At 40.4% G+C, this 144,179-nt stretch overlaps 3 protein-coding genes across 11 annotated transcripts in view; 2 read left to right on the top strand and 1 right to left on the bottom strand.

Annotated features, from left to right (window-relative positions):
• Positions 1-713: 713 nt before the first annotated feature.
• LOC121525321 (latent-transforming growth factor beta-binding protein 4) lies at positions 714-114,698 on the top strand. 9 transcript variants are annotated; one of them, XM_041811273.1, is made up of 43 exons: positions 726-994; positions 17,284-17,354; positions 27,453-28,431; positions 32,946-33,202; positions 45,311-45,520; positions 57,516-57,773; positions 58,721-58,797; positions 58,879-59,052; positions 63,592-63,694; positions 68,894-68,953; positions 71,743-71,865; positions 73,894-74,070; positions 74,356-74,493; positions 77,387-77,704; positions 78,198-78,395; positions 79,520-79,651; positions 80,926-81,051; positions 81,292-81,405; positions 81,486-81,605; positions 81,835-81,948; positions 84,203-84,322; positions 84,391-84,510; positions 84,759-84,878; positions 85,115-85,240; positions 85,367-85,492; positions 87,296-87,418; positions 87,818-87,949; positions 89,883-90,008; positions 90,209-90,349; positions 92,943-93,065; positions 93,497-93,628; positions 94,041-94,166; positions 95,499-95,642; positions 96,707-96,991; positions 99,384-99,455; positions 99,827-99,955; positions 101,411-101,551; positions 101,813-101,965; positions 104,869-105,003; positions 105,443-105,620; positions 107,351-107,643; positions 107,779-107,931; positions 110,247-114,698. In XM_041811273.1, the coding sequence occupies exons 1-43, from the start codon at positions 774-776 to the stop codon at positions 110,387-110,389; spliced, it is 7,311 nt and encodes a 2,436-aa protein (XP_041667207.1). In that variant the 5' UTR covers positions 726-773; the 3' UTR covers positions 110,390-114,698. The 9 variants fall into 9 exon arrangements, with proteins under 9 accessions (XP_041667242.1, XP_041667207.1, XP_041667226.1 ...); XM_041811292.1 differs by having other exon boundaries at positions 107,393-107,643; XM_041811253.1 differs by having other exon boundaries at positions 79,523-79,651; positions 105,443-105,626.
• Positions 114,699-120,689: 5,991 nt separating this feature from the next.
• Positions 120,690-133,002, top strand: LOC121517222 (steroid hormone receptor ERR2-like). The gene is made up of 12 exons (XM_041798833.1): positions 120,690-120,738; positions 121,059-121,140; positions 121,287-121,375; positions 121,457-121,627; positions 125,083-125,176; positions 125,270-125,594; positions 125,678-125,831; positions 126,386-126,502; positions 128,889-128,996; positions 129,078-129,239; positions 129,748-130,020; positions 132,135-133,002. Exons 1-12 carry the CDS (start codon positions 120,690-120,692, stop codon positions 132,371-132,373), a joined length of 1,863 nt encoding a protein of 620 aa, XP_041654767.1. The 3' UTR covers positions 132,374-133,002.
• Positions 133,003-136,714: 3,712 nt separating this feature from the next.
• Positions 136,715-144,179, bottom strand: part of shkbp1 (SH3KBP1 binding protein 1) — a 12,057-nt gene continuing 4,592 nt past the window's right edge. Inside the window, exons 8-17 of the mRNA XM_041807609.1 lie at positions 142,598-142,788; positions 141,635-141,750; positions 141,421-141,508; positions 141,138-141,254; positions 140,679-140,849; positions 140,142-140,297; positions 139,944-140,040; positions 139,075-139,259; positions 138,237-138,339; positions 136,715-137,899 (exon numbers count right to left, since the gene is read on the bottom strand). Coding sequence (XP_041663543.1) covers positions 137,149-137,899; positions 138,237-138,339; positions 139,075-139,259; positions 139,944-140,040; positions 140,142-140,297; positions 140,679-140,849; positions 141,138-141,254; positions 141,421-141,508; positions 141,635-141,750; positions 142,598-142,788 — 1,975 coding nt within the window. The 3' untranslated portion in view covers positions 136,715-137,148. The remainder of the gene's footprint in view (positions 137,900-138,236; positions 138,340-139,074; positions 139,260-139,943; positions 140,041-140,141; positions 140,298-140,678; positions 140,850-141,137; positions 141,255-141,420; positions 141,509-141,634; positions 141,751-142,597; positions 142,789-144,179) is intronic.

Consider the following 144,179-nt stretch of genomic DNA (forward strand, 5'->3'; position numbering starts at 1 on the left):
TACAGTAATACACACACACACACACACACCCACCCACACACAGTTAAAATACATTAACATGATCTATCTTTTAGGGCTGCTTGATGATGGCAAAAATGCTAATCACTCTTATTAACCGTTGTATGAATTTGTAACAATGTAATCGCATTGCAAAAATACAGAAAGAGACAAAAAACACACAAAATCAGAAAAAAACAAGGACAAGCCGAAAATGTAAATTAAATTAAAAATATATAGATTGCATAGCACTATCTATCTATCTATCTATCTATCTATCAAGTTTATTATTCAAGTATTGTAGTTTAAGAATATAAAAATATGGAGGGTGATTATTTGTATAGACATGATCATCAATAGAAAAATAAATAAATAAGGAAAATTAGCTCATAGTTACGAGATAACCATTTTAAACGAAAGAAAACTATATTGACACTTAAAACAAGACGGGTTTTATTTTGTAAAAAGACAGTCGTTCCCAAGTTCTGCTTCCTCCCACCGTGCGCTCCTATTGGCCAGTCAGATTTGCTGAGCTGCCACCCAATAGGAGTCGAGATGCGGCTGCTCTCTGCTCTGATTGGCTGCCGGCAGAGAAAGTCCAGAGGCCGGTCTGCGAGGGGTCAGTGAAGCTGGACACTCCAAATTAGCCAGAAGTTCAACAGTAACGTTGAAACGGAAGCACAAACGCAATGAAATATCAACGGTCTTAATTTGATCGCACAACTCTAGTTTGTGTATTCAGTTTGAAAATTCCCATCCCATTTTTTTAATCCAACATGCGGCTTTTCCTCTGGTTTGTTTGGACCACCTGGATTTTAACTCTTCACGCCGCGGCTCAGCATCCTCCTGCCCGGGAGGAGGGAGACGACCGGCCCCGAGAGCAGAACCAGAGGGGGAGACAGAGCTCCGGGGGACCGACGAGAACGGAGCCCAAAAAGTCGACGGCAGTGAGGGGAGCTGGGGGGAAGCTCAACGGCAAGAGGGTACCTCTGACAGGGTAAGAGATGGCACCTAACGTGGGGGCTAATTTATTTAAAACTGATTCCTGTTGTACGTTTTAATCAAATTATCATCGTTTTTACTGTGTCCAAGTGAGTTTTTTAAGAAAGGGGGCATAAAGCAGTTCAGACTGAAGTTCTGGGATAAGTTTTAATGTTTTTTAAATTAAAGTTTTTAAATAAGAAAAAACGTACCCCAGTATCAGGTGCTTCATGTACTGACTTTTACTTTAAAACCCATTTTAATTCACTTAGATAGTCAAATCATTAATGGCAGGGGCGTCTCCAGGATTTCTGTGTCCATAGGAAAGATATACACATTGGTCCCTCCACCACAGCCTCAGTCAACTCTGTATTAACACTCCTACACGAGATAAATGATCCAATGAAGCTTTAAATGAAGATTGTAAAAATGTTTGTCCTTTAACACTTTTACCATACATTTTAAGGGAACACAGCCTCTTTAAATTTGATGAATGACAGGTTAGAAAATTATCCAAAAAAATTCAAAACTAAACCAAGGCCACTCAAGAACTCAGTTGTTATTGAAGTCTTTGAACCAGTGATACTCAACGTGTGGCTCTGGAGCCACATGTGGCTCTTTTGTGATGATTTGTGGCTCTTTTATGTCTTAATTTGAAAGATTATTCCCCAGAAAACCTTAAATAATGGGAACTTTGACCTCAGAAATTATCCATCGCAAATCACATTAATCACTTTGTTTCCCACTGTTATAAAGTAGAGTTTAAGGGTCAAACTTAATTGTCAATCTCTATTTTTCTTTGTATATTTCCGTTGCCATTATTTGCAATTTATTGGTCCCTTTTAAAAAATTTTTTGCCACTCCATGCCTCCATTTCTGCTGCTTTTAGTCAATTTTTACCACTTCTTGTAGCAGTTTTTCAACCATTTTTGCCCTTTTGGCCCTTTTTCAACAGTTCAAGTCACTTCTGTCCTGCTTCTTTGCATTTTTTGCCCATTTAAGCTGCTTTTTGCCATTAAATGACCCCCCCTCTCTTTTTTCCACCTTTTCTGCCATTTTAGTGAATTTTCACTCATTTTTTGACGCTCTTTGACCACCTGCAACTCAAATTTTTGTGATTTTGCACCCATTTTTGCCACTTTTTACCCAGTTTTGTCCATTGTATGCCTATTTTGCCCCCTTTTCCCCCATTTTTGCCACTTTTTGACAATTTTTTCCCCATTTAAGCTACCTCTTGGCATTAAATACCAATTGTTTCCTATTTTTTGCCCTATTTAGCTACTTTTAAATGCTTTTTGACCATTTTAGTCACTTGTCTCTCATTTTTTTGGAATTTTTGGACCATTTTTGCTACCTTTTTCCATTTTTTAAAATTTTTATTTACTTAACCTTTGTTTAACCAGATAATTTCCATTGAGATTGAGATCTCTTTTACAAGGGCGACCTGGCCAAGAGGTCAGCAGCACCACTTTTCGCCCATTTAAGCTACCTTTTGCCATTAAATACCACTTGTTTCCTCTTTTATGCCCATTTTTGCAACTTCTTTTAGCCACTTTATCCCATTCTTGGCTTTTTCACATTTTTTTGCCCATTTAAGCTACCCTTTGCCATTAATACATAGCACTTGTTTCCTGTTTTTTTCCTTTTTTGCCATTCTTGACTGCTTTTAGCCTATTTAGTCATTTTTTCTCATTTTTATGCCACTTTTTTGCCGCTGTTGACCATTTTTGCCACCTTCACTTATTTTCATTGCCACTCTAACCCATTTTTGCCATTTTCACCGCTTAGATTGTGGCTCCTGTGAAGGCACTTTTCAACAATTTGTCTCTTTGGTTGCACAGGGTTTAGTAAAACCTGCTTTAAAGTAACACACGTGTGTGTAAAGTATTTTATCGTCATGATATCATTAAAAAGTGAATTATCGATATGGGCAGATATTAAAATTTCTGCCTGAATTTACAACTGACAAGTGCCTTAATAAAGTATTCACCCCCTTGGATGTTTTACAGTTTTTACAAATCAACCATGGTCAATTTAATTTGGATTTTTGACAAAAAAATACAAAATAATTCTTTAGTGTTAAAGTTAAAACAGATTCCTATAAAGTCATGTTAATTAGATAAAAATATTTAATTTAAATTAAGTGACTGCATAAGTATTCAACCCCTTTAAAGTGACTGATCTAATTCAACAGAAATCCAGCCAACTAGTGCCAGTAGTCTCACAACTAGTGAAATGGGGATAACCTGGGAGCAATGAATGTGTCTCAGTGATTGTAGTAGAAAGACACCTGGGTCCAGTCACTGGTTCATCAGTATTCATGGCTACCATTACACCACAAAGACAAAAGAACACTCCAAGCACCTCAGAGAAAAGGTTTTTGAAAAGTATAAGTCAGAGGATGGATATAAAAGCATTTTCAAGGCTCTGAACATCCCCCAAAGTTCAGTTAAATCCATCATGAAGAAATGAAGGAATATGTCACATGTGTAAATCTGCCTAGATCAGACCGTCCTCACAAACTGAGTGAGCGTGCAAGAAGGAGACAAGTGAGAGAGGACACCAAGACACCTATGACTACTCTGAAGGAGTTCCAAGCTTCAGCAGCTGAGATGGGAGAGACTCTGCAGACAACAACTGTTGGCCGGGTTCTTCACCAGTCAGAGCTTTATGGGAGAGTGGCAAAGAGAAAGACACTGTTGAAGAAAACTCAGATTAAATCTGGACTAGAGTTCACCAAAAGGCATGTGGGAGACTCCCTGGTCAAGAGGAAGAAAGTTCTTTCTGATGAGACCAAAATGGAGCTTTTTGACCATCAGACAAGACGCCAAACACTGACATCACCACAAACACACCATCCCCACTGTGGAGCATGGTGGTGGCAGCATCATGCTATGGGGATGCTTCTCAGCATTTTATTCAGTGAATAGAACTACAGCTTGGGAGGACATTTATTTTCCAGTAAGACAATGAGTGGAACATACAGAGAAGGCTACACAGAAATGATTTAAAGACAACAAGAGGAATGTTCTGGAGTGGCAGAGTCAAAGCCTAGACCTCAATCCAATAGAGAATTTGTGGCTGGACTTGAAAAGATCTGTTCACACCTGATCCCTGTACAGCCTGACAGAGCTTGAGCAGGGTTACAAAAAAGAATTAAGTAAAATTGCAGAGTCCAGATGTGCAAGCCTGATTCAGACCTGTGTACACACTACTGTTTTAAACTAACACTGTGTTCTTAACGGCAATGCAAGCAAGCATCAGTGACAAAATCAGCTTGGTTTCACTGATTCATGTCAAAGTGTCCTGGCAGCATGGAGGTTAGGCTGAGCAGCGCAACATTTTCCCCTGTTGCCCTGTTTCTATTTCCCTCTCTGCTGCTCTTATTAGAATGGGCACAGAACAAGTAAACATGTTGATAAGAAGGCATTTTATTAACAGAGAGAAACTGAAATTCATTATTTAGTGGATCCAGTGTGGACAGAGAGGGAGTGATGCTTTGCTATTAGGTGTCATGTAATGCTTGTGTGCAGTTGGGATTGATATGTAGGTGTTTGACTTCCTGTTTCCGGAAACCTGTAGTAATGTGGGATAACACCTGAGCCGCAGGTAACCGCAGGAGTAAGGTGATAGAGGTGAGCGGTCCCATAACCAGCTGTTATCTACCTGCATGTGTGTGTAACCAGCCATAAAACACCGGACCAATCAGCAGCTGTCAGGTGTGTCAGACTGCAGACACCTCAGGAATGTGTGAAATTCTGAGTGTGTGACCAGCCTCAAGTGCAAGTCTGACTGACAGTCAAGTGATGGATGCAGAGTCAACACAGAGCCACACTAATCCTAAACCCAGTGAACTGAGCCGCCTGATAAACTGGGAGTGAGAGTAAACAGCCGTTTAAGAGCTTAGATGTTTGAATGAATGTGTGAAAGTGGAAAAAGTTCTTGTTGACTTCAGATTGCTGTTAGACCGTCAGCACTCACAGAGTCTGGTTCTGTTTAGTGATCAGGATCCCACACATGTTGGAGTTTAAAGACCTTCAGAGGCTCGTGTTGAACCCACAGGTGAGCTCGATGTGTCGTCTAGTCAACTTGGTTGATACCTCTGTGTCGAGTCTGCGCTGTAGTGACCTGCGCCGTTACGAGGACTACATTCCTGTGTGTTGGTGCATTCACGCCACTCTGCAATACTCTGCTCAGACACTACTCAGTTTTTACACCAGTTCCCTGTCCTGTCATCACATTACCTGCATGTTTGTGTAGAGGAAATAAGGCAGAAAAGCACATCTAATCTTTGACCAGTTTATCCACTGGTTCAAACTAGGGCTGTCAATATTTATCCACAGTCCCATTCAAATTTCATTTCTTATTTTTTACAGATTTCAATTAATATTTGAATATTTATGCACATTTTTATTAATATGTATATAAAACGTTCAGTTGCTTGAATGACCGTGTAGTTACACATTTGTCCACTAGAAGGCCCTCTAAAATTACATCACAGATTGCAATGAGGAAATAATGAGCTAAAAGCAAAAGGAGTTAATGTTAATTTTTATGTACTTTTTTAGCCACCTGCATCATTTAGAGGTCTTTAACAGGTATTTTTGGTGCTGATGGTCAATTTTAAAACTAACAAAAGGGTTAGAAATTAAATGTCAAACAAAAATAAATTAAATTGCGCTGCTTACGGCGGTAATGACATCATGTTTATAATGAACAAAACACTTAAAAAATCTTGGTACTTTCTTGTCCCTACAGGAACATACACCTACCCATGGGAGAAGTAGAGTCCAAGGAGAGAGAGGAGAGACTCCAGAACAATTATAAACAGCAAAAATATTTTAAAAACACGCGGAATAGTAACTTCAGCTTTCAAATATGAATGAGTTTTTAAATACTCTAATTATATTCATTCCAACAGCCTTAGTTCAAACTAACCTTGTAGTGGAGAATTACTCTCACAGAATACTGAGTAAATCATCCCAGCACACAACTGCATGAAAACAGCTGACAGCAGCTCTGACGAAGGGAGAAAGAGGGGAGGTTTTTGGTTGTTCAGCATTTAGGTCTGCTCATCTTTTTTCTTTTTTCAGAAAATCAGAAAGAACAAACAGACAAAGCTCCCCCCCCCCCAAAAGGGATCTTTGGGGCCCCCTCTGGGGGGTCTTAGACCAGATTGGGAACCAATGCACTAGACTAGAGCAATAGTTGAGAGGGGGTCTCCAGTTTTCCTAAAACAACTAAGAATATTTTTTAAATTACACTGTTGCCACTTTACACCCTTTACACACTTTTTTTTACCCCTTTTCATCATTTTTCCCACCAATTTTAACACATTTTTTTTACTATTTAACACATATTTGTCAGTTTTAAACTCTGTCTACCACTTTTTCTGCCTGTTTTTGCCACTTCTAAACCAATTCTTGCCACTTAAGCTAAATGTTGCCTCTGTTGACCCATTATTGCCACTTTTTACCCCTTTAAACCACTTTTTACACCCAGATTTTCCCATTTATACCCAATTTCACCATTTGATATGCCAATTTTTGCTATTTTAACCAATTTCTGTTAATATCTACCTATTTTTTTCTTTCTCAATCAACCCTTTTTTGTCAGTTTATATTAATTTTTCATCTCATTTCACCAAATTTCCGCCCATTTTTGGCAATTCAAAGCCATTTCAGCCGCATCTAAACTCCTTTTTTTTACCACTATTTATGCCCATTTTTGCCACTTTTACCTTACTCAAACATCTTTCTGTTTGTATCATGTCCATTCATCAGTTGTGAAACTCAAGAGGAGCTCAGTGTGTAAAAATCAGAGTAAAAATATCAATCTTTCTCTCTAACTGCATGCTGTGCATAGCAGAAGTTCAATTTTCTGTGTATGTGAACGGGGTCAAACGGGCAAACCAGTATCCTTAAGGGTACCACATGTTCATGCATGCGCCCCTGCAATCACTTCAGGCCATTTTAGCATCTACTAACTGCACCATTAAAGACCGCAACAGGACGGCCTCATTTTCATCACCAAAATATATGAAGGAGGGAGTGCATCATCACAGTTATTGTAGATTAGATGCACTGTAGATTGTATTTCTCACAGTTCAATTATCAGTGCGCACGACGGTGCAGTGTTCACTGATGTCGCCTCACATAAAGAAGGTTCCTTGTTCAATCAGACCTTTCTGTATGGATGATCTCTCTGGGGACTCTGGCCTCCTCCCACAGTCCAAAAACATGCATGTCAGGTGAATGCAGCGATACTCAACATGTGGCTCTTTGATGTCTAAATCTGAAATATCATTCCCATAAAAAAGGAAACTTTGACCTCAGAATTATCCATTGTAATTTGTTTCTCACACTTATACAGTCAACTTTATTGTCAAACTTAATTGTCATTTTGTCTGTTTATTTCTATTGCCTTTATTTGCACATTTATGCCCTTTTTACCCTTTTTGCCACTTGAATCCCATCTTTACCCTTTTTCACCAGTTTTTGCCTCTTTTATCCGGCTTTTCACAAATTGCATTTTTTCCTTTTTTCCCATTTAAGTTGCCTCTTGCCATTACATGTCACCTTTTCCCATTTACCCCAACATATTTGCTGCTTTTTGCAAATTTTAGTCATTTTTCCCACATTTCCCCCACCTTTTTTCTGCTTTTTACCAATTTTAGTCATTTTCACTCATTTTCCCCTACCTTTTTGCCAAATGCAGTCATTTTCACCCTTTTCCCCCTACCTTTTTGCTGCTTTTTGCCAGTTTTGGTCATTTTCACCCTTTTCCCCCACCTTTTTGCTACTTTTTTTTTTCTTTACCAAATTTTAGTAATTTTTCACTCATTTTCCCCTACCTTTTTGCTGCTTTTTGCCCATTTTAATCACTTTTCATGCTTTCTTGCCACCTTTTTTTCACTTTTTTACCATTATTGCCAACATAAGCCATTTTTTTCATGTCCCACCCATTTCTGCCACTTTTCCCCACTTATTTTGTCACTATTCACCCAGTTTTTGTCATTTTTGCCATTTTACCCCCATTCCCCCATTTTTGGCCACTTTTTTGCAGCTTTTTCACCCATTTTGCCAGCCTTAACCTTTTTGTATTTCCACTTTCACCCACTTTTCACCTTAGATTGCGGCTCTTGCAAAGGTATTTTTCAACACTTTGGCTCTTGAGCAGGGTTGAGTAACACTGGGTTAATGAGAGACCCTAAATTGCCCATAGGTGTGAGTGTGAGCAGTCTCTACATTCCAGCCCTGCCTCTCACCCAGTGACAGATCAGTTCCAGCCTCCTGCAACCCTGAACTGGATAAGCGGTTCAGATAGACGAAGGATGGATCTTGTCAATAATGTGTGGTTCTTGATGATCCATGGGACTCGTGCTATCAGAAACAATGAGGGCTCTAGAACTGTGGGTCCAGGATTGTGGTCTTGAAACTACTATTACCCATTGCTGCTCTGCTCTCTTAAATTTCTGCAGTGTCCATGCCATTAATGACATCTCAAGAACACGTTTAAGGATTTTCTTCAAACTAATCATTGATATATGCACTCTGACTCAATGGAACTGAATACATATTGGAGGTAAGGGGCTAAGGTAAAAACCACCCAGCCTTTATTTTTGACCCATATTCCATCAGGCAGAAAATCCTAACAGCAGCGGTCTTTTAAGTTCTCTTTCCTGTCTGCATTTTAATGTAAATGATATAAATCTGTATTTAAAGTTGGCCATTTAAAATGTGCAGTAAAGACCGGGTTGTGTTAATCTGCTTTGTATTTATGCAGTTTAAATGAACGTGGGATCAGATTTCTTCTCTCCAAGATGGATTTGAACTCAAGTGTTAAAAGAAACAGAGGACATGAAAGTAGAGACCAACAGAGGCTCAGTGTTCCTGCAGGAGGAAGAAAGGAGGATTTTTATTTGAAGTTTAGTTGGGATTGTCGGCGAGCACAGACCACACACTGTTCAAGATAACTCTGCTGAAGCTCATATATTCCCTCAAAGTGATGTTTTAGTGAGAACAAGAGAGCTTCTGTTGAGTTTTAAACTTCACTGTATTCACAGGGTGGTTATTTTCCTCTGAGAACACGCTCAAGGTGGGAAGATTAACGGCTTTTACACAGTCATGCTGCCGTTTAAGGTTGTAATAAATGTGCAGAACCTGTTCATGATCTAAAGAGGCATTACCAGTGAAAACCAGGGGGGAAGTTTGGCTTTATTTGAAAGGAAAACTGCTTATTTGACAGCCTATCAACTGCACAGTTATGTAAATACCACCTCCTTTGGGCTCACAATCAAAGCAATAACAAAAGATGTAGAGGAGAAATATTCTGCAAAGCTCTGCTTATCTCCAAAGTCTTTGTTTAATAAAAAACTGCTCTCATTAAGGTGTATTTACCGCTCTGTAAAGCGCTGTTTTGGTTTCACTGATGAATTTCACACTGTGTGAGAAACGCTGTAAAAACAGACTTCAGTCAGGAACACTGTTGTCATACATTTAATCATTTATTACAAAAATGATCTACAGTACTCTAAAGATGCTCCCTGGATTAGTCAAGCAGCATGCTTTGACTTTCCAGGGAACGCATAGCTAGAAACCCCCATCCGTGTTTCTCACTGGTGAATCCATCTTGCAAAGCTCCTGTCTGAACCGTTTTGCCAGATGGATGTGTGAAACACATCCATCTGACATGTCAGGTTACTGCATTTAACAAAGGAAGTAGACACATGATACTGTACCAAATATCATAATTGCAACTGAAAATTGCAATATTGTCCAGTATAATTGCTATTGCATATTATTTGCAAATTGTTCAGCTCTACTCAAGAGTCAGGACTTCATTGGGTTTGGTAAAAGGGAAAATTCTTTTGCAGGAGTTTGATCTGATTGGTCCATCGACACCTCCAGGGCGCTTCACGGTGCCATGCCAGCACTGGTACATTCTTGATCTTTTCCACCCTACCACCATCGCCATCCCAGCCCTAAAAGCCCCACCACCTTTGCCCTGTATCCGAGAGAGCCTGCAGAAATGCAGATGAAATGTACACCGAGAAAGGACAGAACCTTCTGTCCGTATCTATATGGGCTTTGAATGTATAGCATAAAATTGCCTTAATGCTCTAAATGATCCCAGAATGCTTTGCAGGTAGCTTGCAACATCAAAGCACAGCTGATGGCAGCTGAGGCTTATCACAAATGCACAGCAAAAGCTGAAATGTTGATCCACCAGTGTTAGATCAACTCTGTAGAGAGTTTATTAGTCTAAGGTCTAGCAGAGTTTTCCCATCATACCCTTGGGCAGAGTGTTTAAATGTGTTTGAGATGAATTTATATCTATTTGCATGTGTTTATGTGTTGTCTGCTGAACAGTTATCCCTGCTGTGATTCCTTTGCTAATGTTTCAAGCGGATTATTGTTGTTTTTGATAAGCAACACATGTCCAACCATGAGCTCCATGAACCTCTTCAATCAGGATTTCGCACTCACCACAGCACTGAGACCGCCCTTATCAAAATAGCCAGTGACTTCCTCACAGCTGCAGATTCTAGACACATCAGCCTCCTCATTCTCCTTCACCTAACCACTGCCTTTGACACAATATCCCACACCATCCTCCTTGACCGCCTGTCTAACCCTAACCCTTGGCATCACTGGTACAGCTCTCTCCTGGTTTCACTCATATCTCTCACAAAGAAAACAGTTTGTCACCATCGGCACCTCTCACTCATCCCCCGCCCCAGTTAACCAGGGCGTGCCTCAAGGCTCTGTTCTTGGACCTCTCCTTTTCACCGTCTACATGCTTCCCCTTGGACAGATTATTCACAAACACGGTCTCAGCTTTCACTCTTATGCAGATGACACCCAACTCTATCTCAGCACCAAACCATCCACTCAGCTCCCTCCCCACTCCCTGGTAAACTGCCTCCACGACATCAAAGCCTGGATGACCTCTAACCAACTCAAACTCAACAGCAATAAAACAGAGCTCATGGTGGTGGCCCCCAAAGTGCTGCTGCAGAAGGTTGGAGATCTCATGCTCGATGTAGACGGGACCTCCATCTGTCCATCCTCCAAGGTCCGAAACCTGGGCGTCATCCTGGACTCCACCCTCTCCTTCCAGTCCCACATAAAGTCTGTCACCAAATCTGCCTTCTATCATCTCAAGAACATCTCCAGACTCCGACCATCACTCCCTGATTCTGTGGCTGAAACACTCATTCATGCTTTCATAACCTCCCGCCTGGACTACTGTAATGGAGTCCTGTCTGGAGTTCCCAGCAAAACCTGGACAGGCTTCAGTACGTCCAAAACTCTGCAGCTAGAGTTCTCACCCGCACTAGACCCTGGCAACACATCACTCCGACCCTCATTCACCTCCACTGGCTCCCTATCAAGTCCTGTACCAACTACAAAGTCCTCCTCCTCACATACAAATCTCTCCATGCTCTGGCTCCCCAGTACCTTTCTGATCTCCTCCATCCATACACACCATCCCGCAACCTTTGATCTTCAGACACCGGCCCAAAACCAAACTCCGAACCTATGGAGACAGAGCCTTCAGTGCTGCAGCTCCCACCCTCTGGAACACTCTTCCTGCAGACATTCGTAGCGCTCCATCTCTGGACATTTTCAAAAAACGTCTCAAGCACCCCCTGTTCACCACAGCCTACAGTCTTCACTAAACCAGCCCTTACACTCATCCTACCCCTCACATAGTTTGTCCATGTATATGTGTTCCTGTAAAGCATCCTTGGGTTTCTTGAAGGCGCTATATAAATTCAAGATATTATTATTATTATTATTATTATTATTATTATTTTTATTATTATTATTATTATTATTATGTTAGACACTTCTGCACCATGACTGGAGTCACATATGGCTCTTCTGTGAGGATTTGTGGCTCTTTTGTGTTTTAATTTTAAACATCACTCCCCCAGAAACCCTTAAAAAAGGGAAACTATTTTCACATTTTTTTTGCCGATTTTCACCCATTTAAGCTACCTTTAGCCACTAAATCCCACTTTTTTCTACTTTTTTCCCCCATTTTTTTGCCTCGTCCTTTTGCCAATTTTCCCATTTTTTTGCCAATCTAATCCCATTTTTGCCCCCTTTCACCATTTTTGCCAGTTTTTCACCCATTTAAGCTACCTTTTGCCATTAAATACCACTTGTCATATGTTTTTGCCCATTTTGCCACTTCTTTAAGCCTCTTTTATCCATTTTTTGCCCATTAAAGCTACCTTTTGCCATTACATACCACTTGTTTCCTACTTTTTTCCCATTTTTTTTTCACTTTCTTTTGCAAATTTTTCAAATTTTTGGCCACTTTAATCCCATTTTTTGCCACTCTTCACCCATTTAAGCTACCCTTTGCCATTAAATACCACTTGTTTCCTTTATTTTGCCCATTTTTGTCATTCTTGACTGCTTTTCCCCCATTTTAGTCACTTTTCACTCTTTTTTTGCCACTTTTGGACAGTTTTTTGCCACCGGTAATTCATTTTTTGTCACTTCTTACCCATTTTTTGCTACTTTCTGACCCTTTTCCACTTGTCCTCCTGTTTTTGCTCCTTTTTACTCATTTTTTTCTTTTTTTTGACCATTTTTGCCACCATTGACTTCTTTTTAATTGCTACTTCAAGCCCTTTTAGCCACTTTTCACCACTTAGAGCAGGGTTGACTAACACTGGTCTACAGTGAATGGTTGTGTGGGATTTTCCTCAGTGGGGGTTTCCCAGCTCTGTATTTGTTTCTGAGTCCCATCCTTGCCAGAAGAAGACACCTAACTTTGCCACAGCTGTTCAATACAAGGTGGCAGTCTTTGTTCAGTAAGAAAAGTGCATTGTTCTGTGTCAGTCATTTAAATTTTAGATATTTAAATTAGCCTATACACCTGAAGTTCAAGAACATTACTTAAAAATAAATAAGATATATTTTAAAATTAATGTAGATGTTTCAGTGTGAAATTTCTGTGTAATGTACCTTTAATATTTGTAGATTTAATAGCTTTTCATGCTCAGACACTGGCAAATGAAGGGTGCATGGTGAGGATATTGCATAAAGCCTCAGACTCACTGGCTGTATGCATGGTGCTTCAGTACTGGGTCTGTGTTATCGGTAGAGCTGTGTTTGGACACAGTACTGGTCTCGGTGTGGTAATGTGAGTGTCAGTGGGTGAATTGGGGCCTCCTCTGCAGCTACAATAAGACCAGCTCACTGTGAATAATGATTAAATCCTCTGCAGAGAGACGCTGTCCACATTTAACAAACACACCCCTCTCTCGCCCCCTTTCAATTCAGCAAATATTAATCTGATCAGGGAACGAGGTTTCCTGTGAAATCTTTAGGTCGGCTAATCCAGTTCTGTCTCAAAAGGTCAAAAGTGTTTATTCAAAATGGACTGAAATACAAAATACACTGTAGGTTAAGTGTAACAGCAGCTTCAAGCCAGAACGGGATGATTTCTTTTTAATGTTCATTTTATTATTGGACCAAGGCGTGGTTTCATAATCCTGCAACCTTTGCCGTCATTCTGGGATTCCAGGGGTTGTTATAACAATGACTGCAGACTGAAGGATTGGATGCCTAACCCAATCACAGCAGCGAAGTCTGATATACTGTAGCAGTTAGCTAGCTCCAGGTATGTAGTTAAACATAAAACAGAAATGTATGTGTTTTCACTAGACGTAGTTAAATGCAAATAGTTATTATTTAACCCAAATTCACCCACAGCTTTTCTTACCAGCCTCCTCATTAAAACTGTGTGGAGTCAGAGGGAGTTGATGTGTAAACTTAGCATGAAATCTATCCAGTTTCTACACCACTTATCCCACTCAGGGTCACGGGGGGGGGGGGGGGGCTGGAGCCAATCCCAGCTGTCACTGGGCGAGAGGCAAGGTACATCCTGGACTAGCAATGTCAGTCCCAGGGCTGACATATAGAGACAAACAACCTGGCACACTCACACTTAGTTGAAATGTTGCACCCAAAGCTGTGACAAATTAGCTTTTGCTCAAGCGATTTAGTCATCTTTAGGTAAAACCAGTAAGGTCATGTATGGTGTTTCCATCCACAAACTTCTGTATGCAATTAAAGTTTTTAGAATAAACCTGACTGAAACACTGTGAATTCTTGAAAAGATTTTAAGGCCAATAGGAGGTGAATAAGTTGGCAAATCAATTAAAGAAAGGTGCATCGTTTTGCAATGGAAATATGTATACTTGATATTGTTATAATATCCCTGCTGGCAGATATGAAAATCTTTGCCAATATATCAGCTGTAAATGTCAGCCTATATCTGATGTAAATACTTAAATCAACCTAAATCAGGTAAATGTCAGCTAACAATGTCAATATTTGTCTGTTCTTGTAAAAAATATCCACCAATATCATCTATAAAGATCTGCCTAAATTGGCTGTAAACATATGCTTATTTTGGCTCTTAATATTGTCCTATATTGGCTGTAAATATTGGTCTATAATAATTCTTAATATTGACCTATGTTGGCCTTAAATACTGGCCTATACTGGCTGTAAATATTGTTCACTTACTGTAAATTTCGGCTTTTATAGTCTTTATTGGCAGTAAATTTTGAGCTATATTAGCTGTAAATATCTGCCCATATCCACGCTGAATATTGTTCTACATTAGCTGTATATATCTGCCTATATTGGCCCCAAAACTGACGTATATTGTCTGTAAATATTGGTCTGTATTTGCTAAAACTGTTGGTCTATATCAGCTGTAAACATCTGCCTTTATTGGCTCTGAATAGTTTTTATAAATTAGCTGTGAATATCTGCTAATATTGGCTGTAATATCTGTCTTGATTGCCCTAAAATATTGGTCTATATTGGCCAGTATTTTAGGCCAATCAAGACAGATATTTACAACCATAAAGGCAGGTATTATTGGCCATAAATACCTGCCTTTATTGGCTGTAAACATTGGTCTTGATTGGCCTAAAATAATGGCCTTGATTGGCCAATAATACCTGCCTTTATGGCTGTACTTGTCTTTCTTATTGGCTGTAAACATTGGTCTTGATTGGCCTAAAATAATGGCCTGTTTTGGCTGTAAATATTGGTCAATATTTGCGGTAAATGTTGGCCTATATCACCTCTAAATATTATCTTCATATACCAATAAGTTTGTGGAGTTCAGATCAGACAATCTGACGAGGTCAGCCGAAGTGATTTTCTTTGTTCTTTCGTATCCCTTAAATTTAATTTAAGGGGCTGAAGTTTTAGGTCTGAACTACATTAAAGTTGTGGTATCCACGCTGGTATAGCTTAAATGAATTAGTAAACATCTGCATCTCTGCTAAAGCCTGGCTAATCCTGTTTGTTATAAGGTGAATTAACTGATGGGCATTTTAGTCAACAGTGATGTGATCATGGATTAACAAAGCTGTCCTCAAACACTGTCTGAGTGGTTGTGATTGACCCCAGCTAAGTAATATTTAATAAAATGTGTCTTAACAGAGATAGACCAGTCTTTTAATCTGCTGATGAAACTTTAAGTTATTACAGATTTTCACAGATCAGCTGCTAAGCTTCTACTTTACAGTTAAACAAACACTTCCTGTTACACTCATCTGTGAGGTCACTGTAATCGGAGGCAGAGGGGGTGTTGATCTAGTATTGATCTGCTAATTGACTACTTTTCCCAGAGGGCCGATGGGCAATGAGCCTGCATGATTAAAAAAGTCCAACACTCAGAACGATCCAAAGAGCTGCTCCGTAACTGGAAACAGATTCAGGACTTTCTTTTAGAAGTAAGGGGGCCTTTTGACAAAAATACAAACGATCTTTAAATCATCTCCAGATGGTCACAGCGTTTGTTTTTAACACAGAGCTGAGAGCCCAGAAAACATCCTCACCAACATGTTTATTTCCTCACATGGACACTAGGAGACGCTGACGCATCAACACCCTCAGAGCACTGTTGTAGGAATTGTTTTTACTAGGGGCGCCCTGATTGAGTGTAAAACAATCATATTAATAAAATTTGTGATCAACACATCAGAAAGAGTGCTTGGAGGAACTGATCTGACCACCTGGTTAATACTCTGGTGTCTGAGGCTGAGAGAAACACCATGTGTGCTGTAGTAACAAACTTTACTTCCTGAAGCATTAGAAATTATGTGACAGTGGGCAGATGCCAACGGATAGTTTCTAAGGGAACTAAATGACAAGATGATCTTCCATGTCTGTGTTTATGGATGGATGGTTTTCCTTTGTAGGTATGGCCACCTAAAAACATGGGGGGTAAATTAAGAGTATGAACAAAATGGATGACATATGGCTGCTAACCACCGCTTGGAGGACTGTATCTTGATAATAACAGAGCCCTGGCTGTTTAGACCTAGCCGTGGAGCTAGTAGGCCGCACCATATACAGAGTAGACCAGACTCCAGTAAGACTAGAGGTCAATGCTGGCTCTCCCTTCCCTCCCCTTAAAGACATCTACCACAGTCATCTCCACAAGTGGGCCTTCAGGATCCTGATGGATCCCTCACACCCTGGACACTGTTCAGCATCACCCACACAAAGCTGCTGTACCAAGCATCTTTCTTGCAGCTGCCTTGCTCCCTCGCCAGCAGGATGGATGACGTGGGGATGCGGGTTTCTGACCACGTTTGGACAAATGTTTGCTGCTACATAGGAGACTGCCAAATGAAATTTTGTTGTATTTTTGCTATGCAATGACAATGAATGATCTATCTATATTCAGCCCTTACTGGTTAGATTTCTACCAGTCCCACTACCACAGAATCACCCCATCCTCTTTACTTTGCCCCTTTGTGTGCTCTCTCTGTGTGAGAAATTCTCATCTCAAGGAATACAGACATCATATTTTTGAACAGTAATGCACATATTACTCCACAATTAACAAATCTGTTTTCCTTAAGTTTATTTTTTGGGCTTTTTGCCTTCATTCAGACAGGACAGCTGAAGAGAGACAGGGGATATGAGGAGATAGAGCAGCAACAAACAGTGCCAAGACCAGGAATAGATCCTGAGACCAGTGTGACGAGGACTACGGCATCTGTCTGTGGGCACCTACTGTAACTGAGCTAGACCAGCACCATGAAATTAACAAAATTAGTAAAACAACAAAGTAGAAAATGAATTTATATAAAGTAGATCCTGGGATTTTTTTTTCAGTCATGAAGATATAGTGAGATATTCCTTTTAATTGGTGACATTATCTTTTTGTCTGTATTTGTATGTATTGATAAATGATTAACACTCTCTCTCTCTCTCTCTGTCTCTCTCTCTTGCTCTCTCTCTGCAGTCCTCATGTCTGTGGCGGTCGCTGTTGTACCGGATGGACTCTGGACTCTAAAACCAAACGATGCACCAAACGTGAGTCAGACTTCATGGTCATTTTTGGTCTGTTTTTTAGACTCTGGTGTAAACAGGGTCCCTTAAGATCCTATAAAAGTCTCAAAAAGTCTATATTTACTCATAAGAGGTCCTGACACTGACCCAGGTGCCCAAACACTCTGTCAAACTGAAACTTTAGTTATACATTTTCATGAATGCTTATTTCTTTGGCGGTTTATGATATTTACTTGCAGTACAATGCTCACACATTTAGAATCCGGGAACAACAAAAGGGGGTGGAGAGGGTGAGAAAAAGCATCTGAAAGAAAATTTGGCTACAAGATAAAGAACTGATGGCAGGGGTGGTTATGGAGCAACTTGCAAGGCAAGTATGGTATTATTTTTCCATGTTTGAGTCTTAAAAGTTTTAAATTAGATTTTAAAAACTGTTCAGCAATGCTGGCAGAGCACCTGAGTACATTAACTCTAACACTGCACTTTAAAACAAACATAAAAAATGGCACTCTACCCTGACATTTCCATCCTTTATGTTCATTTATTTGACAGGAATAGAAATAAAATTCCTCCTTAAGCATATGCCGGGTATGTAGGTCTTCAGCACATCTGTATTTTTCATCGCTGATCCATTGCAGCCGTGGCGTTGTAGTGAAACAGCTGCAGCTTCCTGCTGCAGATATTAAACAGAAAACTTCTGTTTCTCCTCAATAAAACTCACCTGGAGTCCAGAAACATGAGCTCTGCTCTGCTGGCAAATTCATCCCTCATGTTCTTTTATACTTTTGAACAAAATCCACAATAAAAATATCATTAATAAAAGTTTGAAGGGCTGTATGTGCAGGGACTGAGTTGTGTTATAAACGTCTTTTTTAAATCAACAAATAAAATGGCTGATTTAAAGAATATGCTATTACTTGTTTTGAATATTCAATAAAAATGGTTCACTCAAAGATAAAGTCGAAGGACCAGATTACCCCGATAAAATCTGTATGGAGGATGAACTACAACTCCCAGAATCCATTGCTGTTCAGACATCCAGTCAGGGAGCTTCAGACTGTGGCTGATGGTGGAAGCTTATAAATTTAGATTATTAGGGCAGCAGAAAGCTTGAAATGATATCCTCTAATACTTTCTACTTCAATAAGATGAAAGTTCTTCATTTTTGTTGACATAATGCTGAAAAGAGGACCTTCCTTTCAAAATAAAATGAACAAATAAGGTTGTCAGAAAATTAGCAATTAACCATTACATAATCATGTTTGAAATATTCTTAAATGGCATTTTAAAACAAGTTTTTAAGTCCACATTGACAATGAAATAAGTAAATGAAATGAAGCAAAGAGATGTATTTATGATGATGACTCTTGTTTAACCCTTTGAGACCTATACTTTTTTAACCATTGTGTCTCTCCTGGTCTTTTTGTCTTAAAAAGCATGTAAAACATCAATCCTGTGGTGCACAGCTTGAAATATCCTTTTTTTCAGGACAACCTCGGCTTTAAGAATATGTGTGCTGCAGTAATGTCACTGAAATAAAAAAAAAACTTTTTGGACTCTAAGGACAAAAGAAAAGACAAACAGAAATTAAATACTTTTCATGTAAACAAACACAGTAAAACAAATAAAGACTAAGGGTTTGTTTGCACAGACCTGCTCTCCCATCTCTTTGGAACCAAAGAGTGGAAAAATACTTGTGACAAAGAGTCTAAAGATTATTCACATTTTCACAGAAAAGTCCTTGCGCTTTTAGGAATTTGAGTCATTATGAAAGCAGTTCCTGTCTGCAGAGACTCTGAAGGACACGTCACGGCCTCTCTGTGTCTCTTTCTCTCTATTTTGAGTCATTCAGGCGCTGCTACAATTTTTAAGTCTGCACATGCACTGTTCGGCAAAGCATGACTTGAGGACAAAACGGCCTGCCATTGGTTGTCACAGCCCAGGCAAAATGCATTCTGGGATACAAACAGACAGTATGGCAACTATACTAGCTGCTAGCAGCAGGAAACGATCAAAACTGGATTATAAATGGATAGAAGGACGTTCAGTATCGGATTTGCTGTGTGCATTTAATCTTTCAAGACCCCAGAAAGTCATCCAGGTTCCAGACTTGCTAGAAAATGTTCTGTAAGAGCTACAAAGGTATGGATAGCGTCATTAGAATGGCACAACAGAGAGCTTTCAGAGGAAAAAACAAGCAAGTGGCCATGATTTAGGGTTCTAATGTTATTTGTTATTGTTCTATACAGCAACGTCAGTTCCTGAGGGTTATTTTTTTTTTATTTAGTGCTGGAGCTACTTGCAGTGCACTGGAATCTCTATTATTGCAAACCAGTAAGGCCACTTTTAACGCCTTTTCTTTCACATATGTAAAAATAATCACTGAAACCAAACGATTCGTTTGTTTTCTTGGGGGAAATAGAAAGGTATGGAGTCTAGTTTTTATAATACACAAGAGGATTTGAACCACCGACATCTTTTTTGACGTGCCGCTTTTTCAAATTCTAACAAAACAAAGGCAGAATTCTGACTGAGGCACAACTTTCATTTTCAAACTGAGGAAATAAATCTAATTCTGTTTTTTAAAGTCTAAATTCTGAAAAAAGGTCAGAATTTAGATTTTTTTTTCTCAGAATACTGGCTGATTTTTTTAAAGGTCAAACTATTTGTCAAATTCAACCATAAGAATAAAACACTGAGAATAAAGTCAGAATTCAAAGAAAAAAATGCTCAGGATTCTGACAGGGTTTTTTTTTTTTTGGCCTTTTTAGGCACAACCTCTCTTTTCAAAATCTGAAAAAAACATATCAGAGTTGTTATTATTAAAGTCAAAATGCTGACTTTAAATTCATAATTATGATTTTTTTTCCCATTGCTGTGATAAACAGGCTATGGCTCCATGATGACTTCTACCATGCTGAGACACGCTCTGCCGCAAATATCAAAATGAAGAATTTTTTTGGCTTTAAAATCTGTGAAATTTGATGAAATGTAAGAGCTTATCAAACAATTCTTTATGTCGAACTTAAGGTTGTCTAGCATTTTTCTGGTCCATATTACCCAGAGCTCTTTAAACCACAGGCCACTCTACCCATTAACACTGATTTACTCCAAATTCACACACTGATACTGTGTTGATGGCCATCAGTATGAACTAAACTTATCCACACATCCACACCCCATTGATGCAGCACTGAGAGGAAATCAGGGTTCTTGCCCAAGGACACATTAGCATGTGACTGTTGGAGCTGGGAGTTAAACCCAGGACTTCCTGGTTGAGCCATGACGGACCGACTCTACCTACTGATGACAGTTCAGGTTAACAATCAGGATTCGAGACGTTGCACTCTACCTGTTCTGTCTGTTCTGTGGGAAAGTGCATGCCTTCCTCATCTGTGTACAGTGTTTGATAAATGCAGCTCTGTCACTGACTCACAGCTGCAGGCAGAGCGATGCTGTTAACATCCCTCAGTTCAGGTGTGATCACACAGGATGATGAGCAGCAGGCCCATCCTCCGCTTTACAACCCGCTTCAAAGCGTGAAGTTCTGCAGGACTCCCGAGTCCGTCTGCAGAGCTGGATTTATGAGCTGAGCCGGATTATTTATGCTTCCGGGGTTTACAGTGGTTCTGGACTTTATGGTTACCACACTGGATGTGAAGTGTGAGTGGGGACCTTATTTAATCCACATGTAGAGCTGACGGACACAAGCACTCTGCTGTTTCTGTTCTCTCACTGATAAAACCCTCTGAACATACTTTTCTTTGTTTTAACCCTAATAAGAGGAAATGAAGAGCTCTGACCTCAGCTCAGACGATAGCTTGGAGGACAATCCATGTCTTCAGGGAAACTGTGATACGTCTCGCATGGGGCACCCTCATTATGTTGGCATATTTCCACATACTGGTGTTCTTTTTCAGTTTTCCACCTGGTAGGGCTGGACAATTATGGCAAAAATAATAATCATGATTATTTTGATTGATATTGAAATCACGATTAATGAACATGATTATTCATTGATTTCAAAATTTTAGTATTTATTGAACCACAATTTAAAAGAACAATCAAAAATAAATTAGTAACAAGTAAAATGATAACAATATATTAAATAATAGCAATAAAAAACAATAAATACAAATAAATATCCAATCTACATGCACTCCTGTAAAACTTGCAAAATTTGCAACATGGAAAAAACACTAATAACACAGCCAAAAACACAACCCAAAAATACTCTTTGAAGCACGCATTAATCGTTTTTCCTCGATTGTAATGTTTTTATGATCATGAGAAGCCAAAATTGAAATCATGATCAAAATTCAATTAATTGTCCAGCCCTACCACCTGGTTTGTGGCACAGTTCAGTTTCAGTTACCTGTCATGTTAGTAAAATGGCACAGCTAACAGTTGGTGCTGCTTGCTCTCAGAGGCGACTGATCTGAAATCACTAAATTCAAACAGGAGCAGTGGAATAATTACACTGAATTGTTTTGTATGGACATTTGCCCATGCCTAGTTGTTTCTCAGTTGGTGACCCGAGGGCCATATCAGGCCCCCCAAAGTTTCCTATCCGGCCCCCAGAAGATCATTCGATTCAGAAAGAAAAGAAGATGTTGTGGTTTTAATGTTATATCTTTTGGATTGTTAAAGCTGTTAAATCAACCCCCAAAATTATTACCTCCACCAAGGTGGTAATGTGATCGGGTGGGTTTGTCCGTTTGTTCGTTTGTTTGTTTGTGCATTTATTAGCAACATAACTCCAAAAGTCATGGACGGATTTTCATAAAATTTTCAGGAAATGTCAGAAATGGCATAGGGAAGAGCTGACTAGACTTTGGGACTGATCCGGATCACTGTCTGGATCCAGGATTTTTTTAAAGGATTCTTTACTATTGGGAGATAGGGCTAATGGTGGACGTCTGTGCTGTTACCACTTTTCACCAGGAGATGGCGGACATGAGTAACTTCAATCCCAGCAGCATGTTTTTGGGTGTGTTTCTATTCAAAGTTTTGGAGTTTATAGAGTTTGAAAGACACATGCCCGGTCGGGGAGACGAGTTGGAGCATAACAGAGAGAAAGGCAGCGAATTGTAGCGACAATACTCACAATGCTGGGAAGAATAGAGGAATATTCACCCTCTGCCATGACTTTCAGTCATCCGGTGAGACCATGGGTGCTTCCATAATGACAATCCACAAGTAGCGAAGCAAATGCTTTGCCTCACCATGTCTCCACCCCACCAGGGAGGAAGTAATCGGCAAATTAGATTTTGGGAGTGATCCGGATCACCGTCTGGATCCAGGAATGTTTTTAAAGGATTCTTCACTATTGGGAGATATGGCTAATGGCAGAGGTCTGCACTCTCTGAGTGATGACCCCTGATTTATGTAGAGCTGCAGCAGTGGTCCTGTTAATCTCCATCTCTTTATCTCACCTGACAACCGCAGGAAAACAGAGACTAATTTAGATGGTAAGTTTTTGTCCTGTTGGACCCTTCTGCAGAACAGGAATGCTATTTAAATCAGAGACGTTCCAGCCAGAACTTAGCTTAAGTGATGTTTATTTATGGTTTTATCTATGGTAGAGCAGAATCCTTCTCCTTACACCTTCACCATGAAAGTCCATGGACAGTTTGATGTATTAACCACGTGTTAGGGTCAATAATGCTGCAGTTTGGGAAGCAAAGGGCAAGAAATTCCCATCATTTAAACAGGTGAGTGCTAATAAGCTAACATTAGCTAGCTCATGTAGCTAGGAGTATCATGAGGATCACTGTGAGCTGTCAGTCAGTGTTGGTGCGGTGTAATTTATACTCCTAAATCATCATCATCTTGACTCTACCATTCATGTAAATGTGCTGACTGCCACACTGTGAATGGACAAGTCTTTAAGGGACGGAGTTAAGCAAACAGTTTATGACCATAAAACCGACCACTTCCATTCTTAATGCTAAGCTAGCAGGAGGTTAACTTCAGCTCTAATATCCGTCTGATCATTCAGCCTGCTGAGTGGCAGGAAACGGATAAATTACTGTTGAGTAACAGAGAAGAGAAAGGAAATCCAGTTCTCCTTCAAATCAGCTGCAAACACAGTCCAAATGGTTTCTTTCAGGTCTGGATTAACCAGGCAGACTGTGAATGTCCCATAGAGAGCAGGAACTCGTGAATGGAACCAGATTTACCCCCACCCCACACACACACACACACACACCCCACACACACACACACCCCACACACCCCACACACACACACACTTAAGTCCCAGTGGGCTCTGAGCCCACAGAGTAAAGCTGGACTGTTTTGTCACATTGTCTTGTTAGGAGAAAAGTTTTTACACACACACACACCCACCCCACACACACACACACACACACCAACACACACACAAACAAACAAACAAACAACAGCACTGCCTCGTATTGCCAAAACAAACAGACAAAGGAAATGCAGATCAGTTTGTTTTTCCTCTTAGAGCTCTGTAACTGTCACACAGCCTTTAAACTCACCCTACACTTCCTGTAAATGATGTATGAATATAGCTCTAATTTCACCTCAGAGCTGCATCCCACATACCCACACTGACACCAGCGTGCTAGAGCTGTTCATCTACACTGACCTCACAGTTAAATCCAATTACCATTATCACATTCATGATTCTGTAAGATCAGCATTTCTCAACCCTCCTCAACCAAAGAGACAAAGTGTTGAAAAATACCTTTGCAAGAGTCACAACCTAAGTGGTGAAAAATGACTAAAACAGCTTGAAGTAGCAATAAAAACAAGACAGTGGTGGCAAAAATGGTCAAAAAAGCAGCAAAAATGGGTGCTCGTCTTGAACACTGTGTTGGTTTAAAGGGTACCGTCTTAAATTAAGAAGAGGCAAAAATGGGCAAAAAATAGGAAACAGGTGGTACATAATGGTAAAAGGTAGCTTAAATGGGTGAAAAGGTGGCAAAAAAAAATGGGTGAAAAGGGGCAAAAATGGGGTCAAAGTGGCAAAAAATTGGGAAAATAAGCTAAAGGATGTAACAAAAAATGGAAAAAAGTAGGAAAAAGGTAGGTTAAATGGGTGAAAATTGGCAAAAAATTGTGAAAATAATAAAATTAAATAAGCTAAATTGATCTGTATCTGAATTAGGCGTTCAGATACCAGGTTCTTAAAGCTCTGTGTGGATTTAACTCGGTGTATACAGAAAACAGTTTGATATCCAAAGCTCAGACTGTCTACTGAGGTGGTCTGGGATGGACTGGAGTGGTTCTGTAGTCAGAACAGGTATTAGTACTCATTAAAGACCATCCTGTTAACTGACAGGATCTGCTGTATTCTGATGGTTTAACCATAAACTGTCAAACTCAATCACAGCAGGGTCCGAATTCTGAATTTGGGTCCAACCTGAGGGCCGAGCAGGGTCCACATCTAACCATAAACTGTCAACTCATTTTCACCAGCAATGAATTATGGGGGGAAAAACTTTAGCCCTGATGATAAATGATTTTAAGATTGATAAAAGGGGAGCAGGTGGCCAAGTGGTTGGAGGTGCTCCCCATGTACGCGGGTGGCCCAGGTTCAAATCCGGCCTGAGGCCCTTTACTGCATGTCTCTCCCCCACTCTTGAACCTGTTTCCGACTCTATCCACTGTCCTTCTCTATCTAATAAAGGCACAAAAATGCCCAAAAATAAATCTAAAAAAAAAAAAGATTGAAAAAGGCCAAAACGTTAAGTTTAAAGGCTCAAAATCTGAGATAAAATTCAAACTTATTAGCTCAAAAAGTTCAAAACATGGTGTTTAAAGTCAAACTAATGTTTTTACAAGGAAAATATATGAGATAGAAAGTTAAAAATCATGATTCCTAACAGTCAAAATATGAGATAAACTCAAAATCATCGGTTTAAAATGTCAAAGTGTGAGAAAAACATTTAAATTTTTTGTTTTAACCCTTTACCTACTGAGCCAGCGCCGGCGCTGTGTTTTATATGTCCAGAGTATTATTACAGTAACTCTGTCAAAGTTTGACCGATCAGAAAATTTCCAGCGGTTATGGAAAACTGAGAATTGTGGGCATGCATACATGTATGTTTCATTACAGTACTCACAACCATGTGACGTTGGCATTCATAGCAAAACACCAGAAGTATCGCGAGACTACTACATGGATTCTCAACACTGTAACTCCTGGAAAGTTTGCTCAATCTAAAAAGTTCCAACACTGTGCTTTCTGGCAATATATGATGTGTGGTATATATATATTACAGTAGTGTCAAACAGCACTGCAAAAATGGCAGCTTTGGCAGTAGATGAGTTAGTAAGGAGAGTGAAGGAAGAAAGTAAAAGGAAAGCAAGTGAGAGTGGTGTTTTGTTTTCAAAAAATAGCGTTAGATAGTGGCATTTGTGCCTGTCTGTCATGTACAATAACAATATGTTACTTGAGAATGTTGAGAATGCATTTTTCCACTTTTATTTGCACTAATTGTTGCCTATGTATATAGTTATCTTTTGCACTGTGTTTTGCACACCCAGAGTTCTAGACTCAAAAAATGACTGGTGGTTGTTCTAAACATATATAAGTTCACATTTCAAATGTCAAAGCAAAACTTCATGAGGAATAATAAAACAAAAACTCAAAATCAGGAGTCATCAGGTACATTTGCACAAGGGCTAGATTTATTCTTGACAGAGACTCTGGGGGACGAACTCTCAAATAAACCTATATTATTGTATTAGCATTTGTATTTTCTTTCAGAACACAGCACATTTTCAGACATTAACAGTGAATAATAATAATAATAATAGCTTGGACTTATATAACGCCTTTCATGAGACCCAAGGTAGCTTTACAGAAGCGTGGAAAACAAGACAACACAAAAGACAAATACTAGGTTGAGTGTATGGGGGCAGCTTTAGGAGAGACTGTAAGCTGTGGTGAACAGGTGGTGCTTGAGTTTTTTTAAACATGTCCAAGGATGGAGCATTGCGGATGTTTTCAGGAGGGGAGTTCGAAAAACAAATCCGTTTTTGTGTTTTTCTTCTTTTAAACTGCTGACAATTCCATATAATGTGCAATAATCATTAACCAAATGTAGAAAAGTCAAGTTCAGGTACTCCTGGGAAAAGGGACCAAAGCTCTCAGACTTAGAGCATTTCCTGGTTATTTTACAACCATAATAACAAAATATGTCAAAATCACCATTTTTAGACTCAGTAGGTAAAGGGTTAAAAGTCAAAATATTACTCAAATTTCAAAATCAAGGGTCTAAAAGTCAAATTATGAGATAAAAGTCAAAGTAAAGAGCTAAAAAGGTCAAAATGTGAGAAAAAAATTCATAATCATGAATATAAAGGGTCAAAATATTACTCAAAATTTTGAAATTGAGCATCTTAAAGGTCAAAAAATGAGATAAAAAGTCAAAATTGTGAATTGAAAAGGTCAACATATGAATAAAAGTCAAAACCATGACTTTGCATAATAACTGTGAAATGCAAAATTAAGAATATTACAGAATTGTTTTAATTTTTTTACTGTATTGCTGTCTTCTTATGTAATTATTTTAACTTTTTACTTTTTCTCATTTTCATGACTTAACAAGGATATTTTAGATCACCATGGTTAAATTTACATCTTTAACTGAAGGAAATATGCAGACCTCAGACCAGTGGGCCAGTTATAGTAAAAATATGGTAGGATCTGGTCAGTGGGGTGTAACTGTACCACGGGCCAGATTTGGCCCCTGGACCTTGAGTTTGACACCCCTGGGTTAAAGGCATGGTGTTTATATGATCAAATGTAAACACATGTCTGGGTTTTAGGACTCAATACTTCACGTCTGTTAAGAAAAATTAACTGGCAATATCCAGTTTCAACCTGTAGAGGGCAGCCATGACACATATTTTTAACAATATGTAGGATTTAAATACTTAGTACTAAAATGTGGAGATATCGAGCCGAGGTGAACAACAACATTACTAAATGTACATATAAAGATTAACATCCGGAATAACTGTTCTATGGTGGTTTAATTACTGTTAAATATTTTGACCTACTGGCCTTACTTGTCTTTACCTCTCCTTGGCTCCTTTGTCTAAACATCTTCTTTCCTTGTTTTGTCTCATCTCCTCTTCTAGCCAGGTGTCATCCTCGTTGCCATGGTGATGCCTTGTGTCGTCCGTCTAACCGCTGCGTGTGTCGTCGAGGTTTCAGCGGTTACAGATGCGAGGTTTCCACGGTGACGGTTTCTGTCCCAGAACCAGTTCTGACCCCCATCCATCCCAGTGGGACACCGCGACTGAACACCAAAGAACCCAAACCAGGAAGTAAAGCGTCCCACCGCGGCGGTGCCAGGAGGATGAGAGTCCTACAGATCACGTCTGGAGCGGTTGTCATGTCTCCAACACCTGAAACCACCAGAGGAGCTACGCTAACAAATCCTCCTAAATCTACAAAACCTGACGACAGAGGAGTTTTTAAAGAAATTGTAAAGGAGGAGGAAAACAGCTCCTCGAAAGGTCCACAGACAGAACAGGGAGCAGAAAATAAGGCGAGGCCTGCACCTGTTAGAGACAATGAGGAGGGAGCTGGGTTAACAGCTCAGCTAGGAGGGTTTAAAAGAGAACCACAGGACAGCGAGGAGGCTAGGACAGAGGAAAGACTGGGAGAAAACATACATGTCGAGTCTGTTTTGTGGCCAGAGACAACATTAGATCTAAACCAGCGCTCTAAAACAGACGATAAAATACTGAAAACCTCGACCTCCTGGCCTGAAGTAGAGCAGGGGATACATGTGACGTCTGATCCAAGGCCTAAAACCGAAGAGAGATTAAATCTAGAGTTTTATTTAGGGCCAAAAAAAGACGACGGACTTAATCAAGACTCCAATCCAGGGCCAAGGGGAGAGAAGAACCTTGATGTAGGTGTAAAAGAAGAGAAAAACCTGGATGTAGGTGTAAAAGAAGAGAAAAACCTGGATGTAGGTTTTAAAGGAGAGAAAAACGTGACCATTGGTGTTAAAGGAGAGAAAAAAAAGCTGGAAAAGAACAGAACAAAGTCAGAGGAGAAGAAGAAAGAGGAATTGAAGACCAGAGGAAGGAAGAAGCTTTCACTGAGGTAAGAAAAAATAAGTCTTATCCAATTTAAAAAATTTCTCACTGTTCATGTTATATTATGTTTTTTATGGCTAAATCACAACCACGATTTTATCATGATTTTTCATTTTATTCTGAAGACAATTTGTAAGTTAATAATTATAAAAAGAAAACTATTAACAAATGAAAGGATGTAAGTCCCTTCATACAGTCATGTTACAAGTTTAGGCCTGTAGGGTCCTTCGGATTCACCATGGCCCAAGCTGGGGCAGAGGCAAGCATTCAGCACACATCTGTGTCACTCAGCAGCCAAGGTCAAGCCCAGCAGCATTTCTTCTGTCCGGGCCTTTTCACCTGTGGTAATACACCTGGAGACAGCTGGCAGTTTTCAGGCCTTTGGGACGTACTACCTACTACCTCCCAGGCCGTGCTTACTCCCCACACCCATCCCTTACTCCGTCCTAAAGGTCTAGACTTTGTTATTTTTTCCATGCCCCTGGTAATTTATATAAATGCAAAGACATCCAGAGCACAGCTGGGGTTGTGTCGGTCCTCCTTCCTGCTTGATGGTACTTTCAGGCAGCTTACTCACCATATCTATGCCTAACTTCTACCTCAGTATTTATCCCTGATGTGCCTGAAAGTTCTGCACAATTCCTTGGATGAGTGAAAAAATATTCCCTTTTGAAATAATGACATATAAAAACTATTAAAAACCAAAAAAATACCTTAAAGGCCAAAATATCACAACAAACAGCTCAAACTGTGTATTTCTTTTGACTTTCACTGATATCTAACCAACTTTTCAGAGTATTATCCTACATGAAACCCTTGATTAAACTATAGTTAGAGACAAAAGAGATATTTTTGTCCTTTTACTTTGTAAAAATCATAAAAAAGTAAAGTAAAATATACTGGAAAATGTCAGTAAAAGTGTTATGCATTGAAAATGTCTCTCAAGTGCGTCTTCAATGTTGATGATCAGACAAGGCCAACAAAAACTGAAGTTCCCCGTTTGATCAGCAGGTGGAGCTCCTGCTCTGATAATTCACACTGTAGGTACAGTACAGCACTGATGGTGAGAGACAAGTTTTTTATGTGATTAATAACTCACATTTCAACTTAAAAACAATAAAATTAAAAAACAAACTGGCATTTTTTTTTTCTAACCATATTAAGAAAATACAAGTAGTATGAAAGCATATTTACAGTTTCTAATTTTGTCTTTAAAGGAATCCTCTTCCATCATGTCATCATCTATCTTAATGGTTCCCTACTTGGGATCTGGGACCCCACAGGATGGTACCATGGATCTTGGGGCTTTGTCTGCTAAATTTGGGGGTTATCTTTTCAGAACAGCAGCTGTTGGTGGTTAGCAGCAGGGTGGAACGTATGTTCTACTTCTGTCATATCATCAGAAGTTCCACCCAAGACTGAGGACTTTACAACAAAGGCAGAATGTCCAGCTGCAACTTTCAAATCACAGACAAGTCATGTGACTAATTTCTGCCAGTGTGAGGATAGTACAGGATACTAAGATTGTATATTTTTTCTGAAGTTGACATGCAGAATATGAATGAATGAATGAATATTTTATTAATGTGTCTGTTGATTTACATGACCAATCCCACATAGAATTATTCAGACACATTAACTATCCTTCCAGCCAACATTTCGGTGATATGAGTTCTTTTTTTTTTTTTGCATGGATGTTTTGTGAAGTCTAATCTTCTAAGATAGTGGATTTTTGTAAGCTGTAATCATCAGGATAAAAAAAGAACTGAAATATTTCACTTTGTATGAGATAAATCTAGAATATATGGAAGTTTCACTTCTTGAATTAAACCACAGGAAGAAATTAACTTTTTAATGTTTCACCTATATAATCTGACACCTCTTCACAAAAGCATTAATCAACGAATGGTAATCACTACAAAAAAGAACTGAAAACAAAATAAATAAGAAATTTGTAGAATCCTGCAGTTGACTTATTCCTGCAATTTCAAAAGTCTTTTCCCTCTATTTCTCAAAACCATAATGTCAAGAGTAATTGATCAGTTAATGATATCCAACCATTTTTTATTTATTTTATCTTAGCCCTGAGGTACACCACAGTTTATTCTGTATGCTCCTAATTTATTTTTTTCATTTATTTGAACAGACTGTTTTTTTTTTTGTTCTCTAAGTAACTTGCAGTCTGCTGGTGTGTCACCCCTCTGATACGCAGGCTATGTTTTTTTCAAGTTTTTATCACTGTCTTGTTACATAATTTGTTAAGTAATATCCCGTCATTCTCTTTTCTCTTCTTAATGAAAACTTCTAGCTTGTTTCTTAAGTTTCGCTTTCCCATCGGCCTCCATCTTCACTGTTTTGACCGTCACTCCTGAGGCGGCCCTCCCTGTGGTCCGTTTTCCCATAGTCCACACTGACCCTGGCTCTGAACTTCTGACCTCCATGACCTTTGACCTCTGACTCTGATGGTGTTGAATGCTAACACTAAGGCGACTTTGAGGAGTATCTGTTGTCAAACTTCTGAACGTCTTCTCTGACACATTTTAGAAGCTTGGGTTCTTGGTGATACCACATGCTTCAGATGATACAGTATGTTATTTTTTAATGCTTAAAAGTCCCTAAAATACTGAAGTTCTGAAAGAGTAAACACAAATCTTTGTTTTTTTTTAGTCATGAAAAGGGTGAAGAAGTAGCAGCCTGGTTTGATGAGTCTAAATTTGAATGGTAGAGTCAGAATAATCAACATGAAAGTTTCCAGAACGCAGACAACCATGCCACTCTCAATAGATCAGCCGTCGTCCACATGATGTTCGCCTCTTGACCAGATCTGCATACCTAATTGTGTTGGCTGCTACCATGTAATTCACTGATCAACCGATGAACTGGTACTCCTGATAAATTGGTTGTTGAGTTTGTTGTATATTAGAGCGTCCTGTGCTCTTAAAGTCATCTTTCGCTCCTGTCATTCTACTAGAACAATTAAAGCTTGTTTCTCTGTTGTGAGTTAAATCTGTGATATCCACCTTCACATTGTGTAACTCACAAACAGGACTTTCTCTTACCAAAACAACATCTGCACCATGTGAGCTCAGAAACACAACAGGACAGAAAAATAAATGCTCCTCAGACTGCAGGGCGTCTCTCATTGCGTGTTCGATATCAGCCCAGGCCTCCTGAACAGATTAAATGTGCTGTTTGTTCACTGAGCTGCAGCAACAGCTCTGGGCTGAGTTTCATTAGAGGATTTACAAACCACACTAAACAAAAAAGCAGGGACAGGAGCCTGTTTACCACTGTTACATCACTTTTTCTTCTAACAACACTTTAATTGTCCAGGGACTGAAGAAACTAACTGTTGAAATGTTAACCATGGCATTTTGTGCTTTATAATTCTCCATACATTTTCAGTGGGAGACTGAATGCCATGCCATGATGCCATGATGTTGTATTGTCTCACTGAAACAAATAGGGATGTCCCTGGAAAAGATGTCCTGATGGCTCAAAAACCTGAATATACCTCTCAGTATTAAAGGTGCCTTACAGATGTGTAAGTGACCCATGCCATAGACACTAATACACCCCCACACCGCCCCAGATACTGGCTTTTGAACCTTGATAACAATCTGGATGGTCCTTTTCCTCTTTAGCCTGGAGGACTCATCTCGTCCTGGGAAATCAGTTGAGGTTCAGTTTATTTTTTTACATATACATTTTGGGCTATGTATGCCTAGAGATGAGGGCAATGGATAGAGTCAGAATTTGGGATCAGAGTGAGTGGGAGTGAACAGCAGGTCGGACTTGAACCCAGGCCGCCTGCTGTAATGGTTTGCCTGAGAACTCTTTTTTGTTTTTAGGTTTTATAAGTTATTTTTAGGGGAGTCAGTCAGGCCACACTTCTGAGGAGCAGATAGAGGATGAATCTTTACACAGGTTGTTGTAGAGTTTGGAGTGATTGAACAGTTGTCGATAGCGGATGAAAACAACAGGAGAGACATTTTACCTCACTTGTCTTTGTTAACCCCTCAACGAGTCACGAATGATGTACTGGAAAAAAAGGAGCCTGCAAAAAGAGACCGCCTTTGATACGCTGCTGTGATGTAGCGGTCTTGAAACGCACCACCTGAAATGGGACACAGCTACAGCTTCAGTTAAACCATTACACAGTATCCATGGCTCCCATATCAAGCATGGTTACTGATGGAAAGCTTGACTGATACGGCTTATTTTCTTTTATTTGTAAGGCTCAAATTAGGCCTCTTTTTCCCACTTTATCAGTGGTTTATAATTAACCTTTTTTAGTCATTAAAACATCAAATAAGCAATTGTTGTTGCTCAGTAGTTTCCAAAACTGGTTAGAACTTAGAAAAAAGAAATGGAAAGAAGCCCAGTGACAGTGGAAACAAATTCTGTCTGCTCTGAGTTTTAGCAGCTTCACTTTTTGCATTTATATGCCTGACTTCTTTAAGGTTCTTTCCTTCATATGAAGTATAAATGTGTGTATTTACTGTGCATTTCATGTTACAGTCTAAGAGAAGCCCAGGCGTTGCTGCTGAGGAAGAGTTTGTCCCGGGGAGGAAGAGGAGACAAGATGGCTGCCGTGCTGATGAAGCACATCGAGAAAGAGAGGAAGAAACTGCCTGCTGTGACCTCCTCTCCTGCTTCTTCTAACTCATCATCATCATCATCGTCATCATCTTCATTGTCATCCTTGGAGAAAACCAGCATGAAGACGTTCCACACTCAGAGGGGACAGTACACTGTCTACTTCACAGCACCAGCAGGTCAGTGAACACATCACGGCTCATCTCTCATCTTCTCCGTACGTATAGGTTAATAAGGGTCTTTAGATTAGTGATAAACATTAATGCTCCATGAGACAGCAGCCAAAGATTTAAGACACTGAGAAGATGCTTTTTGAACATCCCTGTAGTTAATCAAAGGCACAAATGTGACAGCAACAGAGTCTTTTTATTTATGAAATTAAAACCCAGCCGCAACTTTGATTTCTCTACTATTTTCCCAGTATGACACGTAATAGGTCTGTGTTTTTACAACCAAACGATTTTTTATTTTAAATTAGAAACCAAAAAGCAAAACAAAAACAGTTTTCAGAAAGAATAAATAGAATAAAAATGGTTTGTATTTCATCAGTAGATTTTCTGCAGACGTCACACAGCAGCTTTGAACTCTGATGGGGAGCAAGTGGTGTTTTCTTCTAGGGATAGAAGATCATGTAGCTCAGCTCAGTAGAGCTGGTTGCTCTTCCTTTGGTCCCAGTTTGACTCTGTAATTGTGGATTAAATAAGGACAAAGGATGGAGGAAACATTGTTTTGAAAGTGGCAAAAATGATCAAAGATGGATTAAGAGTGGGAAAAAATGTTGTAGAAATGCTAGCTTGTGAGAAGGGGTTAAAAAGTGTCAAAAATTAGTTAATATTGTTGCTAAATCACAATTGTGGAGCACCCCTTCTCTGGGATTTTCAGGGGCCCAGCCAGTCCTGTGGGCAGGTGTGTCTCCTTGTGGCCTGCTGCATTATAGATAATAGGAATAGATCTCACTGGTAATGCCTGAAAATTTCCTGCGTTTTGAATAAAAATACTAATACAAAAATATTTGTTTAATTTTTGTTTATTCAAAGTCCGCCCCCCACAGTCTCTGTCGAGACTAAGGCCTTGTCCACACAGAGACTAAATCAGGAGTATACACAAATGTTTTATTGTCATATTGGCGTTTCATTCACACGATAACATCATTTTGGGGGGCTGTAAATGCTACCTTTTGAAACCGGGTCCTAGAGTGAACAAATCTGTAAACGCTTACCGTTTTGTCTCCATGTGGACGGCCAACTGCATCGTTCTTGAAACGATTACATCACACATAGCGTAGTTCACTCACTCCGCATGCGCATATCGAACCAAAACAACAATGGCGGATTACAGGGTTGTGTTCATGCTTAAGAAGCTACTGAGCTTGTTATGGCTTTTACAGCAAAATCTGACACTCCTTTACCACCATGGCGAACAATAAATGGTCATGGAGAAAAGCAAACACCAGATGTTCTTAAATCCAACGCGGAGAATGACCAGAAGGGCATCCAAGAGAAAGTTTGTGGCAGTTTTCTGTAATCTGTAATCTGTAATCATCTTCTCTTATTTGGTGCATTTCCGTGGCGGCAATACAGTGCCACGTACAAGCCTGGTATATATACTACAGCGTTTTCAGTCGTTTTCAGTAATTCAGTGCTTACACGAATGTTTCCTTGATCGATCCTGTGTTTACGGAAAACCTTTTCAAAACGAAATGGAATTATAACGTTTTTGTCTCCGTGTGGACAGCCTAAATCTGGCCCTTGTGCAAACGTATCTGATGACCCCTGTTCTAGGCGCTTAGCATGACGGAGTAATGTTAATTGCCTCCATGCCTGGTAAATCAGTTAAACTGTGGTGAAAATCACTTTTTGTTAAGTGTTGAGAATGTATGTAAAATTTTCTGATGATAAATGCAGCGTAGAGGTCCATTTAGAGCTTTACAGTACTAACTTTACTCATTCACATTCATTCCTTTTGGCTGCCCCCCCCACTTCCTGACTGCTGATAGACATTCAGGATCACATGATTGCAAACAACCTATCATATTTATGTTCAGATAACAAAAGGAAGATCAGGAATTCCATGACTTCCATTTGAAGGCAGCTTACAGATCTTACGTTATTCAGTATAGAATGGCTCCATGTCAACGCTACATCACACCGGTGACGGTTTTCACTGATCTGATTGAGAAATCTTTAAACAAAGCAACCCTGTGATTGGTTGGTGATCAGTCCAAGGGTGGCTGGGATCATCTTCAACCACAGTGACCAGGTATGGGACAGACAGGACAGATGATGGTTGAAGAAATCAACCTAGAGCTAATGAGTAGGGTTGGGTATCGTTTGGGGTTTTTCTGATGCTGGTGCGTGAATGCTGATGCTGAATTGAAACTTTTGAGAAAAAAACGTGTTGTAATTTGGGTATGTATCGGACCCCTACTAATCCCTACTAATGAAATGCTGCCTAAGTAATGTAGAAGCCCATCACTGCCAAAAATGTAAAAATGAAGTCTAAAAATGCCATAGAAGTTGTTTTCTAATGTTGGAGAAATGTGATCGGATAGGTATGAATATATCAAACAAACCTGGCTGTGTTGAAAATTTAGTTTTATTGTGTTGCTGAGGTTAAGGATGTGAGAGCAGCCGTTATCATCAGCCATGTTTGGACATGTTAACACAGCCTCAGTGTGGATTTAACACACATACCACGACACCCGGCTCATTATTGGGGTGATAAGTGGTGTGACGCCGGGAGATAACCCACACACACAGGTTACATCTGTCAGCCCTGCATTGTTGTGAAAAAACAAGCTGGAGGTGATTTAATGGAGCTGGAATGTGTGTTTCTCACTGTGTGAGAATTTCTGATAAGGTCGGTGTTAATACAGCCTCTGAGTTTAGCCCTGATCACTGTGATTAGACCCTCAAACACTTCCTGTCTTTGTCCAGCTGTGGGCGGAGAGAACGTACCGAAAAACAAACTACATTCAAAATGGAGTTTTAGAAAGAACAACACAGACATCTTCATGATAAAATTTATAATATGAAGAGTTAAACTGAGTTAAAGACATTTTATAGACATGACAACAGAGTTTACTGTCAGCTATGGCTGGTACCAGTATGTTGGCACTACCAACATGTCTGATACCTGCTGGATCTCATCACAACACAAATGTCAGAACTCAAAGATGCTCTCTGCTCAGTGAGCTCCCCCACATCGCCCTGCAGTGTTCAGAAATACGTTACAGGTAACGGAAGCATTATCACACAATGTAGCAAAAGAACACAAAAGATATATTTGACGCTACACATTTCATGTTAATCCTGCTAACAGGACTGCAAGCAGAGTAAAATCCATGGACTGTAACTCTGACAAAAAATGTTCATCGACCCCCCTTTTCTAGGAGGAAGACTAGACTATCATGTTGTATAGTGTAGAGTCGTATCGTTAACCTGGCATGCAAGATGGATTTGTTTCACACATTCATCTGGTAAACCGCTCATAGACAGCGTTTGGAAAAGGGCAGAGCTTTTTAAAAAAACTCACTCAAAACTTGGATGAACGTTCTATCTGTCACATGTTTACGGACCAATCAGAGTCAAAATAAGTGATGTAGCCGCTCCCGAGCTGTGCCCCTATGGAAGGAGTAAACTCCATAGAGAACAGCATAACGCAGCGGACCATGGTGACTGTAGACATGTCAGTACATAACTTTTGTTGTTTTTGAAAAGAAAACAACTCACTGCTGCTCTTTGTTCTTCTTTTAACGAAGAAATTTCGTCAAGTTCTGATAAAACAGGCCCTTTAGCAGCATCCACGCTAATCTCTTCCGCCATAGTTGCTACTATTTATGCCAATTTTTGCCACTTTAACCCATTTTAGCCTTTTTTGCCATTTTTTTATCCAATTTTTGCCACTTCTAACTAGGCCTGGGCGATGTGGCCAAAAAAATCATATCACGGTATTTTTCTTGCCTTTGACGATAACGGTATTATATCACGGTATTACAAAATTAAAAAGAGATAATGCTTTTTAATCCAAATTCAAGTGTTATTAACCCCCTTCTCCCCTTAAAACATGCCTTTGATGGCCTACTTAATTTATCTCCAAGTATAAGAACACAGAAAACATGTTTTATTTTTTTTTAAGTCTTTCTAGCTTTACTTCTCTCTAACCACACTCCAAGTTTCGCATTTCATCTCTAACCTGATGAGGTGTGTTAAGTTGCTAATGACTTGAACACGTTTCCTTGTGAAAGCATTCACAATAAAAGCATTTCAGAAAAATAACAGCCGCAGACTTTTATTTTGAAGAGCTTGGAGGAAGTATTGTGTTTAGCATTGAGTTAGCTTAGCTTTGGCTGCCGTTCGGAGAATACAGCTAGTTTACAGCAGCTTTTCTGACCTCATTTAACATCGCAGCCTGGATCTTTGACTCACTGTGGACTTAGAAAAGAGAGTCATAAGTTAAAATAGACTTTTAAATGGCTGTTTATGCCGTTGTAAGAGGAAAAGCTGCAGCACTAGGCTCTGGAACCAGCCAAAGCAGCTCTTAGCTTGTGTTACAGCTCCAGGCAGGCTGACAGAGACAGCACACTGACTTAGTTGCAGTACAGCTGTCAGACTTTGAGAGGAAAAAACACGTGTTTTTGCCTGCTAACTCACACTGAGACAGATGCGATGATGTCATTAACAAGCGTTATCACGACTGGTCGGTGGAGTCCAAATCACTACCGTAGGCCAAATTTATATAATTTATACCATCTACCACATATACCGCGCACCCCTACTTCTAACCCATTTCTGCTACTTTTGAAAAAAATCCAACTTCACTACCTTTTCCGTCATTTTTTTTTTGCCAATATTAACCCATTTAAGCCATTTTTAAAGCATTTTAGTTTTTTTTTCTTAACAAAAAGGATTTACATTTTGAAAAAGGCTTTTTAGTAGAAAATGATTTTAAAAGTTATTTGTTTCTTTGATAAGAGTGGTTATTTTTCAGGTTAAATGTGAAATATTTTTATTACAGCTTAGATTTACAATTGACCATGATTTTGCTGAACTCCATGGGCCCCAGAAGGCTCTCCTCTTTAACCCCCCTATGGACAGTCTTGTCTGCACATGACTATTTTTAATTGTGCATGGCTGTGTTCAACCACCTTCAGGTACAGCAGCGGTCCCCGGTCTCTGGCACCTTTATTTTTTGGGGTCACAAGCTCAAAAGGTTAAGAACCACTGCCATATGGTTTTGTTCTTTTATCGCAGTGTGTCGTGTTGTGTCAGATTGTATAGTGTCATAAAATCTCATACAGCATCATATCATATTTACGGCTGGGTATTGTTAAGAACCTCATGATTCAATTTGATTTCGATTCTTTAGGTTGTGTTTCGATTCGATAGCGTTTCGATTCGATATTGATTTAAATGCTTTGATGTCGATTCAGTAAGGAAGTAGAAATACACAAATAACCTGTTAACAATTTTTTAACAATTATTTTCATGCCCATGTGAACATATTTGGTAAGTCACCTCACATTTTTGAGCAATAAAACATCTGAAAATAAAGATTTGCACAATAATAACTTATTTGTGCATATGGAGTACAAAAGTAAAAAACATGCCAGTTCTGTATAAACACTGAAAAAGTAAAGTGCATGTAAACTTAAATAATATTTCTGTCCTCTTGGAAATTGTGATAAACCTCACATAACATGGTTATGGCTGGTTGTTGTTTGGTCGAGTGCGGCCTCCTTCCATACAACGCGAATCACATGCCCAGCGACCCCCACTGGCCAGGAGGAGAAACAATTCAGAGGATTTGCTGAATCGATATTGAATTGGGGGAGGAAATATTGCGATGCATCGATTAATCAATATTTCTACCAACCCCTAATCATATTGGATAGTATTGTACAATATGGTACCTTTTTAAATGTAATAGTCAATACCATCAAAAAGCATAAAAGCTTTACTTAACTTTATTTATTTCATAGGAAAGATGTGTATGAGAGAAAAGCATACATCAAAATTGGCAGACAAACTCCTGGTTAGACATATTGCTGTTGTTTTTGTGCAGTTAGACTCTATGCAGGACTTTTCCTGAGATTTTTCATGAAATAAAATAATTTACTCCATTTTTATTGCTGGGGCCTTCTTCTCTTGTTGCCATGGGATCAAAATTGTTTAATTTTTTTCTATAATCAAATTGAAGTTTTGGGATTATGACAACCCTGATTTCTACTTTGTTCCACTCCTCATGTTTTTGGTGTTTCTGGGTCGGTGTGAGTGTCGGTGTGTGGTGTGTGTGCAGTCAGGACATGAGCTCATAGACAAACAGCAGAAGAAACAACCAGCTTTTATTCCATTAAAACACCCCCTGTCCTCTGGATGGAGGGGCCCCCGAGGGTCAGGTTCCCTCAGGAAAACCAGAGGAGGTTCAGTCTCAGCGTTTGATCTGGTTTGTTTTTGTTCAGGCCAGTTTGTTTCCTATTATCACTGTTTTATCATGACTAATGAGCTTTTTAACCTATTTCCTAGGCTGTGACTCAGAATGGGACAGAGGCATCAAATAAGGAGGGGTTTTATTATCCATCTCATTTGTCTTTATTAAAGTCACAACATTTAAGCTCAAACAGCTGCATCGTGTCTATATAACATAAACATTATGTCCTCTTTGCTGGGAGGACACTTTCTTCAGATGAGACCTAGAAACAGAGTTTGTCTGCAGAAATAAATGTGCGCTTATTAACAGGAATGTGTGGAACTCTTTCAATAGATTTGCATGGACATTTTTTGTCTGGAGTAGTACCAAGGTTCCTCTTTAACCAACACTTTTGAAGAAAGAACAGAAGTTGATAGGATGTCTCAGTGCCTTTGGGCTGACCTATATAATTTATAAGGAACAGGGCTATTTACATCTATTTACACTGGAATCAGCCCTACCAACCCTAATCAACCTGTAACCATAGCATGACTTATCCATGCATATTAATTTACTGATTGTCAAAATTTGCTTCCTTGCAAAGTGAATGTGCCCTTCAGATTCCATGTCTGTCATCAGGTGGATTCATCATGCAAGGCTTCAAGTTGATATATGACTGACTGATCGGTGCCATGTTAGGAGAAGAAGGTGGTAGCTAGGGATGCACGATATTATCGGCCTGGTATCAATATCGGCAGATATCAAAAATTTTGCCGCTATTTATATCCAATATTTTCCCTGTGTATTTCAGCATATATTGACTGTAAATTTTGTTGATATTTGCTAATAAATTTGTGGAATTTTAGGCTGAACTAACAGACCTATGCGGCATAGGTCTATTTGTTTATTTTTCCTCATTCTTTAAACTGTAATGTGTTTTTAAGGACTTAAGTTTGTTGCCTTGGTCATCATTAAACCTTAAAGTGTCTAAAAGGACATTTTAAAAAGCATATTTAAATATAGGTATTGATATCGGCTAAAATAAAAATGTAAATACTGGCATATCAGATATCGGCAAAAATCCAATATTATGCATCTCTAGTGGTAGCTACAGGTGTGTGTTAGCTGAAATGACTGCAAGCCTGTAAACAATGGTGATCGGTGAAGAGATCAACATGGATACAGTAGTTTAATCAGACCTGGACATTTCTTTATTAAAAGAAGAGCAAAAGAACCACACTGAAAGATTTTCTTGGTGGAAAAGATGTTTTTACTGTTCTCCTGACCGGTGGGAATTTCCACCCATTCACTCTGTAGAGTATTTATGAGGTCAGGCACTGATGCTGGACGAGAAGGCCTGGCTCACAATCTCTGTTTCAGTTCATCCCAAAGGTTCTTGATTGGGTTAAGGTCAGGGCTTTATATGGGTCAGTCAAGGTCTTTCATACTGAACTCATCAAACCATGTCTTTAGAGTCCTTTTTTGGTGGGGTGCAGTCATGTTGGAATAGAAAAGGGCCATCCTCAAACTGTTGCCACACAGTTGGAAGCATAGCCTAGACCAAACCTTGAAAAACAGCCCCATACCTTTTTCCCTCCTTTACCAAACTTCACAGTTGGAACAATGCAGTCAGGCAGATAACGTTCTACTGGCATCTGACTTCCAAACAGAGAAGCGTGATTCCATAGAACACATTTCATCTGCTCTGCAGTCCAGTGTCGGTGTTACACCACTCCATCTAACACTTGGCATTGGACTTGGTGATGTGAGGCTTGCATGCAGCTGCTCAGCCATGGAAACCCATTCATGAAGCTCCAGCTAGCTGCAGTTGTAGTGTTTACATTAATGTCACTAGAATCTCAGAACTCTTCAGCTGTGGAATCAGCAGTGTTGGCAACTTTTACACACCATGCACCCCAGCAGTCGTTGACCCTGCTCTGTGATTTCTTCCGTTTCATGGCGGAGTTGCTGTTGTTTTGAAATTCTTCCGCGTTCTAATGATATACTTACAGTTGACTGTGGAATATCTAGCAGGATGAAATTTCAACATCTTCTTTCAAAGATGGCATCCATCACAGTACCATGCTTCAAGTCACTGAGCTCTTCAGAACAACCAATGAGATCGCATGGCTAGGTGCTTGACTGTATACACCAGGTCTGATTGAAACACCTGAATTAACAGGTGTAGCCAAATACTTTTGTCCTTCTAATGTATAACCTATGGAGATGTGAAACAGGCTGTCTGCTGTGTTTTCTTTACAAGCTCCCAAAATATTTTTAACTTTCACATGTACAAAAAATATTGTTTCAAATGTGAAACTTTTTCACAAGCTCAGATTTTTGTTTTTATTGTTTTTGTTGACGGCCTGCTGACTCCATAGTTATGTAACTAAAGTATAAAGACCCAGTGACCCCTGCAGTGTTTTTGTTAGACTTAAAAACCTCAGATTAGCTCACAAATACGACTGAACAAATACCCAGAAGAATCTCTCACACAATCACCTCTGAAGGAGCACAAACTTTGCTGAGTATCACATCATCACCACCCCCACAGCTCCCAGCGACCACAGCTGTCAATCAGGCTTATTGTTGAACAGGATTTAACCTCTGACTGGTCAAGACCTGAGGATTTATTCACACACAAACATAGTTGTTTTAAGAACATGTTAAATATTCATCTTATGTGCATTTAAACTTAGACAGAGATGTTAACTGTTGTTGTGAAGATGCAGGATGTTCTTTAGCTTCCACTGGCAGCTGTTGTTTCTCATTCATTTTTGTGCTGCTTTTTAGTGAGTTCTCGCAATACCAGGGTTTAAACTTCAATATGACACCAGTGAAAAAAAATTCTGTTTGATATCTGTTTTGATCCAGAGCAAAACAAACTCTGTAATAATGATACAGGGACAGAAACAGAACATACAGTTTATTCAGAGACTGTTCAGAACCCCTTCACTTTTACAGTTTTCTTATGTTGCAGCCTGATGCTACAGTCAAAAAAATATTTTTTCATTCTACTTAGTCTATACTCAGTACTCCATCATGACCAAGTGAAAAGAGAATTTTAGAAATTTTTGCAGATTTTTTAAAATAATGAAGAACTGAAATATCGCATAGACATAAGTATTCAGACTCTTTGCAACAACACTGTACATTTCATGTTCCTCTCCATATTAGTGATGCACAATTAGTATTTTTTGAACCAATATCGATAAACGGTAATTTCCTACTCCTGATGGCCAATAACCGATAGGAACCGATTTTTTTTTTTCAATTGTTGATTTAAAAAAGCTAATTCAATGTGTTTATGCACAACTGGGGGTAAGAAAGGGTTAATATGTAGTGAGCAAAGATATTTATAACTAATTCTAACTGACATCACTTGTATTTGCATCAATAAACAAAGAACAAGTCTGACTTTACAGCTGTTATTTTTTTTGTTAAACATTTGTATACCAAAACATACACAAACAACTGACATACATTCTACCTTAAAATGAATTTAAGTATCTTGACAAATGTTGAATCTGACATTTTAATCAACTAAACAAGAATTCAGCTGACTCATGTCCAATCAGACATAAAACCAAATGATAACAGGATGTCATGCTTAACAAAGGGAGACATGTGAGGGTCTGTTTTTTTTCTTTTAGCTGTATATGTCAGAAATAAAGATAGCTGATGTTTTACATGAAGATTCAAAATATGCACTTACATAAGTCATATCAGAAATAGGTTAAAAATGTTAAGACCACCGTGGTCTGTGGCTAAACTTCCTTTCCTAACATCAATCAGACTGAATGAAACCACATCAGACAGATCAGGCAGGGATACGTCTATGAAAGTAGCAGTGGATCAGGAGACTGTCAGACTGATTTTGTCATTATTAGCGTTGCCTTTTGGCTCTGGTGAACTTTCTGCAGTTTCCAATGCCTGCTGAATCAGCACTCAGTCTGGTGTTAGCCTTTGGTTTGGTCCTATTCCTGCAGCTGAAGCCTCTTCGTTGTAACGTCGTTAGGATGATGACTTTTTAGTGACTTATAAGATCCGTTATGTTAAAACTCGAGGACTGTTTTCCACTCTTCGGGATCTTTGCGAGGCAAATTCTACAAACGCTGTCGTGTTATCCTCCTCATTTAAGATAAAAAAATTATGTAAAATATATTCAATATCAGCTGATAATTTATTGGTACTGATAATTATGGTGCATCCCTAGTTCATAGACCCTTTACTCAGTAGTTGAAGCTCCTTCGGCAGCATTTACAGCCTCTAGTCTTTTTGAATATGATGCACCAAGTTGTGCACACCTAGACTGGAACATTTTCTTCCATTCTACTTCACAAATCCTCTCAAACTCAGTCAGGTTGAATGGGGACTGTCTGTAGAGAGGTATTTTCAGGTCTCTCTAGAGATGTTGGACAGGGTTCAAGTCAGGGCTCTGACTGGGCCACTCTAAGACATTCACAGAGTCATCCTGAGCTGCTTCTGTGTTGTCTTGGCTGTGGTCTTAGGGTCATTGTCACGTTGAAGGTGAACCTTCGGCCCAGTCTGAGGTCCTGAGTACTGTGGAATAGGTTTTCATTTAGGATACCTCTGTACTTCAGGTTTCCCTCAGCCCTGACCAGACTTCCAGTCCCTGCTGCTGAAAAACACCCCCACAGCATGATGCTGCCACCACCATGCTGCACTGTTGGGATGAGCGGTGCCTAGAATTGAGGCAAAACAGTTAAATTTTTGCCAGAGAATCTTGTTTCTCACAGTTTGAGAGTCCTTCAGGTGCTTTTTTGCAAACTCGAGCGTACTGGGGTGAGTCTCCTGTCCATAAAGCTCAGATCAGAGGGCTGTCCCTCTGGAACTTTGTCTCATCTCTACACAGAATCTCTGGAGCTCAGTCAGGGTGACCATCAGGTTCTTGGTCTCCTCTCTTAGTAAGGCTCTTCTCCCCTGATTTCTCAGTTTGGCCGGGCGACCAGCTCCTGGAAGAGTCCTGGTCGTGCCAGACTTGTGCCTTGCTTCAATCCCACCGGCCAGTTATATTTCTTCAGAAGGATTGATTTCAGTTTTGATTTCAGTGTCAGTGATTAATCCCCTCTCTGTCAGAAAGCAGAAGAGGAGAAGTAAGTGAACAGAGATATGCAAAGTTAGACCGGGAAGTAAAGCGATTACTGTGCTTTGGCAGATCTTGGATACAGTCTATTCTTCATGACCTGAAATCGTCTTATCCAACACCCCTACCTTGAGCTGATGTTTAAAGTTAGTTTTAGGAGTTTTCTCTTCACCCTGCCATCAGCAGCGGCTCTAAACCTCGACATGTTTTGTGAATGTGGACCTGAAACTCAAACCAGGGTTGCATCATCAGCCTGACGTCCTCCACTGTTCTGAGCTCTGTTATGAAACCGTGTGCAGAGATACAAGCTCACCACTCGCTGCAAGAAACCACCAATAAAGAAGAGAGAGAGTCACATACGAATACTCCCTCTCTCTCTCTTAGTGTGGACTGATGGACCAGATCCCTGCTAAACATTTTGTTTGGACCTGAGCCCAGTCCTGCACACTGCTTTCAATTATCTCTCTACCTCTCTCTCTCACTTCTCTGCTGCTCGCTCACTCTCACTCGGGGGTGTTTAGGGAAAAACAGGCTGCAGAGAGAGAGGGGGAAGTATTTTCTTCTCTGATACTTTTGTCCGCGACACTTTTACTCCACCTCAGAGAAAGACAGAGAGAGAGAGACGAGCGAAGTAGAGATAGAGGGCAGAGGTTTGGGAGCTCAGACGATGCAACACAAACTCTGACTGCAACCGTGAAAATGCTGCAGCCTCGACTCTGCTGTTTTCTGTCCTCCGTCTTCATCGCTTTCTCCTTCTTCTCTCTGTCGCCAGCTGATGGGCAGACAGTCACAGGAGGAGCGGAGAGGATCCAGGTGATGTTCACGCCGACCATCTGCAAGGTGCGCTGCAGCCAGGACCGATGTGTCAACTACTGTGAGCGAGGCAACATTACCACGCTGTTCAGCAGCGCTGATGGGGGAGGAGGAGGAGGAGGAGGAGGAGGAAGGAGAGACAGCTCCCATGGACCAGGCTTCAGAGTCTGTAAGTTTAACTCATCATTCATGAATGTGCAGAGTAGAACACCTGGTCAAGGGTAGCCTGAAGTCGTACCCAGTTTGGCAGAAACTCTGCAGAGAGCAAACAGCCATCTCTGTCCCATATGGTTATATAAAATTAGATCAAATTGTTTGGAAACGCTGCAGCATCATACCAGGAAAAATAAAAGTAAACGTGGAAAGATCAGGCTGAGAATCAGATTTAAAGTTTACTGTCAAGTGTGTTTAAAGAATGTCGAGTCGACTTAAACTGAAGACTTTCTGTCATTTTATAATATGATGCAATGAGACTGCACACACTAAGACTGTTATTTTGGCTGCAGTTTAATAGATGCATATCCTGATAAACATCTTTCAGGCTTGGGCCGACTGTGGATTAGCAGGTAGACTTTCTTAACAAGGAGGTCAGGAGTTTGATCCCCAACTCCTGCAGTCACATGTGGATGTGACACTTAACCCCTCAGGTCACAGGCTGCAAACTGAGTGACTGACAATTCATTAGAATATACAGCACATTCAGAAAGCATTCAGACTGCCTTCACTTTTTCAGTTTTCTTATGTTGCAGCCCGCTGCTACAATGTAAATGAAACATTTTTATTCTCATTGGTCTACACTCAGTATCCCATCATGACAACGTGAAATCAGAATGTAGGAATCTTTGCAAATCTATTAAAAATAAACTGAAATACCACATTGACATGAGTAATCTGACTCTTTGCAAAAACACTGAAAATGTAGCTTGGGATCCTCCCATCTCTCTGAGATGTTTCTACATCTTTATTGAAGTCCACCTGTAGTGAATTAAACTGATTGGACATGGTTTGGAAAGGCACACACCTGAGGTCAAACGAACTACCTGCAGAGCTCAGAGACGGGGTTGTTGACAGGCACAGATCGTTTGGCACAACCAGGACTCTTCCAAGAGCTGATCTCCTGGCCAAACAGAGCAATCAGGGGAGAAGAGTCTTCGTAAGAGAGGAGACCAGGAACCTGATGATCACTCTGACTGAGCTCCAGAGATCCTGTGCCCAAGTCAGTGTAGGCAGCAGTGACCTGAAACTTTGTCCCATCTCCATACAGGATCTCTGGAGCTCAGTCAGAGTGATCATCAGGGTTTTCGGGTTCTCCTAGATCCAACATCAGTCTGCACACTTGTTTACGTTCTAGCCCGACGAGCAATCCTTAAAGCTCCACAGTGCTCCTAGCTAGCAAGTTAACTATGTGATCGAATGATATGTGCTAAAAGTTTTCTGAGAGGTGGTTGTAGGAGAAGGTGCTGGAGCTGAGGCTAGGGCTGATATTTTGGGACAATTAACAGGAATTTGCCAAAAAAGCAGCTTTTTTGCCTAGTCTAATAAAGCCATAGAGTCTCTTAAAGGCAACATATTACATACATATACAAAAATCACTTTTTCAGGCTTTTTTAACACAAATATGTGCCCCTGGCCTGTCCACAATCCCCCAAAAGAATCAGAAAAACCCATTCCTCACCCTCTCTTTCACCACCTTTCAGAAAATGTGTGCTGAAACAAGCAATTCTCAGATTTCCCCCTCATGATGTCATGTGGAGAGTTAGCCCCACCCCCAGGTTCTGCTGGCCCTCCCTGCTTGGAAGAAAGTTCCGCCTTCCTCTCCTGATCCTCCTGCCAGCTGAGAGCAACATCCATCAGGCTACATCCATTTTCTGAGAGGGGTTGAGTCAGACAGCTCAGTAACATTTAAAGCCACAGACACAGAAACAGCTCGTTCTGAGCAGGACTGAAACAGAGGGGTTTTTAGACATGCAAAAATCCAATACTGTTGGTTTTTTTTTTATTTTCCAGCAACAAACTTCTCAGGGGGTAAAGGGGTAAAATATGTGACCTTTAATGTTCCCTCTGCTAGAAGGTTTTATTTGAATACTGCTGTAACAGATACTATCTGCATTTTCTTCACTGTCGCCACATTTTTATCTTACAGTCTGTTCAAAACATGCAGGTTACTTTGCCAGCAATGCAACTAGTTAGAATTTTAATATGCAATGGGGTCTTAAGATGGAAAGGTAAAGTGAAAAAATATTAAATATTTCTAATTTTTTAAATGAAACCTGTTTTAACATAAATGTAACCACAGAAAAAAGAATGTCATGGATCTTAAAGGATATAAGTGAGCAGTAAAAAAGGTAAATGCTTGATAACACAAGGTTCCGATGACTTCTCCACTGACCTGTCTGTGGGTTTTTAAAGTGAAATGAGAGCTTAAGGAGCAGTGGAGGACTTATTTTACATCACTGTGGCTGCAGAGACACTGACCTGGATTAACCAAAGGACAGTAAAGCATGAGACTAATGCAGCTTAAAAATGCACCAGTAATGGATCTTAATTAATTGTAATTAATGCAGTAAGTCCTGACAGCCCTTTTGTGTGTATTTCATATCAGTATTGACTAATGTGAGTTTGGAAATGTAAGAAAAAATCGAATATCCTGCATCCCTGTCACCAAGGCAGTCACTTTAAATAACATCTACAGCTGTAAGCCCCTGAAATAAATCTGACTGTCAATGCTGTGATAAAAGACTTCTCTGAATTGAGACTGGGTAAAGTGTTTTATATTCAGGTCTGTTAACTTTAACTCTGACATCTCAACAGGAGAGTTTTATGTGCTGCTTTTGTGCATCTCTTTTAAGGTTTTCCTTCCTTCGTACTAAGTCCATGACTTGATTTCTCGCTGATGCTCGCTGTAATACACCTAGATACGTCATGAGCAAATGATCCAATTTAGACAAAGACAATGAAAACCATTCACATTCATTTAAAGAGAGAGAAAGATAAAAACACCAAACAAAGAGAGACTGAGGGTCAGAAAACCGTCAGTCCAGATTGGTGCAGTTAAACTCGCCATGTGAGGTTTCATGTGAAGCCTGTGAAGCTGCTCCAGCTGTGTTTCATGTGACCAGCAGCTGTTTGATGGTTGGCCGAGCTCGCCATCTGAAGCGGAGCCAGTGAATAGTTTAGGATTCTGATCTGATCCCAGGTCTGTGTTATCAAATCAAATCCATCATGGTGTTCGATTGATCTCCTTCAAGGCTTCATTCCTCTGGAAATCTGAGGGATGATTCTGCAGTTTAGAGCTCCGTGTTTAACCTCACATTCAGGCAGAGAATCACTGATCTAGCAGCGATTATTGTGAGGTGGTCAGACTCTTTATGGCAGACATTTTCCTCTTGATATCACACTCATGTAAGGAGAGATCATGTCTCGGTTATCAGATGTTGTGGTGCTGGGATCCTTGTTAAAAATCACGTTATCATAAAGAACCATATAATCCTTATATTCAACCAGGGACGGGCAGCAGCGGCTTTTCCCGCCACTGTAACTCTGATAAATGTTGCTTAGTGTTACAGACATGATGGAATTCAGCTATTTTGCCGGTATCCATTACGGCAATATCCACTATTCATTCTGGCCTATATTGTACATACCACTCTTTTATAGGGATATTATTATCAGGCTTTGTGCAGCAGGTCACCGATCAGCAATCACCTTTGAGTGAGATCAGACAATGTTGATCTTAGTTGTTTTGATATATCAGCTGGTTTAACAATTGGCCAGTCTGCTTAGCTTTGTAGTGGCATGGGATCTCCTACAGGGGGCAGTAAACCTTGATAAAAGAAGGACAAAAGTCATCCTTATTCAGTCAACAACATGCTTTTACTTCCTTTGTTCAACAGAGCAGAACAAAAAGCTCCCGAGAAGCAATGAAACGTGAATCCTACAGTAAGGACAACTGAATTACACGATATCAGAATTTATGAAGAGTTCATTAATGGGAACTATAAAAATAGGTTGATTAAAACTGTCAGTTCTGTTCAACAACAGTAAGGATGTCCCAAGTCTCTATTTCCTCATTCGGCTAAAGGCCAAGTTAAAATCTGTTTAACCGGCTAGTCTAAAGAGAATAAAATACTTAGAAACAGTCAAATTCATCACAGGGTTGTTGTGTTAGCGGGTGTGATGTGAGCCTGATATACTCTGTACAACATGGCTAACATTAGCAGCTAGTAGATTACTATATGCATTGATATTTGGCTTCTTTTTACTTTGGTTGAGTAGTTATACATGACCTCAACCCTCAACAGCCTACATACCACTTTATTTCCATTTACTACTTCAAAAACTGTTCCTACTGCACACTAACTGCTAAGCTACTACTGAGCTTCTTATATTTATTGTCTGGTCAAGTACCAGGGCAAAGCTCAGACAGGAAGGCAGCTTCCCTTAATTGAAAGCTACAGCGGCATCTAGTGGCGGGAGTTTAAAAGAGCATTATATACTGGGATTTCAATCCTGTGTTTGTACCAGATGTTAACCATTTAACCATGTGAATCCTTAGAGAAAGTAAGCTGCCTGAGGTCTAGCAAGGGGTGGATGTGCTGAGTAGCCGTGGCTGGGATGGTAATAGAGTTACCAGGAGCACCTAGGGATGTTGCTGTGGATGTTTCAACAGCCTGAAGACCACTCCAGACCACTGGAGTATTTCATCAGACAAAGAAGATGTCTCTCAAGTGACACATTACATATGTCAGGCTTGACTCTGCTCCACTCAGCTTAGACCACTTCTGTTAAACATCCATCCATTTTCTATACTGCTTATTCCATTCGGGTTGCGGGGGGGCTGGAGCCTATCCCAGCTGTCATTGGGCGAGAGGCGGGGCACACCTGGACTGGTCGCCAATCGCAGGGCTGACATATAGAGACAGACAACCAGGCACGCTCACACTCACACCTGTGGCTAATTTAGAGTCACCAATTAACCTAATGAGCATGTTTTTTGGTGGTGGGATGAAGCTGGAGTACCTGGAGAGAACCCATGCATGCACAGGCCCTGACCGAACCAGGGACCTTCTTGCTGTAGTATCAATAGTATTATCTATCAGCACTCAGACTGATATATCATTGAAAATCCTCAACCCCCATCCCTAGTACCACATGGTTCCATTTGAAGTCAGCAGCTGTATTTGACAGGATGAGGTCTTTGAAGCTGTCTTAGTCATAGTTTAAGACCACACTGGTGTAGCAGAGCAGCTCTCATTTAAATCATCAGTCTAAAAGTCAGCATCATTAAAGACATCTTTGACTTCATTAGCTAACTCTATAAATGAGCAGCATGTGCTTGCACCTTCTTTTGGTCTTGATTTTACTGTAGTTTGGTTTAAAGTTGACCAAAGAAAGAAACAAAGAGAGGAAGAAGAGAAACACAGGGAGGAGGAGCTCCACTGACATATGGCTCTTATTTATCATTAACACACACACAGATACCCAGGGTATTGTGGGTAATGTTTAAAGTGGAGGTGAGGTAAGGCTGGACAGCAACACACATGCATTAATCAGGGATGGGGGGATGACATAATAGGGTCAAAGGTCAACCTTCTCCATCCCACTTGCATCAGCCTCTTACACTTTTCTAATTAAAACTCACAGTATGTGAACTCAGCCAGGGGGCTCTCAATCATAACGACAAAAATTATATCATGAGGGAAAAAGCTGTTAGAAAGATGACATAATGAGGGAGAAAAGCTGTTAAAAAGATGACAAAATTTGGGAGAAATGCTGTTAAGAAGATGACATAATGAGGGAGAAAAGCTGTTAAAAAGATGACAAAATTTGGGAGAAACGCTGTTAAAAAGATGACATAATGAGGGAGAAAAGCTGATAAAAAGATGTCAAAATTAGGGAGAAAAGCTGTTAAAGAGATGACAAAATGAGGGAGAAAAGCTGTTAAAAAGATGACAAAATGAGGGAGAAAAGCTGTTAAAAAGATGATATAATGAGGGAGAAAAGCTGATAAAAAAGATGACAAAATGAGGGAGAAAAGCTGATAAAATGTTGACAATATGAGGGAGAAAGGCTGATAAAAAGATGACAAAATGAGGGAGAAAAGCTGATAAAAATATGACATAATGAGGGAGAAAAGCTATGAAAAAGATGACAAAATGAGGGAGAAAATCTGTTTAAAACATGACATAATGAGGGAGAAAAGCTGTTCAAAAGATGACATAATGAGGGAGAAAAGCTGTTTAAAAGATAACATATGGAGGGAGAAAAGCTGTTGAAGTTGGCCTCCCTGGTTAAACTACCTGCTGGCATGTGCAATGGCAAGCTCCAACCAGCCACATGTTCAGCCAGATGTTCAGCCTGCAGGAAGTTATAAAAGTTACAGATCACTTTAATGCCCCCAAAAACACCACCGATTAACTTTATTTATTCCATTAAAAGAGTAAAGATAAGTTAAAACAGTTTAAAAACTGCTGATAGTTTTATTGTGCCTGATATTGCTGCAGCAGCACGCATGGTTATCAACAATAATCCTCATATCATTTCTCATCACTGACTCAGCACCATGTGCTGTAGATCCTTGGTTCTCTACTGTTAGGCCAGGACTGAAGAAAGGATTGTCAAACCATTCTCAGTGGCTCTGGAAAACAATGGGGAAAATTGTCTATGTTGTGCTTTTATTTTGAAGGATACTTGCCCATCTATTGGTCTTGTTATATCTTTTGTTCCATCTCAAGTCCAAATTGCCCAGTTTTCATCAAAAAAATTTGGTTATGGTAGAATTTTTGTAAATTATGGATCTCTATTTGTCTCTGAGGAGGTGGTGGTGGCTCTTGGTGCTGGACCAGATGAGTACCAATAATCTAGACCAGGGATACTCAACATGTGGCTCTTTTATGATGATTTGTGGCTCTTTTATTTGTTAATTTGAAGTATGATACCCCCAGAAAGCCTTTAAATAGGGAAACTTTGACTTCAGAAATTATCCATTGCATGTCACTTTAATCAGTTTGTTTCCTGCACTTATAAACTACAGGCTTTACCATTGGCCGAAAATGAACAAATGGAAACGTTTTTCTGTTTTTTCATTTTGGTCACAAAACAGAGAAACGATTAACATTTTCAAAAGCGGGGTCCAATTTTTGGGTTATGTTTTTTTTTTGTTTTTTTTTTTCCAATTCTATTAGGTTGTTATCTTTATTTAATAGAATTCTTTTTTTAATTTTTAAATTATTTGCAAAGATTTCTAAATTATGTTATCACCTTGTTATGGATTGAAAAGAAATAAGAAGACAGTAAAAAGGTAAATGTCTGATGCCACAGGGTTCAGATGATTTCACTGAGCAGTGGCAGATTTTTTTTACCTCACTGTGGCTGCAGAGAGACGCTGATGTGGATTAACTAAAGTGTGCTAAATAGAAAATAAAGCATGAGATTAATCACTTTTAAAGATGAATGCACTAATTATAGGCTAACTCCTCTGAAAACCTTTGCAAACCTTCTACAACATGTTGTGGTCAAATGGAACTTAAAGAGAAGGAAATGTAGATTTTGCTGTGAATTATCCAAGTTGTTTGTCAGTGACGTGGCATTATAAAATACCTGCATAATGCTTGCATGTTTAACATTCTGACTTTATAATCTGATCAACTTTGCTTGTTGCTGATCAAGGTCTAACTTTAAACAAAGCACAGAGCTGTCATCTCAGGATGAATCACTCTGTTTCATGTCCTTCTCTGTGTTTATTTCTTACTTCTTCTCTTGTGTTTACATCATGTCATCTCTGTAATCTCTCCTGTTTATGCCTCTACACTCCTTTTTTCCAGCTCGGTGTGTTTTTGCTCTCTTTTGCCCCAGTTTTCCTCCACAAACCTGATCCAAACTGTGTGAGAGCTGATGTGGGCCATCTGGAGGGCGATGTCCACGATAATAATTAGGTCACCGTGTTTACACCAACACACACGCAGCAGCTCAGTGCCTGTGTGTGAGATGTTTCATAAGACATCCTCACAGAATGAGGAAACAGAGGAGATTTACACGCTTGCTTAAAGGGTGTGGACATGAACGTGGAAGTTTAACAAATGTACAAACAGATTCAAACAAACAAAGGATGACTAAAACCCACAGAAAATTTTAAGTGAAAATAAAACAATTACAGCTGGAGTTAAAAATGCAGCTTTTCAAATCCAGTGTGCTGTAGATCACTGTCTTTCCAACAAACAGAACTAGTAATACTCCCTGGTGGTTACATGCCTCTGAGAAGTTCCTTAGTTGAAGAACAGTGGTAGGTTAAGACGAAGGGATGGGCTGTTTTCTGTGCTAGAAATGTTATAACCAGGGCTTGACCATGAAGCCTAATGACCTTTAACCTCCAAATCTGATTGCTCGAACATCTGGACTCTGGAATTTTACTCCGTTCTTCTTTGCTAAACTGCTCAAGCTCTGTCAGGAACAGACCTTTTCAAGTCCAGCCACAAATTCTCTATTGGATTGAGGTCTGGGCTTTGACTCAGCCACTCCAGAACATCCCCCTTGTTGTTATTAAATCATTTCTGTGTAGCTTTCACAGTGTAGCATTGTCTCACTGGAAAATAAACCTTCTCCTAAGGCATATTTCTCTGTCAAACTGAATAAGGAATTTGAAAAAATATTTTGCCACATTCATTTTACCCTCTACCTTCACAAGCCTTTCAGGGTCGGCTGCTGAGAAGCATCCCCACAGCATGATGCTGCCACCATCGTGCTTACAGTGGGGATGGTGTGTTTTGTTTTGCGTCTTGTCTAATGGTCAAAAAGCTCCGTTCTGGTCTCATCAGACCAGAGAACTTTCTTCCTCTTGACCATGGAGTCTTCCACATGCCATTTGGTGAACTCTAGTCCAGATTTAATCTGAATTTTCTTCAACAGTGTCTTTCTCTTTGCCACTCTCCCATCTGCAGTCTCTCCCATCTCAGCTGCTGAAGCTTGGAACTCCTTCAGAGTAGTCATAGGTGTCTTGTGACCTCTCTCACTAGTCTCCTTCTTGCACGCTTACTTAGTTTGTGAGGACGGTCTGATCTAGGCAGATTTACGCATGTGCCATATTCTTTCATTTCTTCATGATGGATTTAACTGAACTCTGGGGGATGTTCAGAGACTTGGAAATGTTTTTGTCTCCATCCCCTGATGTATATTTTCAAAAACCTTTTCTCTGAGTTGCTTGGAGTGTTCTTTTGTTGTCATGGTGTAATGGTAGCCATGAATACTGATGAACTAGTGACTTGACCTTCTAGATACAGGTGTCTTTATGCTACAATCACTGAGACACATTCACTGACCTCAGGTGATCCCCATTTCACTAGTTGTGAGATTACTAGGTTAGTCGCTTTAAAGGGTGTGGAAATTTATGCAGTCACTTATTTTACTTGACATATTTTCATTCAGTCGACATTGCTTTGTGAAAATCTGTTTTTTTCTTTGACATTGAAGAGGTTTTATTGTAATTTCTTTTGCAAAAAAGACAAATTATGTTGACCATGACTGAGTTATAATTTCAACGAAAGGGTGAATCATCCAAGGAGGTGAATACTTGTTCATTTTAAGTCATAAATTAGCAGGATGATGATTAAGTTTTTAACATTTAATTTCTAAATTCACAATAATAAGCCTCTTATTGAAAGGACTACAATCATTATATTAAGAGATTAAGATTAAAGGTGCAAATATCAGACCTGAGAGACTTTAGGTTTAAAGAATTAAGTATTAATATAACAAATAAATTCATGGGTTTATATGAGTACTAAAATAGAGTTTTGTAAATTTACAAAATTTAAGTCACAATTTTACTGTTTTTTAAATTCACAAGATTTAACCAATAATTGCTTAAAATTATTTTAATCATGAATAGATAATTATTTATGATGATATTAATTCATAAAGCCCTAAATAAGGTCATTGATCTGTAATATTTATTTTGTAAATTTAAAACAAAAGAATGATAACAAAAGTCAAAACTACATGAGACCACAGCCTTCATTAGGCCAGATTTAAGTTATTACATTGTCTTCATGGTGCAATGGTAGCAAGGAATACTGATTAGCTAGTGACTGTACCTTTGTTGAATAAGGTCAGTCACTTTAAAGGGGTTGAATATTTATGCAGTCACTTTTTTTACATTACATGTTCTATTCAATTTACATTACTTTGCAGAAACCTGTTCTCACTCTGACAAAAAAGATGTTTTTTTTGGGGGGGGGGGTTGTTGTCAAAAAAGCCAAATTATATCAACCAAGTCTGATTTGTAAAATCAGTAAAACATCCAAGGGCACTGTATGACTATGTGCCATTAATTTGATTATAGTTTTTAATATAACACTATAACTATTTTCTGTCATGTTTCAGTAGTTTAAGAACATTTTCAGCATTAAATACCAAAACCATGATACTAGTGGTTGAAATTATGTTAATATGAAGTTTGATATTGATAAATCTCTAGTTCTATCACATTGCACTTGTCTAATGTTTACACTAGCACACAGATGTCAAACTCAAGGCCCGGGGGCCAAATCCGGCCCGTCGAACTGTTAAATCCGGCCCTAAAGATTATATCATAATTCCGTTATAACTGGCCCATCAGTATGTGGTCTGCAGATTCCCTCCAGTATAAAAATGTAAACTTGTCATTGATGATTAAAGATATTAAGTCACAAAATCTAAAAATATAGGGAGTAAAAATATTCAGATAAGAAGTCAGGAATGTGGGAAAAGAAATTGATTTGTGTTTTAATTTCACATTTTCGATTTAGCACCTCACAATTAGGACTCAAACTTAGGATTTTGACTTTTAATTTCATACTTTGAGCACTTCAACTCATAATTTAGACTTCTCATATAATACTTTGAGCTTTAAGATTCATAATTCAAATTTTTAAGTGATATGTTGACCTTTTTAACCACTTATTTTGTATTTTATCTCATATTTTCAACTCTTCAACTCACAATTTAAAATTTTGAATCATATTTTGACTTTTAATTTAATGATTACAAGTTTTATTTCATATTTTGACCTTTTAAACTCAGAGTCTGGCCCCTGCTGTGATTGAATTTGACACACTGCTCTAGCGGCAGTTTCACAACACTCATCAATATCAAAGTTTGAAGACAGTGTGAGTTATTCTAAAGCAGTTCTGAGCTGTTTTGAGGTCAAATCTCAGAGCTGCTGATAGAGGTCATCAGCTTAGAAGAACCTGGTTATAGCGCTGCAGGTTTCCTTCCTGCTGCACTGACTTCTGGGTATTATCTGCTCATTAGTGGCTGCTCCAACACCCGCTGAACTCTGGGTAACAATACAGCAGCTTCCTGTTACAGCCTCTTAAACAGGAAGTAGGAAGTGGCTGGCTGGTTCTGCTGGCGCCCGGTCCACCTCAATCCCATCAGGGCAGCAAGCTTTGTTTGATTTCTACATCTATGAACTCAGTGGTCTCCTAGCAACAGAAGACAGGGCCACACCCTGCAGCACCTCCCAGAATGCATCTGTGCAGCAGCCTTAGAGTAAACAGTGGAGAGTGTTGTGAAAGGGACGGAGAGTGTTTCCAGGCCGGCAGTAAACATGATGGATGTGTGTTAGTGTTGGCCTCAGACCTGCCAGTGTGAGTGTGTGAGGGATGCAGCGTGTTTCTAACAGGCGTGAACAGAAAATAAATGTTTCTCAGTTTTATTGTATCATTTGTCAGTGTTTATATCGACTGTGAGGTCGGGCTGACATAGTTTGGGTGATGAATTTCTCCTGTAGAGCTCGTTACAGAGACTTAACCTTTGGCTTTTGGTCCTTTCTATGAGAGAATTTATAGGCCAGCATTCACAGACAGAAAATATTTCACACTAACCTCTGTCCACTCTGCTCTGCAAGAGTTTAACAAACTTTTAGTGAAAACCAGTGACTGTTACACAACACAGAAACGTAAAAATGATGGCCAGTGAACACCACTGTGTCCTTAAACTTCCCAAATCTAGAAGTCTTAAATTTTATATTTTGTCTGATTAATTTAGTTCAGTGGAATTAAATGTTGTGACTAAAAGATTTTTGAGTTTTCATGAACAAAAACTTCCCTAAAACTTTAAAGATCAAATATGAAATTTGGCAGCAAGCTCTTGGTTGATGGTCTGATGAGGTCTTTGTCTCGTTGCAGTTCTCTGTCCTCTGCTTTGTAAGAACGGCGGCGTCTGCCTGCAAAAGGATCGCTGTCTCTGTCCTCCAAACTTCACTGGGAAGTTCTGCCAAATCTCTGTCACCCCCACCACCGTCACTGCAGCTGCATCGCAACCCTCCTCCATCAACGAGATTGTCAAGCCTGCTCAAGTCTCAGCCACAGCAGCCAATCAGGAGCTGACACAGTCTGAGTTCCTCATGCCGCTGGGACAGACCCAAGAGATGGGGGTGTCTGGAGGTGAGTCCATCCATTAAAAGGTGTTTTACCACAAAGGGTGTGTCTGATTAGCTTTTAAACTGCAGTATAAACAGCAAATGTGTTACCTAGTGTTAATATCTGCACAGGATGATATGGATACAAAAGACTTTCTTTAAAGGGTCCCGACTTCATATATATGCTCACAAATGTTGAAAATCTTGGGTGAAACCTGCTAGGGCTGGGCAATTAATCAGAAATTAGATTAAATCACAATATGGCCTGCTGCAACTTACAAATAAAAAAAAAGTGCAATATTCCTTTAACTTGAAATGTGTCAAAATACCACTTCAATACTTTGTGCAGCAAAGATTTTATGCACATAATGCGTGTTTTTTAAAATAAAAATTCCTATTTTACTAATGTATGTTTTTTTTGTTATTAAAAATTAGATTGACCTAAAAATGATTATCCCCTTTAATATAGCAATTGATCATATGTGCAATATGAGCCAAAATAACTGCAATTAAATAATTGTTTTAAATTGTTTTTCCCTTAGTCTTAATAGTCGCATATTAAATTGCAATATTGGGGAAAAAAATCACAATCAGATTATTTTTGCAAATCGCTCAGCCCTAAAACCTGCTAAGGGGGCTAGATTTTTAAATACTGTGGGGGGCACCACCAAGCCAGTAGGCCATGCCCACAAACAGTAATCATATCAATCATCTCAGTTCGCCAATTTGTATTTTTGTCCCAAGTTTCATAGCTCTACAAGCCCCTGAGAGGTCTACTTCCTGTTTCATGGCGAACAGAAAATCGCCTTCATGTCCTTCAAATCAGTGTCAGGAAAATGTCATGGGATGTGCCTGAGTAATTCTGAACAGGATGTGGGCAACCAATTAGGAACTATGAGGTCAAATTCAAGAGCAGGGACTTCCTGTTTCTAGAAGATGGCGTTGATAATTATGTGTGATGTGTGTGTGCAGCCCCCAGCCCCTCAATGGTGAAAGTCCGAGTGCAGCACCCCCCAGAGGCCAGCGTGAAAATCCATCAGGTTTTGAAGGTAAAAAGACACAACATGTTTAAAGTTTCAGTCAAATGTTTGGGTCCTTTCTGAGCTGCTTGTCTCTTCTTCTTGTCCCAGGTGTCTGGATACAGTCCGAACTTGCAGACTCTCTCGTCCTCTTCCACGTCGGGGTCGGCAGGTGCTCCGGCTCCAGCAGTTGGACTGGTCCAGGCTCAGACTATAAGAGGGGGTGGAACGTACACCCAGCAGTCTGGGTTCAAGTACTGCTTCAGAGAGGTGAAGGATGGACAGGTAAGACAGAGGATGAGGCTCACGCTGCTTGTTTCAGGAGGCAGATCATTACAGCCGTTGTAATCAGAGCTACAACGGCTGCTAGTGGAAGTTGGCTGAGTTACAATTAAGAGCATTCATGCCAGAATAAATCAACCACTAATTCTGGTGCCAACTTTAACTGTGGTCACTACAAGTCACCTTATTGGACATGCTACCCCGACCCAAGCTTGGATTAATTTTAGGAACAGAGGTGAGAACCTGACATGCCAAAAAGATTGTTTTACATCTTCATAGGCTATATATTACATCCATCTAGGCAACATCCAATAGACGATATTTGGGAGGGACAGAACCTTTCCAAAAGAGGTTTTGTCCACTCACCTCCAATTGGAGGGTGATTGGAAGACCAATCAGAGCAACCAAACATGTGACTTAGTGTGCCTGTACTGCTACCAAGGAAGTAACATAACATCAGCTGGACAGGCAGCTGTTATTGTTGTTCCTCACCAGTGGAGCCAGTTGGTAAATTAAATTCTACCATCATAAAGAGTAGAATATTTCAGACTGCCATGGTCTAGGTCAGTGGCTCTCTGTGGGGAGACACTGAGAGGGGTCTCCAGTTGCCCTAAAATAACTAAGAATATTTTTTTAAATGACACTGTTGTCACTTTACACCAATTTTGTCAAAATTTTTTTTACCCCTTTTCATATTTTTTTCCCACCAATTTTAACACATTTTTACCATTTAACACCTATTTTTGTCAGTTTTAAACTCTTTCCACCACTTTTTTCTGCCTGTTTTTGCCACTTCTGAACCACTTAAATCTAATGTTGCCTCTTTTGACCCGTTATTGCTACTATTAACCCCTTTATACCACTTTTAAAACCATCATTTCCCATTCTAACCACATTTTACCATTTACTATGCACATTTTTGTTGGTTTAACCAAAATCTGCCTATTTTTTCTTTCTCAGGTAACCCTTTTTGGCCAGTTTATATCAATTTTTCATCCCATTTCACCAAGTTTCCATCCTTTTTTTGTCAATTTAAAGCCATCCTAGCCACTTTTTAACTTCTTTTTACCACTATCTATGCCCATTTTTGCCACTTTAACCCATTTTTGCCTTTTTTGCCATTTTTATCTAATTTTTGCCACTTCTAACCTGTGTTAATTTTGGCAACTTTGTTTAAGTCTTAGTCTTTAGATGAAATGCATTTTAGTTTTAGTCACATTTAAATCATTCCTAGACTTTTTAGTTTTAGTCTAGTTTTAGTTGACAAAACTCAAAAACATTTTAGTCTAGTTTCAGTCCATAAAAAGTCCTCACATTTTAGTCTTAACCTTTACTCCAAGCATTTATTTTCTTGCCTAAATCTGGTACCAAACCATGGTAGCATGTTCTCTGCACTCTGACAAACCTGGGTCCCTGCTTTCTACAGCTGAGAGGCAGAATAGACATAGCTGCATTTTGTTTTGACAGATTTACGCACAGTGTAGAAATATCAAGGATTTAGAATGTCCACTGAAAACTACATTACATTTTCGTCTAGTTTTAGTCATCTTGACGAAAACTAAACTTTGTTTTTGTCAGTTTTAGTCACCACAGATCTACTTTTGTTAGTCTTAGTCTAGTTTTTGTCATGGAAAAAAGGCTGTCAATGAACATTTTTAGTCATAGTTTTAGTCGACACAATTAACACTGGTTCTAACCCATTTCTGCTACTTTTAAAACCCAATTTCACCACATTTTCCACCTTTTTTTGCCATTATTAACCCAATGCAGCAATTTTTAAACCACTTTAATTCTTTAATTCTTTTAACCAAGGCAATTTACATTTTTAAGAATGATATTACCATACAAATGATTAAAAAGCTATTTGTTTCTTTGATAAGAGTGGTTATTTTGTAAGGTTAAATATGAAACATGGATATCGCAGCTTAACTTTACAATGGACCATGGTTCTGTTGACCTCCTGGGTGCCAGAAAGCTCTCCCATTTTTTCCAACCTTATGGGCGGCCTTGTCTCCACATGACTATTCTTGAATGTGCATGGCTGTTTTCAATCACCTTCAGTTACAGTGGGGGTCCCCAGTCTCAGGCACCTTTATTTTGGGGGTCACAGGCTGAAAAGGTTGAGAACCACTGGTCTAGGTAATGGATGGGAACAATGGTGTTAGAACCATGGCATACCTCCCAATTTATGAAAAATCTATCAGTGTTGTATTATTTCTGTTGAGACTTTTGTTTAGTTTAGTAGAATAAAATTCTCCTTAGTTGTGCTTCATGTGAAATAAACCAAGAAATAAAGAAAAACTACTGAAGTAAACCAGATTAAACAGACTGATTATAATACCAGCGCATTGCCAGCAGATTTCCTTCTAAAGAGCTAAAACTAATTAGTGTTTAAAAGCAGCTTTCATAGTTTGTTGGATATTTTTGTTATTGCAGGGCAGAAAAAAAAATGTTTGTAGAGTAAATCAGTGATTTATTGTATCAATGCTGTAATGAGTTGTGACTACACACAGAAGTTTCTGGTTCGCATTAGCTCTTTGGCTGCAGGCGTTCGGCGTGTTCGCACTTCTCTGATAGAAAATCCCTGCGCAGTGATATTTCATGCTGATAATAAAATGCAGATTTGTTTTAAAAGGCTGCAGTAGCTGCTGTCACACACACCCAATGTCAAACTCTTCAAACTACAACAACAACTTTCACAACTACTAAACCAGCAGCCATCCATCATCTCCAGCCCTCCTGCTCTGTCTGAGTGACATGAACGATGAGTCACAGCAACACTTCAGTGATGTTAGGAAATGTTTGTGTACAGCTTTAAACCAGGACTACAGCCTGCACCAGCATATGTAGATGGATTTCTAGATGTTTTAGCATTATTTAGACAATGTACCTCTGCAATTCAGTTTCCACTTCTTCTTTTATGACTGTCTTGTTTCATTCAACTTGTAGTAACCAGTATGTTTGAAGACAGTAATAGTGAGGTATACAGTCTTGGACGAAAGTAAAGGCACCCCTGGAATTTTTCCAGAAAATACACCATTTCTCCCAGAAATTGTTGCAGTTACAAATTTTTTTGGTATACACATGTTTATTTCATTTATGTGGACTGGAACAACACAAAAAAACAGAAGAAAAAAGCCAAAATTGACATAATTTTAAACAAAACTCAAAAAATGGGCCGGACAAAATGATTGGCACCCTTTTAAAACTGTGGATAAATCATTTTATTTCAAGCATGTGATGCTCATTTAAACTCACCTGTGGCAGTAACCGGTGCTGGCAATATAGAAATTATACCTGAAGCCAGTTGGACCGTATAAAAGTTGACTCAAGCACCAAGAAATGGTTGGAGACAAAGAACTGGAGAGTTCTGGAGTGACCAGCAATGAGTCCGGATCTAAATCCCATTTAACACCTATGGTGGCGCCTTCTTGCAAGAAGGCGCCCTTCAAATCTGAGAGACTTGGAGCAGATTGCAAAAGAAGAGTGGTCGAAAATTCCAGTTGTGAGGTGTAAGAAGCTTGTTGATGGTTGTAGGAAGTGATTGGTTTAAGTTCTTTTTTTCCTAAGGGTGTGCAACCAAATATTAACTTTAGGGTGCCAACAATTTTATCTGGCCCATTTTTGAGTTTTGTGTAAAACTATGTCAGTTTTGGCTTTTTCTTCTGTTTTTTGTGTTGTTCCAATGCACATAAAGAACATAAACGTGTACACCAAAAACATTTGTAATTGCAACAATTTCTGGGAGAAATGGTGTATTTTCTGGAAAAATTCCAGGGGTGCCAATACTTTTGTCCATGACTGTATCCTACTGTCATGAATCTGCTTTGGTCAACAAAGCGGAAAACATAAGAAAACAAGAGGAGCCAGACTTTGGAGCCATGGGTCAAACCAGCTGTTGGCACCTTGTCAAACTGAATCAGAGGCAGCGCTGTCAGCTGAGCTGCAACAGCTCAGTTCACATGTCTACAACTTTCCCCTGCATTGCTCTTAAATGGTCTTGATGCGCGATGCTTGACATATAAATCTCTAAAAGGGCTGGCTCCTCCCTATCTTTCTGACCTTTTAAAACCTCATATTTAATCTTGGGCTCTCAGATCATCTGACCAGTGTCTTCTGACTGTCCCGAGGTCAAGGTTGAAGCTCAGGGGTGACCGAGCTTTTACAGTAGCTGTGCCAAAGCTCTGGAATGCTCTTCCTCTTCATGTTCAACTGCCCCCCTCGCTGCCTGTCTTTAAATCAAACTTAAAAACACACTTTTGGTCCATGGCTTTCGGCTCTGCTTGAGAATTCGGCTTTTTTATCCTTTCTGTTTTTCTGATCCATTTTTGTTCTCCAATTTTTACTTTGGTCCTGCGTCTGTGTTTTATTGTTTGTTTTATTGTTTTTTTATTTTTACTGTACAGCACTTTGGTCTGCATTTTGTTGTTTTTAGATGTGCTTTATAAATAAATTTGGATTGAATTGGATTATGAATCTTTGGTCTGAACTGGGCTGGAATGCACAAGTCTATACCTTTTTCTCTTATTTATGTATATTTAGTGCAGCTCTCCTCTGCCTGGTCTGAGGAGCAGGGAAATGTGCTGCAGAGGGATCGGGAAGGCCTGGGGCATCACCGACTGTGTCCTCTGTCCTGACAACACAGGTATGTACACCCAAACACTCACAGATGCCAATAATCAAGCATCTTGCATCACCTATTTAAACCAGTAGGTTGTGTTGTAGTGTTCACACAAGGCATGGGATTAATATAAAGGACAGCAATGGGGTTAAAAATGTGTTCTTTCCACTCAGAGTCTAAGATGCAAAATAACAGAAGCATACAGTGAGTGAGCTTATTTTGCAAAGCGTCTCTATCGGCCTGAATGGGGCTTTAACACAACTGTGAGCTACAAAGCAATAGCTTCGTTTTAATCCTAATGATTATGGATTACCAGTTAGAAAAGGTTTCCTGAGCTTTCATTCTCACTCTGGTTCAGTTTACACAACCATAGTCATGAGGAAGACAGCTGACCTGACTATGGTCCAGAGGACAATCATTAACCTTCACATGGAGGGTAAGCCACAGAAGGTCACTGCTGAAAGGTCAGGCTAATCTCAGAGGCTGTATCAAAGCAGATTAATGGAGAGTTGACTGAAGGGAGAAGTGTTAAGAAAAGGAACAGAAGAAACAGGGATGAGCTCAGCCTTCAGAGGATTGTTAAACAAAGCAGATTCAAGAACTTGGGTTCAGATGGGTCCAGGAAGTGGAATGCGAGAGTCGTGCTCTTAGTGTGGAGCCAATCCTGAACCACAGATGCCATCGCCGTCTCACCTGAGACTGTTAAGGTCTCAGTGGCCCAAAGTCCTGTGTTAAGATGAAAGTCCATTTTGAATTTCATTTGTAAATCCAGGTCGCAGAGTCTGGAGGAAAATAAGAGAGGCACGGAAACCTTCAGGTCTTGAAGTCCAGTGTTTCCAGTCTCCACTGTCAGTGATGGTTTGGGGTCAGTGTCATCTGCTGCTGTTGGTCCACTGGTTTTTATTAAGTCTAGAGTCAACAGTGTCAGCATCTACCAGGAGATTTTAGAGCCGAGATCCCGATTTTCTTTTCACCTGTCCACGTTGAAGCCAGAACCACCAGAAACTGGTTTACTGACCCTGGTGTTACTGTGTTTGAGTCTGATCTGAACCCCATAGAGAACCTCTGGAAGATGAGAGACACCGGACTCAACAACCCAGACGAGCTCTCGGCTGCTATCAAAGCAACCTGGGCTTCATAACTCCCCAGCAGCGCCACGGACTGATCACCTCCATGACACAAGCAGAGATGCAGGAGTTTGTGTAAAAAGAGCCCAGACTAAGTTTTGAAAGATAAAAAGTCATAGTTTACCAGAAGACCAACATTTCTGTATCATAAATTCTTTTTGGGCTGATGTTTTGTTATATTCTAATATTTTGAGATAGTAGATTTTTTATTTTCATGAGCTGTAAACTGTAGTCATAAAGATTTAAACATAGAAAGTGTTGAAATATTTCACTTTGTATGAGATGAATCTACAATATATGGAAGTTTGACTTCTTGAGTGAAATCACAGGAACAAAAACAAACTTTTCCATGGTATTTTAATTTTTGAGATGCACCTATAAATGTGTGAAGCAGTCTTTCCATTGTAATAACACAGACCCTGACACATGCACATGTGCACACCAAACCCTGCTGATACCTGATTGGTCGGCTTGGACTACAAATCTCGTTCAAATGGAAACTGAAACACTCCCCATGCTGAAAATCTGACCCTGTTCTGTAGCACAGATTCTACATTTTTATGTATTTTGGTTTTTGTTAACAATGATTTTCATGAAAGGACGTTTGGCGTAAGGGAGCACAGTTTCAGAAAACACCAGCATGATATGAAGGCATAGAGAACGGACCAACAGTTCTGCCAAACTCAGAAATCTTTCTCTGCCCCTTGCTATGTGAAGAGTTGATACTTTATGAGTCAAATATTTTGGAGTAATGCCACCAGAAGCTGCTTATATAACATTGTGATATTATCATGCTCACTCACAGAGTAATGATGTCTCCTCCGTGTTCTCTCAGATCTGACTAACAGTAAAGGAATGCACTCTGTGGGACTGTAGGCCTGCTACACTCACACCAGAGATCTGCTCATGTGTTTGTGTGTTTGTGTGTGTGAAGACACACAGGAACTTTCTGTCAGCTCACTTTCTGGCGCCCAACTCCACATCAGTATCCTAAATCATAAAAATGACGTACTGCACCTTTAAGAACCAAACATGGAGCTGACAAAGACTCAAAGAAAACAAAATGTTAAAACTGGAGGTAGTTTGGTATGTGGGTCAGTCAAGTTCTTTAGCCTTAACTCATGTTTATCTGATTTTTATACCAAATAGAGATCCGTTGTCTTCTATCTAAATCACATTAACACAGAGGTCAGACAACACCACCTTTGTGTCTTTTACCATGGTCTCTGTGGTGGATTTGGTGTTCGCAGAGCCACAAATGCACATGACAGTGTACAACCAATCATCAAAGCTGACACAATGACAGTGGAAGGAAGACAGGTGGGGCTAGAGGACACCAGGACACAAGACTGTAAACCACAGTTGCCCACTTATTTTATCCTAAAGAACAAATAGAGCTCAACAGGCTGGTTCTGGATGTACAGCACTTCCTGACTTCTTAATTTGCTCTGTATTAATCACACTTAAATTTTCAGATCATGAAACACATTTTAATATTAGACAAATATAACCTGAGTAAATACTAGTCACATTTTGTAAATGATGGTTTTATTTATTAAGAGAGAAAAGATGGCCAAACCCAATTGGTCCTATGAGAAAAAGTCATTGCCCATAAATCTAATAACTGGTTGTTCCATCCTGCTGTTTAGAAATGTGCTATATAAATAAATCTGACTTGACTTAAAGTAAGTGATTACTGACAATGAGTCATTCCCACCACGGTGGAGGAATTTTGGCCTACTCCTTTTTGCAGAATTGTTTTGGAGCATTTTCCAGCATGAACAGCCTGTTTAACGTCATACCATCTCAATCAGATTCAAGTCCAGACTTTGACTAGACCACTCCAGAACCCTCATTCAGTTTTTAGTCCATTCAGAGGTGGACTTGCTTGTGTGTTTGGGATCATTGTCCTGCTCCATAACCCAAGTGTACTTGAGCTTGAGGTCATGAACTGATGGCCCGACATTCTCCTTCAGGATTTTCTTGTAGAGAGCAGAATTCATGGTTCCATCAGTTATAGCAAGGGGTCCAGGTCCAGGTCCAGACCATCACACTACCACCACTGTGTTTGACTGTTGTTCTGATGTTCATTTTGCCATCATTTGAAGATGATGCAATCCTTTGTAGACTATGCCATCATTTGAAGATGATGCCATCCTTTGTAGACTATGCCATCATTTGAAGATGATGCAATCCTTTGTAGACGATGCCATCATTTGAAGATGATGCCATCCTTTGTAGACTATGCCATCATTTGAAGATGATGCCATCCTTTGTAGACAATGCCGCCATTTGAAGATGATGCCATCCTTTGTAGACGATGCCGCCATTTGAAGATGATGCCATCCTTTGTCGACGATGCCGCCATTTAAAGATGATGCCATCCTTTGTAGACGATGCCGCCATTTAAAGATGATGCCATCCTTTGTAGACGATGCCACCATTTGAAGATGATGCAATCCTTTGTAGACGATGCCATCATTTGAAGATGATGCCATCCTTTGTAGATGATGCCACCATTTGAAGATGATGCAATCCTTTGTAGACGATGCCACCATATGAAGATGATGCCATCCTTTGTAGACGATGCTACATTTGAAGATGATGCCATCCTTAGTAGACGATGCCATTATTGGATGATTATGCCATCCTTTGAAGATGATGTCATCCTTTGTAGACTATGCCATCATTTGAAGATGATGCCATCCTTTGTAGACGATGCCATTATTGGATGATTATGCCATCCTTTGAAGATGATGTCATCCTTTGTAGACTATGCCATCATTTGAAGATGATGCCATCCTTTGTAGACGATGCCTCCATTTGAAGATGATGCCATCCTTTGTCGACGATGCCTCCATTTGAAGATGATGCCATCCTTTGTCGACGATGCCTCCATTTGAAGATGATGCCATCCTTCGTCGACGATGCCATCATTTGAAGATGATGCCATCCTTCGTCGACGATACCATCATTTGAAGATGATGCTATCCTTTGTAGACGATGCCATCATTTGAAGATGATGCTATCTTTTGTAGATGATGCCATCATTTGAAATGATATCATACTTTGTAGACGATGCCATCATTTGAAGATGATGCCATCCTGTGAAGATGATGCCATCCTTTTAAAAATGAAATGAAAGGCTTTTAAGGATGACATTGTCAAAGGCAGGTGATGTCATGCTCCATGCTTAGGCTTCTCCTCCGTTTTTGCCAAATAGTCTGCCATATTCGGTAACTTCTGGAAAAGTGGGTGGAGCTGTTGAGGAGTGAGGGTCAAGGTTCCAGAAAGTTCAACTTTTGCCTGGTTAGTCCTTAGAATATTTTTCCAGAAGTCTTGTGGATCATCAGGATGTTTTTAGTCAAATGTGAGCCTTTATGTTCTTTTGGTCAGTGGTGGTTTTGGCCTTGGAACTCTCCCATGATGCCATTGTTGCCCAGTCTCTTTCTGATTGTTGAATCATGAACTCTGACCTTAACTGTGTCAAGTGAGGCCTGCAGGTCTTTAGATGTTGTTCTGGGTTCTTCTGGGTCCTCCTTGATGAGTCGTCCATGCCCTCTTGAGTCATTTTGGTAGGCTGACCACTCCTGGAAATGTTCTCCACTGTTCACAGTTTTCCCCATTTGTGGGTAATGGCTCTCACCATGGTTGGCTGGAGTCCCAAAGCCTGAGAAATGTCTTTGTAACCTTTTCCAGACTGGTAGATGTCAGTGACTTTGTTTCTCATCTGTTCTTTCGATGGCTCCATGATGTGTATTTACTCAGGTTATCTTTGTCTAATATTAAATTTGTTTGATGATCTGAGGCATTTAAGTGTGACTAATATGCAAAAAAAAAAAAAAAAAAAAAAAAAAAAGGAATCAGGGAGGGGCAAATACCTGTGGCTTTATTGTCGCTCACCATGATATACCATGATCGATACTCACAGCCGATGGATCCTAAAACCTTCTGACTGCCAGGTCAGGCTGTAATCATCCCTGTGACATGTAGTGTGACCTCAGCATTAAATCATGCACATTTTATATTCTTCTCTGTCTGATTGTCTCATGTTGAGTTTATTTTTAATTTCTTATCCTTTATTGATCATCATCAGGTGGAAGCAACAGCAGCTGTCCTGCTGGTTTTGAGAGGGCCAATGCAACAGACTGTGTCGGTAAGTTTCATCCAACATCAACACACATTTAAACAGAAAGAATACACTCCAGGGAGAAAAACCTCTGTATTAGTGTGGATCTCTGCTTCTGATTGGGTGATTCTGATAGGTGGAATTACGGCACCAAAATTATATTTAAACACCTGTTTTTCATTGTTTGTTATACCCTAGTGAAGACCTCTGTGAGTCAAAATGCTGAGACATCCTTCTTTAATGAAGGGACTTTATTATCATCAGAGGGCCTCAGATTTTCTGTTTTGACCCTTTTTTTTACTATAGTTTTTATTGGCTTATAACCCAGACAGTCACCTTTTCCTTTTTCAATGTGATCTTGTCCCCTCATTCTTGAAGAGCACCTGACTTTTTTTTGTCACAATTTTTTCCCCAGTTTTTTGACCCTGTGCAGCACTCACAGGGTATCCGCGGGGTCTTGAAAAGTATTAAAAGGTGATAAATCAATTTTGGGAAAATTAAGACCCTTAAAAAGTATTAAAGTCTTATCACGACTTTATAAAGTCTTAAATTTTGAAAGTATTTTTTCTGAATTAGCTGTCCAAGAGCTTAAGTCCCAAAAACATCATAAAAGTGTGTGAATTTATTCATTTTTATTAAAAAACAACGATGAACAGGTACATAAAAAACTAGGCTATTGTGGGTGCATTTGTAAATTGTCTCTGAGAGCGCCAGAGCGAGCAGGCGGGCGGGTGGAAATTCAGAAGCACAAAGATTCTCTATCCCAGCCTATTTGAATTTTGTTGTATCATAGTGGTCTATAGTCTTTATCACAAACTAAAACTGTTAAGGTAAAAATATCACTGATGTAAATGGTTACAGCTTGAAGTGGCGGTGAGGTATTAAAAATATTGAGAAGGTCTTGAAAAAGTCTAAAAAGGTATTAAAACTAATTTAAAGATTCCTGCATATACCCTGACTCAGCCTTGTTTATATATGATAAATATAGTATATTTGCTGTAACTCAGCATGGGCAGCATCCCTCAGTCATTCTTCCTGTTTTTCTTTGTGGCCACTCAGAAAAAAGGACATGTATCTTTAATGCATTTTTGACCCAGGGAGTTAAAATACTGAAAATACTAAGCTTTTTAATGTCTCTATGGCTCAAATAGTCATGGGTTTATTTAGTGGGACATTCACATCTTAAAGCAGGAGTGTTCTTAAAGGGCCAGTTCTACAGAAAGACTAAAAAAAAACAGACCTTTATGTTTGAATTTCACCAATTTTAGTAATATATTGATTTATAATAAGAAATGAAAGTGGAAATCTAAGAAAAATTATGAAAACAACACATTAAAGTGTGCAACTATAGTTCAGTTTCTTTAAGAAAAAAAAAGGTTTGGTCACAAAACTAAATGCTTGTTTTTACAGCTAATTCAGAAAGTGTTCAGACAGTGGTTTTCTTATTTTGCAGCCTGATGCTACAGTCATTTCAATTCATTTCTCTCATTAATCTACACTCAGATCCCCAGAATGTCAAAATGAAAAAAGAAGTTTTAGAAAATTGCAAATTATAGCAAAAAATAACTGAAATATCACAATGACATAATTATTCAGACCCTTTACTCAATACTGAGTTGAAGCACCTTTGGCAGCAATTGCAGCCTCCAGTCTTTCTGAATACGCAGCAAGCTTTATAAACCTGGATTGGGGAATGTTCTGCCATGTTCTTCTTTGCAAATCCTCTCAAGCTCAGTCAGGTTGGATGGTGACTGTTAGTTTCAGGTCTTTCTTGCCTGTGTGCTTAGGATCATTGTCATGTTGAAGGTGAACTTTCAGCCCAGTCTGAGATCCTGAGTGCTGTGGAGCAGGTTTTCATTGAGGATATCTCTGTACTTTGCTCCAGTAAGCTCTCCTTCAACCCTGTCCAGTCTCCTAGTCCCTGCTGCTGAAAAACACCCCCACAGCATGATGCTGCCACCACCGTACTTCACTGTTGGGATAGTATTAGGCAGGTGGTGAGCGGTGCCGGGTGTCCTCCAGATTTAACATTTACAATCTTGGTTTCATCAGACCAGAGGATCCTGTTTCTCACAGTCTGAGAGTCCTTCAGGTGCTTGTTTTGCACACACCAAGCAGGCTTTCAGTGTTTTGCACTGAGGAGAGGGTTCTGTTGAGCCACTCTGCAATAAAGCCCAGATCAGTGGAAGGCTGCAGTGATGGTTGCCCTTCTAGAACTTTGTCTCATCTCCTCCAGGATCTCTGGAGCTCAGTCAGAGTGACCATCAGGTTCCTGGTCACCTCTCTAACTAAGGCTCTTCTCCCCCGATGGCTCAGTTTGTCAAGGTGACCAGCTCTTAGAAGAGTCCTGGTTGTGCCAGATTTCTTCCATGTGAAGATTCTGGAGGCCACTGTGCTCTTGTGGATCTTCAGAGCAATTCTGTTTTCTCTTTGTCGTGATGGGTTCTGAGTGTGGATTAATAAGAATAAAAAGGAATCTGAAAAATGTGAAGGGGTCTGAATACTGTCTGAATGCACTAAAAATGTCTTAAAGTAAAGTTGATTGCAGCAAAGTCTTTGCATATTGCATTCTCAAAGGTGCTAGTACAGAATGAATGAATCTTCCTTATAAAGATGTCATTAAAGTGAACCTCAGCTGTGGGTTAAAGTGAGCATTCCTGGTGAATTTTGACTAATCTGCACAGTAAATGTTCTCCAGCTTTAATGTGAACATCAGTTAAAGGCATCAGTGAGAGAAGGAGGAGCTTGGTGGTGAGGTGGATGTGTGGTAATGTGTCCCTGCATGTTTGTGTGTTACTGTGTGTGGTGGTGTGTAGATGTGGATGAGTGCCTTCAGCCAGGGCTGTGTGAGAACGGGATCTGTGTGAACACCAGGGGGAGCTATAGCTGTGTGTGTAGGGCGGGGTTCATCCTCGACGCCTCACATGGAATCTGCATCTGTGAGTAACACACAAACACACACACGCACCGCCGCCGGCATGGGAATGAAAGGAGGAATAAGGCAGACTGAAGGTCAGGACTTCATGGATCCATCTGAGCTCAGAATGATTCTATAAACTGAATCTCTGTTGCTGTAGTCATCTGTCTGATCAGGATAGCAGATGATCATCAACCTCAGGGTCAAACATCTGAATGCAGAGTTAACCCCTAAGGTACCTAAGGTCATAGTCACAGGATGGCAGGGTCCTGCTCTCTCTGTCTCCACTGTGTTAAACATAAAAGTCCAAACCAGCAGAAATCCTCATTAGAGTTCATGAACTTTGATTCTTCTTCTGTGGCTGTGAAGGTCAGCGTAGGTCCGTCTGCAACCGTGTCAGCGTTTGTCTTTGTCCGCTGTCAGAGTGCGCCGTTGTACAGTCGTCTCTGTGTGGGTTCTTTGTTCTCTAAACGTCTGAAGGTTCTTTGTTCTGGTTAAATCGGTGAAGTCTGACCGAGGTTTGGTGCTCAGATGGGTTTATGAAGCCTGACTGGTGCTCTGCATATTCTGACCGGCATTCACTGAAGAAGAAGAAGAAGAGGACAAGGAGGATGCTGGTTCACCTGGTAACCATAACGCTCTAATAAAAGCTGATTAATTAAGTTTGATCATGTCTCTTCTTAATGCTGCTTCCAAACTGGCTGGAAATGCTCATGGACGGTGTGTTTAATGAGTGTGTTTAAAAGCTTCATGGTGATCATACGTGTGTCTCTGTGTTCAGAGCTGATGGTCGGCTGCTTATCTGTGTTGCCTGATACTTGCACCTGTCATTTTCATACAAGCCTGCCAACCTGTCGACAAATAATTACTGAAATATACGTAGTTTATCATTTTCAAGTTTCATTGATATTACAGCTTGTCTATATTACCTCCTCTGCTATTGTTCTGTCATTGTGATCCAAATAAAGTTCCTGTTGAAAAAATAAACTTTGAAAATTGCTGATCAAGGAAGAAGGGTGCTGCAAAAATGGTTCATAACTATTCAGGACATATAAAGTTGATATTTTCTGGTGTACTTCTCTGGATTTACATTTTGGAGATTTGTTTTTCCATCTCTACGTTCTTGCCAGCTTGAAGGGATACTTCAACATTTTGGCAAATTTGCCCATTGCCATAATCCCTATAGTCTTAGTAAAAGGTTCATTACCTTTAGTTGTCAGTACAAGCTATTTTTAGATTGGCACTTCCAAGTTAGGAGCTGCTGTGCCAAGCATGGTAAATGTGCAAGTCACAACTTGTCCACAAGAGCGTTTTGGAGTTGTTGGATTGTGTATTTGATGAGTTTGATGAGGGAAAGCCAAAAATACCATCTGTCTCTATTGAGTTGGCAACAGCAGCTCCGAACTTGGCAGTGCCGATCTAAAAATAGCTTGCACTGAAAACTAAATGTAACGAACCTATTACTCAGACTATAGGTATTATGGCAATGGGCAAATTTGCCAAAATTTTAAAGTATCCCTTTAATAAAAATGCGTGTGTAGTGTTGTCCTGACTGTTTGTCTCTGTCTGCATCCAGCTGTTCTATGTCTTTCATCCCGGTCTGAGGTGGGACAAATGGCTGATTTAAACATTTTCATTGAAGAGTAAACACCCTGGGTTAAATCTGATTGACAGGTGCCTGTTAGATCAGAGAAGTTTGGTTAACTTACAGGACCAAATCTGGACTAAATGCAGTCTCATTTTTGTGAATGGTTGTTTAATGTCTGCTCTGAAATAGCACTGTTGTTTATTGCTCCAAAGATGCTTCATGGACAAGCGTTCTCTTCCTGTTTGCATCATTTCTTCTGCTCCTCTCGTCCAATCAAACCTCAGTGCAGCTGGTTTCTGTGATGTCAGAGCATGCCTGATTATTGCTGAGTCATGTTTCATGCATGTATCTGATCCTGCATGCAGGCTTGTGCTGGTGTCTCGGCTTAAAGTCTGTCTCCGCTCTGCTAGGCTCCTCGATGTGATCCTAACTCATCCCTGTCCTCCTGTTTGTCCTCCTCAGCTCAGAAAGTGATCTCAGAGGAGAAGGGTCAGTGTTACCGGGTCCTGGGTTCAGGTCTTGGTCCTTCATCATGCTCTCTGCCGATTCTCAGGAACATCACCAAACAGATCTGCTGCTGCAGCCGGGTGGGAAAAGCCTGGGGGCCCAACTGTCAGAGATGTCCTTACTTTGGTTCAGGTTAGTGAGCAGAATAAACAAAGGTGGAGCCACTCTGAGACCCTGTTTACATTTGCATCAACAGTGCTACACTGGTAACACTTTAGTCTGTGCCTCTATAGTCCACATTAACAATCCGTCTTCAGTCCTGATATCAGAACTCGCTGTACCAAAGCCACGAGCCTCACAGCCACAAGTTAAGAGGCTCATGGTGCCTCTTTAACAGCTTTTCTCACTCATGTTGTCATCATTGTTGATATAATAATCTTGTTCAGAGTATTAACCCGTCTCTGTGCCCTCTTTCAGTGGCCTTTAAGGAGATCTGTCCAGCCGGTCCTGGTTATCATTACTCGGCTTCGGCCCTGTCGTTCAACCAGAGAGCCAACGAGCAGCTGGGTGGTCGAGGAGCTTCGTTGGTAACCAACGGAAACCAGGATAACCAGGGTACCTGATTTAGATCAGCCTAGATCAAACCTGCTAGGTTAAATCCTCAGAATAAAAGTTGTGCAGCTATTTCAGAATATTTGGCTCTTGGCATAGAAAGACAGAAATATGTGAGCGTAAAGATGCAAAGACAGAAGTCACCTACAACTACAAACATCCAACCGTGGCCCTTCTAAGATACCCTGCAGCTTTAGTTTTAGATTCTGGGTTCATTTTGGACTTTTTAGTAAATATACCAACATGTTTAGTTACTACAACAGTGTATTAGAGACACTAGAAGAGATTAAGTTCACACCAAACTCTCTCAACCTTGTCTTTATGGACCTTGCTTTGTGCACTGGTTGACAGTCATGTTGGAACAGGAAGGGGCCATCCCCAAACTGTTCCCACAAAGTTGGGAGCATGGAATTATCCAAAATCTCTTGGTATGCTGAAGCATTCAGAGTTCCTTTCACTGGAAATAAGGGGCCAAGCCCAGCTCCTGAAAAACAAGCCCACACCATAATCCCCACCTCCACCAAACTTTACACTTGGCACAGTGCAGTCAGACAAGTACCGTTCTCCTGCAACCGCCAAACCCAGACTCGTCCATCAGATTACCAGATGGAGAAGTGCGATTCGTCACTCCAGAGACCACGTCTCCACTGCTCTAGAGTCCAGTGGTGGCGTGTTTTACGCTTTGCATTGCACTTGTTGATGTATGGCTTGGATGCAGCTGCTCGGCCATGGAAACCCATTCCATGAAGCTCTCTACACACTGTTCTTGAGCTTATCTGAAGGCCACATGAAGTTTGGAGGTCCGTAGCAATTGACTCTTCAGAAAGTTGGCGACCTCTGCGCACCATGCGCCTCAGCATCTGCTGACCCCGCTCCGTTTTTTTACGTGGCCTACCACTTGGTGGCTGAGTTGCTGTTGTCCCCAAACACTTCTACTTTGTTATAACACCACTGACAGCTGACTGTGGAATATTTAGGAGCGAGGGCATGGAAGTGATTGGAACACCTGATTTCAATTATTTGGATGGGTGAGTGAATACTTTTGGCAATATAGTGTATTTTGGTTATGTCAGCATCATTCTTTAGCTACATAACCTTGCAAAGCAGATGGATATGCCCATTTCCGTGTTTCTCACTGGTGAATCCATCTTGCAAAGCTCCCGTCTGAACCTTTTGAGCCCGGTTAGAAAGTGACAGGATCAATCAGCGGCAGTACTTTAGGGCGCGGCGGAGTCATGACGTAAGCAAGCAGCGAGAAGAGGCTGGTGCAATTATGGTGGAAGAGATTAGCGTGGATGCTGCTTAAGGACTGGTTTTATCAGAACTGGACAACATTTCTTTGTTATAAGAAGAACAAAGAACAGCAGTGAGTTGTTTTCTTTTCAAGAAGAACAAAAGTCATGTGCTGACATGTCTGCAGTCGCCATGGTTCACCTTACACAGTTCTCGACGGAGTTTACTCCTCAGTAGCAGCTACATCACGTGTTTTGTTGCTCAGATTGGCTTGAAAAGATGTGGCAGAAGATTCATCCAATCACCGTCTGAGTTTTTTTTCAAAGGCTCTGCCCTTTCCAAAACGCCCTCTATGAGAGGTTAACCATGCCAGGTTAGCAGCCAAAGTGATGTAGAATAAGTCTATGGGGTTATAATTGCTGAAAAACTCAATGGGCATTTGAACGTTTTTGGAGCAAGGCTTGTTCATTTTCTCTGAACTTTCCATTCACACCTGCCTTTGTGCGTCCTTGTGCTTAGATTTTCTCTGTGTTCAAATTGTCTGCTTGCTCTCAGATTTTTAATAGCGTGCTCAAATGTCCTGTGTACTTGCTCAAACCATTCTCGTGTCATTCAGGATGATTCTGCATATTTGTGAAACTGGCACTCTCTGATTTCTCTCTGTGCTCAGAGATACTTTCTCTGTGTGAGCTCTGATCTTGGATTTTTTGATGAACCAACCAATAAGAAACAGAAAAAGGATCAGCCAGTCATGTTTGTTTTCGCCGTTGTTACTATGCTGTTCTCCAGGAGATGTTTGCTCTGACCTCACTAAGAGAGTCCCAACATTCTGTCACATACGCTCACATCATCTCATTCGACTTACAAGCTCTTTAATTCCAACTCAGTTCCTCCTACAGACTTCATTTTTACGTTAATAAGTAGACAAATTATTAAGCTATTCATGCTGGATTTGCTTTTTTTCCAATCTTTTATATATTATTAATTTCTGTTAAAGTTTTACGATGATTCTTGGCTCTGTGACTTTTACAGTGTGTGTGTATGTAATAGAATGTTGGGACTCTCTTAGTGAGATCAAAGCAAATGTCTCTTAGAGAACGGCATAGCAACAACGGGCAAAGCTAACACGATTGGTCATCCTGTTCCTGTCTCCTATTGTTTCATCAAAAAAATCCAAGAACAGAAATACGTTCCAAGTGGCCAGGGAAAGTTTTATATGTGAAAACAGAAGAGTGTGGTGGTTTTACAGACAAGCAGAAGCCACCTGAATGAGAGGAGAAGTTCCTCTCATTCAATTTTACATTCATTTTTGAATGTAAAATAGAGGAATTTTAAAATGTGAGAAAAATATGTGATTAATCATGAGTAACTGCCAAAATTCTGTGATTAATCTCTTAAAAAACATCATTTGACATCCCCACTTAGTCTTATCTGCTTTGTGTGCACTATGGCACAAGCAGCTGAGGCTCATGGGTATTGTAGTATTTAGAGCTGTCCTAAACCAATAAAAACGGACTTCAGAATCCTTTATATACTTTTAGTTTGTTTTTTTTCATTTAATGCAGTTGTTGACCTGGTTTCTGTGAGAAGATTGACAACTACACTTAACAAAAATATGATCCATCTGTCTTTTGTCCTCTCCTCCACCCACCTCTCCTCCCAGGTCCTGGTTCTGGATCCAGTGGAGCCTCCAGGTCTCCTCAAAACCCTGCCTTGTCTGGATCCAGTACCTCGCTGAGCTCTTCTTCAGTTGTCGGATCAGCTGGTTCCAGCAGACCCAGTCCACCCCAGCCCCAACCTCCACCTCCGCCTCACCGGGTTGACCCCTCTAGGCCCATACAGCCCGGCGGCACCAACACCATCACCACGCAGGACAGACCTCAGACTCCAGGCCGACCTGGGACCCCACTGAGCCGACCAGATGCTGTTCCGTCCTTCACAACACAACCGAGACCACAACCTCCACTGACAGGGAGTCAAGGTAGCGGCCTGCTGTGTTAAATTAGACTGTTACTGTCATAATATTTAGCACACTTAGTAGTGAGTTAGAACGGAGTCATTGAGGCCTGCAGAGTTAGGAGGAGTTACCAGATAGGAACAGCTAAACACAATAGCAACTTGTAAACTGTAAACTTAGCTGAGCTTCCTCCACTTTCCCAGATCTTTGCTGAGATGTTTCTACACCTTGATTGGAGTCCATCTGTGGTAAATTAAACTGATTGGACATGATTTGGAAAGGCACACACCTCTCTATAGAAGGCCTCACAGCTGATAATGATATTAGAGCAGAAACCATGAGGTCAAAGGAGCTGCAGAGCTCAGAAACAGGATTGTCAACAGCCTATTTGAGGCAGAAGATATTCTCAGGCAGTCATTATATCAAATATATTACTTGAGCTAGTCTAATTCTCTAACCTTATGGAACAACTGAACTGGTGTGTTTTTCATTTTTCTCATCCCTCATCTTTCTTCAGCAGGCAGTCGCTTCTCCTCTTCCTCCTCCTCCTCCTCGGTGTCTCTGCCTGATCGGCGGGACTTCCTCCCTGCTCCGGCCCAGCCACAGAGCCCAGAGCGTGGGTCAAGGCCCAGTATAGGACTTCCTCCTATACAGAACAGACCAGCTGTAACCACGGCAACCACAACAACAACAACGCGCCCGGCCCGAGTCCAGAGTGAGTACCTGCAGATCAGAGTCAGGCATCTGTGGATGAACATGCATTCATGAATTTACCACACAAAAAACAATTATGCAACAAAATCAGTTTGTTCTCATCTCTGGGGATGTGAAGAGGAAGATGAGAGACCCCAGACTCAACAATCCAGACAAGCTGAAGGATGCTATCAGAACAACCTGGGCTTCATAACACCCCAGCAGTGCCATGGACTTATCACCTCCATGACACGAGCAGAGATGCAGGACTTCATGCAAAATTTTTTAGTTGTTCTTTTTTAGCAAGCGTCTAGTTATTATTGCTAACACCAGTACTAGTTTGGCTAAGGCTGCACTGAAAAAAAGGTGATAATGATTCACTCCAGTTTCTAAAAGTCCTCTCCCTGGAAGGAGTTTTGAAAAAAAGTGTTTTCAGTGTCCTAAAATGCTGGTTGCGTGTCTTTTTTAAAACACTAGATTACATGTGGAATAGGCTTTAATCTCTCAGAGGATGAGTTTTTAACTTCTCATCCAAGACAACAGACGACTGAAATACTTTCTCATTTACCCACCCAGAACAAAGCATAAACACAAATCAAAAAATATGTTCACTTTTCTCCAGAAATAAATCTTTGTAGGGGGGATCTTCCAGGAGATTTAATGCAGTTAGTGGTGTTTTCAGACCACCAGGATGTTCTAAATCCTCCTCTCTAATTTTATTTGGACGCTAAAGAGACTCAGAGGAGGCCAGCATCTGTGTTCAGTTTGTGGAGAATTACCAAACACACACAATTACACACAAACACATTTGCACCTGAGCTTAACACCAGCTGAAGTCAGTCTCTAGGAAGATTTACGTCTTTATCCAAAGTGAATAATCAGAATGAAGAAGACTCCAAAGAGACTTCAAAGAGCTTTCTGCCTTACATTAACAGAGTAAAACGTTTGGCCTCATTCACAGAAGGATTCTGCAGCTTCTCTGCCTCATAAACCTGTCAATATAAGTCCAAAAGACAGCCTAGTTCACAAATCCCACACGTGGTTTTAAATGCTTCCCTAACTGTGCTGCAGAGCAGACAGCGTCTCTGTGCCCTGTTGATCACTGTAGATATCGTCTAATTCACAAACACATGTTTTTGTGTGCAGCAGTCCGAGGTGTATGTGAGAGCAGACCAGGTGTGTGTGGGCGTGGCCGCTGTGTGGATCAGCCAGGTGGGAAACACACGTGTGTGTGTGATCAGGGATACCAGCCCAACTCTCAGCGCACCTACTGCCAAGGTATTGCCAACCTTTGGCCTTGACTGACAGTTTTCACGAGTTCAGGTCACTTATGATGCAGTTTCAGTTCAACCTAAGCTCAGATACAGTGATGTGAAAAAGTGTTTGTCCACTTTCTGGTTCCTTTTTTCATATTTGTAACACTTAAATGTTTTCACATCATCAAACTAGAAAAGTACTCGGAGAGCGTAGACCTCCGCCATTAGCCCTCCCAATAGTAAAGAATCTTTTAAAAAAAATTCCTGGATCCAGACGGTAATCCAGATCACTCCCAAAATCTAAACAGTTCTTTCTTAGGTCATTTCGAACATTCCCTGAAATTTTCATCAAAGTCTGTCCTTAACTTTTTTTAGTTATGTTGCTAACAAACTAACAAACCCTGCTGATCACATAACCTCCCTGGCGGAGGTAAAAATGTAATTATTGGATCAAGAAAACCAGACCAGTTTTTTAATGATTATCTCATTCTATCTTTAATCTCAGAATTTTTGTGTTTAATCTCTGAATCCTGTCTTTAATCTCAGAATTCTTGTGTTTAATCTCTGAATCCTGTCTTTAATCTCAGAATTTTTGTCTTTTATCTCTGAATCCTGACTTTGATCTCAGAATTTCTGGCTTTAATCTCAGAATTTGTCTTTAATCTCAGAATTTCTGGCTTTAATCTCAGAATTCCTGGCTTTGATCTCTGGATTCTGACTTAATTTATGAATTTTGTCTTTAATCCAGAATTTCTGGCTTTAATCTCTGAATCTTGTCTTTAATCTCAGAAATTCTTGCTTTAGTCTCTGAATTTTGACTTTAATCTCAGAACTATGACTTCAATCTCTTAATTCCAAGATTAATCTCAGAATTCTGAATTTAATCTATAATTCCAGCTTTAATCTCATTCTGAAATAAATCCTAGAACACTGACTCTAAACCATGAATTCAAACTTTTATTTCATTCAGATATTCATCTCAGATTTCTGACTTTGATTGACCCTGTAATTCTGGCTTTAATCTCATTCTGACTTTAATCTCAGAATTCTTACATCAATGTCAGAATTCCAACGTTAATCCTGGAATTCTGACTTTCTAAGAATTCCAACTTTAAGCTCAGTCATTAACAAAAATCCTCTTCCATCTGATGTGATAGGTTTGATTGAAAAAAAGTTAATCTTGCCTGAAATGTGATGCTTTAAAAGAGAACAACAATCCTATGATTGTTTTAAAAGTTCCTTCATGTAGGACAGAGGGTCTGTGTAATCATTTTTATTTTGTGTGTTTCTGTGTAGATGTTAATGAGTGTGTTCAGTCTCCGTCTGTGTGTGCGGTCGGTCAGTGTGTGAACACCATGGGTAGTTACCGCTGCATCTGTCCGTCTGGATACAGGAGCAACAGTCAGATGACCAGCTGTCAAGGTAATGTGCACTTCCTGTTTCATGCATTCAGGTTGTCTGTGCTTCTGAACACATCATCACACCATAGATGTCAGCTTTACTGTCTGTACAAAGAAGACCAACGTAACAATAAATCCTGATGACTCTCCTTGAGTCAAACAACAGATATAAATATCAGTGAGGATTTCAGACTGAAGCAGTTTGACATTAAAAACTGTAAAGACAACAAACTCTAAATGAATGTTACTGTGAAACCCTCAGACATCGATGAATGCCTGCAGAATCCCTGCAACAATGGTCGCTGTGACAACACACCAGGCAGCTACAGGTGTGTCTGTCGCCTTGGTTACCGGCTCAGCAGGAACACCTGCACAGGTAAAGATGCCATCATTGTGTACAAACACCAAAACTGTCCATAATAGGCAGTCTAAACTAACATACCGACCGTGTTTCAGACATAGACGAGTGTGAGGATCCTCTGCAGTGTCCGGGTCAGGAGTGTATCAACAGTCAGGGTTCATACCGCTGCGTTTCCTGTCAGCCAGGATATAGGCTGGTCAACAGACTCTGTACAGGTAAAACACCTTTCTGTGCTCGGCTCATGTAAACCTTTATATAATAAGAGTGAAGGAAATTCTAAAAGTCAAGAAGATTAGAAGCTGCCTCAAACCAAATTCAATGAAATCCATCACTTCTTACATTGTTTTGGGCTTTAGGCCTCCATCAGATGGTAACATTGTTTTGATGAAGGATCACAGCTGGTTGAAGAACAGCTCATCTGTGTGACGTTGTTATTGTCCGCAGACATCGATGAGTGTCGCCAGGCTCCCTGCTCCAACGGTCGCTGTGAAAACACACCAGGAAGCTACCACTGTGTCTGTCGCCATGGTTACAAGCTACAAAACAACACTTGTGCAGGTAAAATGGTAGTTGGTGGTAGATACATATTGAGCTATTATAGTTGCAAAACTATTTGAAAATGTGTAAATAGATAAATAAAGCTGGGTTTCACTGTGCGATTTTCAGACAATTCAGACATTAATTTGAATCACGTGACTCACTTGGAAGTTGAGTCCAAGTAAGAAAATCTACATGGCAATAAAACTTTATATGCTCCTTGCTGATATGTTTATCGATACAGAATTTACAGAATCGATAAAACCTTAAATTCTGTAGCAGCAGTTTTAAACTGTACATCCCTCGTAGTAGAGGTTGGCAAAAAGGCCAGCAGATGGCAGCAGCCATAAAACTATATAATGCAGTATATGCCTCACAACAAAACAAGTTGCTACTCACATTGGTGACATGGATCATAGCAACATGGATGCTAGAGTTTATCTGCTGACACCAATACTAAAAGCAAAGATTTTGGATTTATTCAGGTTTCTTCAAACACCAAAAAAATCAGGAGTTGGACATGAGTCATACAAGCTGTGCAATAAACAAGGTAAAACACTGCAGCAACACCAATCTTCATTGACACACACCAGGCTAATTAACAGTTAGCAACAACAGCTAGGCTCACTGGGCTAAAATGTATCACGAACAAGCACTGAATGATGCTGTTAAATCAAAATGTCCATCAACTTCTAATCAGGCTCAGGAGATCATAAGCAGCACTTTTTAATTTATATGATAAGACTTGAGCCGAACAACAGTGCTGATAACAACGGCGTCAGGCAGCTGTTTCAGGCAGTGTGAGTCCCGCTGTTTAATCTTCACTTGTCGGTTCATCACAGAAACTTCAGTGCCATTTTATGCAGAAGTAGAGCAAAAAGTCATCATTACAAATACAAGTAGGCTAAGAATGAAGTTAAAGCAGAACAGATTGTGGCTGTTTGTAGGTATTTAAAGCATAAACACGAGAAAGTAGATCAAAAGGGGTCTGGCTGCAGGCCATTCATCTCTGACAGAAGTAAGCCATTTTAGAAAATATATAGTCCTGCTTCCTCGCATTTTAACTATCTTTGTGCAGTCTGAAGATGAGGATTTTACTCATTTGCTGCACTGAATTAAAATGCTGCTGGAATCTTTTTTTTAAGGGGAATAGACCAATATAGAGTAAATCTATTCTGATCTCTGAACTCTTTGACATTATATCAGTTTTTAATGTAATCAGGTAACAACCAGGTGTTTGTGGAGGGAGACTATGGGAAGTGAGCTGATTGTCACATCCAGCTTTAAGGACTGATGGACTGTGTTTTGGGGAAGGTATGACGTGACGGGCCGGTGGTTTTTTTTGTTTTTTTTTTAATCGTATTACGGAAGCCTCCATTCTTAACAACACTACACGGCTTAGGTCCTTAGAAGTAAAACAAATTATTGACTGTGATTGTGGTTGCATGAGTAGAGACCAGTGGGAGCCTTAACAGGCTTGTTGTTTACGTTAGCTGTTAGCTGTAACACTGTCGTTGTAACGTCCAACCCTCAGGTTCGTCGTGTTGTCTGAGTATTTCACTCTGGCAGGCATATCTTGCAAATGACGACTCATGTCCAAGTTTATGCTGTCTTTAATGTTTTGGAAGCCAAAATAAGTCCACATATCCGCTATGAATGCAGCAGAAGCTGCTCTGCTGGGTAGGCACGACCAAATGGCTCGCTCAGACCAGAAGTCTAGCGTGAAGAGGAAGAGGAGAGGGAAGAGTCAACTGCTTGCTGCCACCTGGCATCGCCTGCCGCCAACCAGTGTTCAGGGATGAAATTACACCACAAACTATTGCACCGATTAAAATGATTTATGAATTAATAAATATCGATACTGCTTTTTAAAATATCGAAATATCACGATACTTTAGTGTAACAATTTTTTGTCCCACCCCTATCATTAGCCCTGTAGCTTGTCACTGGTCATGTCCACAAAGTCAAACAGCTGGATCCGAGAACACAGATCTGCATGAAGGCTGCGTGTCCATGGCTGACTTTTTTTGTGTTGGCAGCGCACATGACCTCATTTCCAGAGCACTTCTCACCAGTGCTTGTTGTTGCTTATTGTCTACGACAGAAACAGCTGATGCTGAGGGTGCTTCTTCTGCCCAGAGCGCTCAGAATGCTAGACTAAAGGGGTTAAGTGTTAAAGTAAGCGCTGTTAACGCTAAAAAAGGTGGCAATGAACACAAGCCTGTAGACATGAATGATGAAGTTATGACATATTGTTCTCCTGACTGTGTTCCAGATGTAAACGAGTGTTCAGAGCCGTCTCAGTGTCCGGGCCAGCAGTGTGTCAACACCGTGGGGTCTTACAGATGCGTGTCGTGTCAGCCAGGATACACACTCGTCAACAGGCAGTGTACAGGTACACACACACTCACACAAACACATTCACAACAACACAGCCATACACTCATCACGTTTTCTCTGTAGATATAAACGAGTGTAAGCGCGGTGATTCCTGTCCTGGTCAGCGCTGTGTGAACACTGAAGGATCCTTCAGCTGTGTTGACTGTCAGCAGGGATACCGCAGCATAAACGGACTGTGTACAGGTACACACCATAATGTTAAAGCTTTTTCTTAAGGCAGGTCTGCTTGACTGTGAAGGGTTTTACAGGTTTCTGTTCAGGAAATAATTATGGCAGCTATAAGTTTCAGTGACAGTGTGCAAACAGGACAGACATGAGATCATTTTTCTTTTTAAATGTGCAGAGAATTTGAACAAAAGAAACTGACTGACTGCAGATTGTGCATTAAAATAAAAAGATGATGTTACTGATAATGACTGGTTGTGTTTCAGATGTAGACGAGTGTGAACAGACCTCTCAGTGTCCCGGTCAGCAGTGTGTGAACACTATGGGCTCGTACCGCTGTGTCTCCTGTCAGCCTGGGTACAGCGGCAGGGACGGCTCCTGCCAAGGTAACACTCTCACATGGTTCAGACACGTGGACATCAGCAGCCTGCTGATCCAGCTGAATTTAAGATCGTCAGAGGGAGAAATGGAGTGTCTGTTTAGAGTAAATGTTGATTTTTTTTGTCCAGAGCTGTATCAGAGTTTAGAGACAGCTCTAATGTGCAGCTCAGGGTCAATATTTTCAATCGCACTGTTCCTGAAAGTTTTGTTGATGACCTCTGTATCTTTCTTTCTCCTGCAGATATCGACGAGTGTGCCAACGCTGGGGTGTGCGAGGCAGGACGAGTGTGCATAAACACCATCGGCTCATTCAGGTGCGACTGTGCACCCGGGTATCGAGCCTTTGGCCTCGGGAGGCAGTGCAGGGGTGAGACCACAGCCTGGCAGGAACATGAATAGCATAATAACACCTTTACTAATGATGCAAACCTCATTTATGCTTTCATATGTCTGCAGAAGTTTGACGTTCACAGGTTTATTTTTTCCACCCCAGACATTAACGAGTGTTTGGAGGGAGATTTCTGCTTCCCCAGAGGAGAGTGTGTGAACTCACCTGGATCCTACACGTGTGTGTGTTCTCCAGGATTCACACTGAGCGACAACAAGACTGCCTGCCTCGGTCAGTGAGTGTTCATGCACGTGTGCTCAGCAGAATGACATTAGTGGGGTTTGTTTTCAACCTTTTCTTTGTGTTTCCCTTTCAAATATAATTACCTTCAGTCCTGAGGCATGCCTTAATGTTTCAACTGCAGACAGATTAAAGTCTGAAATTAATGCATTGAACGTCTATGTTTGAGTGTTAGTTTAACTAAATATCCAGTGAGAAAAAAAGTTCAACGTTACATCTGCTTGTCTTTTCTATGCTCTTATCAATCAGAGACTAAGGGTCTTCTGCTACTAAAACATATTCACCTTTGAGCTAACATGTTTACCTCTGTGCTAACATGTTTACCTTTGTGCTGACATGTTTACCTCTGTGCTAACATGTTTACCTTTGTGCTGACATGTTTACCTCTGTGCTAACATGTTTACCTTTGTGCTAACATGTTTACCTCTGTGCTAACATGTTTACCTTTGTGCTGACATGTTTACCTCTGTGCTAACATGTTTACCTTTGTGCTGACATGTTTACCTCTGTGCTAACATGTTTACCTCTGTGCTAACATGTTTACCTCTGTGCTAACATGTTTATCTCTGTGCTAACATGTTTACCTTTGTGCTGACATGTTTACCTCTGTGCTAACATGTTTACCTTTGTGCTGACATGTTTACCTCTGTGCTAACATGTTTATCTCTGTGCTAACATGTTTACCTTTGTGCTGACATGTTTACCTCTGTGCTAACATGTTTACCTCTGTGCTAACATGTTTATCTCTGTACTAACATGTTTACCTTTGTGCTGACATGTTTACCTCTGTGCTAACATGTTTACCTCTGTGCTAACATGTTTACCTCTGTGCTAACATGTTTATCTCTGTGCTAACATGTTTACCTTGGTATTATGTTTACCTTTGTGCTAAAATGTTTACCTTTGTGCTAACATGTTTTGTGCTAGCATTTTGTCATTTGCATTTATCTTGCAAAGATATGATGCAGGTCACTTGTTTTGGCTCAGTTGGCAGAGCAGGCACCTATCAACAGAGGCTAAAGTCCAAGATGCACTGCACAATGCATCTTGTTGTGAGGGATAGGAATGGGCAGCTTTAGCTTAAACTGATATAGCTACACCAGCTACGCAATTAATATTATTACTAAGCCAATGTAGCTAAGTTGCTTTAGCAACATGAGCTTTAGCAAATGTAGCTGAAGCTAATGAAGCTACTTAGGTAACACATCTTACATAGCTCTGGTTCCTGTGCCTGTGTGTGCACGCTGATAAGTGCCTGTAAAGAATGAATACCTAGATACCTAATACAATCCTAGATGTGCCATTTTATAAAACTGCTTCATTATTTTCTTTTCTCACCAATGTTTTTTTCACTCTTTTGTTGATACCATGATTATGTCGAACTGCACAAATTACTGATTAAAGGTGACAAGCCATCCCTAGGTTGCTATTTCCATGTCATTGTTTTCATGTTTGAACATTAACCTCAGGAGGGAATTCATGCCGCCTGGGGTTTTCTATATTTTTCCGCACATGCAGAACTTAACTCAGCTTGTTTTTGGTGTAATCTTGTTCCAAATTAAACCATACCCCCTGAAGGCTGCACAGTAAATAACCCAGGCCCTGTGTTGGATGGTCTGCAGATGGATATGTCATGGTGTTCGTGCTGCTCCTGCAGCTTTGGCTTTTCTGTGTCTGCCTTCAGCGTTGATGTAATGGTGATGTCATTTTGGTTCGTGTTCATGACAACAGCTAAACGAACACAACCAAAGTGTGTTACATGTACCGACAGCCTCTCTCTCTTCTTCTCTGTAGATGTGGACGAGTGTCTGAAGTCTGGTGTGTGTTTGGATGGCCGCTGTGTGAACACTGAAGGCTCTTTCCACTGCCAATGTCAAACCGGCTTCACCACCAACCCGGAAAAGACGGCTTGCCTCGGTACACTCAAACACAAACACAAGGCTGGGGATGAACCTGCTGTTTAACCTGTGTTTATGTACACAACCATCCCTGTCATCAACATACAAGCCTTATTCCAAAAAAGTTGGGGCGCTGTCTAAAACGTTAGCAAGAATAGAATGCAATGATTGTCAAATCTCATAAACCTGTATTTTATTCACAATAAAACAGAAACAACATATCTGCAGCAACGATTTTCTCTTGTCAATTAATAAACAAACCCAAAACTCAGATCAAACCGACCACTGTTGCCCAGGATAGTGGATCTTGGACAGGATCAAAAAAGCCATTGTCAGTGCAGCGTTTATTTGCTTTTTGCTGTTTTTAACTGACTTTATAGTCCAGTCTGATTCCTCTGATTTCCTTTTTGTCTTTCAGATGTCAATGAGTGCGTCTCATCTGGCGGGTCAATCTGCGGGTCAAAGCGTTGTGAGAATACCATTGGTTCGTACCACTGTGTCACTTCATGTGAACCTGGTTATAAGGTGACAGAGACTGGCGGGTGTGCAGGTGATTTTAACCACATATTATACCTTTTTATATGCATTTATCTTCTTTTTGGTTGACCACTAAGGTCAGCCCTACATATGGCTCTGTATGTGTCGGACTCTACTCTCAGAGCCATACGTACAGAGTTGCGCTACGGGTGGGTTTAGTTGTACAGAAAGCCATCGGTAATGGCTGCCTCCACTGCTGTTGATATCTCAGATATAGCTTTAGCATTGTGTCCATTTTACTAAAACTGGGCCACGTTTCTGTAGGACATAAAGAATAATACAACCACATAAGTTTTTATGTTGTGAAAGGCATTTTCGCTCTTCTGCCGACCTGCTCCGGCATGACTATTTGATAGTTAAGGGAAAAGGTTAGTTGTTGCAAGTGGTTGCTCCTGCTAGTGGAGTATTTAGCTCACACTTAGCCACGGAAATGTTTCTTTTTTCGGAAGTGGACTCCGTCTCTGTATTAAAAACAAGGACAAGGAGAAACACTGAGAGCTTTCTGTAACAGAAAAGGTGTTTTCACTCTTCTCCCACTCTGTTTCAGCATGTATAGCTATCGAAACGGTTACGGTTTTCTGGTGTATCCGGTGGCTGCTGCGGTAGCCGTTAGCTTGGATGTAGCTGTAGGAAAGTGGCAGTTTAATCCAAACTGGTCTACATTTCCTTGGCACAGAAGTTGTTTTCGCACATCTCCCAAGCAGCCTTGGCATCAACTTTACATGAAGGCTCCGCCATGTATGATCTCAGGCAGCGTTGGCCTGCACTACGTCATTTGTCACTCTGATAGGCCCGTCATGAATGTGACAGAACGTTCCTCCAATCGCCTTCTGAGGATTTTCTGAGAAGTTCTGCCCTTCCCAAATGGTTGCTATGGGAGCATTCCCAGATTAATGTCAAATATATTCCGTCGATCTGGTGTGTCGGGTTAACTGTTTCCTGCCGACAGGGCTTTATGTTATAAACTTTAGGGGTCCTTCAATTCTCAACCCACAGACATTAGGGACAGCACAGTTGCACCCCCAGGATACCAATCACTCTGCCAGAACACACAATTCAGTCTGGCATTTCAACAGGCATCCCAGATAGTTGCAGTCAGCCATATGGTACTAGCTTTTAGCTTAGTCTTGTTTAAGATGTTCAGTGTTTTTACGTTAATAAGTTCAAAATATTTACAAGGGTATGTAAACGTCTCCTTACCTGCCATAAATATGGATTTAAGAACAATGTAAGTAACTTTTTATGCAGAAATATTTCTGAACATCTTTGATAATAATTTATTCTAATGGAATGCTCAGACAGAAAGCACTGACTGTATGAAGCCGGAACATGAGCCTGCTTTTGGGAACCTGAAGCTGTCTACCTCCGTGATGTTTGCTCTGTGTTCAGCATCGTCTTCACTGGTCAGTTTCTGTGCAGCTGTAACCCTTTCAGTTCCTTCTGTTTGCATCTGAGCTGTTGGCGCCGTGGTCAGCCTGAGCTGATGCTGTACACTCAATATATACGTCAAATTTCATGGTACAATAAAAGAGCACAGCACAATCTGAAAATGGACTTTCCTGCAGTTGTTTCACATGAAAAGCCTCCTATAGACTTTCCTTCTTAGACAGAAATGATTTATACATAACAGGATGGGCTAAATGGAAGCTATATATGGTCTGCCTTGGACATTTTCACCTTATTAAAACATCACGTACCTTTCTTTTAATTTCTGCTCTGATTACCTTATTAACTATGAAATAATGTGTAAAAATCTCCATGGAGCTTAGATTGTAAGCTGTGAATTAAACATTTTTGGATGTAACAACTGTTTTATACCTGTTGGTGTTATTTCTTGCCAAAGGGTATATATAAATGTAAATGTAAAATATAAAACCCTTCATAGAGATGTGAAGACTCTCCTGAATTAATCTTTATTTTTCTGATCTTTCTCTTTTCCTTCTCAGATATCGATGAATGTGCCAATAAGACGGTGTGTGGGGATCACGCTGTCTGTCAGAACGTTATAGGAACGTACCTGTGCGTATGTCACGAAGGTTACACCTCCAGCGCTGAAGGAAAGGCCTGTTTGGGTACGTGTCTGTCAAACCAGGAAGCACTAAACCTAAATCTGTTTCTAGTCTGGCCATGACAGGGTTCATGACAGGGACTTGTAGTCTCTAAGACTGATTGGTACTAGCATACCACAAAAACAACTCCACTGCATTGAAGGCTATGTAGCTAAGTCTTTGAAGCTTTCTAACAGACCCATTTCTATCCCTGTCTCTCTTAGATGTGGATGAATGTGAGTCCCAGCCTGGTGTGTGCGGCTCTGCTCGTTGTGAGAACGTGGAGGGATCCTTCAAGTGTGAAAATGACCGACAGGGATACGAGTTTGACTCCAGCAGCAGCAACACTGCAGGAATAGGTACAGGTCAGATCACAGAGTAGGAATGTCTACCTTAGAGACGCCCGATCCTGTTTATTATACTGCCGACAGCAACGTCTGATTTAATGTTTGATATATCAGTTGGTATAGCAGTCAGTCAGCCTACTTACTGTAGCTGTGGGGTAAACTGGAACTTCCTACAGAGGGCAGCATAACCTCGTAGTAGCAGAAAAGTCATCCTTATTCATCAGAACATGCTTTTACTTTCTTTGTTCAACAGCAGAACAGAAACCTCCTGAGAAGCAGTGAAACAGGTATCCTATAGCTAGGACAACTTTAAAGGTGATTCCATTTATTAAGGGAAAAAAAGCCATCCAAGCCTCCTGGTCCTAAGAGAAAAAGTCTTTACCCCCTAAACATAATAACGGATTGTTCCGCCTTTGGTGGCGACAGCTGCAAGCAAGCGTTTGTGATAACTGACAATGAGTCTTTCACATCACTGTGGAGGAATGCTGTCCCACTCTTCTCTGCAGAATAGTTTTGATTCAGCCACACTGGAGGGTTTTCCAGCATGAACGGCCTGTTTAAGGTCACAGCATATCAGTCAGATTTAAGTCCAGACTTTGACTAGACCACTCCAGGACCTTTATTTAGTTTTTTAGTCCATTCAGGGGTGGACTTGCTGGTGTGTTTGGGATCATGTGCTTGAGCTTGAGGTCATGAACTGATGGCCGGACATTCTCCTTCAGGATTTTCTGGTAGAGAGCAGAATTCATGGTTAAGTGGTCCGGGTCCTGAAGCAGCCCCAGACGATCATGCCACCACCATGTTTGACTGTTGAAGTGATGTTCTGTTGATGAAATGCTTTTAGTTTTCCAGAAAGTTTAGCTTTTGTCTAGTCGTCCACAGAACATTTTCCCAGAAGTCTTGGGGTTCATCAGGATGTTTTTAGTTAAATGTTAGATGAGTCTTTGTGTTCTTTTTTGTCTTTTTTGTCAGCATTGGTTTTGGCCTTGGAACTCTCCCATGATGCCATTGCTGCCCAGTCTCTTTCTGATTGCTGAATCATGAACTCTGACCTTAACTGTGTCAAGTGAGGCCTGCAGTTCTGTAGCCACAATGTGCTCTCATCAACTAACAAACTAACTCAAAACCCAAAATCAAACCGACTGCTGTGGCACAGGATGGTGGGTCTTAAAGAGGATCAAAAACGTCCATGTCCATGCAAAGAATATAGCTTCTTAGGTGTTTATTCACAAAGGTGTCTCACGAACAATTAGTATTTTCCTGGTGTGCTCCTAACTCATGTCTTCCTGGTAAAAAAAACATTCACTTTCCCTGGTGCCCGTCCATCCTATCCTTCCTGCCTATAATATAAACGTCACCTTGTGCCAAACTACCAAATATATCAAAACAAAAGCCCCAATCAATACTTAAATATTCTATACAATAACATTAGCGATATCAAAATTAATCCTCAAGTTCTCCCCATACAAATAACGAATAAGTGTAAAATTATCCAACTAAACGAAATAATGGGAATAGCTCCAACAGGTCTTTAGATGTTGTTCTGGGTTCTTCTGGGATCTCCTGGATGAGTCGTCCATGCTCTCTTTGAGTCATTTTGGTTGGCCGCTCCTGGGAAGGTTCACCACATTTCACAGTTTTCTCCATTTGTGGATAATGGCTCTCACTGCGGTTAGCTGGAGTCCAAAAGCCTTAGAAATGTCTTTGTAACACTTTCAGAATGATAGATGTCAGTGACTTTGTTTCTCATCTGTTCTTGAATTCCTCTAAATGGCACCATGATGTGTTGGAGATCTTTTAGCCTACTTCACTTTGTTAGAAAGGTTCTATTTAAGGGGTTTCTGGATTCAGCAGGTCTGGTAGTAATCAGGCCTGGGTGTAGGTAATGAAATTGAACTCAGCTTTCCAAAAAAATGTGGATAATCACAGTTAATACATGATTTAACAAGGAGGCAATAACTTTTTCACTTATGGGCCAGGTAGGTTTGGATGGCTTTTCCCCTTAATAAACGCAGCCATTATTTAAAAATGGACTTTTTTATTTGCTCAGGTTATTTTTGTCCAATATTAAGATTTGTTTGATGATCTGAAAACTTAAAGTGTGGCATTTCTGCACAAAAAAGAAATCAGGAATTTTAACAGTACTGTGCATGTGCACAAATAAAATAAAAGAATAAAAATGAATAAATCTGCTGTAGCAGAGGAAGTTTCAGAGCTGTTTTTAAGCCAACAGTTGAAAGCATTTCCCCAGAGTTTTAACTGCAATCATATCTGAGACTACAGGTTTTCTTCATGTTCTGCAAACCAAAGATTAAAAATGAAAGCACTCAGTGATGATCATCTCTTGTTTGCATGCTTTCTTCAATACTTTAGCTCTCCATGGTCCAGCTGGTCATACCTCTGTGTGAACATTCAGATCCAAATAGATCAGTGTTATTCCTGCAGCGCTCAGCTCGGCTTCACCTCCTCTGTTTCTGCTTTTAGAGCTGATGTAATCGTGATGTCAGCTTTGGCATGAGCCTATAACAACATGTGAAACAGTGAGTGAGTGTTAGATATAATGACAGCCCCTCTTTCTCCCTCTCTCTCTCTCTCTCTCTCCTTTTTGCAGATGCAGACGAATGCGTGAAGTCAGGTGTTTGTTTTGGCGGTCGCTGTGTGAATGTTGACGGCACCCTCCAGTGCCGGTGCCAACCCGGCTTCACCAATAACCCAGAGAAGACGGCCTGCATCGGTATGATCGTACACAGCTCCCTAAATGTCCTCTACTGATGAACCAAAGTCAGCTATGTCCATTGTAGGTAACAAAAAGATGCATTTGAACAGGTTTTAGGTGTGCCTGGAGTCATTCTGAATGGTGTCTGCCAGTAGGGAAGCTTTGGTTGTTGAGAACAGGGACAGAAAGACAGATGTAAATGGAAAATACACTACTAGCTCCTGCAAATAATAGTGTAGGTAACAGTGTAGTTATACCCAGCCAGGTTCAACCTGAAAAGGCAACATGGAGGTGCTACCCTGTGGACTCACAGGTGCGATGCTAATGTCCTGGTTGGCCTTCAGAAACACACCATCCCTGTAAAACTTTACATGACTATCAAGGCTTACATTCAGCCTCTGCTCTGGTTTTACCTTCCACTGATCTGTTGAATCCATTTTCTCCCTCAGATGTAGACGAGTGCGCCTCATCCGGTCGTCGGCTATGTGGGTCAAAGCAGTGCGAGAATACGATTGGTTCATACCGCTGCATCACTTCCTGTGAGTCTGGCTATCAGTTGGCTCAGAGCGGCAGGTGTGTAGGTGAGTCTGACTGCCTTTTATAAACACGTCGTGTACATGAAGGCATAACTGCTGCTGAGGTGGACGACATTTTGAATGCAAGAGGTGCCAGTGGCCTGGTGGTTCAGCAAGGCTCCATGCATGGAGTCAGTCAGTCTGAAACAGTTGTGCCTAACATTCAAACCCTTAATAAAACCATTTATTTATTTTATTTTTTTAACCTTTATTATCAGATAGTTCCTTGAGATTAGGATCTGTTTTTCAAGGTAGAGCAAGAGCAGGAAGGTACAGCCAGACTACAGCAAACACGAGAGACAGAGAAAAGAGTAAAACCAGCTAAATGAAGCAGCCACATGCCAGATGTAACTTTTCCTCTCTCTCTCTCTCTCTCTCTCTCTCTCTCTCTCTCTTTCTCTCTCTCTCTCTCTGTCAGACATTAATGAATGTGCCAACAAGACGGTGTGTGGAGAACATGGCTTCTGTCAGAACTTGATAGGAACCCACATGTGTCAGTGTGACCAGGGCTACACCTCCACCGCCGATAGAAAGACCTGTTTGGGTACGTATCTGTCTCAGTCTGCAGCAAACTTTATTTTATATGCAGTAATGTGAAGTCATTATTAACTTAATGTGCCATGAACCAAAAGAGGTGTCGAGCCCAGCTCCCAGACTCAAAGACACTGACATTGTTTCACTGCAGTAAGCTCTAAAGAAGTTAGAAACACACCAGCAGCTCTTCACAGACTCATGAAAAAAGCAGGATTTTGTTTGAGTGATGCTGAAGATTTGCCTCTTTCTGCCTGCTGCATCTCTCCATCCTTCGTCACAGCCTCAGGTTTGCACCAAAATGATGTCAAAGTTAGTCTCTTTACCTGCAGGACCTCCAGGTAGCCACAGCCATTTTGGGACGCACTGTTCTAAAGCAGTGGTTCTCAATCTTTTCAGCCCGCAACCCCCAAAATCACGCAAACCAATAAAACCATGGTCCATTGTAAAGTTCAGCTGTTATATCTATATTACATATATAACCTGAAAAAATACTCTTCTCAAAGAAACAAATCTCTTTTTTAAATCATTGGTGTAGTAAAAAGCCATCTCAAAAATGTAAATCTCTTTTGTAAAAAAAAAAATAAGAAGAAGAATTGCAATGGTTTAAAAATTGCTAAAATTGGTTAGTAATGGCAGAAAATTGTAGAAAAGGTGGTGAAGCTGGATTTAGTAGCAAAAATGGGTTGGAAGTGGCAAAAATTGGTAAAAAAAAAAGGTAAAAGTTGCAACAATGGGCATAATTAGGGGTAAAAAGGATTTAAAATGAGATGGCTTTAAATTGTCAAAAATGGGTGGAAATCTAGTGAAATGAGATGAAAAATTAATAAAAACAAGATAAAAAAAGGGTTAACTGAGAAATAAAAAAATAGGCTGATATTGGCAGAACTTGGTTAAACGAGCAAAAATTGACATATTAAATGGTGAAATGGGGTATATATGGGAAAATCTGGGTGCAAAAGTGGTTTAAAGGGGTTGATAGTTGCAATAATAGGTCAGTAGAGGCAACATTTAGCTTAAGCAGCAAGATTTGGTTTAGAAGTGGCAAAAACAGGCAGAGAAAAAGCGGTGAAAAGAGTTTAAAACTGACAAAAATTGGTGTTAAATGGTAAAAATGTGTTAGAATTGGTGGGAAAAAAATTATGGAAAGGGGTTAAAAAAAACTGACAAAATTGGTTTGAAGTGGCAACAGTGTAATTTAAAAAAATATTCTTAGTTTTTTTAGGGCAACTGGAGACCCCCTCTCAGGGTCTCGCGACCCCCATGGGGGTCCTGACCCCAAGGTTGAGAACCACTTCTCTAAAGTACTGTCCCTCTCTTTACTCTTCTTGTTTGTTTCTTTCAGATGTGGACGAATGTGAGGTTCTTCCTGATGTGTGCGGTTCTGCTCGTTGTGAGAACGTGGAAGGATCCTTCATGTGTGAATGTGACCAAGAGGGATACGAGTTCAACCCCGGCAGCAGCCGGTGCATCAAAACTGCAGGAACAGGTACACGTCAGAATACAACAAAGATGGTTTTTTTCCCTTTTTTATTTATACAGATATATGTATTTGTTATTGTGTGAGCACATAAAGCATTATATTAAGTGTTAGCTGAGGTTTATCTACCCTGGAATTTAAAGAAATGCCTTTAGAATGAGAGGGGATTAGACATGCCCACTTGCTTCCCTATTGTCCCTCATCTTGAGTTTCCCCACTGGGGATCAATAAAGTTTTCTAATCTAATGTAATCAGCCACAACATTCAGACTATACGGCTATTTAGATTTGATTATCAGCAATAATGTCAAACCAGTTCATTGTAGGAGCTACCTGACAGAGAAACATTTATACAATGGTGTGAAAAGGTATTTGCCCCCTTCCTTATTTTTGCATACCACACTTAAATGTCATCATCAAATTCATTTAATATTAGTCAAAGATAACCTGAGTAAACACAAAAGTCAGTTTTTAAATGATGATTTTACTCCAGATGAAACGGGACGCACACCTTTCAGAAAGTTCCCCTTCTGTCCACAGAAAATTTTCTTAAAAGTCTTGGGAATCATCAGGATGTTGTTAGTCAAATGAGAGACGAGCCTTGGACTTGGGACTCTCCCATTATGCCTTTCTTGCCCAGTCTCTTTCTCATTGTTGAATCATGAACTCTGGACTGCCACTATTAAAGTCAATTGTCAGGGGAAAAGTAGGCTGTTAATTTTGAGCTTTGTGATGGCACCTCATATGTCACAGAGCACCAGATCAGCCAGGAGAAATTTATCGTAATAATTTGGTTGCAGTGGATGATTTCAGCCTGTAGAGGGCCGCCCCTTTGCACATTTTTAACACAAAATGTAAAATTTCAATACTAAAATGTCAAAGTATGGGCCCTTACTGATTAATGATACTATTAAATGCCCATGTACATGTTATTTCATCTGAAGAGTGGTCTGAGGGTTTAGTTATTCTTTAAACGTCATGTTTTGTGACCCTAATTGACTATTCCCCATCTTTATTTTGCACTTGTTTGGGAGCAATCCTGCTGATGGTTTAAAATTCTCCTCTTTCTCCAAGCACTGTTTGTCCCCGGCTACCCCTCCACCTCTTCCTCCTCCTCCTCCTCCTCCTCCTACTCCTCCTCTTCCTCCGTCCATGCCAGTGCAGTGGATTCTTCCCTGGCACTGCCCCCCCTCCCTCCAGCACGTCCAGGTGAGCTGAGGGAGTGTTACTACAACCTGGCCGAGAGGGGGACCTGCAACCTGCTGGCCACCAACACCACCCAGCAGGAGTGCTGCTGCACGGTGGGGGAGGGCTGGGGGCTGGGCTGCCAGTACCACATCTGTCCACCCATCAACACAGGTGAGACAACAAGCTGTGTGTCTGCTGAAATTATTACCATTCAGAAGAGGTATTAATAGACATAATTTGCTGTCTCTTTTTCTATTTTCTCTGTTATATCTGAGAGACAGCAAATACAGATGTCTCCCAAAATAGTTAATAAAAAAAGTTCCATATATTCGAGATTCATCCCACACAACTTAAAATATTTTGAAGTTTTTTTTTTAGGTTTAACCTTCATGATTTCATCTGACATCTCCTGAAAATCAAAATCCTGCTCCTCAAAATATTTGAATATTGTGTAGAAGTCTAAATTCCTTACAGTTATTTTAGCCCTGAAAAGACGTCATTTAACTCAAACCTGTACAAAGGTTTCCTGAGCCTTCATGCTCTCGCTCTGGTTCAGTTCATACAACCACAATCATGGGGAAGACTGCTGACTGGACAAATGTCCAAGAGACATTGTCACTGATATTTCCCACAAGGAGGGTAATCCACAGAAGGTCTCTGCTTTAATGGCAGGCTGTTCTCAGAGGCTGAATCAAAGCACATTCATGGAAAGTTTGCTGGAAGAGAAAATTGTAGTAAGAAAAGGAGCACAAGCAGCCTTCAGAGGATTGATCTACACTCCTCTCTCTTCTAACACCGCCATCCTCTCTGGGCCAAAGCTCATTTAAAATGGAATTGAGGCTAAATGGAAAACTGTTCTGTGGTCACGTGAGTCAGTATTTGAAATTCTTTTTGGAATGCTAATCTGCCATGGACCATCCAGCTTGTTCTCCTGGCTCAGTTCTAAAGCCTGCATCTCTGATGGTATGGGGTTGCATTAGTGCCTATAGCGTGGGCAGCTTACACATCTGGAAAGGAACTATCAATGCTGAAAAGTAAAGAGAGGTTTTAGAGCAACATATGCTCCCATCCAGACAACGTGTCTGTCGGGGAAGATCATGCATATGTAAGCAAGACAATGCTAAACCACGTTAACCTGATATGCCAGATGGATTTGTTTCACACATCCATCTGGTAAACCTCTCATAGATGGTGTTTTGGAAAGGGCAGAGCCTTTGAAGAAAAACTTGGAGGGTGATTGGACGAACATTATGTCTGTCACATCTTTACAGGTCAACCAGAGCAACATAACACGTGACGTAGCCACTACCGAGGAGTAAACTCCATAGAGAACTGCATAATGTGAACCATGGTGACTGTAGACATGTCAGTACACGACTTTTGTTGTTTTTGAAAAGAAAACAATTCACTGCTGTTCTTTGTTCTTCTTTTAATGAAGAAATGTCGTCAAGTTCTGATGAAACTGGCGCTTTAGCAGCATCCACGCTAATCTCTTCCTCCATATTTGCACTAGCCTTTTGTTGCTGCTTGCTTACGTCACGGCTCTGCTGCACCCGAAAGTACTGCCCCTCGATGCTGATTGGTCCTGTCACTTTCTAACTGGGCCCAAACTGTTCAGACGGGAGCTTTGCAAGATGGATTCGTCAGTGAGAAACACGGAAACAGGCGTATCCATCTGCTTTGCAAGGTTAAAACCACATACAACATCCATCATAACAGCATGGCTTCACAGGAGAAGAGTCTGGGTCCTGAACTGGTCTGTCTGCAGTCCAGACCTTTCACCAGTAGGAGCATCATAAAGGTAAAATTTGTCAAGAAGGACCCAGGACTGCCTCTAGAATCCTACATCAGACAAGAATGGGACAACATTCCTCTCCCAAAACTCCAGCAGCTGGTCTCCTCACTTCCCAGACGTTTACAGACTGTTGTTAAAAGAAGAGGGGATGCTACACAATCAAGGCCCTGTCCCGACTTTTTTAAGACATGATGCTAATATCAAATTCAAAATGAGCCAATATCTTTCATGAAGTGGTAAAATGTCCATTTCAACATCTGATGTGTTGTTTTTTTCCGTATTGTGAATAAAATAAGGGCTTCTGAGATTTGAAAATTATTGACTTTAGTTTTTATGTGCATTTTACACAGCGGCCCATCTTTTTTGGAGCTGAGGTTGTATTTGTTTTCCCAGCAATATGTAGGCATTTCTTGGCTCAGCTTTCCACCAAATAATCGAAAAATATTGCTGTTATTGATTATGTCTGGGATTGTTAGAAGTAGAACAGAGAGAAAATGTTTTGAATTTAAAATATCAGGACTTTTTATTGACTAAAACTGGACTAAATGGCTTTACCCTGATTCTTCTCTTAGGACTGAATCTTAATTAGCCACCAAAATCATCTCCAACTGCAAACATGTCCTATTTGAATGCACCTTCTCACAGCATTTGTCAACAGTGAAAGTGTATTAAAAGAAAGTTTGATCAATCTTTTAAGATGTGGTGTTCTAGAAACTAAAGCCTGCCTGGATGGATTTAATAGTCTGCTGTCTCTGTGTTTCCATACAGCCGAGTTTCTGTCTCTGTGTCCCAGTGGGAGAGGATACGTCACGACTGGACCAGGAGCCTTCAGCTACAGAGGTACACGAGTTACTCCTACCACATGGCAGCTAAAATATGTCCTTGAAACCCAATACTGGGTGGTTTCTTATTTTCAGTTACAAAAATGTGCATGTGAACTCCTGCTGGCTGTGGAGATTTTAGATATGTTGGGTACCATTTCATTGCCCCCATATTTGTTCAGCTTAGACAATATGCAGGAGTTCACCTGTATTTATTTGATCAACGCTTGCTGTGTTTTATCAAAGCTTTGGAACTTTTTAAGAGCTAATCTTTAAAATAACATATTGTATAGTGACACAAACAAGATATAAAAACTATGAAAAACCAGATAATTCTGACAGCCTTACTGCAGATAAACGCTTGTATTTTTTTGTTCCTGGTGTTTGCAGACGTGGACGAGTGTAAGCGTTTCCATCCTGAGGTGTGTAAGAATGGAGTCTGTGTCAACAACATTCCAGGGTACAACTGCTACTGCTCCAGTGGATACGTTTACAACAGCACACTGCTGGAGTGTGTCGGTACGAACAACACGAACACAACAAAAGCACTTGATGATGAGACATACTTCCCAAATAATTTCATGGGAGAGAGACTTAACTTCACATAACTCTAATAAATCAAACTGAGACTTTTTAGCTCTAAACTGTCTGTCATGACATAAACAGATCGCCAATGATTCCTCCATTCAGGTCGTAGCATTTTTGTATTTCTCTTTAGTGGGTGTGGCTTCAGCTCATCTAACAGACACACCCACGCCATCCCAGAGCAGATTTTTCTGCCTCATTTTTCATGACTTTAAAGCTCAATTTTATAAACATAGAGATATTTTCATGAATGAGATTTGGCCTGGAGGTTCATAACGAAATGTCCTGTCATAAAAACCTAACATACAGATTTCTTTTTTTAATCGCCTTAATCGACTTTAAAAATGTGAGCGAGCCCACACATGATGACAAATAATAACACATTTAATGTTTTTGTTTTTATTGTGTGTCTTGTAGAACAAGATGACCAAGTCAGCACACATTAACAGATTCATTCATCAACAATCAGAGTCTACACCGTAAAAAGGAGAAATCTCACATGGTCACACATGATTTTATGGCACCTCTAAGGCTTTTGCTCAGTTTCTTTCATTGTACGTCAAGTTTGGTCTGTGGTCATGAGAGGGGGATATACAAGCAGACCAAAATGTGTTGATCGAGGAAAATGCTCCTTAATTGGTCAGAATTTCTTGTTGTTTATAATTACACTTGATGATGAGATCAATCTATCCGAGTACTTTGTCCATCAATGCTGGCCACGCTGCCTTCTGGGTGAAACATCAAAATGAATGGAGGAAGATTGGAAAGACTGGATCATTGGGGATTTATAAGCTTAAAATACAAAAACCATACAGTTTATAAGTTATATAGGGCCCGTATCCAACAGCCAGTGAGAAAAACATACAGAATAGGGCATTTCTGAAATAAGCTTTGCATCATAGCATTATAAAATAAACAGTTCTAGGTGAATTAGAGTCTGTTCAGACTGTCTCCATCAGACTGGACAAATGGCTCCCTCTGGTGACTGGAAATATCAATGACATCATATACCTTAAGTTTGTGCTGTAGCTTAACATTTAGGAACACAACAATAGTCCAATATTCGACCACTGTACTTCTCTCTAGTTTTGACCTGAAGCCACAGAGCTCTTTCTTTACACTCCTTCAACTGAGGATAAAAACATACCTCAAGTTATGGCTTTTTAATCGTTTAAGGAACAAAACACAGCAAAGCAGAAAGATCATCTTTGGAGCAGATCAGAGGGGGAGGGATCACTCTTAACAGAACTCATCTTAAGAACCATTGGATAATCGGGCTTTTTCTGACTCTGATTAGAAGCACCTGAGTTTTCCAGCTCTGATCTGTCAGTATTTCTGTATTACACCTTTCTAAACCCATCTTTCTGATGTCCTCCATCCCTGTTTCAGATCACAATGAGTGCGAGGAGGAGAGCTGTATTGGAGGAGTTTGTGTCAACACAGTGGGTTCATATTACTGCAGCTGTCCTCATCCTCTGGTGCTCGACGACACGCAGCGAAACTGTGTCAACTCGTCACATCTCGCCATAGGTAGGACACCTGAACTCATCACCAGTTCAATCTTCATTCAGTCTTTACTCCTATTCCTCTTTATTCATTATTCCCCTGTTATTCAGGAAACAAATATTCAGACAACAGCAGGAAACACAAGCTAAAAAACAAAATTAAACTGATAAAAATCAAACCTCCTGTTTTGTTGTCAAACATCAGTTTTTAAGTGCTTTTGACTGGCCATGTTTAGTTCTTGGTGTGGGCTTACATTGCTGTGCTGTCTGGTCATTTCTCCTGCAGATGAGAACCTGTCGGTGTGCTGGCAGCACGTCACAGCGGACCTGGTGTGTCAGAGTCCTCTGCTGGGGGCTCAGGTCACCTTCATGGACTGCTGCTGTCTGTACGGAGAGGGCTGGGGGATGGAGTGTGCTCTGTGCCCCTCCCCGGACTCAGGTAAATACTAAACATGACATAAAAACATCACTGCCAGTTCTGACTGCCTGAAAATACTTCATTAGGATACCAGTAAAAATCAAATGGTATCAGTGTTTATTTTGATACCACAGCAGGATTAAAAGAAGTCCAAGGCGCCTGATTAGTTCTTTGGAGAGGACTCCAGATGGGGGGCAAGAAGCGATTTCTGCATAGAGAAATGCCAACAAAAAGGCCATTTTTTAACTGTTTATGACTGTGCTAAGTCTAAGCTAAGTGTGATATGCATAGTCAGGAGTAATGTAAATATAAATTTGGGGCTTTTTGCCTTTATTCTGATGGGACAGCTGAAGAGAGACATGAAATATAGGGGGAGAGGACAGGGGAGGACATGCACCAAATGGTGCAGAGACTGGGAATCAATCCTGCAACCAGTGCATCAAGGACTCTAGCTGCTGTATATAGGTTCCTACGCTACTAACTTAGCTTAACCAGCCCCCCATAATAAAAGCATTCTTAAACTACTTGTGTGTCCAAAAACTAGTGACACATTCAAGAAAAGAAAGTTTGAAAAGCTCACAGAGAAACGGCAGCAGGCATGGATTAAAAACGCCTCCATCTATAGCCTGGGTGAGCAGTGTCACACAACACTCAGGTATGGTCTGTTTTCATGAGATGGTCCTGTACAGTTTTGTCACATGTAACTCTGATTCAACCCGTGTTTCCTCAGTCTTATTCTCCATTCTCACTCACTTTGAGATCTTTCTCAGTTTAGATCATTTGGCTAAGCTCAGAAGAGCTGGTTGTCTGGCCCCCAAACGGCTCTTCATTACTAGTATGTACTGGTTTGGCTTTTTAAATGTGGATTAAATTAAAGCAAAGGATGGAGGAAAGGAAACTGCCACTCAAAAAAGGAGCTAGCTACTGTGGCTCACATTATAGAGCTGTTCAGTAGCACAAGCTCATTTGTGAACGGCACATCATCACTCAGTTGCTTACCACACAAGGTTTATTCTGTTAATAGTACATCACCAGGCACTCAGCTAGCCTGTTAGCTCAGTCCGAGACTCCTCTAAACTCTTGTCCCCCTTTTATCTGGCTAGATGACGTGAGATGCTAGGATAGGGGTGTCAAACTCAATCACAGAAGGGGCCAGGTTGTGTATTAAGGTCAAACATGAGGGCCTAACAGGGCCCACATTTAGCCAAATTGTTAGCCTCATTTTCACCAGTAATAAATTATGGGGAACAAACTAGCACCTATGATAAATGATTTTGAGATTTGACAAGTCAAAATGATTAAAAAGTCTCATAATCTGGGAGTTATAAGTTTAAAAGTTCAAAACACAAAATTAGATTTTAAAATAATGCTTTTAAAAGGAAAATATATAAAAAAGAAAGTCACAATCATGCTTTTAAGACAAAAATATGACTTAAGGGACTCAGGTGGCCTATTGGTCTAAGGCGTGCCCCATGTACGTGGAGGGCCTGAGGCCCTTTACTGCATATCTCTACCCCGCTCTTGTCCCTGTTTCCTAATCTATCCACTGTCCTCCTCTATCAAATGAAGGCACAAAACTGCCCAAAAAAAGAAAAAGAAAAGACTTGAAATTTAAAATGGTGCACCTTAAAGGTCAAAATATGAGATAAAAAGTGAAAGTTAAAGATTGAAAAAGACGAATTATTAGATTAAGTCAGAAATGAAATTGAAAAGCTCAAAATATGAGATAAAGAGTAAAAATAAATTAAAATGGTCAAAATACGAGATAAAAACTCAAAATAATAAAGGTAAAAGGTCAAAATAATAATGATTGAAGTCATAATTGTGCAATGCAAAATTAAAAATATGAAATGAAAACACAAATTAATTTCTTTTTACACATTTATTTTTATCTCATTATTTTTACTCTATATTTTATTCACATTTTGATGATTTAAGGATATTTCATATCATCAAGGTTAAGTTTATACTGGAGGAAATGTGCAGACCTCATATTTTTGGGGTCAGTTATAATAAGAGTAGGATATGATCTTGTGGGCCAGGTGTAACTGTACCACGGGCTGGATTTGGCCCATAGGCCTTGAGTTTGACACCCCTGCACTAGGAGGTCTGCAAAACTGAGTAAATTGTGATATTGATCACCTCCATTCCAGGTAAATCTGTGAAGCTTTGGAAAAATCACACAGTGAAACACTAACTTTTCAACCATTCCCTCTCAGTCCTAATGGCTGTCCCCTACTTCCTGACCCCCATCTGGCATTTGTACATCAACATGACCACATGACTGCAAACAACCTTTCATGTCCAACAGGGTGGGATATTAGCACCCACCCCCAGCCAGATGCATGTATTCTTAAGCAGTGTCAGGTGATTTTGTGGCGGTTAACAACTGAAGTGAATCCAAGCTTTCTGCCTATTCCTACTGACTTTATTGGCAGAGCCAATGAGACCCACACACTCACTGACCAAAGATCCCTGTCTATAGTTGACATTACTGTGAAAAACTTAAAGCTTGTGTTATGTTGGTGAGCCCTGTAAAGGAAACGGTACATTTGTTCTCTCTTTACGTGCCTGAGTAGTTATAAAAACACCCTGCTGTCTTTAAACATGGGATGTTTGGAAATAGCGTTATTATTTGTGACAGCAAAATAACTGACACTTTCCACTATAACCTTTATGACCGTGAATTCCCACCTAATACAATAGCTTTATTTATATAGCACTTTTAAAAACAAGGCTTTAAAAAGTGCGTTAAATTGATTATCTTTCCTCCTTGTTGAGGTTTAGTTGAACTCAAATCTGCGCTGAGGATCTGACTGAAATGGAAAATCTAAGCACCCCCACATAACAGAAAACATTTTATCTGTTCATGAACGAGATAGAAAGCATCAAATAAACCATTTTCACTGTCTCTCTATCTTCAGATGACTACGCCACCCTGTGCAGTTCATTTGTTCCTCTATTCCCGGAAACGTATCCAGAAACTTCTGCTCCAGAAACCGGAGTGAGACCAGGACCTGGACGAGGAGGCGGTGGAGGAAGAGGAGGAGCAGGAGGAGGTGAGTCTTTAACTCAAAGGTTCCCTCAATTAACCAATCAGTATTAATAATTATTCATGTCTTTATACACACCCTTAAAGTTTTTTCAAGTTAAATAACTTATTGTCAGAAAGGACATTTTCTCCATTATTGAATTAATTTAGTTCCTCCTTTGGTCTCCTTTCCTTTCTTGTTTATCAATTCACCCTCATTCCTAACCATGTCTTATATTCACTCTCTTGTGTGATCTTTGCTCGCGTTCTCAATTTTGCCATCTCATTTCTTTTCTTCTTTTGTACCCTCTTTATCTCTGCTTTTATTTCTCCTCTCTTCTCTTGTATTCAATCCCCTCTACTTCTGTCCTCTTTCCTTTCCTTTCCTTTCCTTTCCATTCCTTCCTTCCTTTCCTATCCTTTCCCTTCTTCCTTCCTTCCTTCCTTCCTTTCCTTTCCCTCCTCAGCTCCTCCATACTACCCCCCTTACAGTACGGACTCCTTCGCTCCTGCTGTGATCCCAGGCAGAGACTTCGGTGCTCCTGATTATGACGATTACTCTCCGGGAGGGGGCAGCAGACCCGGCTTTAGAGGAAGGACGCCAGCCACCTTCAGCCTGCCAGACGGATCCTTTGGCCGTCCTGAGTACGGGTCAGCATGGGGCAGATATTATTTAGGAATCTGAGAGAAAATGTAACAATGTTTTTGTGTGTCTGATGGTGTATTTTAAAACTAGATGGTCCTTTTCTTTCTTAAAGACATTTATTCACCAAAAGTCAGATCACAAAATTCTCTACATTCCTGATTTTACTTCAGGCAGCTGGCTGCTCCCCTTCAAAATAAAATCTCTATTCATGGACTAAAATCATACATCAATATTTGAAAATGAAGTCATTTAAATCTGGCCTGATGAAGTGGTCTCATGTTATTTTGACTTTTCTAATTGTTTTTTAATCATTTAATCATTTACAACATAAATATTACAGATTAATGACCTTATTTAAGGCTTTATCTAGAAATGTATATAATTATAAGTAATTATTTATTCATAATTAAAATAATTTTAAGCAATTATTGGTTGAATCTTGTGAGTTAAAAAAACAGTACCACCTCCTTGGATGTTTTACCCTTTTATTGAAATTATAACTCAATCAAGGTTTGTATTGTTTGGCTTTTTTGCAAAAGAAATTACAGTCAAACCTCTTCAGTGTCAAAACAAAAACAGATTTCTACAAGGTAATGTCAATTAATCAAGAATCAGTAATGTCAAATAAGTGTCAAAGCTCTGAACATCCCTCCGAGTTCAGTTTAATCCATCATGAAGAAATGAGGGAATATGTCACATGTGTAAATCTGCCTTGATCAGACCGTCCTCACAAACTGAGTGAGCGTGCAAGAAGGAGACTAGTGAGAGAGGACACCAAGACACCTATGACTACTCTGAAGGAGTTCCAAGCTTCAGCAGCTGAGATGGGAGAGACTCTGCAGACAACAACTGTTGGCCGGGTTCTTCATCAGTCAAAATTTTATGGGAGAGTGGCAAAGAGAAAGACACTGTTAAAGAAAACTCAGATTCAATCTGGACTAGAGTTCACCAAAAGGCATGTGGGAGACTCCATGGTCAAGAGGAAGAAAGGTCTGTGGTCTGGTGAGACCAAAATGGAGCTTTTTGACCATCAGACAAGACGACAAACACTGACATCACCACAAACCCCACTGTGGAGCACGGTGGTGGCAGCATCATGCTGTGGGGATGCTTCTCAGCAGCCGGCCCTGGAAGGCTTGTGAAGGTAGAGGCTAAAATGAATGAGGCAAAATAGAGGAAAATCCTGGAGGACAATCTTATTCAGTTTGACAGAGAACTTCGGCTTGGAAGAAGATTTATTTTCCAGTAAGACAATGAGCCGAAGCATACAGTGAAAGCTGCACAGAAATGGTTTAAGGACAACAAGGTGTATGTTCTGGAGTGGCTGAGTCAAAAACCAGACCTCAGTCCAACAGAGAATTTGCGGCTAGACTTGAAGAGGGTTGTTCACACCTGATCCTTACAGAGCTTGAGCTCAGAGTCCAGATGTTTGAGCCTGATTGAGACTTAACCACTCAGACTCAGTGCTGTGTAAAGAGTTTTTTTTTTCTTTTTTAAATAAAAAGCCAAATTTTATTGACCATGACAGATTTGTAAAATCAATAAAAGGGTGAAACATCCAAGGGGGTGAATACTTTTTACAGGCCCTGTATGTACTTTCATTTATAGATTATTAAAGGTTATATTTGGCTCGTATGAAAGAAGTCCATCTCCAGCCTTAAATGTTAACAAGCTGTATCTGCTACTTTGTACTTGTTAATTTTAGTGGTTATAAATTTATGTCTCTCAGCACTGGTTACTACTCTGAAGGCGACTTTGGTCCCCCCAACAGCTCCCCGCCCCGATCTCCACCTTTCCACCTCCCTCCAGACCCCCGGACAGAGAGGGCGTTTGGGGCGAGGCCTCCCCCTCCATCCCGGGCTGACGGCGCTCCACTCAGCCTCGCCCCACTGCCTGGAGCTCCCTACCAAGAACAGGAGGAGGAAGAGGAGGAGGAAGCATGGAGGCCAGGCCCACCGTTTCCTCCTTTCACCGACCGGAGCAGAGGAGGAGGAGGAGGAGCTCCGAGGAGGGTTTATGAGAGTGAGTGGTTGTGTTTCAGATATTCCCTCAAATCTCTGTGCTGCTTGCAGAGTCATGTAATTCTGCCTTTTAAAGTTAATTTGATGTTTTAAAACCTCCAGAAGGATCAACAAATCTGCTCTTGTTTTTATTCAGGGCGTTATGAGTCATACGCCGGCCTGAGTACAGCAGAAGATTGTGGGATACTGCACGGCTGTGAGAACGGCAGGTGTATCCGTGTTGCCGAGGGTTACACGTGTGACTGCTACCAAGGATATGAGCTGGATATGACCTCCATGACATGTATAGGTACGCACAGAAACACCATGAGATTCTCACTGAACTAACCACAGACAGTAGTGTAGTCACCAACTGAGGAACAGAGTATAATTTCTACTTTAAATATCATGTATTTTATGCCTGCCCTGCACACTGCTCACATTCCTCTATAAATCTATGAGCAGGACTTTAACACCCTGACACTGCTCCAGTGATCAAATAATTATTTTTGTATTTATGTAGGACTTTATGTTCACTCAGAACACTGATAGGTTCACAGAGGAAGTTTCACACTATAGAGCCGCATTTAATCGAAGTTAGCAGCTCTGCAGTAGCTTTTTAGCGCTTCAGCCCACAGAAAGCACCTAAACCAGACACCAGATAACTTCAATGTCATATGTTACAACCCAGCTCCAAGGCTGCAACATAAACGGGAGGTGAGACGAGGTAGAAGCCATTTAGCCAACAATTTATTTACAAACAGGCAGGAATACACCAACCAAATTCAGTTCCCAACACAACAAAGAAATTATCAGCCGCTCCGTGAAGCACGCTCCGCCGTGAGGGAGATAGAGAGCAGCCACTGATCCAGGAGGCAGATTTAAAGGGGAGACTACACCGAGCCCGGGTGTAGCTCATTCTCCTGATGACGCTGACCCCGCTTTCCCCTGACCCTGCAACCAGAGAGCAAAAAGAAACCAGCAGACAGAAAAAGAGGAACACCTAGTGTTCTGGAGGGGTCGTCATACATAAATTTGTGAGCTCATGTTTTGCAATATGACTGTCAGGCTTTTATGTTGCACCATGAGGATTTGTTTCACACATCCATCTAGAAAAGCACTCATACACAGCGTTTGGCAAAGGGCAGAGCCTTTGGAGAAAACTCGGAGTGTGATTGGATGAACGTTCTGTCTGTCACATCTTTACGGGCCAATCAGAGCAACAAAACACGTGACGTAGCTGCTGCCGAGGAGTAAACTCCATAGAGACCTGCATAACACAAACCATGGCGACTGTAGACACGTCAGTACACGACTTTTGTTGTTTTTGAAAAGAAATCAACTCATTGCTTGTCTTTGTTCTTCTTTTAACGAAGAAATGTCATCAAGTTCTGATAAAACTGGCACTTTAGCAGCATCCAAGCTAATGCCTTCCACCATAATTGCACCGGTCTCTTGTTGCTTCTTGCTTATGTCATGACTCCGCGGGGACCATAAGTACTGCCCCTCGACGCTGATTGATCCTGTCACTTTCTAACGGGCCCAAGACGGGAGCTTTGCAAGATGGATTCGCCAGTGAGAAACAAGGAAATGGGCGTATCCATCTGCTTTGCAAGGTTTGGTATTCGTCTTCAGCTGTCATGATCCTAAGGTCTCGGATTGTAGTCCCATGACAAAAACATCTGAATTCTTTCTCGGTCCATGGTCTAAATAGAGAAAAACAGCAATCACACATGACTGTATTACCAACCAGTCTACGTAGTAACGCAGTAATACTCAACTGTTTTCTAACTGCTTTCAAAGAACCAAGGAAGAATGCATAACAAAACAATTGAAGAAGAAAAATGAGCTACAGATGCCGTAGCAGAGGTGTGATAAGAGCTCACCAACTTCTCCATGCTGTTTTTTAAAAGGTCTCCGGATGTGACAGCAGGGAGGGTCGAGGACTTGAGTGATGCTATTCCAGCGCTCCATCCTGTGTTAACTTTAGGTCTTCCATGACAAACACGAGTCAGGGTTTTGCATCAGTAACACACTCTAGCCAGTGCTCTCTACCTCTACATATCCATGTATGGCCTCTAATTAGCTGTTTACTAACAACTATGGGACAGCGTCACAGCACACTACATAAATCATAAATATATTACTTTAAAAAGGCTTTAAAACACATTGCTTTTTTATTTTTATCATGATATGGTATTGATTTTATCATTCAGTGGATATTAGACTATTCATTTCTGTGTTGCTTTTTATCTTCTTTTTTAAGTCTATTTTTCCTCTTTTTTCATGTTTACTCCATCACAGGCTGTACTACCTATCACAGGTAGTTCTAAATAACACGAGAAGATCGATCTGTTAGCTACACAGCTGTCATCCTAAAAGTCAAAATGAGGGAAATCTAGATTTAGGCCTATAGATTCCTCTTTTACCGATCAGCCGAACTCGTACTGCTAAGCCTTAACCCCAAAACCAAGCTATGAATTGAACCGTGGCCTCTCTGGACTGTTACACCAGGTTTCCAACATGGATAAATGTGATTATTCCACTTGTAAGTGCCTTAAACCACTTGTAAGTGCCTTAAACTACTTCTCAAATTTCCTAACAGCAGTTTGTGTGTCTCCGCAGATATTAACGAGTGCGAAGACGGCGTCCGGCTGGAGTTCCCGTGCGTGAACGCTCGCTGTGTGAACACTGAAGGCTCGTTCCGCTGCGTCTGCAGGAGAGGATACGTGATGTCCCGCAGACAAAACCACTGTGTGGCTGCGTAGACCACACTGGACTGAACAGACCAGACTGCTGGACCAGCGTGAACTGGTTTAGACTGTCAGGACTGGACTATGAAACAGCAGACTGGGCTGATTAAGGGGACAGCTTTCATGAAAAAGACTCGACAGGGCTTAAATACCACAGATCACAATCATTTAAAGAGCACTCAGCAAAGTTTTCATCCACATTCTTGGCTGGTTTCTGTATTTTCTTAACCGGGCTTAGCATGAGCTGGTCCTGGTCTAATCCTCTCTAACAGCAGGTCTTTGTCTTCTTTAGGAAAATCTAAAATTGTGTTGTTGTTTTGGTTGAGAGCCCCCTGGTGGCAGAATCTCACATACTGTGCATTTAGCAAACAAATATGGATAATATAATACATTTTCTTCTTATACTAGAGGGTTCCACATTAGGCACCATTGTTTTTTTACTATGTCTGTGTGCCAGTGTGGTTGCTTTACCCCCCCCCACAGTCTGATACAGTAGGTGGCGGTATGCAGGATGCTGGTTTGCAAACCTACCAAGAAGAAGAGACAACTATGGCAACCACTCGTATGCCCTATGCTCACAGTGGAGCCCATCCTGCTACGACAATGCCAACAACAACCCTCCTCCTACTTCCACATCCACCATGAAGCCCAGAGGATGAAAAGGGTCTGTGCTGCAGCAGTTTTCGAGGAGACAGGAGACGTCTAGGACTGCCTATTAAACTCTACTCACTGACAGGTTCCTAGTATACAAGCACAGATGCTTTCACATCTCCTATGCCTCAGACCGCCTCTTCTAGTGGATTTGAGGTGTTCAGCCCAGGTTTTTGAAGAAGCTCGTCATAGAGGTCCAGTTGTTGCCAAAGTTTGTCTTTATTTTTTTAAATTCCTCATGTCTGCACCATGATTCTGTCATACTGATGACATGTTAGAGCCATTCTAAAAATAAAATGAGGCAGACATTTCCAACACTTCAACAACAAAGAATTTTATTAAGAGTTTTTTTTTAATCCTGTCAGTTCTGTCTTTTAAATCTTAGAGAATATCCCAGATTTTATCCTGTAACTTTCAACATGACATTTTTTGAGTTTCTTTTTTCAAATGTCCCTAACATGCCATCACAGTATCAGGATGCTTATTGTGTTTAAAGTGTTAACCCTCAGGAGATCCTTTAAAATCCAACTTAATTTGTTCCTTCGGGCAGAAATCAGCCGCCTCCCCAAAACTGCTGTAAAAATATGATACATTAATATTTTTTTCCACTTTAAACGAGTCAATGTCGTAAAACTACTCAGTCTGAATTATACATATCAAATGATAATGAAATTATGGAAATTTTAACCCTTTAATCCTCAGGCCATCCTTTAAAAGAATTGCACTCTCCCTCTTAAAGCCCTTTTAGGGTATTGGATATATTTAAAAGTATTAAAAATGAATCAAAAAATTGTTTGTTTTTTTGGTCCTCAACTCCAGTTCTCATCATTTATAGCAGATGTGAACTATTTTTCATAATTTTAAGCCTATAAATGCCAGTTTAATTACATAATGCCAAAAAAAAAGAATTATTTTCTATTTGAAAAATGCGAAGCAGATTTTTTTTTTGTGCAGGGATTATCAGTCTTGGATATGTCAATGATTAGCAGCAACGCTGATTTTGACGTGCTATTAAGTTTTGTGTAATAACCAAAAAATTAAAAGAAAAAAGTCACACTCGTCCTCTTAAAGCCCTTTTAGAACATTTGATATAATTGAGAAATATTAAACATGAAAGAAAAAACTTTTTTAAATTTTTGGTTCTTAACTCCAGTCCTCATCATGTATAAGCAAATGTGAATTCATTTTCATATTTTTAATTTTTCACCAGACTCTGACATCCATAGAAAACACCCAAAGTAGTTTTAGTTGAAATAATTAATTCCACTGGCCTACACTCACTGATATATCCTATCAGTTCAGACAAGGTAAATATTTCCCACAATGCCTCTCTGCAAACATGGAAAATGATGAAATTTGGCAGCACTTTTTGGTGCGCAAATATTTTTACCTCTGAATGACAGAATTACAGAGGAATTAACAAGATTTCTTATTTCTTATTGCAGTGACAGTAGAATGAAAATTAGTGGTATTAATGGTAGTCAGTGAGGCCTGAAAGGGCTTTAGGAGGGAGAGTGTGAGTTTTTTGACTACACAGTGAAAAATTCTGTCAACACAGCGTGGATGATGAAATTTCGAAAAATTCATCAAAAAAATGAACATCTTTGTCAAATATCATCATCTTAGCATGATAACTGCCAAAGTAAGATCAAAAAATACAATTAAAAAGTCCTAAAGGGCTCTAGGAGGGCCTGAGGGTTAAAGGCTAGTATGGTTCCATAACCTCACTGTTTATTCCTTGAAAAAAAATTAAAAACTGAAATAATTTCTATAAAATACATTTCAATTAGTTTTTGCTTATTATTATTGTAATTATTAGGCCCTGAGATGGGATAATGAGTGGCAGCAACATTGATTTTCATGCATTTTTATTTTTCTGTAGTGTCGGATTTAAGAAAAAAACACATTTTTTTTCCCTTGGGCAGAAATCAGCCACTTCCCCAAAACTTCTGTAAAAATATGATACATTAGTATTTTTTTCCACTTTAAAAGAGTCAGTCTTGTAAAACTACTTCAGCCTGAAATATACATATCAAATTCTAATGATATTTTGGAAATTTTAAGCCTTTAAAGGCCAGTATGGTTCCATAATCCCACAGTTTTTTTCATTGAAAAAACCTTTAACTGCTGTAAACTGCTGTTACTTGTCTTTATTATTGAATAAATACAGATTGTGCATGAAGCTGGACATGAAAGAGACACATGCAGACACACACACACATGCACACACATCCCACCCACACCTGCACATGCACACACACACACACCATTATCCAACATCAAAATTAACACACTAACATTTCAGTAGCAAGGTACCCTTTTAGAAAACAGTAAAAAGTGTTAGAATGGGGGAAAAGTAGCAGCATCTGGTTAACTAATATAAAAATTAAAAACTGTAGGCCAGTAGTATAGAATTAAATGTTAACATCAAGGAATGCATTAGTTTAAGTTAAGATAAATGTGAGATCAAAAATGGCATTTTTAATGGGGCAGTTTTTGTCCGAAGGAACAAATTTGTCAGTTTTTTCATAGCTTAGCCATTTTAGGCTAATTTAAAAAACTGATACAACTATTCAAAATTGTGTTTAAAATCAATATCCTCTGGCATATTTGAGCTTTATTCATTCAACACAGCCAAAATGGCATGAAAATAAAAACAGCATGTACAGAAAATGGTCCCAGGAACCTCTGAGGGTTAAAGGGGATTTTCAGAGGCAGATACAAGCGAAGTAGTGAGAAAGGAAACCAACCAGACCTTTAGAGAAGCACTGAGCTCAGCCAAAAAACACTTTAAATTTCACCCTAAAGGAAAACTAATGGGAACATCAACATGGACTTGTTTATAACTACTACTCCTGAAAAACCAGCGAGGCTCAATTGTTTGACAGACAACAGAGATTTTAGTTAAAATCATGTTTTCAAAACAAGGTTAGAGTTTAATACTGGCCTGTTGGGTTTAATTTCAGAGTTTTAATGAAGCTGGTTCTTTTTACTCAGTAAGAGAATCTTAAATCTGCTTAAAAGTGTCATGATTTCATAAATTATTACAAGGGAATCTACAATGTATATAGAAAGTATACACTGTCACTTTTTTCTTAATTTTTCAAGTATCCTGTTCATTTGTCCCCAAAGAATCTCTGCAAAGCATCATTCAGTTAAATATAGCCAAGACATTTTCCAGTGATTTCAGCGTTACAAGAAGGCAGGAAAGGTCAACTTTGGATTAAAATATATTTTTGAGGGTGTTTAACCGTGATGTGTTCTTTTATTACTGACATGTCTGTATTTTTATATTTGTTTGATTTTTTTTCTACATCTTTGAGTGCAGTCTCCTAAAGCTTCATCAGTTTCAGTCAAATCTCACACAGTAATCCTCGCCTTTACCCACCAAATGAAGCTGTTTCAGCCTGTTAGAGTGTTTATTGAGTTTTTATTAACTTTCTAATGTTGTTCACATGCTGAACACAACATGATGAAGATTTATGTTTAACATAACATGCACTGTATCTGCCGGAGATTTGCCTTCTGTGTTCACACAGGAGATTTGTACATTGTTGAAATTTCTGTCTCTGGTGTTTTGTTTTTTTTTTTCCAATGTTTTTATGATTCACTTTTTTATCTTTGTTGTTTGTATGACAAGAAATGGAAATATATTTGCACACTTTTATTGAAACTGGTGTGTTTTGTGTTTTGTTTTTTGAACAGAGGATGTGAGAAGCAGAGCGAGGTTTGAAGGTTGGCAATGTCTTCAGGTCAATGAGAGAGTATGAGGCCAAAGATATTCTAGCTGTTCATACGTGGACACCCGAAGGCTGCCAGGCGTCTCCTGAGGCACATCAGCTGTGCACATCCTCAAAAATGAACACAGCATGGATGCAAGATGCAGTATGCACATGTGTGGTAGAGATGGTGTGGAGGAAGAGCACGTGTGTGCCCTCTTTGGTGCTCTGTAAGTGGATAAGATTTAATAAAATTCTCTCTTTAGTGCCGTTTTTACAGACTCAGATTGGCAAAGTGCCCTCCTTTGTGCTCTGTAGGTGGACCAAATTTGTGTGCCCTCTCATGTGCACTCTTTGACCCCCTTAAGTGGGAAAAATTGATAGTGTGCCAACTGTGATGCCCAATCTGCAGACACAATTTGACAAGCTTTCCTGTTCTCTAAATGGGCAAAATTCAACAACCCCCCCCCCCCCCAAGATGATTGATTGATTGATTGATTGATTGATTGATTGATTGATTAAAGTGCCCTGTAAGATGAGAAAAACTGAAATAGTGCCCTCTTTGGTGGCCTGTAAGTGGGAAAAAAATTGGAGAATTGCCCTCTTTTGTGCCCTCTTAATGATTGATTTGACCTAGTGCCATCTTGACATAGACAGAATTTTGCAAACTGCCCTCTTATGTGCCCTCTTAATGCACAAAATTGGATAAAATTCCCCCTTAGGTGTCCTGTAAGTGGACAAAATTAGATAAATTGCCCTCTAAACTGACTCAGATTGACGAAGTACCCTCTTTAATGCCTTCTGGAGTGTAAAACAAATTGACTTTGTTTCATTTAAATAGACAAAATTTGACAAATTTACCTCTTTAGAGTCCTCTAAATGTCCAAATGTAATAAATTTGCCCTCATCAGTGCCCTTTAAATGGCCAGAATTTAAGAACGGGTCCTCTTTAGTGTGCTTTAAATGCCTAAATGTGACAAATTTCCCCTTGTTAGTGCCCTTTAAATGTCCAGAGTTTGACAAAGAGCCCTCTATAGTGCCCTTCAAATGTCCAAATGTGACAAAGTGCCCTCTATAGTGACCTCTTGATGACCAGATTTGACAAAAACCCCCGTATGGTGTCCTATGAATGTCCAAATTTGAGAAAGCGCTCTCGTTAGTGCCTTTTAGATGTCCAAACGTAAAAAAGTGCCTTCGTTAGTGTCCTTTAGATGTCCAAATGTGAGAAAGTGCCCTCTATAGTTTCCTCTTAATGTCCAAATGTGACAAAAACTTCTGTATGGTGTCCTCTAAATGTCCAAATGTGACAACAACCTCTGTATAGTGTCCTCTGATTGTCCAAATGTGAGAAAGAGCCCTCATTGGTACCCTCTTGATGACCAGAATTGACAAAAGCCTATCTATAGCCCCCTCTGAATGTCCAAAAGTCAGAGAGAGCCCTCGTTAGTGCCCTTTGAATGTCCAAATGCGACAAAGTGCCCTCTATAGTTCTCTTTAAGTGGAGGAAATATATGACAAAATGTCATCCCTAACAGACTGAAATTGACGAAGTACCCATTTAAGGTCTTCTATATAACCACATTTGGTAAAGTGCCTCATTTGATGTCCTTTCAGTGGAGAAAATTTGACTAAGTGGCCTCTTCAATGTCCTTTGAGTAGACCTGCAGTAATTCAGCACCAAATGTACCCTCTTGATAGGTACTTTGACAAAACCTCCCCTCTTAACAGACTAAATGGACAAAAGCACCACTTTTATTTGCTGCTTTTGTCCCACAGGATCACATCAGTGCCATTACAGCCTGCTACATGGCTGCAGACCAGAGATCTCTACCTGAGTAATTCAGATCTTTTTCTGACTTTGGTCACGTCTCACATCTCAGCCAGAACATTTTTTTTTTCCATCTTTCCCCACTTAGCATGCTGCTAACTTGTTAGCCTTGTGCTTGGATTGTTTGTTGCTGTCGAGTCATTTCAGGTGATGCTCATGTGAGAGCTCTAATCCTCCTCCTGGATCCATAACCTTAATGCCTGCTCTGTTTATGTCCATCCAGACCGGTAAGCCACTTTGGATTGTAGGCCAATCTGTCACACACGCTCACTTTCATCCTCAGGCAGCCTTAAAGGGATTACAGAGCTTCATCCAGTGCTGAGGCTGAAACAGTGAGGCAGCGGAATATCAGCTTTCACTTCAGCATGGTGTTTGTAGACACACGGACACACACTGTTGTAAAGACTGCGGCTCTTCCTGTGTCTAAGGAGTCAGGATAAATATGGAAGGAGCTGTCCAAAAAGCTAATAAATTAACATGTCTGCAGAATTTTTGCACTGAAATGACTACAATAATTTAAAAAATGACTACACCTATATTAAATATATATGTTTTAGCTGAGTTTCTACATTACCTTATATAGTTCTGACTTTTTTCAAAGTGCTGGATGTTGAGTGAAAGTGTTTTATAGCTCTGTAGGAGTGTCTACAGGAAGCTGCCGTTCTGTTGCTGTATCATGTTTTATTCTGCTTACTTGTAACGGACCATGATTACTCTGAAACTGGCTTAAAGTTAAGATAACCAGGCTCACCCTGTAACACACAACTCCGACCCCCGCAATGCTTTGGCCCCACTTGGCATTTAAAAGTCAGGTAGTTTAGTTCTTGCATTGAATCGAGGGCTCTATTTCCCAAAAACGTGATGCTCCACATGATGTTTTCATTTAAAAGTGTACCAGCCTTTTTGGTTTCATGGATGAATTTCACAAAATAAGGGAGAAAAGCTGATAAAAGTGGCCTTCTTGGTTTGCATGGCAAGCCCTCCCAGAATGCTTTTTTAAGGACCTTGCAGCATTAACCAGTAGGGCCACTTTTAACAGCTTTTCTCCCTCATTTCATATTATTGCATGTAAACAAAATGCTGGTTTACAATTTAGTAAATACAGTGGTGTGAAAAAGTATCCTGATTTTTTTGTTTTTGCATATTTTTACACGTAAATGTTTCAGATCATCAAACTAATTTCAATGTTAAACAAAGATAACATGAGTAAATACAAAATGCAGTTTTTGAATAAATATTTCAATTATTAAGGGAAAAAAGCCATCCAAACCGACCTGGCCCTGTGTGAAAAAGTCATTCCCCCTAAACCTAATGGCAATGAGTCAATATGATTGTGGAGGAATGTTGTCCCACTCTTCTTTGCAGAATTGGAGGGTTTTCCAGCATGAACAGCCTGTTTAAGATCATGCCCCAGCATTCCATGATGCCACTGTTGCCCAGTCTCTTTCTGATTGCAGAATAGTGAACTCTGACCTTAACTGAGTCAGTGAGGCCTGCAGGTCTTTAGATGTTGTTCTGGGACCTTCTGGGACCTCCTGGATGAGTCGTCCATGCACTCTTGGAGTCATTTTGGTAGCCACTCCTTGGAAGGTTCATGGATAATGACTCTCACTGTGGTTGGTTGGAGTCCCAAAGCCTTGGAAATGTCTTCGTAACCCTTTCCAGACTGATAGATGTCAGTGACTTTGTCTCTCATGGCGCCATGATGTGTTTGAGCTCTTTGACTTTTCCACATAGGGCCAGGTAGGTTTGGATGGCTTCTTCCTTTAATAGATGAAATCATCATTTAAAAACTGACTTTTGTGCAAAGCTTGAGTAAAGTTTCTGTATCTTTCTGTCGAGGTCCTCCAGAGTTCAGGTTGCTGTGAGGTGAAGCAGCGGCATTGGCTCAGAGCGACAGTGACCCACATCTGACCGAGGTGAGTGTGTCAGCTGTGTGAGCGCCGTCAGGCTCTCAGAGGGATTTCAATGAGTGGATCCAGATTTAGTCCGGTTATCTCAGGATATTTTTACTCACTGTACTCCAGGATCATTTCTCTGCTTTGGTAACAAGAGAGGATTGTTGTTTAAAGTTTGTCTATCCTGTTATCCGACTGAGGGTGTGAAAATGATGACAGGACATTTTATGTTTCCTGTTCAGGCTGCTGTGTCAAAAAAAGATCCAAACATGATTGGGATTTTATTTAGTGGGATTTATTTTATGCTTTTATTTGACAGGAGAGTGGACAGAGTAGGAAATCAGAAAGAGGGGGAGGGGAATAAAGCTGGGAAGGAGCTGTGCTCAGCAAACTACAGCCCCATGTTAAATAAACTCTGGCTCTCAGGATTAATCACATTAATCATGGTTATTTAACGTCCATAATTAGTGCATTTTTTTCAATAGAGATTCTAGAATATCTTTTGGTTAAGACAGTTGAAAAATCGAAAATGACACAAGAACAATTTTAAATGCAAAAAGTAAAAACAAAGGATGCCATTACTACTTTTAAATCTCAAAAGAAAAGCCAAAAACTGATTATTTTAAACTTCAGAGACCAAAGAGGGAGTTCAAAATATCAAATTAACCTTAATAACCTGTTTTCTATTAAACTAATAATCATTTATCAAACAGCTCTTTCTATCTAATAATAAAAGAGTCTTTTACCATGTGTGTTCTTCTTTCTTGTGGGGTCCCCCAGGCCTCAATATTGGGTCCCCTCTTATTCCCTGTTTGTATGATACCCTGAATCCTGCACAGGCATGGCAAGACTTTGATTGAAAGAGCCAAATTTGTATTGTGGTTTAGCAGATATGCATGTCTACATCAGAAGGATACGTTTGCATTCTGTTTCTCTATAAGCATGATGGCAGCCACAGGCTAAATTGCACTGAAGTCAGACAGCATAAATACTTTATCTATTTCAATCCTTATTCATTCTTAAGTACCATGACTTTACCTTAATTTCCAGGTCGAGTGGGGTAAACAGGGGTCAGCCTCAATTTTACCTGCATGCCTCAGAGTCCTGGAGGTGTACAGGTACAGGTCATGCAGCCAGTCACCCTCTCTGCAGAGCAGCCACTGTCTTCATGCACACAACTCACCTGCTGTGATTACGGAATATCAAGTGAAACATTTCATAAGGCATGTGATGTTATTTAAACTTGAGTAGACAGTATACTACTGATGAATACTGTCAAGACAAAACAGGAAAAAGACCTTCAGAATGAGGCAGAGCAGGATGGCCAGCCCTACTTCCAAAGTGAAGAGTCAGTCTACGGGAAACTCTGCTTTATATCGTTATCATTCCGAAAACCCTGGAAGTTTCTGAATGCCTGATGCACAAACACCAAAGACAAAAACACAAACCAGACGGACATAAATGAGACAGACAGTCCTCATTATTGGTATTATTGAGCTCTTATGAAACAGCAGAAGTAGGTGAGAGCGATCGCAGCGTCTGAGGGTCAGATTAGGACAGAGAGCGTTCATGTGAGTGCATGTGAGCGTGCATGAGTTATGTCTTCCTGTTTGAAAACGCTGCTTCAGCATCCTCCAGGTGTGGGTTAATCCTCCGCTCTCTCTTGTCCTAAACACGAACCTGAAGTTTCATTTCCTTTGAGTCAATTAAAGCACACTCAGAACTGAAGGCTGCCTGCAGGAAAACACATCACAAATCTGCATGCAGAAATGTGTGATAGATAGATAGATAGATAGATAGATAGATAGATAGATAGATAGATAGATAGATAGATAGATCGATAGATTGATCGATAGATGGATAGTCGTTTATTGTCATTGCATTGTAAAAATGCAACGAAATTACGTTTTGCAGTCTCCTCTGTAGCAGCAAACACAGTGGTCCAAGTGGTGGTTAGAAATCCGCAGTCTCATGTCAGCCATCGTGCTGTAAGGGAGCGGGCATCTGGGAGAAAGATGCTTGGTAGGGCAGGTTTGTGTGGGGCCACTCTTAGCCTAGCCCTGCAGCCCAGCCTCCCCACCGGCTGTAGGTGTTGTGCTGCTCCACGTCCTCCTCCTGTCAGTCTCCGAGCACCCTGTTCTCTAGGTAATCTCAATCAAAGAAGATGGGGCACGCTGTCAGTTCTGGTGTAAGTGTTGGGCTTTGTTTTGCTGCTAGTGATGGAGTGCCAGGCCGCTGCGTTCGTACGCGCCACCCCATGCTACCTCAGTAGGTAGCATCCAGTAGTCTCCTTTGATCAGGCAGTGTTCCGTTGCAGTTTCTGGCAGTTGTTGTTAGCTTTCAAGCTAGCCAGGAGTTGTAGTTTCTTCTTTTCACCTTTCTTGGGTTTTTCTTGATGGAAATTTCCCGTTCTTTCTTTCAACGGTGTCCTGGACCATCCATCTTCTCTATTTTCACAGGTTTCAACATTTGTTTTCAACTTAATTGTGAAAAACACTACAAGTCCAAGATATAAATTAAGAGTGCATCTTACATGGCCCTCAGAGTCTGTGATGTGACTCTTAGAGTTTGTGATGTGGCCCTTGAAGTCTGTGATGTGGCCTTTAGAGTCTGTAATGTGGCCCTCAGAGACTGTTACATGGCCCCTGAGTCTGTGATGTGGCCCTCAGAGTATGTGACTTGGCCCTTAGCGTCTGTGATGAGGCCCTCAGAGCCTGTGACTTGGCCCTCATTGCCTGTGAAGTGGCCCTCATAGCCTGTGACGTGGCCCTCAGAGCCTGTGACAGGACCCTCAGAGCCTGTGATGTGGCCCTCAGAGCCTGTGACGTGGCCCTCATAACCTGTGATGAGGCCCTCATAGCCTGTGACGTGGCCCTCATAGCCTGTGACGTGGCCCTCAGAGCCTGTGACGTGACCCTCAGAGCCTGTGATGTGGCCCTCAGAGCCTGTGACGTGGCCCTCAGAGCCTGTGATGTGGTCCTCATAGCCTGTGACGTGGCCCTCATAACCTGTGACTTGGCCCTCATTGCCTGTTACATGGCCCTCAGAGCCTGTGATGTGGCCCTAAGAGCCTGTGACTTGGCCCTCATAGCCTGTGACTTGGCCCTCATAGCCTGTGACGTGGCCCTCATAGCCTGTGACGTGGCCCTCAGAGCCTGTGATGTGGTCCTCATAGTCTGTGATGTGGCCCTCATAACCTGTGATGAGGCCCTCATAGCCTGTGATGTGGTCCTCAGAGCCTGTGATGTGGCCCTCATAACCTGTGATGAGACCCTCAGAGCCTGTGACTTGGCCCTCATTGCCTGTGACGTGGCCCTCAGAGTCTATGATGAGGCCCCTAGAGTCTGTGACGTGGCCCTCAGAGTCTGTGATGTGGCAAGAACAAGTGAATGAAGGCCTTTTGATGCTGGGAATCATTAGTGTTTTTCTGCATTCTCTTAGAAAATCCTGAAGGAGATTGTCCTACTATCAGTTTATGACCTCAAGATCAAGGATACTTGAGTTATTCAGCAGGACAATGATCCCAAACACACCAGCAAGCCCACCTCTGAATTGACTAAAACACTTATTGAAGGTTTTAGAGTGGTCTAGTCAGTCTGAGATGCTGTGGCATGATCATCCTGGAAAACCCTCCAAAGTGGCTGAATCAAAAAAATTCTGCTAAGATGAGTGGGCCAAAAGTCTTCTACAATCATATGAAAGACTTACTGCCATTAGATTTAGGGGAGACACATTTTTCACATAAGGGCAGGTAGCTTAGATGCCTTTTTTCCTTTGTAAATCAAATCATCTTTTAAAACCTGTATTTTGTATTTACTCTGGTTATCCTTGTCTAATACTGTATGTTCCATGTTAAGAAATATTCCCCTTTAAATGATGACACCAGGCTAATTAGTGCTTATTTTTTATTTGTTTTGTTGTATTTTGATGTCTGTTAGTGAGCCTGAACTCCTGAACCATCTGCGGATTTTATTTATTGATCATCTAAAATGTTTTAAAGCTGCAGGTTGTCCTGAGCAGAGACGAGCCCGGGGCTGCCGTGGCCTACATATGTCACTGTCCCAATCAATAGAGATGATAGAAGAAGAAGTCAATCCTCACTGCAGACTGATGATGCTGCATGCTGATTGGCTGATCCTCCAGGCCTGACCCTCCCTCCTCTTCAAAGTAATGACACATAAATAACAGAGCAGACACCTCTGAGCCTGCACGTCTTCACCCATACGGCCAACAGGAAACTCTTCTGTCCTCAGAACTTTCTCCCACTTTTCACTGGACCTTAAAGCAGCACCAGGGAACCCTTTTCACTGACTGATAGCTGAGTCAGTGAATGCAGCGCTGAAGTCTGTTTTTGGTGGAGGATTTTGGAGGTTTCTGGTTCTTCCTGCTGAGTCTGATGGAGCTGAAGGATTTCTGTCTGATTGATGATTATCACTTTCTCAGTCCACAACGGTAAGAACAATTCAAAACATCTCTCTGTCACCCATGATTGATTTACATCTTTGTGCTTCTTATTTTTATTTTATTTTCACTTCATTCCAAAAACTTATAACACTTTGTCTAAAGTTTTGAAAGTTTACTGGAATTTTTGCATCTCTCTGTCTGATTTCTTCAGATAACAGCCAGGCTCAAACATGTCTTTGATTTTAATTTATTTTAAGTTATAAATGACATAAATGACATTTTGACTCAAAAGATACAAGACTTTTCTTGTAGATTTTTGACATTTTATATTTAGAGATGTGAGTTTTTTCTTTTAATTTACAGCTTTTTTAAAAAATATTTTTTTTTGTTGTTAAATTATAAATTCTTAAACTTGAAAACTCTATTTTTCATTTCTGACTTTGGGGTTTTTCCTGTTAATTTAGGAACATTTTAACTTGAAAAAAAAATCAAAGTTTCTCTCATGAATTTACACATTTTTGGTTTAAACTTATTCAATTTTTTTTCCTTGTAAATTTTCAATTTAAAAACTTCAAAATACATAAAGGTTTGCTCATAGATTTGTGACTTTTTTAACTTTAAAATTTTGGGGGTTTTCCATGTATAAACAAGTTTTTAAACTTTTCTCATAGATTCATGACTTTTAAAAATGTACATATTAGTTTTCTTCTTGTGAAATTATGCATTTTCAAAGTCATAAAAGTAAAGATTTTTCTGTCCTTAATTTATGAATTTCTTAACTTCTTATTCTGATTATTTTTTCACAATAAATTAACTGTCAACCTAAAAACCTTTTTTTTCCTCAAATGTTTTCAACTTTTAGGTTTTTCTTGTAAATTTAAGACTTTTTTTTACTTGGAAAAATTCAGGTTTCTACTCAGGATTTTATCAATTTTCATCCTCAAAACAGTCAAGTTTTTTTTTTCTTGTGAATTTACGGATGTAAAAATCACAATAATTCCAAGTTTTTTTTCCAGGTGTTTTTAAACTTGAAAATATAATTTTTTTCTTTTGAAATTATACATGTTTAAACTCATAAAAATCAAGAGTTTTCTGTCCTTAATTTAAGACTTTTTAAACTTAAAATTTTGGAATTTTTGTAAATATATTAACAAGTATTTGCACTAATTTTTTCTCATCAATCATGAATTTTTAAACTAATTTTTTTTGTAAAATTATACATTTAAAACTCATCAATCTAAAGGTTTTCCTCTCCTTAATTTATGACTTTTTTTTTTTTACACAATAAACTTTAAGGTTTTTCTTGTAAATTTGAGACTTTTTTCTACTCATGAATTTATCAATTCTCTTACTCAAAATATTCAAGGTTTTTTCTTTTTAATTTACAGATGTAAAATAACAAATGTACAAGGGTTTTCTCCTAGATTTATGACTATTTAAATTTGAAAATGTAATTTGTTTTCTTTTTATTTTTTACATTGTTAAACTCATAAAAATCAAGGGTTTTCTTTACTTAATTTATGACTTTATGTTTATGTTCTTTTTATATATTTCATAAATTGTTCAACTTAAAAACTTTATCTCATATGTTTCCAGTATTTAGGTTTTTCTTGTAAATTTTAGACTTTTTAAGTTTCTACTCATAAATATATTATTTTTCTTACTCAAAACATTCTATTTTTTTCATGTGAATTTACAAATGTAAAAATGACAAAAAGTTTTCCTCATAGATCTATGACTACAATTTAAGAAGTTTTTTTTCCCCCATTTATTAGCAGGCTTAACTTTAATCAACATTCTTTTTCATACATTCACAACTTTTTAAAGCCCAAAAATTTTTTTGTTGTTGTTAGTTTGTTTGTTTGTTTGTTTGTTTTGTTGGAAATAATACATTTCTGTACTCATAAAACTGGTTTTCCTTTCATATTTGGGATTTTTTTCAAGTTGAAAAGTTAAACTAGTTTCCCCCCTAAATTTATGAGTTTTAAAACTCAAAAACTGATATTTTTCTTTAAAAACTTTTTTTTTAACTAAAAAATGTATCTTATTGGCTTTTACTGAACGACAGACAGAACATTTGTCCAATCACCCTCCAGGATTTTTCAACTGTTCTGCCCTTTCTAAACACTTTTAAAAGGCAGCTGGCCAGAAAGAAATGAGACATATCCCCTGTTATGGATAAATGAAATGGTCTATGTGGTGTGTCAGGTTTCCTAGTATATGGTCATGCGACTTCAGGAACTGGGGATCGAATCCCCAACGTTCTGACTGGACCGACTCTTACTGAGCCACAGCAGCTTCAGTAGGAAGCTGTTACACACGTTTGTTCCCAGAAGTGTATGTCAGACGATAACTTCTGAGATTGTCTACTCATTTATCTTCTCTTCCTCTTCAGCCTCCTGGACTCCTCATCTTCTTCTCCTGATGAAGCTCACTCTCCGGCCTCCTCCCTCCTCCACTCCTCTCCTCTCAGTCCCTCCTTCCCCACAGACGCCACACCTGCTCTGAGCCCCTCACACCAGGCCTTCCTCCTCCCTAGCCCGGCCCCCTCCTCCTCCTCCTCTTCCTCTTCCTCTTTCAGCCTCCTCTGTGGAGCCCCGGAGCCTGAATCTCCAACAGGATCTAGTTCCAGTGGTGGAGGAAGCGTTGAAGGTGGCTCTGTGGTGTCAGAAGCTTCAGCTCGGTTTTTGGTGTCACAGACGGATTCGTTTGCAGTGCAGGTACATTTCCCTGACATCCTACCACAGCTGTATTCCTCCATTGCTGGAAATAGTCCCTCACTGTTTATGCTTCCTCTCTGCAGGTGGACTCCATCCTGAGGGGGGACTACCTGATGCCACTGGGCTCCTCAGGGCCCAAGAGACTCTGCCTGGTGTGCGGTGACTTTGCATCCGGGTATCACTACGGCGTGGCGTCCTGTGAGGCCTGTAAGGCTTTCTTCAAGAGAACCATACAAGGTGAGAGCAGCCGGATGTTTCAGTAATCAATGAGTGAGAACTGATCAATACATCAGCTCTCTCTGTATTGATTAGTGTGTGAAGCTATGAGCAACATCAGCATGTTAAACATGATGTGATGAGGCGGTGTGAGTGATCAGGCTGCTTTAAGCCTAATCAATATCCTGTTAGTGGGAATCCAGAGAATAAACCCAGCCCCCATGATTACTGGGGGGTGGCACGTTTCTGGCAGGTAAGGAAACATAAAACTATCAATCAACCATATTATAGGGGTCAAAGGTTAAAAAATGTTAAAGCCAGCAGCAGATGAAAAGTTTTAAGCTGACACATCAGGTAGACTGGTCCGTGGATTTCACATCCATGAGGGCAACACCCCATGGACGATGTTTGAACCTTTCAAAATAAAACTGAGTGAGTGATTGGACAAAAGAAATATGACCTTAAAGGCATGAGAGGCATAACGGGAGCTCAGCACTTTTTATTTTTGTCTCTAGTTTATACAGAAGGCTGTCTGAACCCTGCCATTAACCCTGGTGGTCCTTCTGTCTCTGCAGGAAACATCGAGTACAGCTGTCCGGTGATGAACGACTGTGAGATCACCAAGAGGAGGAGGAAAGCCTGTCAGGCCTGCCGCTTCCAGAAATGTCTCCAAGCCGGGATGATGAGGGAGGGTAGGTCACGTCTATCTGTCAGTTATTCTCTGTTCCCACGTATTTAAAGGTCACATATTTTACCCCTTTAAGACAAGTTTATATCAGTCTCAGAGGTCCTCAAACATGCCTTTGACGTTTGTTGCTGAAAAAACACTCCAGTATTGGACTTTTGCATTTCTAAAAACCCCTCTGTTTCAGCCCTGCTCAGAGCGAGCTGTTTCTCTGTCTGTGGCTTTGATTGTTACTGAGCTGTCTAACTCCGTCCATGACTCTGCCCCTCTCAGGAAATGGATGTGGCTTAATTGATGTGGCTCTGCTGATCCTCTTCTCAGCTGGCAGCTAAAAGGAGGATCAGTAGAGGAGGGTGGAACTTTCTTCCAAGCGGGGAGGGCCAGCTGAACCTGGGGGCGGGACTAACTCTCCACATGACATCATGAGGGGAAAATCTGAAAATGGCTTGATTCAGCGCAAATTTCTCTAAAAGGTGGAGAAAGAGAGGGGGAGGGAATGGATTTAAAAGCCTGAAAAGGTGGTGTTTGTATAATATATCCCCTTTAAAAGACAGAAAAGCCTTTATTTTTAGAATCGTAACATGAGATTTTCTGTCGACCATGTTGGGTACGACATGTTTAGCATTGCTGTGAACTTCTACAGGATGCTGCTGTTCTGTTGCTGTACCTCAGTCATGTTCTCTGCTGCTAATCTGTGACGGACCGGGATTATTCTCTTATTCTGTTGCCCAAACTCAACCCTTAAGTCTTGACTATGGTCCTTTCAGAGCGACTTTTTGTAAGAGTGGAGAAGCCAACCTTGATGTCATCTTTCATTTTTTAAAATTTCCTTTTCAAACTTTCTGTCTTGTAAAACTGATGTAAAAATAATTGTTGATCTGGTTTTAATCAGGTGGATTCTTTGCGCTGCAGTTGACATCAACATGTTTTTTTTTATTTGTCTGTAGTTGCAGCCATGTTTTTTCCTGCAGACAGGGGCAAAGTGTAGTGAAGTAGAAGCTGCGTGCATCTTTCCCATGAAGGCTGCGTCGTCCATTCATGTCTTTCTCCACATGGTGCAACATGTCAGCCAACATGTGCTCAATCATGGCTCCTAGTGGAGGAATTTACATACAGTGTGCTTTAAAGGTTCAGATAAACTCAGTAGAACTCAAAATTAGGACCAAAATACAACAAAATCAGCGCTACCCAACCCAGCTCAACCAAAGAGCCAAACTGTTGACAAATGCCTTTACAAGAGCTACAATCTAAGAGGTGAAACATGGCAATAAAATTAGGTTAAAGGTGGCAAATAATGGTCAAACAGCAGCAAAAAGGGGCAAAGTAGGCATAAAGTGGCAAAATAGGGAAGAAAGTTGCAAAAGTGGGTGAGAAGTTACCAAAAAAAGAGTAACAGGTGGCAAAAAAATGGCCAAGAACAGCAAAAACATGGCACAAAAATGAGTGTAAAAGTTACTAAAATGGGCAAAAGTGTGGGAAAAATGGTAAAAAAAGCAGCAAAGAGTGACAGAAAGCTGAAAACTGTGGCATTTAATGCCAAAACGCAGCTTAATTGGGCGAAAAGTGGCAAATAAGGGAAAAAAATGGCAAATAACAAAAAGCAGGATAGAAGAGGTGAAAAACTGGTGGCAAAAATGGGTTGGAAGTAGTAAAAATGGGCAAAAAGTGGCAAAAATTGAAAAAAAAAAAGCAAATAAGGGCAATGGAAATACACAGACAAAAAAAAGGATGAAAATTAACCCCTTACAGCCTGTTGTATCATATTTAATACATACTTTTATGATACCTCTATCTGATCAATATGATCATAAATTACTAAAAAACATTCTGAATACAATCTGAAAAACGATAAAAATGCCCTCAAGTGGATTATCAGTTACCAAAAACACCTAATGTATCAAATGAAATACAAAAAATATATATGTTAAATATGATGGAAATTTGTTTTTATTTTTTTTTGGGGGGGGGGTGTTGTCAGTAGAAAGTGAAATAAACATTTCAGTTCCAAAAATATTGAAATTTCTGGTTATAATTTGTGTTTTCAGGCTTTAGTGGGTTAAAGTCAACTGTATAAATGTGGGGATTCAAAGTGATTAAAGTGACTTGCAATGAATAATTTCTGAGGTCATAGTTTCCCCTTATAAATATTTTCTGGGGGAATAACATTTTAAATTATGACATAAAAGAGCCACAAATCATCACAAATGAGCCATGCGTGGAGTATCACTGGCCAAAATATACAATAAACTAACAAAGCCATCAAAAAGTGACCCGACTCAACAGCCACAAAGACAAAAAAATCCTCTGAACACCAAAAGTGACTATAAAAAAAGCACTAAAAACTTCACTGTGACCACAAAATCTGCCACTGAAGGGCTGCATGTGTGTTTCAGGTGTTCGAATGGATCGGGTCAGAGGAGGGCGACAGAAGTATAAGAGACGAGCAGAGACTGGTCTTGGTTTTTACGCAAAGACCCCATACTCTCATCCCATCTGCAGCCGTGAGTTCAAACTTAAACATTCTTCTTCTCATTAATCCTTGATTTGATGGTTTTTAGTAATCATCGTTTTCTTTTTTTTAGGGAACAAAGTAATCTCCCATCTGCTGCTGACAGAGCCCGCCCCTCTGGCTGCAAATCAGGACGAATCGACCAATGACAGCAGCCTGAGAACACTGCTGACCTTGTGTGACCTCCTGAACCGAGAGCTGCTCGTCCTGATTGGCTGGGCCAAACAGATCCCAGGTACCCAAATATATACTAATTATTATACAAGATAAAAACTGAGTTTAAGAGAGTTTATTTCTGTCTTTGTTCTATTTGGAAGTTTCCTTTTTTGAAGTAAATCACAGGAAAAAATGAACTTTTACACTTTATTATTATTTTTTTAGATGCACCAGTATTTGTGTTTTAGATAAACTAAAAACTTAAAAAAAAGAAATATAACAAAATATTTTTCTTTTTTATTCATATACATTTAGATTTTAAATATTATCATTGATTTTATGAATTTATGTGTTGAAATATTTTCCTTAATTTTCATTTATGATTGTTTTAGTTGTGTTTTTTTTTGTTAGGGATGCTCCAATCACTTTTTAAAAATTATATTTAATTGTTATATAACTGTATTTTATAATTATCTTTTCATTTTCTTTATATATTTTTACACATTTTTTTTTATTTCATATTCTGTATATTTTTGATTAAATAAACTGTTAGACTCTAACGACTTTTCTGCCCCACCTCCTCTCAGGCTTTTCAGCGCTCTCATTGGTCGATCAGATGTCACTGCTGCAGAGCGGCTGGATGGAAGCGCTGCTGGTGGGCGTGGCCTGGCGGTCTCAGGGGGCTGCGGGGGAGGAGCTCGTGTTTGCAGGGAACCTGCGACTAGGCGAGGCTCAGTGTCGAGCCGCGGGATTGGCCGAGCTGTACGAGTCTCTGCGTCACCTGACGGTTCGATACCAGGTGATGCACCTGAGCCCCGAGGAGGCGGTGACGCTGAAGGCCATGGCTCTGGCTAACTCTGGTAAGAAACACGCTCTCAGACTCACACAGAGATATTGATCTCAGATAATCACAGGGGATTTGTTTGGAGTGAACTCATTGATCCCAGAGGAGTGATTATTGATATTGATCAGATGCTGGGAGATGAAGCATCGCAGTATTGATTAACTCATAAGACTTCCTCTTTTTGTTGAGTTTGGGGGGGCAGACTCGTCTGTGGAGTCATTTTTACTGTTGAACTCTTTAATTCTGAAGTTAATCTACTCCAATCAGTCCTCATGTTTGCTCTTTAAATGATCATGTTCTGGTCCTCTCACACAGTTTATAATATTTGTCTAACTAATCAATGAAGAATTATAGAGGAGAATAGACATTAAAGACCTCAAGACAAAGTTTTACACAGAGACAGAGCATTCTGATTGTATTCAGACCCCCAACTGTTAGCCAGGATGCTAAGACCAGTGCTACTGATCCAACACACATGCACTGATAGCTTCAAAGAATTACAAATATGGAGAGCCCATTCTCTGGGTTTTTCTGTCGGCAAGCCTGTAAACACACACAACATATAAGAAATAAACAATGAAAATATACTGTGTATTGCATATTACATGAACAGTATTTACCTTTTCCATTGATCGTTTTCACAATAAAGTTTTGCTTTCTCCAGACACTTTGGTTACTCTTTCTAAGAAGGGGAGGGGGTAAATGAGCCTTTAGGAGACCTGATGGGGCCAGTAGACTGTATACTGACTGTTTCCCTATAAGGCAAACAACCAGTGGGCTGTCGCTCTTGCTCTATGGCCCATTGATCAGCAGAAAAAAAACCCAGAATGGGTCAGCCCACTAGGAAAGTGCCAGATTGCCAGTCCAGCCCTGGGTCCCCCCAACCATGGTGCATTGAAACAACATTAAATGATCACATCAGATTGTTGCTGCAATCTTGCTGATGACTTTCAACACATTCTGTGAGAATTCCAATGACACTGGGTTTACAGTGTGCCTCAGGGAAGTAGCTCTAGCACTTCACTCTTTCCAACAAGAATCAGGACACCAGAAGCTACAACCAGAATTGAACATAAAAACTGTATGGGTCAGGGCTGAGGGAGGCATTTGGACAAAGGGATATTCCAGCAGCGGCTGAAGCCATACATTTTGAATCTTTGGCTGGACAACGGTGTCTTTGTGATGAAGTTTAAATAACCTACAGTGGAGACAGAGGATAATCAGGCTGTAACACTCAGCAGCACTGGTTGTTGATGCTAACGGTGCTAACAGCTGTTTGTTGGCAGCTGATCAATAACATCTGTGATTGAATGAAACCATCCTGATGCAGCAGTGCATGATGGGACACTGGTTGAGTCCCTCCAGCTGAAGTCTGGTCAGTCTCTCAGTGTCTGAGCCTCGGATCAATAATGGTATCGATAGGCTTGTCCTGGATCGATAAACTGTTAACTGTCTGCTCACACCATTAACCGTGTGAACGTCAATAAGTGCACAAAGGAAGATGATGCTCATCTGTGTGAGTGGGACAAACACCCACGGGCTGACCTTGACCCTCCTCTTTGTCCCACACTCCACCGTCTCATGCCCTCTATGTGTCTCCTGTTTACGCCGATGTTCAGTCTGGTGGTCCCTGTCTGAGTCTGGGGTGGGACAGAGAGGCAGGACCCTGTCCCTACTTTTTTGAGATGTGTTGCTGCCATCAAATTCATAAAGAGCAAATGAATGTTAAAATGTGTCAGTTTAACATCAGATATGTTGTTTATGTTCTATTGTGAATAGAATATGGGTTTATGAGATTTGAAAATCATTGCATTCTGGCATCTCAATTTTTTTGGAATTGGGGTAGTATTTAAAAAAGGAGCAGTGGCATTATTAATGGACATTCTCAGAAGTGTACTATGTTATATTTCTTCATTAAATTGTCACACTGGTACTTCATGGTGGACTCAGATGTTTTAGTTTCCTTCATTTAAGAAGAAAAACCTTCAAGAATCTGAAATCAGAGACTCTACCAGTAACTATGATGAATTTATCGTAGGTACTAACACCTGGTAACTTCTGCTTTAAAATAGTTATAGCTACTGCTTCCCCACATCATGTCTGACCATCAGGATGCTCTTTGTCCGTCAGATGTGGACCCGCTGGACTGTCCGGACTCGGTGCACAGGTTCCAGGACGAGCTCCATGAGGCGCTGCAGGAGTACGAGTCGTCCCGCAGAGAGCAGCACCGAGCGGGCCGGCTGCTCATGAGCCTCCCCCTGCTGAGACAGACAGCGGACCGAGCTGTGCAGGTTCTCCTGAGGCTGCACCGCCAACACTGCGTCCCCCTTCACAAACTGCTGCTGGAGATGCTCGACGCCAAGTCCTGAACAGGTCAGATCAAAACCAGGAGGAGCGTCACAATCCTCATGGTCTTCATTATCAGACGAGGACCAGGACGATCAGTATCAATAAAGAACAATCATGAAGGAACTTTTATCACCCTGGATCAGCGTCAGGGTCCTGAGAGAAAAGACGGACTCTGAGGCTGCTGACTGAAAAACTCTTTTATGAACCACTTATATTTTTGTATTTTGTAAATGTGATTCTTGTAGCTGCTATTTCTGTCTAAACTTCCCCAATGGCATGAAAGAGCTCTGTACGGATGCTAAAAGTAGCTTTAATGCAAGCGTCTTATCTCCTGGACTGGAGATATTTCAGTGCAAAGCTTTTTTTCCCTACTTTGAGTTAAACCAATGATATTAGTTGGCTTTTAACAGATGTGGCAAACAAAAATAAGCCATTCCTTTATTACTGTAAGAAACAAGGTGCTGAGCTGACCATGCTAAAGCTAGCAGCTAATGTTGGCGCTAATAAAAATCAGTTTACTTAGGGCAAACTTCAATCACACAGATGATTTAGCTTTACTAATGTTTGGTTGAGGTTCATTAGTTTTATACTTTTTTCTGTCATATAATAAACGTAAATGTTAGTTGATATATTAGCATCTTACCTTCCACACCACTAATGCTCCAGGTAATCCTGATTGATAGCATAGACTTTTTCCTTTTTAATGTGGAGTCATATGTGCTTTTTCTATCAGCTGGGTTTGTTTAGTGATTATTTTTATTCTCAGAGAGGAAGAAGTCAATTTTCTCTTAATGCTTTTGGAATAAAAACTTTATTTCATCAGTCAAATATTTATTTTTGTAAAAAATGATGTATTAAAATGTGTACAGACTTGAGTTCAGCTTTGCTACATTCACTGTGAACTGTTTGTTTACAGAACATGTTTAAATAAAGTTTACTTTCAAAACAGGCTGGACATGAGCAATCAGAGATACAAATGCTGAATTCACAAGTTGAAGGAAACAGTGTGTGTACTGAAGACGGAGGTGTTTCTTTCCGTTATTAGTGTTAAATATCAGAAAGTGAAAATCTGTTTTTTCCAAAGTTGTCACAGATTACTTTTTATGGCTCTACATTAGCGATATTCAGAGCCAGAGGCTTTATGCTCTCAGGAAGTACCTGGCAGTTTCAGGTCAAAGGTCATCGGGCCACATGTCCATCCTTTTCTTGTGATTTCCATAAAAAAGTTTTAGGATTTTCTTAAGCTTTGCACACATGCCCACTCTGACTCCAGAATGAATTACTTAGTCCTGGAATGTCCCAGGCCAAGGTCGTTGGGTTCCATTTTGATCCCTTTCCTGTGTGGATATACCCTCTTGTGGAAGTCCCAAGAATGCTTTGCAGGATTCCTAAAATTGTTAAAAAAATTTTTATTGGAACACAAGAATAAGTTGATTAGATTCTGTAGGTCATAGGTCAGAATAAGGGGTCATTTAGCCACATTTTTATCCCTGTCTCAAAAATGCTTTGGGAATTTTCCTCAAACTTTTCTTAAATGTCCACTCTGATCATAGAATGAACTGAAAAGGTAAAGGTCAAATTTTCTGGGCCAACCCTCTACTGAAGTAGATCTGTATTAAACACAGAAGATCATGTCAAGCAGAAAAGTGTGGATCGTTAGGGCCGAAGACAAGCGCACCATCTTTCTTCCCTGTAGCTGGGGGTTTATGCTCAGGACGTCCTGGCTAATCAGCAGCAACAGTGTAAGAACCATGGGTGAGAGGACTGTACTGAACTATCCACAGTGGAGGCTTTTGTCTTTCCTCAGGACTGCTCAATGTAAATCAGCATAGTTGGATTTTACTCTTTTAGTGGAGGTTACAGTTGAGATCATCAGTTTATGAGGACTACGATGGGGCAACTGACCACAAAACTCATTTTTTATTTGTAATGTGGAGTTTTAAGGTATTTTATAGTTAAGAGAGCACTGGTTAATTAGTGGCAGCTAATGGGCTAACTTAGAGCTAACAGTGCTAATGTGGAGCTAAGTGCTGCTGCTGTAGGTAAAAACAAAAAGTTCAGTTATATAAATTTTCAAAATATCTGAATTACTCTGGTACAAACCTCCACTGACACAATCTTACCTGATTGTTTTTACCAATAGTGATAATGTGTGGCTGGATAGCTCAGTGGTTTACATTGCTGACACAGAATGGGAGGTTGGAGGTTCAAATCCAAGTCAGAGCACGAATGTCCAGTGTGGGCCCTTGGTCCTTATGCAGGAACACCAGTTCCAGTTGTACATTGGATTAAAGTGTCTGCTAAATGACATTGTAAATACTGGCAGGTCAATTTTTTTTTATCACTGACTACATTAAGTTTTTCTTGATTCTTTCCCAAGAGACTGATATTTCTAATGAAACCATCAGATGTAAAGTAAAATTATGTAGCTACTCGTGTGACAGGCTGTTTTGATGTGAAAATACTAAAAAATAATTGTTTAGTTTGTTTATGCCTCTGTTTAATCGAAATACACTAAATTTCATTGTATTCATACTGTGGCAAGAACAAGACTTTTTAATTAAAACACTTTTTTTGCGCTTTAATGGATAAAATGATCAGTAGTTGCAGCAACTGAATGATCAGCACTGCTGAATTGCGCCTTATATTTATTGTTTCAAAGAAAATTAACCAAAATCCCCAGTGTGCAGAACAAATACTTGAAAATAATCAAATGAACTGAGATTAATGCAGAAATCTGCTTCAGGTGAAAGAAACAGTGAAGGGATCCACACAGACAAAAAACAATATAACAGGACACAAGGTAATGGAAACTGGTAAATAAAACAAAACATGTTAAATAAACTTCAGATAAAGGAGGTCTGAAATATAAATAAATCAACAAAATCACAACAGAATCAAAGAAAATGAACAAACACTGCTGAAACAGCGTATGAAAGTCTCAGTATTTATATCTACTTTCATACTTTTTTTTTTTATTTTGCAATACCTGGCAGGTAAATTTAATGTTTGAGAGAATTTCTTTCTGCTTCACTTTTGGCAGAGCTGCTGGTAATTTGGCCACTTTGGTGAATATTAAAGACAAAACCAGGGCTGAAACCTGATTGGCTCAGACAGTTCATCCAATCAAACAAACCGACTCAGGACAGCACTTCTTTTTTTTTTATCACAGTGTTTAAACTACCCAAACATCCAAATTTAAAAAATAAAGCTTCCATACAAACTTTTAAATACAAATTAATAGAAAAGCTTAGAAATATTCAACATGATCGTGACTTTTTTTCTCAGTTGGTAATAAACGTACAAAAACAAAGATTTACAGTGCAGTAGAACTGCAGTACAGTATAGCAGTACATAAACACAGAAACGTGATCCCATTAAAGAGCTTTTTGTGTCTGATTATCGCCGTCCTTTAAGCTCTGGTTTTGGTCTCCAACACCGCCATCTACTGAAAGCTCCACCAGGTTCACAAACCCGTCTCTAAAGAGCTGTTTGAAATGTCAAAATGTTCATCCCCTTTTTTAGCTTTTAGTTTGAAAACCCCTGAGTCTGAAGCAGGCAGGGAATGTTCCGAGGAATCAAACCAGAGGCTCAGGACACCGTCTACTGAAAATGTAAGCACTTTAGGTTGTTGTTTTCTAAAACGATCAGCATTCAGACTGCATCTGGAAAGCAACTGCTGTGAAAAATGACTAAAAGCATGACACATTTTAGCAGTTTGTTTACACAAAGGAGTTTTGGACGCCTCAGATCACTGAGCTGTTACAGTGTTAAAGTCATTTTTACAGACCCATGCCAACAGCAGTTCTTCACAATAGTCTGAATGATGGACCGTTTTTCAAACATAAAAACAGAAAATTTCTATTTTTAGTGGATTGTAGCATTCATATGCGTTACTAAAGACCCATTGCAGAACACTTAAGGATGTCAATCCATCTTTTAACCAAATGTGAGTTTAACTGCTCTCATAAACTCAGATTTTCAGACTTGGAAGATGACACCTTTCCATTTAGACCTCAGATTCAGAAAAAATCTGCTGTGTCTGTTAAAACTGTTTAAGTACAGGAAGACTGACAGGTTAGGAAGGAGTAGGACCTGATAAACGGTTAAGTCAGAACTATAAGTTAGCCCTTTCACAGTAAAACAAGTCATGGGGTTAATTAATAATGAAAGTGATATGATAAACCTATGGAGGAGGATTAGCTGCTGCTGGATGAGATTTTTGAGACAACCTTCTTTAAAAAAAACTCTGAGAATCAAACTCTTATTCTGGGATTAAAGTCTGAATTCTGAGATTAAAGTCAGACTTCGAGATGTATATCAGACTTCTGAGATTAAAGCCAGACCTCTGAGTTCACAGCCAGAATTCTCAGATTAAAGTTAGACTTCTGAGATTAAAGCCAGACTTTAACCTAAGAATTCAGACTTTAATCTCAATCTAATCCAAACAGATTTATTTATTTCATCTCTGAATTTTGATTTTAATCTCTGATTTCTAACATTCATCTTCTCAGAAACAAAAGAAAAAGTTGCATCACATTTTTTTCTGCCCCTAATCCTGTTCTGTACTATACAGTCAGTCCTGCTCTCTGTTTATTCTGTGATTCCTCCTTTCGGTCCTGATTTAAGTTTTTTGTGCTTTTGTTAACTTGAAGCTAGGAAACATTGCGTTGCTATGGGAACAGGACAGTCTCTGCCAGCTGATTGGCTGTTAGACTTCATGGTCATGTATCTGTCAGTCGGCTGATCTTTGTTCTACACTCCTCTGATGCAAAGACTACATCAGAATAGCCAATCAGAAGCTGGTTTCACTCATGTGAGGTTTTGGGCTGGTGGGCGGGGCAGAGGAGGGGCTGTCTGGACTCACTGGGCCCTCGGGGGGCGCTGTGATGTCCCCAGGTGAAGTCACAGGAGACGTCAGGGGTGATGTGGCAGTGCTGCGGCGGGGTGGGACAGAAGCATTAGAGCGAGTCGGGCTGACAGCGGGGGGTGGAGGAGGGGCAGGGCTTGTTGGTGAGGTGGGCGTGGTCCTACGCTGCGATGATGATGAAGAAGAAGAAGGTATTCCTGGAGATTGCCGTGCTCCAGGAGTCACAGAGAAGGTGGTCGGGGTCCTGAGGCCAAATCTGGCCTCCAACTCGTTACACACAGCTAAGCTCCGCCTAACACCTTCTGACCCAGCTGAGGCCCCAAAACCAGAACCCCCTGCTGCCTCAGAACCCTTCGCCAGCTCCTGGCAGCGCTCCACGAAGCTCCCCCTCCGCACAGACCCCCACTCTCTGTCCGGATGTCTGTGGGGGCGGGGACTAGAGGACAGGTTGTGGGGGTAAGTGGGGCCAGGTACAGTGAGGCTCTGAGGTCCAGTGCTGGGTCCCGGTCCCAGTGATGATGCAGAGTCTCTGTTTGGTTTGGAGAAGGGTACAGGGGGCGGGGTCTGCCTGGGGAGGCTGCCACACAGAGATGCAGAAGAACCAGAAGCTCCTCCTCGACCTCCTGATGAGTGCAGACGCTCTGACCTGAAGGTGTCGCTGAGCTGAGAGTGAAGACTGGAGGAGAGGAGGTCAAGATGGTCAACGACAGTCAACAACAATAGCAGCCACATCTCACAGCCTACTGGTAATAAGTTAGATGCATTGTGGGAAATGTAGGCAGCAGATTTAACAAGCAAAAAGAAAGAAATACTGCCTCTGCTCCCCCTTTTTAAACTCGTTACGGTTTCAACTTTACTATTAGTCTAATTAAGAGGACTCTTCTTTCTGATACTACATCCTAGGCCCGGGCAACAGTACTGGTTTGCTGCCAACCCTTACTGCATTCAGACCAAATTAAAAAAACCTCCCTCAACAGCAAAAATCCCAGAACTGTAGGCAGATGTTTGTGTACCTGCAAGTGGAGGCTCTCGGTGTGCTGTCAGGTGTTCTAGTCAGAGCGAGGTCACACTGGTCCAACAGCTCCAGCAGCTCCTCTTCTGTGGGCCCGCCTAGCGCTGCAAGACAACCAATAAGAGCTCACATCACTCATCAACCAATCACAGAGCTCACTGCAGCCCACACACAGAGATAACCTGACAGCAGCATGGACAGATCCATGGCACATCCATCAGGGCAACACCACCATATAAGCGCTGTTTTGGGAGGGCAGGACCTTTCAAAATAAAATCTTTGACGATGTTTAGACCGATGTACTGTCTGTCTCGTTCATTACAGGGTAATCAGAGTGATTAAACATGTGACAGTAGGTGTGTCCTTCCAAGGTACAAACTACATGATATGTGCTGGACAGGAATGTCAGTAGGTTGTTTATAGATGGCTGAATGTCACAGTCATGAACTCCAGATGGGAGCAGGAAGTGATTTCTGCATTGAGAAGTGCAATCAAAATGCCAAAGTTCTGTGCAAGTTTGTATAAACAGTTTCATTCCTTGTCCTATACGATGGGCTGGAAGGGTTACTAAGGAAATGTCCAGATCTTATCAAACTGACACTATAGCTGCATCCACACCAATCTCTTCACAGACAGCCACTGTTTACAGACTCGCAGTATTGTCTAACCAGGGAAAAGTCTAATCAGCTTGAAGCTGAGACAGATCCCCCTGATGACGAGTGGAACCTGGTGGATCCAATCCAAGGCTGAATCAATCCATCAGCTTTGCAAGGTTAGAGATAATCAACCAATCAGAGAACATATATGAGACATGTATCTGTGCTCGTTGTGTGTCTGACCTCTGATGTCGACCTTCCCAGCGATCTCCATGGCGGTGGTCAGGTCCCACATCTGGATGCTGCCATTGCTATGACCGCTGAAGAGGTACCGCCGTGGGCGAGAGCCGATTCGACTTGATCCCTCACACTCATGGACCATGAAGGCCGTGATGGAGGTACCGTCAACCGAGCGCACCTCACACACCCTGAAACAATCAAAAATACAGAATCTGTTTTATTAAAAATATAACGTAATAAACTTTTTAAATCTCTGAATTTAACTTTGACAATCTTTAGCTGTGCTATGGATCACAAATGTGAGTCATGCTTTTTTTTGTCACGGACTGTTTTTCTAAACAGGAAAAAAGAAATCTGTTACTACTTAAACTGTTTGACTCCTCAGCCAGCCATGAAGCAGCGTTTGAAACAAATGAGGTAAACACAACGACACTAGCAGCCGCTGTAGCTCTAGTTAAGTTTTCAGTGATTTCTCCGGCAATTCACTGGATGCAAGCATGAGAATTAGCAGTTAGCATGTTGTAGTAGCAGTGCTGTATGGCAGTGTTTTGAACTATAAAATGGAAATAAAGTTGCTCGTCGGCTCTCGAGGGTTATACTACTAAACTGAAGTGAAGAGTAACCAGACTGAGCATGAAGAGGAACAAAGGCTGGTGGAGCTAGCTGCTAACTTTAGCCACACTCTACTTATCACATCAGCCTCACATCCTATACCCACTGATACAAAGAACCTGTGATGAATCTGACTGTTCTCTAAGCATTTTCTCTTCTGTAGACAAGTCGGTCAAACATAATTTAAATGCAAGTTTAGCCATAATGGGGAATAGATGCCTGGGCACATCCTTAGCTAAAAGTAATGTTTCCTCTCCCACCTTTTCCCATTGGACGACAGTCTGACGTAGAGTTTGTCTGTGTCCGGTACAACTCTCTGGATGAACACCTGCTGGTCGTCTCTCTCTCCATACGGACCTGGAAACACAAACTCACAGTCATATAAAATACAGACCACTGACCATCTGCCCTCTACCTAAACTCTTAACAAAAACACATGAAGATCCTCCATCTCTTACCGATCTCTGTCCCGGCGCTGCAGCCTCCATGTCCGTCAATGTCGTCCAGGCTGAGGATCTTAAAGGAAGTCAGCGGGGTTGACCCAGGCTGGGTGGAGATCATCCCTCTGAATCGCGTCACCGTCCACGTCCTCACGTGGTTGTTATCCGCACAAACTGGTGAACACAAACACAGAGAGCTTCAGCGATCAGAGCAGAAACACAACTACAGGTTATAACCAAGTGTCAATATCTAGTGTTAGAAAATAGAACCAATGCAGAAATACAAAAAAACTGCTATTCCATCAGTGTTGTCAAGAGGCTGTAAGATGCCCAGGAATCCATGTTAACATCCTAATTAACACAGCAGAAATAAACACCTTAAAAGCCAGCTTCAAAAAGAAGGAGACTTGAGGCTCATAAAGCTTGACAGAGTTTGTGTTTACATTATGCCCACTGCCATCGTTCAAACCACCTCTTCAAACAGTCACAGGTGACACCAGTGGGACTGCATCCATGTTTTGTAAAATCTTTGGTTATATATTTGTCAGATTATACCTGAGATCAGGTGTTTCTCAGACAGCATGATCTTGGTGACGGGGCTGCGGTGTACGGAGAACGTCTGGAAGAGCTGTGGACCCGAGCCAACCGTCTCAGGATGCTGAACGATGACTCGAACCGTCCCAGAGCTCGTTCCATACGCAATCTCAATCCAGTTCCCGCTGTCACCTGATCACAGGAAAGACAGATTGTATACTTGGGTTAAAAACAGATTAAAAAAAAAAAAAAAAAAAAAAATTTTGGGAACCCCTGCTTCAGCTTATGACTCAAGTCTTAAATAAATAAATTAGGATTGTAAGATCTAAATGTTTATTGCTCTTATTCAAACTCACTGCATTGATCTGGACTTCCTGTATCCTGTAAGGTTCTCTATGTTCTAATGTTCATCACAGACATAAATAATATTCCAAAGTTATTTCCCCATACTGTGCAGCCATTAATGGTGGTATTCCTTACTGGTTTTAGGAGTGAGGTAAACGCTGAGAGCAGTGATGGCGTCCTCAGTTGGGTCTCTGTACAACTCTGTCACCAGCAGATCGTTGTCCTTCATCCTCAGAGGAAACTTCTGCACGTCTGAAACATAAAAACAGCAGCAATGATTCTCCATCTAAAGTGATTAATTAGGATTTTAGAGGTTTAAACGCAACGCTAAAAAGGGCTCACACAGCTGTAGACAAAAAGACCCTGGTCCAGCCTTAACCCAACCATGTTTGTGTGTGTATCTGTTATTGTGGCTCACCGATGTAGTAGATGGATCCGTTGTTGCAGCCGAGGATGAGGAAGGAGCCAGCGGTGTCGTAGCTGCTGATAGGAACAACGTCCTGATTCTGCACAGAGACGACAGAGAGCACAACACCCCCACAAACAGTGTTATAATACTCTCTGATTGGCTGTTTGTCATCCTAAACAGCTCTTCTTGGGCTACATAACATAGTTTGATTTGCCCCACCCACCTGCCAGTGTTTGGTGACGGCGTTCCAGACCCCGACCTTCCCTGTGTGGCTAGTGGCAATCAGCTGGTTGCCAACGAAGAAGAGAGCCTCCACCGGCACATTCAGACTGAAGACACCTTAAAAAAGAATTATTATATAAATTTATGCATGCATTTCTCCAAGTCACTATACTACTGCATTTTTAAAGCAATGGCTCCAAAGCTGGGGTCCAGGACCTCCTAAAAGGGGTGTCAAATATTTCAGGGAGGGCGTGAGGACGTATAAGCTCAAATCAGTTGTGTGTAGGACTGTTCTATTGAGATTTATCACTGGAAACAATCAAAGTTGATGTTAAATTTTGACAGCAATGCATCCTTTTTGATCATATTGTAAATCATTATTACGGATGTTAACTCATAATATAACTGAGAATCAATGTTGCGTTTTGTGCTTTTAGTTAAAGAAGTGCTCTTATTTTCAAAATAAACCTTATGTATTATGTGTCTAAATTCATTCAAGATTTTTGCGGCAGGTTTAGGAGTATTTTTGAATCTATTTTGTATGTATTATTTTGTCTTCTTTGGGAGGTTTCAGTTGTGGCATGTGGGTGATGTGAACAAAACCTTGTCCTAGCACAGGGTACCCGACAGGGAGCACAGTTGTAAAGTCAGTTCTAAATGTCTCCTGCCTCTTTAAAAAACCCTGTATCCTCACAGGACAGGCCTGTTTCATCCTCAGAGCTGCATGGTAGATGCAGAACTAGCAGGAGGTTTGGTGGTGGGGTCTTAAAAACAGTAAAAACATCCACAGTAGTAGGAGGGACTGTCCAAGCATTTGCCTTTGTTGTCAGCAGTAAACTAATCTAGAAAAATAACTGTGAAAGCATCTCAAGTGTCAGATATCTGACAGAAACACCCCTCTGAAACTGATTTTTATCACTGATATTTCTGAGGATGAAGGCTGAGGTTTTGGAAGCAAACTCACCGATTTCATTTCCGTTACCGTCCGGGCAGATTGCCCACAGGATGATTTCTGTCCCTGAGGCTACCGCCACCATCTTGTCGTTGTCTCCCAGCGAGCCGGCCATTACTTTGGCATTAAGCGCGACCCGGTCGATCACCCAATCAAGACGAGGAGAGGTGAAGACCTGCTGCCAACCAGTTGACTCCTTAACCCTGAAAATAGAATAAAGAGTATTCATGAACCAATCATCTGCTCTACTTTTCTCTGTTTATAACTGTAAAGTCATAAAAGACACTAAACACATGTTTGTAAGTACACCTCAAAGATTTTTATTCATACATTAAACTTTTTATCTCAGTCTTCATTTCTTTAAATTACCTGCACGTATCTGAAGAGCAAATTACAACACATGATTATTTACAAGTTAAACATCAGCTGATTTTATGTAGGCGTGCAATCATACAGTCATGGATGAAAATGTTGGCACCCCTGGAATTTTTCCAGAAAATACATCATTTCTCCCAAAAATTGTTGCAATCAACAAATGTTTTGGTATACATGTGTTTATTGCCTTTATGTGCATTGGAAAAACACAAAAAATCCGAAGGAAAAAGACAACATTGACATAATTTTACACAAAGCTCAATTCTCCAATCTCTTCCTATAACCATCAACAAGCTTCTTACACCTCTCAGCTGAAATTTTGGACCTTTCTTCTTTTGCAAACTACTCCAGGTCTCTCAGATTTGAAGGGTGCTTCTTCAACAGCAGTTCTGAGATCTCTCCATAGGTATTCAATGGGATTTAGATCCGGACTCATTGCTGGCCACTTCAGAACTCTCCAGCTTTGTCTCCAACCATTTCTTGGTGCTTTTTGAGGTATGTTTAGGGTCACTGTCCTGCTGGAACACCCATGACCTCTGACCCAGACCCAGCTTTCTGACACTAGGCCCTACATTGTGGCCCAAAATCTTTTGATAGTCTCCAGATTTCATGATTCCTTGCAGACAGTCAAGGCACCCAGTGCCAGAGGCAGCAAAACATCCCCAAAACATCTTTGAACCTCCACCATGTTTGACTGTAGGTACTGTGTTCTTTTCTTTGTAGGCCTCATTCCGTTTTCTGTAAACAGTAGAATGACGTGCTTTTCCAAAAAGCTCTACCTGAGTCTTATCTGTCCCCAAAATGTTCTCCCAGAAGGATTGAGGCTTACTCAGGTACATTGTTGCAAACTCCAGTCTGGCTTTTTTATGTCTCTTTGTCAGCAATTGGGTTCTCCTCGGTCTCCTGCCATAGCGCTTCATCTCATTCAGATGACGACATATGGTTCAAGCTGACACTTTTGCACCCTGAGTCTGCAGGACAGCTTGAATTTGTGTGGAAGTTGACTGAGGATGTTTATCCATCATTCCAACTATCCTGCGTTGCATGCTTTTGTCAATTTTTTTCTTTTGTCCATGTCCAGGGAGATTAGCCACAGCTCCATGGTTGTAAACTTCTTGATTATATTACACACAGTGGACAAAGGAATTTCTAGATCTCTGGAGATGGTCTTTAATGTTGAGATTGTTCATATTTTTCCACAATTTTGCTTCTCAAGTCC

The sequence above is a fragment of the Cheilinus undulatus genome, linkage group 2 (assembly GCF_018320785.1).
Source record: "Cheilinus undulatus linkage group 2, ASM1832078v1, whole genome shotgun sequence".
Taxonomy (NCBI): Eukaryota; Metazoa; Chordata; class Actinopteri; order Labriformes; family Labridae; genus Cheilinus; species Cheilinus undulatus.

Excerpts from the sequence above, each read along its gene's own strand:
- LOC121525321 (XM_041811235.1), top strand. The coding sequence starts at position 774 with ATGCGGCTTTTCCTCTGGTTTGTTTGGACCACCTGGATTTTAACTCTT. Across the intron at positions 74,494-77,386 it reads CGGAAACCAGGATAACCAGG|GTCCTGGTTCTGGATCCAGT; the intron begins GTACCTGATTTA and ends CTCTCCTCCCAG. Across the intron at positions 99,956-101,410 it reads CACACTGCTGGAGTGTGTCG|ATCACAATGAGTGCGAGGAG; the intron begins GTACGAACAACA and ends TCCCTGTTTCAG.
- LOC121517222 (XM_041798833.1), top strand. The coding sequence starts at position 120,690 with ATGGAGTGCCAGGCCGCTGCGTTCGTACGCGCCACCCCATGCTACCTC. Across the intron at positions 121,376-121,456 it reads TGACGTGGCCCTCAGAGCCT|CCTGTGACGTGGCCCTCATA; the intron begins GTGACGTGACCC and ends TGGTCCTCATAG. Across the intron at positions 126,503-128,888 it reads AGCCGGGATGATGAGGGAGG|GTGTTCGAATGGATCGGGTC; the intron begins GTAGGTCACGTC and ends TGTGTGTTTCAG.